The 144,179-nt window shown below is 44.3% G+C and overlaps 3 protein-coding genes and 2 pseudogenes across 6 annotated transcripts; all 5 read right to left on the bottom strand.

Annotated features, from left to right (window-relative positions):
- Nucleotides 1-16,405: 16,405 nt before the first annotated feature.
- Nucleotides 16,406-17,234, bottom strand: LOC139833259 (uncharacterized; annotated as a pseudogene).
- Nucleotides 17,235-53,391: 36,157 nt separating this feature from the next.
- On the bottom strand, nt 53,392-53,984 carry LOC127311268 (uncharacterized; annotated as a pseudogene).
- Nucleotides 53,985-67,241: 13,257 nt separating this feature from the next.
- LOC127315271 (uncharacterized) lies at nt 67,242-67,820 on the bottom strand. The gene has a single exon (XM_051345773.1). The coding sequence runs from the start codon at nt 67,818-67,820 to the stop codon at nt 67,242-67,244; it is 579 nt and encodes a 192-aa protein (XP_051201733.1).
- Nucleotides 67,821-85,547: 17,727 nt separating this feature from the next.
- Nucleotides 85,548-108,061, bottom strand: LOC127312714 (uncharacterized). Of its 4 annotated transcripts, XR_007858510.1 has the most exons (17): nt 107,866-108,061; nt 100,333-100,447; nt 99,104-99,255; nt 98,747-99,011; nt 97,958-98,183; nt 97,682-97,853; nt 97,441-97,614; nt 95,918-96,343; nt 94,692-94,795; nt 94,529-94,583; nt 89,682-89,721; nt 89,260-89,597; nt 89,023-89,154; nt 88,794-88,942; nt 88,539-88,610; nt 88,187-88,352; nt 85,548-88,100 (listed from the first exon to the last, which is right to left on the bottom strand). XR_007858510.1 is itself a non-coding variant. In XM_051343254.1 (16 exons), the coding sequence occupies exons 2-16, from the start codon at nt 100,358-100,360 to the stop codon at nt 88,283-88,285; spliced, it is 2,403 nt and encodes an 800-aa protein (XP_051199214.1). In that variant the 5' UTR covers nt 100,361-100,447; nt 107,866-108,061; the 3' UTR covers nt 85,548-88,282. The 4 variants fall into 4 exon arrangements, 3 of the variants coding, with proteins under 3 accessions (XP_051199214.1, XP_051199215.1, XP_051199216.1); XM_051343254.1 differs by having other exon boundaries at nt 85,548-88,352; XM_051343255.1 differs by having other exon boundaries at nt 85,548-88,352; nt 94,692-94,756.
- Nucleotides 108,062-113,612: 5,551 nt separating this feature from the next.
- On the bottom strand, nt 113,613-114,023 carry LOC127315268 (uncharacterized). The gene has a single exon (XM_051345771.1). It carries the CDS (start codon nt 114,021-114,023, stop codon nt 113,613-113,615), a length of 411 nt encoding a protein of 136 aa, XP_051201731.1.
- Between the last annotated feature and the right edge of the window lie 30,156 nt (nt 114,024-144,179).

Below are 144,179 nucleotides of genomic sequence, written 5' to 3'. Positions count from 1 at the left end.
CTGGTCCATGGAGCAGAGGCAGTACTGCCGATAGAAATAGAGCACGACTCTCCGAGAGTCACGGAATACAATGAAGAAGTTTCCAGGAAAGCACTTGAAGACGACGTCTACGCACTCGACGAAGCTCGAGACGAAGTACTATCAAGGGTAACTAAATACCAGCAAGACCTAAAAAACTATCATAGTCGACGTTTGCGGCCAAGATCCTTTCAGGTTGGAGACTTAGTTCTGCGACTCAATCAAGATCGTACTGAAAAACTCGAGTCACCATGGCTTGGCCCCTATATCGTCACAGAAGTCATCGAAGGAGGAGCATACAGGATCAAGGATAAGAAGACAGGGAATCCCGAGAAAAATCCCTGGAACGTGGCACAGCTAAGGCGTTTTTACGCTTAGTGTCGAAATATAGTCCTCCTTGTAAAAATACAATGTACTGAAACGCCCGCGAGTTTTCAGACGCACTCTTTTCCTTTTTCGGGGCACCGAGTGGGGCCGGGAAAGGTTTTTAATGAGGCGGGCTCGCGGTGCTGCAATATAATAAAGATAGTGGAGATACATATCTTTTTCTTCGACATGCTCGGGGGCTTACGCCTCGAAGTTATAAGTATATATACAATATAGATGAATCTAATCGGCAAAAATATCTCGCCTTGGCATTAAAAACCTCGCCAGATAAAAAGAAGGTACAAAGTAACACTCGGGGGCTGGTACCCGCAAATATAATATACTCAATAAGAATTGGGGTGCCTTGGTTCATAACCTCGCATACACAATAAAGAGATTTACTACCGAAACACTTGGGGGCTTGAGAAGGAAAAATAGAAATATTTACTAACTTTACAATATAGAATATGTGTACAACATACAAGATGCAATTCCTGAAAAAACTCGACAAGCTAGAAGGAAAAATGTCAATGGCGGCTCAGTATATTATCGATGGTCATCCGTCCAGTATTTGAAGCACGAGTACTATGTTCAGCATAGCTACCCCTTACGAAAAACTCAGCATCCATCCGAAGAAGTTCATCCATCATATCTTCGGCAACAGGGGTCACATGATCCTCAAGCTTGCTAACATCCCTTTCCCTTTTCGCCATCTTGGCTAAACACTTGGTAACAATCTGGCTCATGTCAAACTTGGGATAGCAGATTTTGATCATCATCATAGCAAACCTGGCACCGGCAGAAAGTTGAGCTCGCACAAAGTGATGGATACGAGGAGCATCTTGAAATTTCTCCAACAAACTAAGAAGAGTATCGGGTGCCTCGTTCCGAGGAAATAGCGTCTTGTAAACCAGGGTCAATGTTCGGGTGCACACATCAAGGAAATCGCGAACCTGACAGGCGCGGTCTTGAAACCTGAAAATCTGTCGGGTACGCTCTGGAGTGGCCCAGAAAAGAGAACCGTGGTCAAGAGAAAGGTTAACAAGGAGATTGGTCCTTGTGTTTACTCTTTCGTCTTCAGCAGCAGCATCGAGAAAGGAACCTATTTGGCGACAGCATAAGAATCGCAAAAAGAAATAACAATGAAGCAGAATGAGTTTTGATGTGCAAAAGCATACCTGACATATCCGCACTGGCTTCATTCATCAAATCAAGCATAAAATTTTCTCGAGTGGTCGCTTTTTCAGCTTCAGCAACAGCGGATTCCTTGGCAGCTATGGCATCTTGAGCCTGTTGAAGCGCAATCTTTTCCCTTTCGGATGATTTTCGAGATTGTTCCATCATCATAAGTGATTGTTTCTTCACAGACTGAAGTTGCTGGCGAAGTTCTTCCAAGTCTTCTGCTGAATTTTTACTCGAAAATTTTTCAACCCGTTCGACAGCAACAGGAACCTTCTTCAAACAGGATGACGCAGGTAACACCTCAGAAGGACGAGGAGTTGCAGAATAGTTGTCAAAAATCAACTGAAAGAAAAGGCTCGACATCAATCATCAAGCAAAGATAGATTTTCATTGATTCTCAAAGTATGTACATTGCTATTACAAAAGAAGGGTCCCTAATGGAGTATAGAAGCAGCTGTCGCTAAAACTACTAAGGCGACAGCATCAGAAGAAAAAAGAAAGAGAAAAGAAAGGTCGGTCTACTTGACCTCCAGCTTGGATGTGCTTGGAGCAGGAGTTGGTTTAACACCAAGGAAGGAAAGAATTGGTTTGGAGGGAGGCTTGGCAGCTTTAATCAGAGATTGCCATTCCTTCGTTTCCATCTCCCTTATGTCGCCAACTTTGGCCCAGTCGACGTTTTGTTGGCTATCCGCAATCAACGCAATGGTGCCCTCAACGCCAATCTTCAGGCCTTCTTGGCGAAGTTTAAGCCCAAGATCTTCTGGCACATTGAATGCCTTGGCAAGAGAGACGAAGGTGTTGGGCTCCTCTTTCTTCGGGAAGAAATAGGGGAAAAGCTTCGACAGACCTGCTTCAGCATCAGCAAGGCCGTCGCGTGCTTCATCCCCATGAATTTCAAGAAGAGTCAGCGCGTCGAGCAGCTCGTCGCCTACAGGACCATCCACCTCATAGTCTTGATGAGTTCTCCCTGAAGACAAAACAAAGGATAGCTCGTAAATAACATGCCCGGAAAACGTGAAGTAACCCGAGAAAAACAGCAAGGATCAAAGTACTTACTAACAAAACGTCGACACTGCGACTCCAAGCGAGTGAGGATCTCTGTTTCTCGAGCAGATTGCTGGGATATATTCTCACTCAAAGAAGTTTCCGCGTCATGAAGCCTCTTACGAAGATCTTCGACGGCGGCAGCATCTGCTTCGGCCTTTTTGCGAGCCTTTTCGCTCTGCTCTAACTTAGCAGCAAGAGCGTTAGCACGCTTATTGGCTTCCGCAAGTTGTCCTGACAAAATACGCGACAATCAAATATTATGACAAAAATAGTGGAGTGAATACAACAAAGGAGGCGGATGAAGATAGTACCTTCCAGCTTTTTGCTATGATCACGATACCCGACGAATTGGGTACCGAGACGGATAAATTCCTTCATCAAAGGCTGAAGAGAGGACCAAAAGAAAAAGAAGTCAATATAGCTAATCTGGATTCGACAGCATATCGTAAGAAACAAAGCAGAGATAAAAACACTGAAAGGCTCGGAACGTGAACAAAAAAAGAGAAGACTGAAACACTTACATCATCTAATGAAGGTGTCGAAGAGTTACCAGGGAACATGATGGGTTCCTTGGATGGCTCGACCCTTGCCCTCTTTGGCGAAGAGGCACGGGGGCTTGCAGGGGGAGTCGAATGCTCGACGTTTTGTTGAGGAGGCGAAGTTTCCTCCCCATCACGTTGAGTTTCGGACACAACTAAAGTACACGACGTACTCGTTCGAGCAGCCGCGTCAATAGGTTGTTCTTCTTCCTCGTCATCACTACAATAAAAATGGCGACAGTGTAAGAAGCAAAACATTAAAGAGCAAAGAAGTAAGAAGTACGGAGTAACTTACGAGCTGACGAGGGCATCAGTGTATGGATTGAAAGCTGCCTTCCTATCTGAAGGATCAGTTTCTTCGGCATTGGAGGTGCCGGAATCTTTGACTTCACTCCTTTTCCTCTTGTTCTTTGGGGAAGCAGGAGGAGGGGAGTGTGTTGAAGCAGTGGCTTCAGATTCAGCAGAAGCCGCGGATTTGTGAGAACCCGCAACTTCACTGGCAGGGCGCGACGTGCCTTGGTTGTCATCGTCGACGACAGTACGGTCTTCAACTTCTCCATCTTCAGGAAGAGAAGGAAGAGAAGCAAGGACGGGGTGGTTCTGAGATAAAGAAAAGGTGTCGACAAAAAGAAGTTAGCAAGATAGCAGTCGACAAAAAATAAAGTTCGAATAGACGATACAGCACTTAAAAAGGAAAAATTACCTCGGGAAGAGGATTGGCGCTACTGTATGGTGTAATGCGGCAAGAGGATGGAACCGGATCCTTCTTGTTGAGCGATGAGATTTTGCGGATAAGCTTTTCAAAATCCTTCAAAGGAAGATCTTTTGAAAGCCTGTCGACATCTTTTTCACCAGCATACTTCCAGAAGGGATTTTTGCGAGCCTGGAGAGGCTGCACTCTAGTCCTAAGGAAGTAGGCAGTAATCTCAATGCCCGAAAGCTCCTTGCCGCGAGTGTTCTGAAGTTCGTGGATGCGAGTCATCAGCGCTTCTGTCGCCAATTTCTCATCTTCAGTAGCTTCAGCATCCCAGGAACGGCGGCGAAGGATTTTGGCCTCTCCGTCAAAAGGGGCGATGTTTTCCTCCACTGGATTGGAGCTTTCTTCATGGATATACAACCACTTCTTCCGCCAACCTTGGACGGAGTCGGGGAATTTGACGTCGAAATATTCGACGTCAGAACGAACACAGATAACAACGCTGCCAATATTGTAGGCGACGTTGTGGGAGCCATTACGGCGGAGGCAGAAGATACGCTTCCACAGAGCCCAATTAGGTTGGACCCCGAGGAAGCACTCACACAGTGTGATAAAAATCGACACGTGGAGGATAGAATTGGGCGTCAGCTGATGCAGCTGAAGCCCATAGACAAAAAGGAGACCACGGAGAAACTCGTGGATTGGGGGAGAAAGACCTCGGATGAGGTGGTCAACGAAACTAACCCGATAATCGATTGGAGGCCTTGGGTAGCTCTCCTCCTTGGGGAACTGGAGCGAGTTCTCCTTCTTGCTGAATCCCATCTTCTTCAGCATGTTGATGTCTTGGGCAGAGATCTTGGATCTCTCCCACTCGGCGCTTCCCAGATCCGTTGTCGCCATCTTCGACTCTGGCGTGCTGTGCCTAGTCAAACGGATGCGAGGCGGCATCAACAGGCTTGGCGGCGAAGTGTGTGAGTGTGTTTGAGCGCTTGAAGCAGGGAGAGCAATGGAGGATTTTTGCAGCGGAGAAGCAGAGAGGCGGCGTGAGCGAAAGGATTAGAGGAGGAAGACGATGACCTTAAATAGAGGTGCGGTGAACCGTCGCGCCGTTGGATCGAGAGAGTGCGGGACAGATGGTGTACACGTGGACAAGGGGTAAAACGTAATTTCATATAGACAAGAAAGTACAGCGGCTATAGTACGTGCGCCAGGAAAAGCGGAGGACGTGTGTCCCCCACTTGCACAACGTGTCAAATTGACAAGATTTCTGGGTCCACAAGGCAGAGAGACAGCAGTTCTCGTGTTTTCCCGATACATTGGTCGTGGCTGTCATCAGCAGTGATGTCACCTTGGTAAAAGAAAATCTCGGCTAGGAAGCTTTGCAAGAACGGCGACAGCATAAGATTGTTTCGAGAGCTTTTGAACAAATACAAGTTTTTGCCCAAATGCTCGGGGGCTACTTTGGAAAAAATGAAGAAGTTGAGAAAGTCAAAATAGAAATGGCGAGAGTCTATGATCAAATACAAGTATTTGCTCATAGCCTCGGGGGCTACTCCCATCGGGAGCGCTATTCGCGCACCCGATAGATTGGAAAAATTATGCGACAGGGAAAAAATATAGCAACATAGGGCGTGGAGCCTACACTCAAGCACAAGTTCTTGACTGTAGCCTCGGGGGCTACTCCCATCGGGAACGCTGTTCGCGTGCCCGATGAAATTATAAAAAAAAGAAGAAAGAAAGAGATAGAAAAAGAAAAAAGAAAGAGGAAGTGAATATATTTCGAGTTATACAAATAACTCTGCATATACTCCCATCGGGAAAGCAATATAAGTCATCCGTTGACTCAATAAAATGTGCTATTCCAACAGCCGAATAATCACTCGACAATATATTCTCAGAGCGCCAAAGTTGCGAATAGATCTCTGAATGCCGCAAAATTTGCGAAGGTAAGACCCCAGATCCGTTCTGTGCGGCGTGGCGCCGTCTCTGACGTCGGTTTGCTACCTTTTTCCGTATCAACAGATACGAAGAAATATCCTAACGGACGCGTTAGGTACCCGATAAATATGACTGGGACTCGACAGAATGGTAAGACCTTAAGCGGTACCTGTCGAAGTTTAAACCAGTATCCCAAGATCATGTCCAGGGACGTGATCTTGAAGTAGGTTTTTGCGGATTGCCACTAGAGCAGTTAACTAGTACCTGATCCGTAAGATGAACTAGCCCCAACTACCATTATCCCTGTACAATATAGAAATTCGTATGCAAAGATATGTGTGAAAATCCAGAGTTGTCGAATAAATATAAAGGTGGAGATTTTCCCTGACTCTGCGATTCAAGCAAAATCTCGGGGGCTACTAACATAGGCATCCCCAATGGGCCTGCCGAAGATGGTACCCAGGGTTTACTGAAGGCCCACGACCCGAAGAATAAGAAGATTCAGAAGTCCAAGATACTATTAAGGAAGGTTAGAGTTGTAATAGGAGTCATCGTTTGTAATCTTGCGGGACGGGTTAGAAACTCTCCCGGACTCTATAAACTTGTGTATCACGAATCCCTCGGCTCCACCTCCTATATAAGGGGGAGTCGAGGGACAAAGAAGGGATCGAATCATTGTCTCACAAACCCTAGTTTTTACATCGTCGAGTACTTTTCGGCTGAAACCTTCGAGATCTACTTGCCCTCTACATCCAACGAAACCCTAGTCTACTACTTGTACGAATTGACAAGTTAATACCTTGTCAACGGGTTCTAGCTGTAGCTAGTTGGTATTCTCTCCCCCATGTACTTCAATACAATGATCTCATGAGCTGCCTTACATGATTGAGATTCATCTGATGTAATCGGTGTTGTGTTTGTTGGGATCCGATGGATTGTTACATTATGATTAGTCTATCTATATAAGTTTGTGAAGTTATTGTTGCTGCAATCTTGTTGTGTTTAATGCTTGTCACTAGGGCCCGAGTGGCATGATCTTAGATTTAAGCTCTATACTTATTGCTTATATTGTATCTACAAGTTGTTTGCACATGTCTATGTCTGGAACCCGAGGCCCCAGAGTGACAGCAACTGGGATAACTGGAGGGGAAGGCTTAGGTATGAGGATCACATGTTTTCACGGAGTGTTAATGCTTTGCTCCGGTGCTCTATTAAAAGGAGTACCTTAATTTCCAGTAGATTCCCTAGAGGCCCGGCTGCCACCGGCTGGTAGGACAAAAGATGTTATGCAAGTTTCTCATTGCGAGCACGTATGACTATATATGGAAAACATGCCTACATGATTAATAATCTTGATGTTCTGTCTTAATGCTATTTTCAATCCTATCAATTGCCCAACTGTAATTTGTTCACCCAACACTTGTCACTTGTTATTGGAGAGTTACCACTAGTGTAGATAGCTGGGAACCCCGGTCCATCTTTCATCATCATATACTCGTTCCTACATGTCATTGGAAGTAGTATCAACTATTTTCTGGTGCCATTGCTCTCATATTACTGCTACTGCTGCTGTGTTACTGTTACTATTGCTCCCATATTGCTGCTACTTTCACATCACCCCTATTACTAGTGCTTTTCCAGGTGCAGCTGAATTGACAACTAAGTTGTTAAGGCTTATAAGTATTCTTTACCTCCCCTTGTGTCGAATCAATAAATTTGGGTTTTACTTCCCTCGAAGACTGTTGCGATCCCCTATACTTGTGGGTTATCATTGCGCCGCACTACACTCCGTCACCAACAACCTTCACGTGTTCCTTGACTCCTACTGGTTCGATAACCTTGGTTTCTTACTGAGGGAAAACTTGCTACTGTACGCATCACTCCTTTCTCTTGGGGTTCCCAACGGACGTGTGTCTTGCACGCATAAAGCTCTTTTTCTGGCGCCGTTGTCGGGGAACTGAAGAAAAGTTACACCACAAAGATTTCTATCTCCCACGTCAACTGCACGCCAGCACCGTCACAAGCAGCTCTTTTTCTGGCGCCGTTGCCGGGGAGATCAAGACACGCTGCAAGGGGAGTCTCCTACTTCCAATCTCTTTACTTTGTTTTTGTCTTGCTTTACTTTATTTTATTTACTGCTTTGTTTGCTCTTATATCAAAAACACAAAAAAAATTAGTTGCTAGTTTTACTTTATTTACTGTCTTGATCTCTATATTAAAAACACAAAAAAATTAGTTACTTGCATTTACTTTATTTAGTTTGCTTTATTTACTACTGTTAAAATGAATACTCCTGAAAACACTAAGTTGTGTGACTTCACTAGCACAAATAATAATGATTTCCTATGCACACCTATTGCTCCACCTGCTACTACAGCAGAATTCTTTGAAATTAAACCTGCTTTACTAAATATTGTCATGAGAGAGAAATTTTCTGGTGTTAGTTCTGATGATGCTGCTGCCCATCTTAATAATTTTGTTGAACTTTGTGAAATGCAAAAGTATAAGGATGTAGATGGTGACATTATAAAATTAAAATTGTTTTCTTTCTCCTTAAGAGGAAGAGCTAAAGATTGGTTGCTATCTTTGCCTAAGAATAGTATTGATTCATGGACTAAATGTAAGGATGCTTTTATTGGTAGATATTATCCTCCTGCTAAAATTATATCTTTGAGAAGTAGCATAATGAATTTTAAGCAATTGGATAATGAACATGTTGCTCAAGCATGGGAAAGAATGAAATCTTTGGTAAAGAATTTCCCAACCCATGGACTAACTACTTGGATGATCATCCAAACCTTCTATGCAGGATTGAATTTTTCTTTGCGGAACCTATTGGATTCAGCTGCTGGAGGTACCTTTATGTCCATTACTTTGGGGGCGGCAACAAAGCTTCTTTGATGATATGATGATAAATTACTCTGAATGGCACACTGAAAGAGCTCCACAAGGTAAGAAGGTAAATTCTGTTGAAGAAACCTCCTCCTTGAGTGATAAGATTGATGTGATTATGTCTATGCTTGTGAATGGTAGATCTAATGTTGATCCTAATAATGTTTCTTTAGCTTCATTGGTTGCCCAAGAAGAACATGTTGATGTGAACTTCATTAAAAGTAATAATTTCAACAACAATGCTTATAGGAATAATTCTGGTAACAACTATAGGCCATATCCTTCCGCTAATAGTAATGGTTATGGTAATTCTTATGAGAATTCTTACAACAATAATAGGAATGTACCCCCTGGTCTTGAAGCCATGCTTAAAGAATTTATTAGTACACAAACTGCTTTTAACAAATCCGTTGAGGAAAAGCTTGATAAAATTGATATTCTTGCTTCTAAGGTTTATAGTCTTGCCTCTGATGTTGATCTTTTAAAATTAAAAGTTATGCCTAATAAGGATAATGATAATAAAATTGTAACTACAGCAAACGCCATACAAGTTCGAATTAATAAAAATATTAGATTGATGGCTGAATTGCATGCTAGGTGGGAAAGAGAAGAAAACGAAAAACTTGCTAAAGAGAATAATGTAGCTAAAGTTTGGACTATTACCACCACTAGTAATGATGATGATTCACATGTTGCTACACCTCCTACTATCAATGGTAAAATAATTGGTGTTGGCAATGTTTCTACTCCTAGTGCAAAGCGTGCAAAATTGCCTGAAACTGCTAAAGCTGCTGAAACTGTTTGTGATAAAACTGCTGAAATTTTTCAAAATATTGGGGACAATGATCCCATTGCTGTAGATCATAATGGTTTAGATTTTGATGATTGTCACATCTCTGAAGTTATAAATTTCTTACGAAAACTTGCTAAAAGTCCCAATGCTAGTGCTATAAATTTGGCCTTTACAAAACATATTACAAATGCTCTCATAAAAGCTAGAGAAGAGAAACTAAAACTTGAAACTTCTATTCCTAGGAAGTTAGAAGATGGCTGGGAGCCCATCATTAAGATGAGGGTCAATGATTTTGATTGTAATGCTTTATGTGATCTTGGTGCAAGTATTTCTGTTATGTCTTAGAAAATCTATGATATGCTTGACTTGCCACCATTGAAAAATTGTTATTTGGATGGTAATCTTGCTGATAATGCTATAAAGAAACCTTTGGAGAGGATTGATAATGTTCGTATTATGGTTAACAATAACCTTGTGCCCGTTGATTTTGTTGTCTTGGATATTGAATGCAATGCATCTTGTCCCATTATATTTGGAAGACCTTTTCTTCGAACTGTTGGTGCTACTATTGATATGAAGGAAGGTAATATTAAATATCAATTTCCTCTCAAGAAAGGTATGGAACACTTCCCTATAAAGAGAGTGAAGTTACCTTATGATTCTATTATTAGAACAAATTATGATGTCGATGCTTCATCTCTTGATGTTACTTGATTCACACTTTCTGCGCCTAGCTGAAAGGCGTTAAAGAAAAGCGCTTATGGGAGACAACCCATTATTTTACTTATGCACTTTTATTTTATATTTGAGTCTTGAAAGTTGTTACTAATGTAGAAACCTCTCCTTATCTTTATTTTATTGCATTGTTGTGCCAAGTAAAGTCTTTGATAGTAATGTTGATACTAGATTTGGATTACTGCGCAGAAACAGATTTCTTACTGTCACAAATTTGAGTAGAATTCTCTGTAGGTAACTCAGAAAAATCTGCCAATTTACGTGTGTGATCCTCAGATATGTACGCAAATTTTATTCAATTTGAGGTTTTTCATCTGAGCAAGTTAAGTGCCCCAAAAAAATTCGTCTTTACGGACTGTTCTGTTTTGACAGATTCTGCCTTTTATTTCGCATTGCCTGTTTTGCTATGTTTGATGGATTTCTTTGTTTCATTAACTTTCAGTAGCTTTGTGCAATGTCCAGAAGTGTTAAGAATGATTATGTCACCTCTGAATATATGAATTTTCAATTATGCACTAACCCTCTAATGAGTTTGTTTCGAGTTTGGTGTGGAGGAAGTTTTCAAGGGTCAAAAGAGGAGGATGATATAATATGATCAAGAAGAGTGAAAAGTCTAAGCTAGGGGATGCTCCCGTGGTTCATCCCTGCATATTTTAAGAGGACTCAAGCATCTAAGCTTGGGGATGCCCAAGGCATCCCCTTCTTCATCGACAACTTATCAGGTCACCTCTAGTGAAACTATATTTTTATTCAGTCACATCTTATGTGCTTTACTTGGAGCGTCTGTTTGTTTTTATTTTTGTTTTTGTTTGAATAAAATTGGATCCTAGCATTCTTTGTTTGGGAGAGAGGCACGCTCCGCTGTTTCGTATGAACACATATGTTCTTAGCTTTATTCTTAATGTTCATTGCGAAGGTTGAACTACTTCGTTCATTGATATATGGTTGGAAACGGAAAATGCTACATGTGGTAATTGGTATAATGTCTTGAATAATTTTATACTTGGCAATTGTTGTGCTCATATAGATCATGTTTAAGCTCTTGCATCATGTACTTTGCACCTATTAATGAAGAATTACATAGAGCTTGTTAAAATTTGGTTTGCATGATTGGTCTCTCTAAGTCTAGATATTTTCTGGTTAAGGTGTTTGAACAACAAGGAGACGATGTAAAGTCTTATAATGCTTACAATATGTTCATATGTGAGTCTTGCTGCACCGTTTTATACTTGAGTTTGCTTCAAACAACCTTGCTAACCTAGCCTTGTATTGAGAGGGAATTCTTCTCGTGCATCCAAATCCTTGAGCCAAAAACTATGCCATTTGTGTCCACCATACCTACCTACTACATGGTATTTCTCTGCCATTCCAAAGTACATTACTTGAGTGCTACCTTTAAAATTCTATTCTTTGCCTTTACAATACATTGCTCATGGGAAAATAGCCTTAAAAACTATTGTGGTGAAGAATATGTACTTATGTATCTTATTTCTTAATAAGTTGCTTGTTGAGCGGTAACCATGTTTCTGGGGACGCCATCAACTATAACACCTTTGTTGAATATCATGTGAGTTGCTATGCATGTTCGTCTTGTCTGAAGTAAGGGCGATTTTTATGATCAAATGGTTTGAGTATGCACATTGTTAGAGAAGAACATTGGGCCGCTAACTAAAGCCATGAATCATGGTGGAAGTTTCAGTTTGGACACAAATCCTCAATCTCTTATGAGAATATTATCTGTTGTTAAATGCTTAAGCATTAAAAGAGGAGTCCATTATCTGTTGTCTATGTTGTCCCGGTATGGATGTCTAAGTTGAGAATAATCAAAAGCGAGAAATCCAATGCGAACTTTCTCCTTAGACCTCTGTACAGGCGGCATAGAGGTACCCCTTTTTGACACTTGGTTGAAACATATGCTATGCAATGATAATCCATGTTAATCCAAGCTAATTAGGACAAGGTGCGAGCACTATTGGTATACTATGCATGAGCCTTGCAACTTATAGGATATCTTATACATAACACATATGATTTATTACTACCGTTGACAAAATTGTTTCTATGTTTTCAAAATAAAAAGATCTAGCACAAAAATAGTAATCCATGCTTCCCTCTGTGAAGGGCCATTCTTCTACTTTATTGTTGAGTCAGTTTACCTACTTCTTTCTATCTTAGAAGCAAACACTTGTGTAAACTGTGTGCATTGATTCTTACATGTTTACCTATTGCACTTGTTATATTACTTTGTGTTGACAATTATCCATGAGATAAACATGTTGAAGTTGAAAGCAACCGCTGAAACTTATATCTTCCTTTGTGTTGTTTCAAAGCTTTCTACTAAGAATTTATTGCTTTATGAGTAACTCTTATGCAAGTCTTATTGATGCTTGTCTTGAAAGTATTATTCATGAAAAGTCTTTGCTATATGATTCAGTTGTTTACTCATTGTCTTCATCATTGCTTCGAATCGCTGTATTCATCTCATGTGCTTTACAATAGTATTGATCAAGATTATGATAGCATGTCACTTCAGAAATTATCCTTGTTACCGTTTACCTACTCGAGGGAGAGTAGGAACTAAGCTTGGGGATGCTTGATGCGTCTCAAACGTATCTATAATTTCTTATGTTCCATGCTACTTTTATAATGATACTCACATGTTCTATACACATTATATGTCATTATTATGCATTTTCCGGCACTAACCTATTGACGAGATGCCGAAGAGCCAGTTGTTGTTTTCTGCTGTTTTTGATTTCAGAAATCCTACAAAGGAAATATTCTCGGAATTGGACGAAATCAACGCCCAGGGTCTTATTTTTCCACGAAGCTTCCAGAAGACCGAAAGGATCACGAAGTGGGGCGACGAGGCACCGCCACACTAGGGCCGCGCGGCCAGGGCTGGGCCCGCGCCGCCCTGTTGTGTGGGGCCCTCGTGTCGCCCGTAAACCTACCCTTCCGCCTACTTAAAGCCTTCGTCGCGAAACCCCCAGTACCGAGAGCCACGATACGGAAAACCTTCCAGAGACGCAGCCGCCGCCAATCCCATCTCGGGGGATTCAGGAGATCGCCTCCGGCACCCTGCCGGAGAGGGGAATCATCTCCCGGAGGGCTCTTCATCGCCATGATCGCCTCCGGATCGATGTGTGAGTAGTTCACCCCTGGACTATGGGTCCATAGCAGTAGCTAGATGGTTGTCTTCTCCTCATTGCGCTATCATGTTAGATCTTGTGAGCTGCCTATCATGATCAAGATCATCTATTTGTAATGCTACATGTTGTGTTTGTTGGGATCCGATGAATATTGAATACTATGTCAAGTTGATTATCAATCTATCATATATGTTGTTTATGTTCTTGCATGCTCTCCGTTGCTAGCAGAGGCTCTGGCCAAGTTGATACTTATAACTCCAAGAGGGAGTATTTATGCTCGATAGTGGGTTCATGCCTCCATTGAATCTGGGACAGTGAGAGAAAGTTCTAAGGTTGTGGATGTGCTGTTGCCACTAGGGATAAAACATTAATGCTTTATCTAAGGATATTTGTGTTGATTACATTACGCACCATACTTAATGCAATTGTCTGTTGTTTGCAACTTAATACCGGAAGGGGTTCGGATGATAACCTGAAAGTGGACTTTTTAGGCATAGATGCATGCTGGATAGCGGTCTATGTACTTTGTCGTAATGCCCTGATTAAATCTCATAGTACTCATCATGATATATGTATGTGCATTGTTATGCCTTCTTTATTTGTCAATTGCCCAACTGTAATTTGTTCACCCAACATACTATTTATCTTATGGGAGAGACACCACTAGTGAACTGTGGACCCCGGTCCATTCTTTACATCTGAAATACAATCTACTGCAATTGTTCTTTACTGTTCTTTACAAACAAAAATCATCATCCACACTATACATCTAATCCTTTGTTTCCAGCAAGCCGGTGAGATTGACAACCTCACTGTTACGTTGGGGCAAAATACTTTGATTGTGTTGTGCAGGTTCCACGTTGGCGCCAGAATCCCTGGTGTTGCGCCGCACTACACTCCGTCACCAACAACCTTCACGTGTTCCTTGACTCCTACTGGTTCGATAACCTTGGTTTCTTACTGAGGAAAAACTTGCTACTGTACGCATCACACCTTCCTCTTGGGGTTCCCAACGGACGTGTGTCTTGCACGCATCATTGAGTAAAGTCTGTAATAAACCTCGAACTTATAGTGGGTGATAGTATATGTAGTTGAGGTGTATATATACGTATATGTAAATCTATTGTAACCCTGATGTATGCAATATAAAAGGCCTACGCCCACCCACATTAGGGTTGTGTCCGTTTCACCCAAACCCTATTGGTTTACATGGTATCAGCCTAAAACACCCGATCCTGATGTCTTTCCCCGCCGCCACCTCATCCTCCGCCTCTTCGATCTTGTCGGCGCCATCTGCTGCCGATCTGGCCAAGCTTCGACCTGCGCCGCCCGTCACCATGGCTGCGGGTTCCCACTCTTCTGGCCCGGTGCACTTTGGGCATCTGATCTCCATCAAGCTCGCCGCCGATAGTCATCTCCTTTGGCGCGCACAGGTTGTCTCTCTATTGCGGAGCAATCTCCTTCATCCGTATGTTGAAGGCATATTTCCTTGCCCTGCCTCTATTGTCTCCGTTCCTCGTGAAGGTGGAGCCTCGGAGGTTAGCCCTAATCCCGCGTTTGCGGCCTGGGTGCAGCAAGATTAGGCTATTCTTTCATCCTTGCACTCTTCCTTGACGCCATTTGTCGGTGCCATGATTATGTTTGCGGCCACGTCCTAGTTTCTGAACCTAGGGCTTGCAGCAAAGGTCATGTAAACCTAGGTTCTGAAAATGAGTGTTACTTGTAGGCTCACAACAGTGACTAGGAATAGGTCATGTGCGAACAGTCAACTGCACATTATCACATGATCAAAATGAGGCTTCTTTGACCGTTTATTCGAATTCCATTTCCAAGATCGTTCTTGTGAAGTCCGTTATTGCCTCCCAAGCGATCTACTACTTGACCCCGCTCTCTATACCGGCGAGCACCATCGCTTTCATTAACAAGATCGAACGTGCTTTCCTTTGGTCCGCAAAGGAACATACTACGGGTGCGAAGTGCAAAGTGAATTGGGATATAGTTTGTCGACCAAAGAAGTTAGGGGGCCTTGGCATCTTACATATGGATAAATTTGCGATGGCTCTTCGTCTTCGATGGCCTTGGTTAGAGTGGGAGGACCCTAATAAAATTTGGGTGGGATCCGGTAACCCTTGCACGGAGCAAGATATGGAATTGTTCTATACCGCCACTATTATCACGGTTGGAAATGGTATGAAGACCCCCTTTTGGCATGCCCCATGGCTAGAGGGGAAAAGACCTATCGATATTGCACCATTGATCTTTGCCTCCTCCAAGAGGAAAAATGGAAGGTGGCACAAGCTTTGCATGACAATGCATGGGTGCAAAAAGTTGCCTTCGAGCACCTTTCCCGATTTGTTAACCTTTGGAGCCTCATCAACAATTTCCAACTTAATGAGAACAATGAGGATGACCTCTCTTGGAGGCTCACGGAGAATGGGCAATACACAACTAAGTCCGCTTATGAGGTGCAATTCTTAGGGTCTACTCTATCAACCCTATACAAGTCGGTTTGGAAGGTTTGGGTTCCACCTAAGATCAAGTTCTTCGCTTGGCTTGTTAATCAAAATACCGACCGGTTGGCTAAGCGGGGGTGGCCTAATTGTGGTCTTTGCCCTCTTTGCAAGTGTTGCACGGAGTCCGTCGACCATCTATTCGTGCATTGTCGCTTCACCTCGCGGCTTTGGGACAAGCCTAAAGATTGGTTGGGTCTTCTTGCTCTACACACAAATAATTGGGCGGAGCTCTCTTTCCCGGAATGGTGGAATTTGATGACCACGGGCCAAAACCGCAAAGGATTGACATCACTCTCCATGCTCATCATTTGGGAGATTTGGAATGAAAGAAACGATAGGGTGTTCAAGAACAAGCAAACCCCCTTGCAAATTGTCTTCGATAGGGTTCAAAAGGAGGCTCGCCTTTGGGTCTTAGCCGGTGCGAAAAATTTGTGCCATTTGATGCCGGGAGAGTAAAGTTGTAATATGTCTTAAACCTTTTACTTTCTTGTAAAACTCTTTTCTTAATCAATGAATGGACAAAGCTTTTGCCCTTGTTTCAAAAATAAAAATTCCATTTCCATTTATCGTCAAATACATGTACAACGGCACTATAGCAGATTGACCAAACGACACCTTTATCTAGCATATATGTTTTTCATCTCTTCCGAACCTTTAACTCTTCAATACAACTTGCATAGAAAAATTGGTTAATCAAAATTTAGCAGCATGAAAACAAAGAACTATCAACAAATCTATTATTTTCGGACCATTGTATCGCCCAGGCATCGCTTGATGGTGTTCCTTCACCATTTCGTCACTCAGCGATGGTGCCCAGCGGCGTGAGCAACCTCTTCGCCGGCGGAAACGCTGCCACTGCCAGCCTCTTGCCATTTCTCGTCGGACTACCCGAACCTGTCAGAGAGTCCTCCCCCAGTGTCCTCTCGTTCAGCTTCTCGTTGACTCGGCCGTCGACATTACCAGGTTCGCTCTCGGCTTGCACCGGCGTGACGTGCGCCTTCCTGATGTCGCGCGCTCTCGCCGTCACAATTGCCTCGCTCGCGCGCACCGCCATGGCAGCCATGTCGGCGCTCGACAGGGGCCGCCCAAGCATGGCCGCGGGGAGCACGAAGTATATCTGGCCGAGCCGGAGCAGCTCGCCGCCGCTGAGCGCCGGCACCTCCTCGTCGAAGTATAGCGCGTCGGAGCTGCACACGAAGAACCGGCGTCCCGCATTGTCGCCGAGAACGTCGGAGACGCTGACAAGGGAGAAGGAGGCAGGGAGCTCGGTCAGCGAGCCGTCGGCGGCGATGACGCGGGCCGACGACGGCTGCTGCTGAGGCGAGACGCTGCCCGGTGATTGTGAGAAAGGCCTGATCCCATCAACGGTTTGTGTATACGAATGGAATGGATTGGTGTTTGGTGACGAGGAGATTGGAAAAAAGACGCCTTTATAAGCGATGCGGCGAAAGTGGTGGACATTTGACATTTCGCTCCCTTTACTTTGTGTCATTGCGAGCTTGTTACTCTCGAGGACTCGTTCCTTTCTTTTCGACTAAAAAAAAGTCTGCGTTTGTGTCATATAGTGTCCCTACTTCGAAAATTATGTGTATAATATTTCCTCCATCCGTGACCACAATAATATCTATCCAGCCAATCCTTTCTCATTTACAAAAGGGAAACGCTGGCTTTCCCCCGGGGGATCGCGCGCTCGCGTCCTCCGGGTCGGTAGCGCACCACGTGTCCACGCACAGCAGGTCGCCCCCACCAACGACCTTATCTTTTGCGAGGCGTTCTCACCGAACGCACAGCGGGTCTTCGTCTTCCTCTCGTTCCCCTTTTCCTCTCCCTCACATCTGCTTCTCCCCATCACCACCGCAGTCCACCTCAACTCCGGGAGCTCGCTCCGCCTCGCCACATGTGGCAGCCATCCCGCGCCGGTGCTCGCCCACATCCCCGCAGGGAGCTCGCCCGCCGCGACCCTGGGCTCACCGCATCCTACGAGGCGGAGCGCCACGCGGTGGCGCGAGATGGTGAGGTCGGGGGCTCGGCGCGCAGGGCCGGCGACGGGAACCATGTCTCTTCCATGCTCTTCACCTCCACGCCCACGTGCGCCTTCCTGTGGTCACCAGCCCACCGCGCACAGCTCGCGGAGGCCGTCGCCGCCACGGGAACAACTGCAGATGCGGCGGTGGGATGCAGGGCAGGAGTTGCTGCCAGCGACAGATTCAGTTGCTACAATAGGCGGCCAATCTCGCTACCATGGGCGACGGGCGGTGCTACCATGGGCCACGGCCGTTGCTACATAGAGTTGGTCAGTGGTAGCAAGGCCACCGGAGTTTGCTACCATCGGCGATGGGTGTTGCTACCATGGGCCACGACCGTTGCTACATAGAGCTGGCCGGTAGCCGCAAGGCCACCGGAGTTTGCTACCATCGGCGACGGGTGTTGCTACCATGGGCCACGACCGTTGCTACATAGAGCTGGCCGGTGGCAGCAAGGCCACTGGTGTATGCTACCATGGGCGACAGGCGTTGCTCCAGGGGGTGGCATGCGTCGCTACCTGGAGATCGTGGCGTTGGCGGACACCGGAGTTGCTGCCGGCATTGCTGCCGACGCCCACCGGAGTTGCTACCAAGGCACATCGGTGCTGCTACTATCGCCCATCGGCGTTGCTGCAAGTGCCACACCTGCTGCTGCATCAACGACGCCGCCGGCTTCTCCGGCAACTCCGGCAACGACCATCGTCGACGGAGGAGCGACGTCGGCGTGCGCAGATCAGGGGAGGCAAAGCGCTGAGGACGGATGCGCGAGGAGGACTGCTGCATTAGCGACGCCACAACGGATTCTCCGGCGATGCCACGACGGGTCCTCCGGCGATGCCACGACGGGTCCTCCGGCGATGCCACGACGGAGGGCCATCGGTGGTCGTGTTGCCGGTGTGGGCGGCGAGAGTCCGTGGGGGAAGACGCTGTGAGATCCCAATTGTGGCTGTGTTTTTTTTTCTTCCGTGGAAGGTTGACCAGGGTGGACGATGGTGATTAGCAAATCGTGCGGCTGCCGACCCGGGGGATCGGGGATCTGATCCCCCGGGGGACGCTCAGCACCGCCCTTTACAAAATCATCACCACTAGAGCTAGGTATCTAATACCTACCACTTCATGAACATTCAACTAGAAATCACCGCTATTCAAATCGGCTATTGCAGATAATCTAAATGGATGCATGGTTTCTAGTGTGGATTGGTGGTTCTGTCACCCTTGAATTTTTTTTAGCAAATAGTTAATCAGTTTAGCTGAAATTTTGGTAGTCCACTCCGGAGACCATTCATGATATTCCAGAATTATTTCATATTTTCTAGAAACATCGAATTTTCAAGGAAAGCCAAAGCTAAGAGGTTAGTTAGTTGCTCCAACATTTTATTAGTTCGCACAAGAAATCATTCCTCATTTTGTTGATTCTTTTTAGACCTTTCATGGAATCGTGAGTCCATATATATATACTTGAAACATCTATTTAGGTTGTGGGCAACACCCTATTTCAACTGTGGTGCCTTTCAGTAAAACATCAATAAAGTATGGAGTTTGGTGATGCCTTGCCGCCGGGGTGCTTTTCTTTTTTGGGCTCTAAATCTATGATAAACGACAATGCACCCTGAGGTTTTGGCCACATCTTCCACCACCCACGACATCTGGTCTAGACACGCCTACCGCATGTATCTAGAATTTCTCACACGTCCTACCAACTTTGTCAGCGCTTAGCTCCACCATGATGCCGTGATAGTATCCACCTTAACAACTATGTGGGGTCCGCCCTGCAACTAATAACTAGATGAATATGAGACAACCTATTTTAGCATTCCCTCCGTTTACAAAAAGATGTCTCAATTTTTTTAAAATATTTATTTATCTACACACTAAACCACGAAAAAAACATCCATATTTTAACAAAGTTGGGACATCATTTTTGGGACCGACGAAAGGAGTAGTTTATTTTTGTAACATATAGCTGCAATAAGTTAATATTTTGTTGAGGTCAACTTACCTTCCAAACCCTTTTTAGTTGGAAAACGCTTTGGATCCGGCGACCGATCGCGCGCCAGCGATCGGTCGTCCTGGCTCGCTCCCGCTTCGGCTTATATGGGCCTGCTTTTTCGGCCCAACAATGGTTTCGCTGCAAAACACATGAGTGAGATGATGAACTATTATTGTATTATTTTTTGTAGGATTTGATGTTAACAATTGTTGTAAAGAGACAATATTTTTTTGTTGTTGATGCTAATAACCAAGTGATTTTTTATTTGTTGTAACCATTTGTGACTTTGGATAAAATAGTGGATTTTTGTTGTAATTCAATATGTAGCGTATTATTTGTTGCTTGACCACTTTCCACGTTTTGTAAACATACATATAACTATTGTTGTAAACAACCAGTAATTTTTGTAGGATTTGATGTTAACAATTGTTGTAAAGAGACAACATTTTTTTATTTTTTTGTTGATGCTAGTAACCAAGTGATTTTTATTTGTTGTAACCATTTGTGACTTTGGATAAAATAGTAGGTGATTTTTGTTGTAATTCAATCTGTAGCATATTATTTGTTGCTTGACCACTTTGCACTTTTTGTAAACATACATATTTTGTTGTAATAGACTATGACTTTTGATAAAATTGTTGGGGACTTTTGTTGCAAATAAATATGGAGCAAAAAAATATTTTGTTTAACCACTTTATTGTAATTTACATTTTATAAATGTTCAATCATTTTTGTTGTAATGGTATATTTTTTTGTAACGAACCGAGCGCATCGCCGCCCGTTGTTTTGGAAGTGTCTTTAGCACATGACCACCAGTGCTCCTGGTGCTATAAAGTCATATTATTTGTATTTCAAAAAAATTGAAATTAAATATCTACATACATATAAACATTCCAAAGATACGGTAGAAATTTCGGAGAAAAATATATTATATTTTGAGCTATATAAAAAAGACAAATTTCTGACAAATATACGTCTCTATACGTAGCCATAAATTTGTTTTTTTCCTGTAGCTCAACATACAATGCAATTTCTACCAAAACTTCTCACGAGTATTCGGAACATATATATGTATTCATAGAATAAATATGATGATTTTTTAAAACACGGATATATAATTATTTTAATATTTAAAAAACTGAGAGCACTGGTGCACATGTGCACCAAATGCTTACTCTATGCATTGTACGTATACGGTATTACCTAAAGTATACTTTTTCCTGCGAATGTAGGTTTCGTTCGCCGTCGTGAAGGACTCACGGCCGAAACCGCGTATCAGCTTTACACAAGTTTCCCCTACCTCTGTTTCCGCGACTTCCTGTTTTCCTCATTGGTTTCTCCTGTTTCGCGACGGGAATGGTCGAGCTGTAGAGCACATCAAGGATATATGAATGTGATACGGCTCACAAGTCGTGACAGCCTTTTGTGCGTCCCAGCTACCGCATCTCAACATCACTCACCGCATCTCTAGCGGTGGCGCTACCCATTTTAGATACTAAATGTGTTTGTTCTAATTTGTTTAGGTCGGTCGCGGATACTCAACTTGGCCGTCTCGTCAGGTTTCTCTGTTTGAGTCGGGTAGCGTAAATGATCCGATGCATTTTTTTTGATAAATTTATAAATTTCTATCTTCATTTACATAGTAGAAAAAGAAATTAAACAACACATAGTAAATAAGTAAACTTGCTAAAACCCTCGGCCTACCTACTGCTTCTTGTCGTCCTTGGTCAGGTCTACGAGCACCGGCATTTCCCACGGCCAATCGGCTGCTGGCGTTGGTTGAGGGATTGCAGCCGCTGGAGGGGCTAGTGCATGTGAGCACCACTACTTCCATGGTGACCTTGGTATAAGGAGGCGGTGTAGGCGCTCGAGGGGCCGATGGCCGGCTGTGTGGAGTGGCAAGATGCCTCTGAGCGTGCGACGACTTGTGCAGCTGCATGCCAAGTCCCTGCAACTCCACCAGCTCCTGCAACTTGTAGTCCTTGACACCAAGCCTGAATGCCTCCTACTCGTCCAACCCTGGCAGGATGTACCTCCTGACTCGGGATCTCCCCGCCAAAGAAGAGGTCCCACTCGGCAGTAGTCGTACTCGTCATCATAGAGTAGTGCGTCCCACACCGCCCGGTCTCGTGGTCATTCTTGGGATTCCTCCTCTGCTAGGATCCCTTCCCCATTGTCGTCTCTAGGTGGTATTGGTGGTGCTACGGGGATAGGAGGGGCGAGATTGGCAATGGTGGGTGCGGGGGGGGGTGCCATCAATGCCAGCGTTGGATTCCAAGCACTCGCACCATTGATGGAGGCGCAGAAGCCGACAACCTGCCAGTCCTGGCGCGGCCTCTGAAGCCGAAGCGGTCCATTGATGGCGAGGCAGTGAGAATAGCGCTTGCAAGAGGCGAAGCGGCGGCTGCCGATTCAAGGCAAGCCCAAAGCGGCTGAGGGAGGACATTTGCGCAGTTCCAGCCGTGTTTGCGGAGACTCATTTTCCATCCCAACTTTAGGCTTAAAATGGATCGCCCTCAACATGTTGGCTCGCTTGGGTCGAGCTGCTGGGCTGGGTTCTTGCTGTCCTCCTATCCGCAGAGGCCAAAATAGATGGCGTTGATTCGTTTGCATCAGGCCCATACAAATGCCCTCATTCCTTGTGAACTATGTGCGACCAAAGACATGTATAATATAAGTGAAACGCACGAAACATGTTGCCAGCTGGTCGAGTGCATCGATCACCCGTCGACATGACGCGACGGCAACCGGGAGATCGACCACATGATATCCTCGTATCACCACGTGTAGGCTAGCTTGATTTGTCGTGGTGCAATTCGAGGTTAAAACATGGGTGTTGAACTGCTGAATCCCTTGGTCGATCGTAGGCTGCCTCTCATGCATTACATGGAGCCCGATTGGTAGGCCACATGGAGTCCAACCAGGCCCTCAAGGGCTCCAAAATGGCTGATTGGTTTATTGGGGTCACACCTCGTTCTGGATGGCGCGCGCGTCAAAGAAGCTTGGGGCCTGGCCTAATGGGAATACTCTATTATGACGTTTTCCCAGAGCCACCCTCAATGTTGTCTCCCGAGAGCCACCCAAGAAATGGCTGCCCTTCCAGGCCTCCTTCATGCTAGAGAAGGAGTGCGAGCTCACCAAAATCAGTGTTCGTACTGACAAAGGGTTTAAAGAGGTCCACCTACCTGATATTTCCAAGGCTATGTTTGAGCATTGTGGAGATTAGGTGGCTTCTACTCAGGTATAAAATCACCCGAGGACGTGGACGCTGAGGTGGTTCCATATTAGCAAGCTCGTAGATCTGAGCGGTGCTTAGTGGGATGAGGACAAATGCAACATTATGTTAGAGGATGACCACTACCAGGAACACGTCATGGCTATCACAATCTAACTGTGTTACGCTTGTCATTTGATCATCCATGGCCACTTCTAGTAGTCTTCCTTCTTTAGGACTACCATCTAGTTTCAGCAAATATCTAGGCGGGATATCTTAACATAATGTAGTTGATTACAATTTGTAGTGGTGCCCTAGGGCCATGAGGGGTGGTGGGGATGCATGCTTGCTTGCTGGCAATGGCTCATCATAATGATGTTGTTTGATGTCAACAAAGCCTTGTTCAATGACGATTGGATTGCCAAGATTAACATCACGGAAGATTTTTTCCTTCACACGCATGGATCAATTTGTTGACCTTTGGATACAACTCCAAGATTTCCACCTAAATAAGGCTTTGGAGGATTCTATATCTAGGACGACTCACGGGAGATGGAAAATACTCGGTGTCCTTCACATACAAAGCTCAATTCCTGTGAAAAAAGGATGGTGTGAAAATCTTGGGCGCCACCGAAAATGAAGTTCTTCGCCTGACTTGCGCTACAAAATAGGCTTTGGGCGACAGAACAATTGCAAAAGCATGGATGGCCAAATTGTGGCCTTTATCCGCTTTGCGAAAGAACCACGGAATCGATTGACCACATTCTTGTTCATTGCCGGTAAACACAAAGGATTTTGGGCCTCATCAAGGAATGCCTAGGACTATATTTCATCTACCTACATCAACGGCCAACCAAGAAGTTTAAAGAATGGTAGCTTCTCATCCCTGGACACTCCTCTACTACCCATAAAGCAATCGTTTTCGTCGTCCTACTCATTTAGTGGGAAACTTGGAATGAAAGAAATGCTAGAGTATTTCAAAATAAACAAATGCCTACATCGGTGGTCCTTTCAAACATTAAAAATGAGTTATTGCTTTGGGTAGCCACGGATACCAAACGTGTGAGTGTTTTGATGCCGGGAAAGCAATCCGGTTGTATAGCTTGTTTTGTTTTCTTGTAAAACTTATTCTTAATTAATACAATGAGACAAACTGTTGCCTCTGTTTGAAAAACATAAGCACACTTAACTGGTTAACTAAATGTCCTCCTTTTGCATCAGCCTTTCACTAAATCAAGTTTGCAGCAAACAAAATGGATAACATAGTTTTTTTTAGAGCATCTCCAGTCGCGTCCCCCAAACCGTCCCCAAAGCGATTTGGGGCACGCCGGACAAAAAGACGTTCCCAGCCGCCCGCTCCAAAGGCCTTTTTTGTCCGGCGCGACCCAATACGGTGTCCGGCGCCCCGAGCCCGTCCCCGCTACATAGGGGACGCACCGGGCACGCCGGACACAACGAAATGAGAGGCGAGGAGGCGCGGGCCCGACACGTCAGCGGCTCGAACGCTCAACCGCTGCCTACGTAGCGACGGTGCAGTTGCCGGGAAGCGGAACCGTCGCATTGGCAACCGCGTCGTCGATGCGGCAACCGCCGGAATGGAACGGGGACTCCTCGGAAGAGCAACCGCCGCTCTCTTCGACTTCTGCGCTGCCGTTCATCCACGCTCAATAAGACCCGTACGTCGGCGCTTTTGGATCTTCACCGGCCGCATCCGACACCTCCAGCGACGATGAGCTACATCTCCGAGCTCCCGTCCAACACCTCCAGCGAGGGAAAGCCTGCTAGATGGCGCCATTGGTGGGACAAAGCAACGACGCCAGAAAATAGTCTTGATAACCCACAAGTATAGGGGATAGCAACAGTCTTCGAGGGAAGTAAAACCCAAATTTATTGATTCGACACAAGGGGAGGTAAAGAATACTTATAAGCCTTAACAACTGAGTTGTCAATTCAGCTGCACCTGGAAAAGCACTAGTAACAGGGGTGATGTGAAAGCAGCAGTAATATGAGAGTAGTAGTAACAGTAACACAGCAGCAGTAGCAGTAATATGAGAGCAATGGCACTACAAAATAGTTGATACTACTTCCAATGACATATATGACCGAGTATATGATGATGAGAGATGGACCGGGGTTCCCAGCTATCTACACTAGTGGTAACTCTCCAATAACAAGTGTTGGGTGAACAAATTACAGTTGGGCAATTGATAGGATTGAAATAGCATTAAGACAGAACATCAAGATTATTAATCATGTAGGCATGTTTTTCATATATAGCCATACGTGCTCGCAATGAGAAACTTGCATAACATCTTTTGTCCAACCAGCAGGTGGCAGCCGGGCCTCTAGGGAATCTACTGGAAATTAAGGTACTCCTTTTAATAGAGCACCGGAGCAAAGCATTAACACTCCGTGAAAACATGTGATCCTCATATCTAAGCCTTCCCCTCCAGTTATCCCAGTTGCTGTCACTCTGGGGCCTCGGGTTCCGGACATAGACATGTGCAAACAACTTGTAGATACAATCTAAGCAATAAGTATAGAGCTTAAATCTAAGATCATGCCACTCGGGCCCTAGTGACAAGCATTAAACACAACAAGATTGCAGCAACAATAACTTCATAAACTTTATAGATATACTAATCATAATGTAACAATCCATCGGATCCCAACAAACACAATACCGATTACATCAGATGAATCTCAATCATGTAAGGCAGCTCATGAGATCATTGTATTGAGGTACATAAGGGAGAGAGTACCAACTAGCTACAGCTAGAACCCGTAGTCCATGGGGGAACTACTCACGGAGCATGATGGAGGCGGTGGCGTCGATGGAGATGGCTTTCGGGGGCACTTCTCCGTCCCGGCGGCGTGCCGGAACAAAGATTCTGCCCTCCGAATTGGAGTTTCGCGATGGCGGCGGCGCCCCTGGAGTCTTTCTGGAGTTTCATCAATTCGTATCGCGTTTTTAGGTCGAAAGGGCTTATATAGGTGAAGAGGCGGCGCAGGAGGGCGCCTGGGGGCTCCTCACCATAGGTTGGCGCGGCCAGGCCTGGGGCCGCGCGCCTTATGGTGTGGTGGCCCTCTGGCCCGCCTCCGACTCTCCTTCGGTGTTCTGGAGTCTTCCAGGAAAAATAAGATGTTGGGTCTTCGTTTCGTCGAATTCCGAGAATATTGCCCGAACAGCCTTTCTGGAACCAAAAACAACAGAAAACAGGAACTGGCACTGTGGCATCTTGTTAATAGGTTAGTTCCGGAAAACGCATAAAAACATTATAAAGTGTGAGCAAAACATGTAGGTATTGTCATAAAACAAGCATGGAACATCAGAAATTATAGATACGTTGGAGACGTATCAAGCATCCCCAAGCTTAGTTCCTGCTCGCCCTCGAGTAGGTAAACGATAAAAAGAATAATTTCTGTAGTGACATGTGATGTCTACGGGTGCTTCTATTCTTGTAGACAGTGTTGGGCCTCCAAGAGCAGAGGTTTGTAGAACAGCATCAAGTTTCCCTTAAGTGGATCACCCAAGGTTTATCAAACTCAGGGAGGAAGAGGTCGAAGATATCCCTCTCATGCAACCCTGCAACCACAAAGCAAGAAGTCTCTTGTGTCCCCAACACACCTAATAGGTGCACTAGTTCGGCGAAGAGATAGTGAAATACAGGTGGTATGAATAAATGCGAGCAGTAGCAACGGCGCCAGAAAAGTGCTTGCTGGCGTGCAGTTGATGGTAGTAATATTGCAGGAAGTAAAGATGCAAGAAACAAGAAACAAGCAGCGATAGCAGTATTTAGGAACAAGGCCTAGGGATCATACTTTCACTAGTGGACACTCTCAACATTGATCACATAACAGAATAAATAAATAGATGCTAGACTCTACACCCTCTTGTTGGATGATGAACACCACTAACTGTGTAGGATTACACGAACCCTCAATGCCGGAGTTAACAAGCTCCACAATATTCAATGTTCATATTTAAATAACCTTAGAGTGCATAACAGATCAACATAACCAAACCAAGTACTAACATAGCATGCACACTGTCACCTTCACACTACGAAAGGAGGCATAGATCACATCAATACCATCATAGCAATAGTTAACTTCATAATCTACAAGAGATCACAATCATAGCCTACGCCAAGTACTGCACGATGCACACACTGTCACCATTACGCCGTGCAGGAGGAATAAACTACTTTAATAACATCACTAGAGTAGCACACAGATAAATTGTGATACAAAACACATTGCAATCATAAAGAGATATAAATAAGCACTTCACTATGCCATTCATAACAGTGAATAAGTATTCTGTGAAATATAGCCTAAGAGACCCACACGGTGCACACACTGTCACCTTTACACACGTGGGACAAGGAGTCTCCGGAGATCACATAAGTAAAATCCACTTGACTAGCATAATGACATCTAGATTACAAGCATCATCATATGAATCTCAATCATGTAAGGCAGCTCATGAGATTATTGTATTGAAGTACATAGGAGAGAGATTAACCACATAGCTACCGGTACAGCCCCGAGCCTCGATGGAGAACTACTCCCTCCTCATGGGAGACAACAGCGTTGATGAAGATGGCGGTGATGTCGATGGAGAAGCCTTCCGGGGGCACTTCCCCGTCCCGGCGGCGTGCCGGAACAGAGACTCCTGTCCCCCAGATCTTGGCTTCGCGATGGCGGTGGCTCTGGAAGGTTTTCTCTGGTTTCGTCGAACGTGGTAGGGTTTTCGCGACGGAGACCTTAAGTAGGCGGAAGGGCAGGTCAGGGGGCCACATGAGGTGGCCATACAATAGGCCGGCACGGCCCAAGCCCAGGCCGCGCTGCCTTGTTGTGTCGTCGCCTTGTGGCCCCACTTTGTTTCCTCTTTGGTCTTCTGGAAGCTTCGTGGAAAAATAGGACCCTGGGCGTTGATTTCGTCCAATTCCGAGAATATTTCCTTACTAGGATTTCTGGAACCAAAAACAGCAGAAAACAGGAACTGGCCCTTCGGCATCTCTTCAATAGGTTAGTTCCGGAAAACGCATAAATATGACATATAATGTGTATAAAACATGTAGATATCATCAATAATGTGGCATGGAACATAAGAAATTATCGATACGTCGGAGACGTATCAACATCCCCAAGCTTAGTTCTCGTCGTCCGAAAGGTGTAAACGATAACAAAGATAATTTCTGGAGTGACATGCCATCATAACCTTGATCATACTATTGTAAGCATATGTAATGAATGCAGCGATCAAAACAATGGTAATGACATGAGTAAACAGATGAATCATAAAGCAAAGACTTTTCATGAATAGTACTTCAAGACAAGCATCAATAAGTCTTGCATAAGAGTTAACTCATAAAGCAATAAATCAAAGTAAAGGTATTGAAGCAACACAAAGGAACATTAAGTTTCAGCGGTTGCTTTCAACTTATAACATGTATATCATGGATATTGTCAATGTAAAGTAATATAACAAGTGCAATATGCAAGTATGTAGGAATCAATGCACAGTTAACACAAGTGTTTGCTTCTAAGACAGAAGGAAATGGGTGAACTGACTCAACATAAAAGTAGAAGAATGACCCTTCGACGAGGGAAGCATCGATTGCTATATTTGTGCTAGAGCTTTGGTTTTGAAAACAAGAAACAATTTTGTCAACGGTAGTAATAAAGCACATGCATCATGTAAATTATATCCTACAAGTTGCAAGCCTCATGCATAGTATACTAATAGTGCCCGCACCTTGTCCTAATTAGCTTGGATTAACACAGATTATCATTGCATAGCATATGTTTCAACCAAGTGTCACAAAGGGGTACCTCTATGCCGCCTGTACAAGGGTCTAAGGAGAAAGTTCGCATTGGATTTCTCGCTTTTGATCATTCTTCAACTTAGACACCCATACCGGGACAACATAGACAACAGATAATGGACTCCTCTTTTAATGCTTAGGCATTCAACAACAGATAATATTCTCATAAGAGATTGAGGTTTTATGTCCAAACTGAAACTTCCACCATGATTCATGGCTTTAGTTAGCGGCCCAATGTTCTTCTCTAACAGTATGCATACTCAAACCATTTGATTGTGAAAACCGCCCTTACTTCAGACAAGACGAACATGCATAGCAACTCACATGATATTCAACAAAGATAAAAAGTTGATGGCGTCCCCAGGAGCATGGTTATCGCACAACAAGCAACTTAATAAGAGATAAAGTGCATAAGTACATATTCAATACCACAATAGTTTTTAAGGCTATTTTCTCCCATGAGCTATATATTGCAAAGGCGAATGATGGAAATTTAAAGGTAGCACTCAAGCAATTTACTTTGGAATGGCGGAGAAATACCATGTAGTAGGTAGGTATGGTGGACACAAATGGCATAGTGGTTGGCTCAAGGATTTTGGATGCATGAGAAGTATTCCCTCTCGATACAAGGTTTAGGCTAGCAAGGTTATTTGAAACAAACACAAGGATGAACCGGTGCAGCAAAACTCACATAAAAGACATATTGTAAACATTATAAGACTCTACACCGTCTTCCTTGTTGTTCAAAACTCAATACTAGAAATTATCTAGACTTTAGAGAGACCAAATATGCAAACCAAATTTTAGCAAGCTCTATGTATTTCTTCATTAATGGGTGCAAAGTATATGATGCAAGAGCTTAAACATGAGCACAACAATTGCCAAGTATCAAATTATTCAAGACATTTTAGAATTACTACATGTAGCATTTTCTGTTTCCAACCATATAACAATTAACGAAGCAGTTTCAACCTTCGCCATGAACATTAAAAGCTAAGAACACATGTGTTCATACGAACCAGCGGAGCGTGTCTCTCTCCCACACAAGGATGAACTTATTAAAACATAAACAAAAACAAAAGCAAACAGACACTCCAAGTAAAGTACATAAGATGTGACCGAATAAAAATATAGTTTCAAGGGAGGAACCTGATAAATTTGTCGATGAAGAAGGGGATGCCTTGGGCATCCCCAAGCTTAGATGCTTGAGTCTTCTTGAAATATGCAGGGATGAACCACCGGGGCATCCCGAAGCTTAGAGCTTTCACTCTTCTTGATCATAGTATATCATCCTCCTCTCTTGACCCTTGAAAACTTCCTCCACACCAAACTCGAAACAAACTCATTAGAGGGTTAGTGCATAATCAAAAATTTACATGTTCAGAGGTGACACAATCATTCTTAACACTTCTGGACATTGACCAAAGCTACTGGAAGGTAATGGAACAAAGAAATCCACCCAACACAGCAAAAGAGGCAATGCGAAATAAAAGGCAGAATCTGTCAAAACAGAACAGTCCGTAAAGACGAATTTTAAAGTGGCACCAGACTTGCTCAGATGAAAATTCCCAAATTGAATTAAAGTTGCGTACATATCTGAGGATCACTCACGTAAATTGGAATAATTTTCTGAGTTACCTACAGAGAATTAGGCCCAGATTCGTGACAGCAAGAAATCTGTTTCTGCGCAGTAATCCAAATCTAGTATGAACCTTGCTATCAAAGACTTTACTTGGCACAACAATGCAATAAAGTAAAGATAAGGAGAGGTTGCTACAGTAGTAACAACTTCCAAGACTCAAATATAAAACAAAGTACTGTAGTAATAAAACACATGGGTTATCTCCCAAGAAGTTCTTTCTTTATAGCCATTAAGATGGGCTCAGCAGTTTTAATGATGCACTCGCAAGAAATAGTAGTTGAAGCAAAAGAGAGCATCAAGAAGCAAATTCAAAACAAATTTAAGCCTAACATGCTTCCTATGCATAGGAATCTTGTAAATAAACAAGTTCATGAAGAGCAAAGTAACAAGCATAGGAAGATAAAACCAGTGTAACTTCAAAAATTTCAGCATATAGAGAGGTGTTTTAGTAACATGAAAATTTCTACAACCATATTTTCCTCTCTCATAATAATTTTCAGAGGCATCATGAACAAACTCAACAATATAAGTATCACATAAAGCATTCTTATTCACATGCATAAAAGTATCATTACTCTCCACATAAGCATAATCAATTTTATTAGTTGTAGTGGGAGCAAATTCAACAAAGTAGCTATCATTATTATTCTCATTATCAAATATAGGAGGCATATTGTAATCATAATCAAATTCTCCATAACAGGCGGTACTAAAAGACCAATATCATTATAATCATCATAAATAGGAGGCAAAGTATCATCAAAGTAAATTTTCTCCTCAATGCTTGGGGGACTAAAAATATCATGCTCATCAAAGCCAGCTTCCCCAAGCTTAGAATTTTCAATATCATTAGCAACAATGGTGTTCAACGCGTTCATACAAATATGTTCCATAGGTTTTTTAATTTTCGCATCAACCCATCCATGTCTTAAATCAGGAAAGAGAATAAGAAGCTCATTGTTGTCCATTATGCCTAACTAGTGTAAACAAGAAACAAAAAGATGCAATTGCAGGATCTAAAGGAAATAGCTTCGAGCACACACACACAACGGCAACAGAAAAGTACTTAGTTACCTGGGACTGGTGTATGAGTGCCTTTTACCTTTCCTCCCCGGCAACGGCGCCAGAAAAGTGCTTGATGTCTACGGGTGCTTCTATTCTTGTAGACAGTGTTGGGCCTCCAAGAGCAGAAGTTTGTAGAACAGCAGCAAGTTTCCCTTAAGTGGATCACCCAAGGTTTATCAAACTCAAGGAGGAAGAGGTCGAAGATATCCCTCTCATGCAACCCTGCAACCACAAAGCAAGAAGTCTCTTGTGTCCCCAACACACCTAATAGGTGCACTAGTTTGGCGAAGAGATAGTGAAATACATGTGGTATGAATAAATGCGAGCAGTAGCAACGGCGCCAGAAAAGTGCTTGCTGGCGTGCAGTTGATGGTAGTAATATTGCAGGAAGTAAAGATGCAGTAAAACAGTAAACAAGCAGCGATAGCAGTATTTAGGAACAAGGCCTAGGGATCATACTTTCACTAGTGGACACTCTCAACATTGATCACATAACAGAATAAATAAATAGATGCTAGACTCTACACCCTCTTGTTGGATGATGAACACCACTAACTGTGTAGGATTACACGAACCCTCAATGCCGGAGTTAACAAGCTCCACAATATTCAATGTTCATATTTAAATAACCTTAGAGTGCATAACAGATCAACATAACCAAACCAAGTACTAACATAGCATGCACACTGTCACCTTCACACTACGAAAGGAGGCATAGATCACATCAATACCATCATAGCAATAGTTAACTTCATAATCTACAAGAGATCACAATCATAGCCTACGCCAAGTACTACACGATGCACACACTGTCACCATTACGCCGTGCAGGAGGAATAAACTACTTTAATAACATCACTAGAGTAGCACACAGATAAATTGTGATACAAAACACATTGCAATCATAAAGAGATATAAATAAGCACTTCACTATGCCATTCATAACAGTGAATAAGTATTCTGTGAAATATAGCCTAAGAGACCCACACGGTGCACACACTGTCACCTTTACACACGTGGGACAAGGAGTCTCCGGAGATCACATAAGTAAAATCCACTTGACTAGCATAATGACATCTAGATTACAAGCATCATCATATGAATCTCAATCATGTAAGGCAGCTCATGAGATTATTGTATTGAAGTACATAGGAGAGAGATTAACCACATAGCTACCGGTACAGCCCCGAGCCTCGATGGAGAACTACTCCCTCCTCATGGGAGACAGCAGCGTTGATGAAGATGGCGGTGATGTCGATGGAGAAGCCTTCCGGGGGCACTTCCCCGTCCCGGCGGCGTGCCGGAATAGAGACTCCTGTCCCCCAGATCTTGGCTTCGCGATGGCGGTGGCTCTGGAAGGTTTTCTCTGGTTTCGTCGAACGTGGTAGGGTTTTCGCGACGGAGACCTTAAGTAGGCGGAAGGGCAGGTCAGGGGGCCACACGAGGTGGCCACACAATAGGCCGGCGCGGCCCAAGCCCAGGCCGCGCCGCCTTGTTGTGTCGTCGCCTCGTGGCCCCACTTTGTTTCCTCTTCGGTCTTCTGGAAGCTTCGTGGAAAAATAGGACCCTGGGCGTTGATTTCGTCCAATTCCGAGAATATTTCCTTACTAGGATTTCTGGAACCAAAAACAGCAGAAAACAGGAACTGGCCCTTCGGCATCTCGTCAATAGGTTAGTTCCGGAAAACGCATAAATATGACATATAATATGTATAAAACATGTAGATATCATCAATAATGTGGCATGGAACATAAGAAATTATCGATACGTCGGAGACGTATCAACATGCTACTTACATAACCTTGATCATACTATTGTAAAGCATATGAGATAAATTAAGTGACTCAAGGCAATGATCTATAGTTTGCTAACAAATAGATAACATATAGTAAAACTTTTCATGAATAGTACTTTCAAGACAAGCATCAAAAAGTCTTGCATAAGAGTTAACTCATAAAGCAATAAATTTAAAGTAAAGGCATTGAAGCAACACAGAGGAAGATTTAAGTTTCAGCAATTGCTTTCAAGTTTCAACATACATATCTCATGGATAATTGTCAACACAAAGTAATATGATGAATGCAAATAAGCAAGTATGTAAGAATCAATGCACAGTTGACACAAGTGTTTGCTTCTAAGATGGAAGGGAGTAGGTAAACTGACAGTAAAAGAAAGGCCCATCGCAGAGGGAAGCAGGGATTAAATCATGTGCTAGAGCTTTTTAAGTTTTGAAATCATATAGAGAGCATAAAAAGTAAAGCTTTGAGAGGTGTTTGTTGTTGTCAACGAATGGTAATGGGTACTCTAACTACCTTATCAACCAGACTTTCAAGAGCGGCTCCCATGAAGGACGTTATCTCTACCAGCAAGGTAGATCATCCCTCTTCTCTTTTGTTTACACATGTACTTTAGTTTCATTATTTATGGATGACACTCCTCCCAACCTTTTGCTTACACAAGCCATGGCTAACCGAATCCTCGGGTGCCTTCCAACATTCACATACCATGGAGGAGTGTCTATTTGCAAAATTAAGTTGCTTACTGATAGATCAGGGCAAAACACGTGAAGAGAATTATTAATGAAAGTTAATTAATTTGGGGCTGGGAACCCCATTGCCAGCTCTTTTTGCAAAATTATTGGATAAGCGGATGAACCACTAGTCCATTGGTGAAAGTCTGTCCGGAGTAAATGACAAGATCGAAAGATAAAACACCACATACTTCCTCATGAGCTATAAAATATTGACACAAATAAGAGATAATAGCTTTTGAATTGTTTAAAGGTAGCACATGAAGTATTTGCTTGGAATGGCAGGAAATACCACATAGTAGGTAGATATGGTGGACACAAATGTCATAGGTTTTGGCTCAATGTTTTGGATGCACGAGAAGCATTCCCTCTCAGTACAAGGCTCTGGCTAGCAAGGTTGTTTGAAGCAAACACACGTATGAACCGGTACAGTAAAACTTACATAAGAACATATTGCAAGCATTATAAAACTCTACATTGTCTTCCTTGTTGCTCAAACACTTTTACCAGAAAATATCTAGACCTTAGAGAGACCAATCACGCAAACCAAATTTCAACAAGCTCTACGGTAGTTCTCCACTAATAGGTTTAAACTACATGATGCAAGAGCTTAAACATGATCTACTTGAGAGCTCAAAACAATTGCCAAGTATCAAATTATTCAAGACAATATGAAGCATTTTCTGTTTCCAACCAAATATCAATAAGTGCAGCGGTTTTCTACTCCGCCATGAACATTAAAATAAAGCTAAGAACACCAGTGTTCATATGAAAAAGCGGAGCGTGTCTCTCTCCCACACAAGGATTGTTAGGATCCGAATTTATTCAAACACAAACAAAAATAAAAGAACACACACAGACGCTCCAAGCAAAGCACATAAGATGTGGAAGAATAAAAATATAGTTTCACTAGAGGTGACCTGATAAGTTGTTGATGAAGAAGGGGATGCCTTGAGCATCCCCAAGCTTAGACGCTTGAGTCTACTTGAAATATACAGGGATGAACCACGGGGGCATCCCCAAGCTTAGACTTTTCACTCTTCTTGATCATATATCATCCTCCTCTCTTGACCCTTGAAAACTTCTGCCACACCAAACTTCTCATAAACTTCATTAGAGGGGTTAGTACTCAAAAATATTTAATCCTCTTTGGTCCTGTAGTGACACATTGCAAGAACTCAATAAAACATTAGCTACAGCTCTTCATGTCTAGAAAGCCTTGCTTAAAGTCCACAAGAGATAATGCAAAAAACAGAGACAGAATCTGTCAAAACAGAACAGCCAGTAAAGACGAATTTTTAAGCGGTACTTCCGTTGCTCAAATCAGAAAACTCAAAACTAAGGAAAGTTGCGTACATATCTGTGGAACACGCATGTAAATTGGCAGATTTTTCTAAGTTACCTACAGAGAGCCCTGCCCAAATTCGTGACAGATAGAAATCTGTTTCTGCGCAGAAGTCCAAATCTAGTATCAACCTTCTATTAGAGACTTCACTTGGCACAACAATGCAATAAAATAAATATAAGGAGAGGTTGCTACAGTAGTAACAACTTCCAAGATACAACAAAACAGTAGCGAAATAAAGACATGGGTTATCTCCCAAGAAGTGCTTTCTTTATAGCCATTAAGATGGGCTCAGCAATTTTAATGATGCACTCGCAAGAAATAAGAGTTGAAGCAAAAGAGAGCATCAAGAAGCAAATTCAAAACACATTTAAGTCTAACCCACTTCCTATGCATAGGAATCTTGTACACAAATAATTAATGAAGAACAAAGTGACAAGCATACAAAGATAAAACAAGAGTAACTTCAAAAGTTTCAGCATATAGAGAGGTGTTTTAGTACCATGCAAATTTCTACAACCATATTTTCCTCTCTCATAATAATTTTCAGTAGCTTCATGGATAAACTCAACAATATAACTATCACATGCAGCATACTTTTCATGATCCATAAACACATAATTTTTATCAAGCTTAAAAATAATAGGATCAGAACTTTCAAAACCACTTTTATCAATACTATAACAAGATGATTGATCAATCTCAAAAGATATGGGACTCCTAGATAAAGTCAAGACCTCTCCAATCCCATTTTCATTAGTAGTACAATTAATATTATCAAGTAACATAGGACCATCATCTAGAGATTAATCATAAACATTTGCCAAGCAGAACTCTTTAGTACCATGCATTTCGACATCAGGCACAAACAAAGCATTATCATAAAATTTATCAAAGTAGCATGGATTATCATAGATAACAGTAGCATAATTATTCTCACAAGTTTTACTCATAGGGAATATTTCAAGAGAATCCACAGGAACATAACATTCATCCTCCTTTGGTAAGCATGGAGGACAATCAAATAATGTAAGAGATAAAGAGTTACTCTCATTAGAAGGTTGGCATGGGTAGCTAATCCATTCTTCCTCCTTTTGTTCATCACTCTCCTCTTCTTTTTCATCCAATGAGCTTTCAGGTTCATCAATTTCCTCCTCTTTTTCGTCCAATGAGCTTTCAGGTTCATCAATTTCTTCTTCCACTGGTTCCTGCAAATTGTGAGTGCATTCTTGTGCATTAGTGAGTCTCTCTTTATAATCAATGATATAAGGATTATTGCTGTAACTTTCTATGCAAAAATTAAGGATAGAAGAGACATAATCTTTAAGGTCCTTACAAACAACACAAGTTTCATAATTTTTAGCCATGAAGGATTCTATTTCAGAAGCTCCCATAAATATGACAAATTGTTCTACCTCTTCGAACCCAAGATGAATATAGTTATTCCAATTGTAGTTCATAATTAAAACTTCTTCACTAAAGCCACATTGGAATTTCAGATGTTTAGTATCCTGTTGAGAGCAACAGTTTATATCATGGCGTTTAAGCAAGATTTTAGCAATTGTATTCAATTTTTCTAGATAAAAAGAAACGCTGAGCCTTTGCAAGAACTCTCTTGTCTTAAGCCTGCCTCCCGGGTCGCACGGAAGGGCGACTCCGGAGGCGATCCAATCCAGTCGCCAAAGAACTCCTTCCTCGCGGCGCCGTTCACCCCGTCGCAGCTGGAGGAGGCCGCCCGACGGCGGACAGCGGCGGCGGGGTGTCTCACCGCTTTTCCTTTCTTCATCCCTGGCTTTTTTTTTTCCATCTCCTTCCTTGCGCTGTTGTCTTCCGATCCGGTTGTGGGACATCTCCTTTTGCCTGCTCATGACTCAGGCTGGGCTACATCGTCAGGATCTGTGCCTCCATGCCCTGGCGTGAGCTTGATGGAGATCTGCCCGTGGCGGTTGCTGGCATCCAGCGCTAGTTGTTTTTCCCATGGATGCAAGATCTGGGAAGGCAATAGCAGCCCATGCGATGTGGTCCGGCCAGGTGCTCGATAGTCACTGCGAGGGCTCATAGATCTTCGCTGTCCTCGCGCTAAATATGTCCAGCGACGACACACACGCTAAGGATGGCAAGTTCTTCGGCTGAAGCAAGAGCACTTCATGCTGGATTGACCGGAGGCATCATTGGCTGAAGATGTGCACCTCTCCCCCTAGCAGAACTACCATATAGGCGAATCTGCATGTGTGGCTTCGAGGAAACACGTTTTAAGGACTCACTTTTGTCAGCGCCACCGGACGACTGCGCCCAATGAAGGTTACGGTCCTAGGGTTTCTCGCAAGCGAAGATGAAGATCTACCGGAGATCAGTTTGCTTTGATCTGGCTGGAGAGATGAGTTCCGGAAAGCTCCGCTGGCGAATGGAACAGTGCATATTTTGCCTGTAGTTTGCTGGATCGGGTGGTATTCGGTCGCGCGCACCCATGTTTTTATTCCGACCGTTTGGTTCCGGAGGGAGCGCCGCGAAGCTATATTCTGTGTTGACATCTGGTGACTTTTTGATCCATGGTGAAGTCAGAAGAAGGAATATCATGAAGGCCGGATTGGTGGACTGACTAAAGGAGGTTCGAGTTAACGTGATGCTGAGGGATCTGCTTGGCGTTCCGGACTTGCAGCAGTGGTATGCATGTGGGGGCGGCAGCACAGGGGAAGTTCGGAGTCTTACCTCTCAGGGTGAAAACTCAAGGTCTGGCCTTAACTGGTTGTGCCTGGCAATGTTCTTGTTGGAGGCATTGTTTTGAGAGTGGGGACTATCTTCAGGGAGAAATCCTAAGACCTTTGGTCGGGCGGCAGCAGTCTTTGGTGCACTGTTTCCTTCTTGGAGGCGTCGCTTTTGGAGAGTCTGTACTTCAGGTGTTGTCACGGTGGTGGTTGTATTGCTGTTGCTAGGTCTAGAAGGCTGTAGCGGGACTTTTATTTCTTAGTTTTCTTTTCTCTTTTTTGGCTGTGTGCATCCGTACTGCCATTAGGGTGGGGCGTTGTTGCAGAGGCTGGGTGTAATTGGTATCTTTTGATATTAATATATTCCCTTTATCGAAAAAAATTCAATTTTTCTATCACAGCACTCATAACTTTTCCTGTTCTTGATTCTCTATAATTATTATATAATTCTATAAGCTCCAAATAGGTTGTGGGTTCTTCCATAACAATAGTTTTTAATTTTTAGGTTTTTCAAATTTTTATGGATTTTTGGGTATATGAGAAAAGTAAAACAAAACAAAAACAAACTAAACAAAAGTAAACTAGGCAAAATAATACTAGACAGAAATAAACTAAGCAAAACAAAATAAAATAAAAACAGAGAGAGAGGTAGAGTGTACTCCCCAGGTGAACTTATGAGTAGAGCTATGCCTCCCCGGCAACGGCGCCTGAAAATAGTCTTGATAACCCACAAGTATAGGGGATCGCAACAGTCTTCGAGGAAAGTAAAACCCAAATTTATTGATTCGACACAAGGGGAGGTAAAGAATACTTATAAGCCTTAACAACTGAGTTGTCAATTCAGCTGCACCTGGAAAAGCACTAGTAACAGGGGTGATGTGAAAGCAGCGGTAATATGAGAGTAGTAGTAACAGTAACACAGCAGCAGTAGCAGTAATATGAGAGCAATGTCACCAGAAAATAGTTGATACTACTTCCAATGACATATAGGACCGAGTATATGATGATGAGAGATGGACCGGGGTTCCAAGCTATCTACACTAGTGGTAACTCTCCAATAACAAGTGTTGGGTGAACAAATTACAGTTGGGCAATTGATAGGATTGAAATAGCATTAAGACAGAACATCAAGATTATTAATCATGTAGGCATGTTTTCCATATATAGTCATACGTGCTCGCAATGAGAAACTTGCATAACATCTTTTGTCCAACCAGCAGGTGGCAGCCGGGCCTCTAGGGAATCTACTGGAAATTAAGGTACTCCTTTTAATAGAGCACCGGAGCAAAGCATTAACACTCCGTGAAAACATGTGATCCTCATATCTAAGCCTTCCCCTCCAGTTATCCCAGTTGCTGTCACTCTGGGCCTCGGGTTCCGGACATAGACATGTGCAAACAACTTGTAGATACAATCTAAGCAATAAGTATAGAGCTTAAATCTAAGATCATGCCACTCGGGCCCTAGTGACAAGCATTAAACACAACAAGATTGCAGCAACAATAACTTCATAAACTTTATAGATAGACTAATTATAATGTAACAATCCATCGGATCCCAACAAACACAACACCAATTACATCAGATGAATCTCAATCATGTAAGGCAGCTCATGAGATCATTGTATTTAAGTACATGGGGGAGAGAGTACCAACTAGCTACAGCTAGAACCCGTATTCCATGGGGGAACTACTCACGGAGCATGATGGAGGCGGTGGCGTCGATGGAGATGGCTTCCGGGGGCACTTCCCCGTCCCGGCGGTGAGCCGGAACAGAGATTCTGTCCCCCGAATTGGAGTTTCGCGATGGCGGCGGCGCCCCTGGAGTCTTTCTGGAGTTTCGTCAATTCGTATCGCGTTTTTAGGTCGAAAGGGCTTATATAGGCGAAGAGGCGGCGCAGGAGGGCGCCTGGGGGCTCCTCACCATAGGCTGGCGCGGCCAGGCCTGGGGCCGCGCCGCCTTATGGTGTGGTGGCCCTCTGGCCCGCCTCCGACTCTCCTTCGGTGTTCTGGGGTCTTCCGGGAAAAATAAGATGTTGGGTCTTCGTTTCGTCGAATTCCGAGAATATTACCCGAACAGCCTTTCTGGAACCAAAAACAACAGAAAACAGGAACTGGCACCGTGGCATCTTGTTAATAGGTTAGTTCCAGAAAACGCATAAAAACATTATAAAGTGTGAGCAAAACATGTATGTATTGTCATAAAACAAGCATGGAACATCAGAAATTATAGATACGTTGGAGACGTATCACTGGGCGTGGAGGAGGACGCGGAGGAAGAAGGGTCAGAGGCGGAGGCAGCGGCCCGTGCGAAGGCGGAGGCGGACGCGGACGCGAAGGCCAAGGCCGCCAAGGACAAGGCGTAGCCGACGAGCACCGGCGACGACGAGGAGGACTCTGACGCGTCGGCCGACACCGCCTCTTCGTAAGAGGTGACGAGCAGGAAGCGCCAACGCGATGATGACGACGAGGCGGGGCCATCATCGAAGAAGAAGTAGAAGAAGTAGTTTAAAATAATTTATATGTAATTTAATTATATTTTTTCGAATTTTTATATGTAATTTGTTTATGTTGAACCGATTTGAATATTAGTAAAGTGTTTTATTCTATATATTTAAAAAAAAAATTTGGGGGCGGCGTTTGGGGAACGCGACTGGGGAGCGACGTCCCCCAAACGCGACACGAACGAAAGACGTCCCCCAAACGCTCAATCCGACGCGCTTTAGAAGATGGTTTGGGGGACGCAACTAGAGATGCTCTTAGCCCTTTCTCCCCAGCCGTAAGGGCATCTCCAGCGGCGCAACGCAAACGGACGCTGAGCGACCGTTTGCATCCGCCTTGACCGAAAATGCGTCTGGCACCCTCTCCAGCGGCGCGGTGCAAAGTGACCGGGCCGTCCGCGGAGACGCAAACCTGGCCCAAATATGCGCCAGGTTTGCGTCTCCACGGACGCTCGGCGGTCGCGCCGAGCGTCCGTTCGCTTCCCCACGGGCCCACCTGGCAGCGACCTAGGTTCGATCGGCCTCGAATTCACAACGCGCGCCGGTGTGGCAACCGGGGCGATCAATGGAGCGCCGAACCGCCGCGGAAGAGCAACCGCCGGCCTCTTCGTTATACGCACCTCCGTTAATCCTTGCACATTATAACCCCCGCGTCTACGGTAATTCAAGTTCAACCGCCTCCTTCTTCTTCCTCTTCTTCTTCTTCTTCTCCAACACCGGCACGCCATGAGCGACTACACGCTGCCGTCCGACTTGGAGAGCGAGGGCAAGTCGCCCGGATTTTTGCATTGGTGGGAATCCCCTGCGACGCCAAGCGATCCGGGCTCCACGCTGATACGTCTCAAACGTATCTATAATTTCTTATGTTCCATGCTTGTTTTATGACAATACCTACATGTTTTGTTCACACTTTATATCGTTTTTATGCATTTTCCGGAACTAACCTATTGACGAGATGCCGAAGGGCCAGTTGTTGTTTTCTGCTGTTTTTGGTTTCAGAAATCCTAGTAAGGAAATATTCTCGGAATCGGATGAAATCAATGCCCAGCATCCTATTTTTCCACGAAGTTTCCAGAAGACCGGAGGAGATACGAAGTGGGGCCACGAGGTGGTGCCACACTAAGGCGGCGCGGCCAGGCTAGGGCCCGCGCCGCCCTGTTGTGTGGGTCCCTCGTGACTCCACCGGCCTTGCCCTTCCGCCTACTTAAAGCCTCCGTCGCGAAAACCCTAGATGGAAAAAGCCACGGTACGAGAAACCTTCCAGAGCCGCCGCCATCGCGAAGCCAAGATCTGGGGGACAGGAGTCTCTGTTCTGGCACGCCGCCGGGACGGGGAAGTGCCCCCGGAAGGCTCCTCCATCGACACCACCGCCATCTTCATCAACGCTGGTGTCTCCCATGAGGAGGGAGTAGTTCTCCATCGAGGTTCGGGGCTGTACCGGTAGCTATGTGGTTAATCTCTCTCCTATGTACTTCAATACAATAATCTCATGAGCTGCCTTACATGATTGAGATTCATATGATGATGCTTGTAATCTAGATGTCATTATGCTAGTCAAGTGGATTTTACTTATGTGATCTCCGGAGACTCCTTGTCCCACGTGTGTAAAGGTGACAGTGTGTGCACCGTGTGGGTCTCTTAGGCTATATTTCACAGAATACTTATTCACTGTTATGAATGGCATAGTGAAGTGCTTATTTATATCCCTTTATGATTGCAATGTGTTATGTTGATCTGTTATGCACTCTAAGGTTATTTAAATATGAACATTGAATATTGTGGAGCTTGTTAACTCCGGCATTGAGGGTTCGTGTAATCCTACACAGTTAGTGGTGTTCATTATCCAACAAGAGGGTGTAGAGTCTAGCATCTATCTATTTATTCTGTTATGTGATCATTGTTGAGAGTGTCCACTAGTGAAAGTATGATCCCTAGGCCTTGTTCCTAAATACTGCTATCGCTGCTTGTTTACTGTTTTACTGCATCTTTACTTCCTGCAATATTACTACCATCAACTGCACGCCAGCAAGCACTTTTCTGGTGCCGTACTATTGCTCATATTCATTCATACCACTTGTATTTCACTATCTCTTCGCCGAACTAGTGCACCTATTAGGTGTGTTGGGGACACAAGAGACTTCTTGCTTTGTGGTTGCAGGGTTGCATGAGAGGGATATCTTGACCTCTTCCTCCCTGAGTTCGATAAACCTTGGGTGATCCACTTAAGGGAAACTTGCTGCTGTTCTACAAACCTCTGCTCTTGGAGGCCCAACACTGTCTACAAGAATAGAAGCACCCGTAGACATCAAGCACTTTTCTGGCGCCGTTGCCGGGGAGGAAAGGTAAACGGCACTCACACACCGGATCCCGGCAACGAAGCACTTTTCTGGCGCCGTTGCCGGGGAGGAAAGGTAAAAGGCACTCATACTCCGGTCCCAGGTAAAGTACTTTTCTGTTGCCGTTGTGTGTGTGCTCGAAGATATTTCCTTTAGATCCTGCAATTGCATCTTTTTGTTTCTTGTTTACACTAGTTAGGCCTAATGGAGAACAACACAATGAGAGATCTTTATGAACTTTATCTTGAATTAGGACATGATGTGTTTGAAGAGAGAATTAAAAACCCATGGAACTTTATATGCATGCTAATGGGAATGTTATTAGTATGAATGCTTTGAACACCATTGTTGCTAATGCTATGGAAAATTCTAAGCTTGGGGAGGTCGGTTTTGATGAAAATGATCTCTTTAGTCCTCCGGGTATTGAGGAGAAAGTTTATGTTGATTATGATATGCCTCCCATATATGATGATTATAATGATTGTGGTCTTTTGGTGCCGCCTACTATGGAGGATAAGTTTAATTATGATTACAATATTCCTCCTATATTTGATGATGAGAATAATAATGATAGCTACTTTGTTGAATTTGCTCCCACTACAACTAATAAAATTGATTATGCTTATGTGGAGAGTAATAATGTTATGCATATAGCTCAGGATAAGAATGTTTCATGTGATAGTTATATTGTTGATTTTGCTCATGATGCTACTGAAAGTTATTATGAGAGAGGAAAATATGGTTGTAGAAATTTTCATGTTACTAAAACACCTCTCTACTATATGCTGAAATTTTTGAAGTTACACTGGTTTTATCTTCCTATGCTTGTTACTTTGCTCTTCATGAACTTGTTTATTTACAAGATTCCTATGCATAGGAAGCATGTTAGATTTAAATGTGTTTTGAATTTGCTTCTTGATGCTCTCTTTTGCTTCAACTCTTATTTCTTGGGAGTGCATCATTAAAACTGCTGAGCCCATCTTAATGGCTATAAAGAAAGAACTTCTTGGGAGATAACCCATGTGTTTTATTACTACAGTACTTTGTTTTATATTTGAGTCTTGGAAGTTGTTTACTACTGTAGCAACCTCTCCTTATCTTTATTTTATTGCATTGTTGTGCCAAGTAAAGTCTTTGATAGCAAGGTTGATACTAGATTTGGATTACTGCGCAGAAACAGATTTCTGTCTGTCACGAATTTGGGCAGGGTTCTCTGTAGGTAACTCAGAAAAATCTGCCAATTTACGTGCGTGATCCTCAGATATGTACGCAACTTTCATTAAATTTGAGCTTTTTCATCTGAGCACGTCTGGTTCCACTTTAAAATTCATCTTTACGGACTGTTCTGTTTTGACAGATTCTGCCTTTTATTTCGCATTGCCTCTTGTGCTGTGTTAGATGGATTTCTTTGTTCCATTGACTTCCAGTAGCTTTGGGCAATGTCCAGAAGTGTTAAGAATGATTGTGTTATCTCTGAACATGTGAATTTTTGATTATGCACTAACCCTCTAATGAGTTTGTTTTGAGTTTGGTGTGGAGGAAGTTTTCAAGGGTCAAGAGAGGAGGATGATATAATATGATCAAGAAGAGTGAAGAGTCTAAGCTTGGGGATGCCCCCGTGGTTCATCCCTGCATATTTTAAGAAGACTCAAGCATCTAAGCTTGGGGATGCCCAAGGCATCCCCTTCTTCATCAACAAATTATCAGGTTCCTTCTCTTGAAACTATATTTTTATTCGGTCACATCTTATGTACTTTACTTGGAGCGTCTGTTTGTTTTTGTTTATGTTTATGTTTGAATAAGTTCATCCTTGTGTGGGAGAGAGACACGCTCCGCTGGTTCGTATGAACACATGTGTTCTTAGCTTTTAATGTTCATGGCGAAGGTTGAAACTGCTTCGTTCATTGTTATATGGTTGGAAACAGAAAATGCTGCATGTGGTAATTGGTATAATGTCTTGAATAATTTGATACTTGGCAATTGTTGTGCTCATATGGATCATGTTTAAGCTCTTGCATCATATGCTTTGCACCTATTAATGAAGAACTACATAGAGCTTGTTAAAATTTGGTTTGCATGATTGTTCTCTAGAGTCTAGATATTTTCTGGTTAAGGTGTTTGAACAACAAGGAAGACGATGTAAAGTCTTATAATGTTTAAAATATGTTCATATGTGAGTCTTGCTGCACCATTTTATACTTGAGTTTGCTTCAAACAACCTTGCTAGCCTAGCCTTGTATTGAGAGGAATTCTTCTCGTGCATCCAAATCCTTGAGCCAAAAACTATGCCATTTGTGTCCACCAGACCTACCTACTACATGGTATTTCTCTGCCATTCCAAGCAAATACTTCATGTGCTACCTTTAAACAATTCAAAAGCTATTATCTCTTATTTGTGTCAATGTTTTATAGCTCATGAGGAAGTATGTGGTGTTTATCTTTCGATCTTGTCATTTACTTCGGACAGACTTTCACCAATGGACTAGTGGCATATCCGCTTATCCAATAATTTTGCAAAAAGAGTTGGCGCGGGGTTCCCAGCCCCCAATTAATCAACCTTCATTAATAATTCTCTTCACATGTTTTGCTCTGATCTATCAGTAAGCAACTTAATTTTGCAAATAGACACTCCTCCATGGTATGTGAATGTTGGAAGGCACCCGAGGATTCGGTTAGCCATGGCTTGTGTAAGCAAAAGGTTGGGAGGAGTGTCATCAATAATGAAACTAAAATACATGTGTAAACAAAAGAGAAGAGGGATGATCTACCTTGCTGGTAGAGATAACGTCCTTCATGGGAGCCGCTCTTGAAAGTCTGGTTGATGAGGTAGTTAGAGTACCCGCTACCATTCGTTGACAACAACAAACACCTCTCAAAACTTTACTTTTATGCTCTCTATATGATTTCAAAACTTAAAAAGCTCTAGCACATGATTTAATCCCTGCTTCCCTCTGCGAAGGGCCTTTCTTTTACTTTATGTTGAGTCAGTTTACCCACTTCTTTCTATCTTAGAAGCAAACACTTGTGTCAACTGTGTGCATTGATTCTTACATGTTTACCTATTGCACTTGTTATATTGCTTTATGTTGACAACTATCCATGAGATATACATGTTACAAGTTGAAAGCAATTGCTGAAACTTAATCATCCTTTGTGTTGCTTCAATGCCTTCTACTAAGAATTTATTGCTTATGAGTTAACTATTATGCAAGTCTTATTGATGCTTGCCTTGAAAGTATTATTCATGAAAAGTCTTTGCTATATGATTCAGTTGTTTACTCATTATCTTCATCATTTCTTTGAATCGCTGCATTCATCTCATATGCTTTACAATAATGTTGATTAAGATTATGTTGGTAGCATGTCACCTAAGAAATTATTCTTGTTATCGTTTACCTACTCGAGGGCGAGTAGGAACTAAGCTTGGGGATGCTTGATACGTCTCAAACGTATCTATAATTTCTTATGTTCCATGCTTGTTTTATGACAATACCTACATGTTTTGTTCACACTTTATATCGTTTTTATGCATTTTCCGGAACTAACCTATCGACGAGATGCCGAAGGGCCAGTTGCTGTTTTCTGCTGTTTTTGGTTTCAGAAATCCTAGTAAGGAAATATTCTCGGAATCGGACGAAATCAATGCCCAACACCCTATTTTTCCACGAAGTTTCCAGAAGACCGGAGGAGATACGAAGTGGGGCCACGAGGTGGTGCCACACTAAGGCGGCACGACCAGGCTAGGGCCCGCGCCGCCCTGTTGTGTGGGTCCCTCGTGACTCCACCGACCTTGCCCTTCCGCCTACTTAAAGCCTCCGTCGCGAAAACCCTAGACGGAAAAAGCCACGGTACGAGAAACCTTCCACAGCCGCCGCCATCGCGAAGCCAAGATCTGGGGGACAGGAGTCTCTGTTCCGGCACGCCGCCGGGACGGGGAAGTGCCCCCGGAAGGCTCCTCCATCGACACCACCGCCATCTTCATCAACGCTGGTGTCTCCCATGAGGAGGGAGTAGTTCTCCATCGAGGTTCGGGGCTGTACCGGTAGCTATGTGGTTAATCTCTCTCCTATGTACTTCAATACAATAATCTCATGAGCTGCCTTACATGATTGAGATTCATATGATGATGCTTGTAATCTAGATGTCATTATGCTAGTCAAGTGGATTTTACTTATGTGATCTCCGGAGACTCCTTGTCCCACGTGTGTAAAGGTGACAGTGTGTGCACCATGTGGGTCTCTTAGGCTATATTTCACAGAATACTTATTCACTGTTATGAATGGCATAGTGAAGTGCTTATTTATATCCCTTTATGATTGCAATGTGTTTTGTATCACAATTTATCTGTGTGCTACTCTAGTGATGTTATTAAAGTAGTTTATTCCTCCTGCACGGTGTAATGGTGACAGTGTGTGCATCGTGTAGTACTTGGCATAGGCTATGATTGTGATCTCTTGTAGATTATGAAGTTAACTATTGCTATGATAGTATTGATGTGATCTATTCCTCCTTTCGTAGTGTGAAGGTGACAGTGTGCATGCTATGTTAGTACTTGGTTTGGTTATGTTGATCTGTTATGCACTCTAAGGTTATTTAAATATGAACAATGAATATTGTGGAGCTTGTTAATTCCGGCATTGAGGGTTCGTGTAATCCTACACAGTTAGTGGTGTTCATCATCCAACAAGAGGGTGTAGAGTCTAGCATCTATCTATTTATTCTGTTATGTGATCAATGTTGAGAGTGTCCACTAGTGAAAGTATGATCCCTAGGCCTTATTCCTAAATACTGCTATCGCTGCTTGTTTACTGTTTTACTGCATCTTTACTTCCTGCAATATTACTACCATCAACTGCACGCCAGCAAGCACTTTTCTGGCGTCGTACTACTGCTCATATTTATTCATACCACTTGTATTTCACTATCTCTTCGCCGAACTAGTGCACCTATTAGGTGTGTTGGGGACACAAGAGACTTCTTGCTTTGTGGTTGCAGGGTTGCATGCGAGGGATATCTTTGACCTCTTCCTCCCTGAGTTCGATAAACCTTGGGTGATCCACTTAAGGGAAACTTGCTGCTGTTCTACAAACCTCTGCTCTTGGAGGCCCAACACTGTCTACAAGAATAGAAGCACCCGTAGACATCACACGCCCAGCGACCCTGCCTCCACGCCGAGTGAGGACGAGGAGGACGGAGGCGGCAATGGCAGCGAAGGCCAGGAGGAGGACGGAGGCGGCGCTGCCAGCGATGCCGAGGACGAGGAGGAGGGCCAGGAGGAGGAGGAGGACTCCGACACCAAGTTCGCCCGGTTGGAGGCGCAGGAGGCGGCGGACGACAAGGCGGCGGCAAGGAAGAAGTCCAGGGCGCTGGCGCGGGCGGCGCGTCGTCGTCCGTTCACCGACGACGACGACGAAGACGCCATTTCTTCCAGTTTCAACTCCTCGACATGCGCGTTGTCCTCCAGTTTCGACGAGGAGGTGACAAGCAAGAGGCGCAGGAGTTTCGACGACGAGGCAGGGCCTTCTAACAAGAAGGCCAAAAAATAGTTTTAGTTTATATGTTTATAATTTTCTTCTTCTTTGTATGTTAAATATGTTTGAATCTAGTTGACTGAAGTATCCGGTTAATTGTTTAGGCTATAATCTATTCGATTCGACCAACATGACATCATTGAGTATAACTTTTTCGCGTTTAAAACTTGATCATTGAACAAAATTGAAGAGAAGTAGCACAATAAAAAAACATTTGCATGTCCAAAATACGTCGGACCGCTGAAGGTAGCCCCGACGCAAACGGACATTTCGCCCCTCGCGATCATTTTAGCGTCCGCCAGGCGACGCAAACGGACGCGAGCGGATAATTTGAACGTCCGAAATGCGTCGTGCCGCTGAAGATGCCCTAAGAAACATCCGCACGGGAGGCTAAAAGTAAACCCGGACAACCAATTACGCCCTTGGCTTGTCTAGCTAGCGCGCCGGCCGGCGCCACCATACGGCGAAGCAGAGATCGACGTTCTTCGCGTGCTTCTCGTGTGGGCGATCGATCGTTCCATGTTTTTTATTCCGTACGCACCCTGTACGCGCACGTATCACGCCGTTGACAGTTGCTTCAGTCGTAGCTGTCCTCCATGTACCGATGTACGGACGTTATCGGAGGTGGTACACTTGGAATGGTATTTGTCGACCTGACGCGTAACAAGGACCGCTGGCCGTCGTTGTATAATGATACACTTGAGCCCTGTCGCTTGCCCATGCGTGAACACATACTCTGAACCCGAACTAGACCGCGCCAAAGTTCCTCTCTGCCTCCGGCCCCGAAACTGGTCAATTCCCGTGATTCCATCTCTCGCGTCGTTCCTACGCGCATTTGTAAACGCGATTCAAATCCCCACAAAAGCCCAAGCCAAACGTGGTTCTGCAACGTGCTGATACATACAATAGCAGTAGACCAGTGCCTCGATCCTATCTGACGAAATTAATAATTAGTTAAGCTGACAGTTTCAAAGGATGTAGTTTAGCTCGTCAATCTCTATCTAAAATGTTATCGTCCACGCAGCGGGCGGCACAGCCCAGACAGCGACCTCAACGGCTGTGGAGAACCACAACCTTTCAGGAGGCAGACCAGCATCTTCCCATGGTCGCTGCGTCCCCTACTCCCCCCTTCAAAGTTTCTTGGACAGGAAGCGTGTGACTTGACAATAAGGGAAGTGACTTTTCTGGAGTTTGAAAGCGTTACTCTTTGGGTTCGTTACAACATCTTCACGGCCCAATATAGAATAGAAATGGACAATTAACCAAGACCCCAAATATGGGATTTAGCTAGGTCGAAAAAATTAGCCGCTTCCACATGGGCAGCCGGACAGAAGGCATTGCCACCGCCACGTATTTTGCTAACTGGCGGTTCCCCACGCCGCGGCAGATAATACATCTCGTCGTCGTTGCATCCCCCCACGCAGCGGCAGGCGCCGCGTTGCATCTCCCCCGCGGAGCGGCAGACGGCACATTGTAAATATTTATTTCATTTAAACACAACAAGAAACTAGAATTTTTACATGTATATAACAAGAATATGAGCAAAGAATCTCATTACCAACCCGGCATGTTCCTTGGGAGTATATTGCAGATGATATGTGGCCCATTCTCCTAATTAATCATCATCTACATTGATGACCTTCCTTTCTTCTTGGAAGAAGTTGAATCCACTTTGACGGGAGCAGACCGAGGTGTATCCAACTTTAGGTGTGGTAGTGGTGTTGAAAAGAAATCATGTGCAGAAGCACAAACAATGTACAAATCCTTCATATTTATTGTCTTCGTTCATGATGGTGCATTGGCAGAAGTCTGAAATTATGAGGATGCATTGGCTGCAATCTTCTTTCTGCGATGATAAACACTACAAACTGGCTCATCGACCGCTGACTTTGTAAACTGAAAGTCCACGAGATGGTCTTGACATCGACATAGCTCTTCTCCTAATCCTAGGTCCTAATAAATCTAGCCATGAGGTCGGTGCCTAAAATGGTTCAATTTTCCCTTTTATAAAGTCTCACATCTTACCTAAAAAAAAGTCTCACATCCACAGAACAACCTTAGCCGTCACAGCAGTGACTAACTTTCATGTGCGATAGTCAACTGCATGTTAGAGCAATTCCAATAGTGTAGCCAGCTGCTGGCTATAAGCCAAGTGTCATGTCATTTATAGCCAATTTAGAGCCAACATATACAATAGTGAGCTATAAAAATGTAGTACTTTATCAATGTATGACCCACCTTTTACTATCACAAAATGCCTAGTAGCACGTGCAGCCCGGGCTACAGCCCGGGTCTTGGCCCACCTAGTACCTGCAGTTTCCTTCTAAATTTCTAGAGAAAATTGCATAGCCCGTGTCGTTTGGCTGGAAAGGCCCGGGCTTGACCTACAAAAGCCCAGCAAGCAAACCAGAAACGAACCAGGGACACACAATACTGTGCACGATTCGTTCTGGGCGGGCGCTAGTCTGTTCGCATTGCTTCGAAAAAAACAAAACTGCCTGTTCGTGTTCTGTTCGTTTCGCCGCCTGACCGCCTCCATTGATCCCTCCGGAATCCCCGCCTTGATTGATCGCCCAGGAGGCCAGGACTGGCGCCGCCACCGCCCACGACAGGCGCCGCCGCAGACGCAACGACTCACCGATATGCCGCCTCCGCGCCGCGCCGTTTCAAGCTTGACCTGCAGTCTGGACTCTCGAAGCAAAATCACGCCGAAACGCTTCCGCTGCCAGCGAATCACCACACCGGCGCTCGGCAGTTGCGGATCATCGTCGAGTCATCTCCTTCAAGTTTCAACCAGCCTGTTTCCTGCCCTATCTAATTGGTAATTTCTCTGTTTGATTGTTTCGAATTTCCAATGCAAATTCTGAACGAACTCAAGATTGTAGAACCAAATTGTAAATTTCATTGGTAGTACTGCTATAATTAAATTTTGCTGATTGTGAATTGTAACTCATTTTATTCAGTCTGATTACATAGAGAATAAAGGAGACAAAGAGATCAAAGACCTGCTCATCAATTGGGCCGGTTTCATCTAATTTTCCGTCACTTTTTCATTGATGTATCGTCTTGCTGATTTAACCTTGATTTTGCCAGTTGCAACATCGACAATGCGAACAACATTCTCGGAAATGAAGATTATCAAGACAGATTTGAAAAATAAAATAAATTATAATTGGATAAATCATAATATGTTATGTTATATTGAGCGAGACATATTTACAAGCATCGAAGATGATAAGATTTTGAAGTGTTTCCAAAGCATAGTAGCCAGGATCGGGGTCGATGCGGCGTTCCGCGAACCAGGTCGCTCGATCCAGTTTGGGGGTCGGGAACGAACGTGGGTCGACGTGGGTCGGTGACCGGGTCGTGGTCGCGTTCCAGATCGATTGGTGCTGAACCAAATCAAAATTGCATGAAAAATGTACAGGAATCCCGTCGCCACCGAAGGATACGCCGGCGGCCGGCCGGAAGGTCGCACGCCGCAACTGGCCTCCGCCCCTGCCCTGTTCAGCTGCAGTCGCCGTCGCCTCTTCAGAATTTCCCGGCCATAGCTTTGCCCGCCATGGTAGTAGGGATTAGGGATTAGATGAGGCACGATTGCACACGCCATAGCATAGGAAACGGCGGCCGCGGGGAAAATGGTATAGTGCTGTACCGATGGAGCTGGATCACCGAAGAGAACAATGGGGATTTGTTTCGCACGCACAGCCCATCGTAGAGAGTATGGCAGACGATGAGATGATTAACAAGTGGGCTGACCCCTGGACTCCTGGCGTATATCGTACGGGCCATCGACCCCAATTTATTTGGATCACGATCCACGTTCCGAATCAGCGTTCCGGAGATCTATACCCCTTACCGAACCTCGTTCGCCGGGGTGGCGATCCACGACCCTCGATCCCGTTTCTCGACCCAGGCGATCCAAATTTCTGGCAACTATGTTCCAAAGTATGAGGTCACGCAAAAGCTAACTACCAAATTTAGCTAGTGCTAAGTTACTTTCTTAGCAATACAACTTTTGTATCATGTATTCGTTCATACCATTTCTGATTATGTTTCTCTATCTTTGTAGGTTCTACTTCCGCTTCTATTATTGATGAGGAAATGTTATGCTAGGAACATGGAAAAGCTCGCTATTTAGGTACCAAAGATGTGATCTAGTTATGCTATTATGCTACCATTTTTTTGAGTTTTTTTCTTATTTTCATGATTTATGTGGTTAAACATTGAACGTCTTTCATATAAAATACCATTTATGCCTTAAGTGTCCAAAAGCTAATACTATATGTAATTAGGAGGGATTATGGGGTAATATTTTTCATAGTTTCTCGTTATTGGAAAATTAGCCCCGGTCTTTCCCAAATCCTGGGTCCGCCACTGCACGTGCTAGAGCTGACTCTTGCATAAGAGTCCACTCTCCTTCTCCTCCTCCTCTCTCTCTCCTCCAACTAAGCAATAATATACTATTTTAATCCTTATAGCCGGCTGACTAGAACTTATTGTACTTGCTCTTATCACATGATCTAAAGCAGGCTCTATGGCAGATTAATCAAATCTCATTTCCCATTATTACGAAATACATGCACAATGGCGCTATGGCTGATTAACCAAACAAAGAGATATTTATCTACTCCTCTGTTTTTCAGTTTTCTTTCCGAATCTCTAGCTCTCCAGCATCGCTCCATCAAAAAATGGTTGATGCAAATTAAACAAAACAAAAAAAGAAACCTATCCACAAATCTTATATCCGTTCCACTTCATCTCTGACATTTCTTGACGATGTTTTTATGCCATTAATTTCCGTCACTCGCCGTCCTCTACTCCTCTTGGATGGTGCCCAGCGGCGTGGTCGCCTTCTTCGCCGGCGGAAATGCCGCCACAGCCGACTTCTTGCCATTTGTCGTCGGATACCTGAACTGTCAAAGAGTCCTCCCCAAGAGTCCTCTCGTTCAGCTTCTCGTTTACTGCGCCGTCGGGGACATCCCCAAACCGCGTCTCGGAGTGCACCGGCGCGACACGGACCTTCCTGATGCTGCGTGTTGGCCGCGCTCTCGCCGTCGCAATTGCCTCGCTCGCGCGCACTGCCAAGGCTGCCATGTCGGTGCTCGACAGGGGCCTCCTGAGCATGGCCTCGGGGAGCACGAAGTATATCTGGCCGGGACGGAGCAGCTCGCCGCCGCCGAGCGCCGGCACCTCCTCGTCGAAGTAGAGTGCGTCGGAGCTGCAAATGAAGAACCGGCGTCCCGCATTGTCGCCGAGAACGTCGGAGACGCTGACAGGGGAGGAGGCAGGGAACTGACCGTCAGCGAGCCATCGGCGGCGATGATGCGGGCCGACGACGGCTGCTGCTGAGGTGACACGCTGCTCTGGTGATTGTGAGAAAGGCCTGATCCCATTAACAATTTGTGTACAAGATTGAATGGGTTTGGTGTTTGGTGACGAGGAGACTGGAAAGAATACGGCTTTATAAAGGATGCACGAACGTGGAGGACAGTAGGAGGGACAAGGTTGAATTTCGAAACGAATTGATTAATGTTTGACATTTTGCTCCCTTGGTTTTATGTTATTGTGATCTTGCCGCTCGGGAGGACTCGTTCCTTCTTTTCACCCAAAACAGTCCGCGTTTCCTGTCAAACTACAATGTCCGTGCTCCAAAAATTATGCGTACTGTCATTATTTCCTTCATCTGTGATCACATTATATCTTTTCACCCAACTCTTTTTTATTTACAAAAATCATCACCATTGTAGCTAGGTTTCTCATAACTGGCATTTCATTAACATTCAACTAAAAGTCGCTGCTATTCGCATGGCATATTGCAGATAATCTAAATGGACGGTTTCAAATGTGGATTGGTGGTACTTTCATTTTTGAAACGATTTTTTGACCAAATAGTTAATAGTTTAGCTGAAACTTTAATAGTCGACTAGGGAGACCATTCATGATATTCTGAAATCATTTCATTTTTCTAGAAAGATTGAATTTTCGATAAATGTTTGAAGCTAAACGGTTAGTCGATTGCTCCAACATTCAGCGGTGTTGCTTGCACACAGGGGCTGAAACTCCGGTGGGCGGTGAGGCTGGCGATTGCAACCAAGGCAGGCTGGGGTGGTGGTGCTAGCCATCAATGGCGCCATGGCCATGGAGATGGGAGGCGACATCCAGATCTAGCCCTTGGGAGGCTTGTGGACAACGCGGAGTCGCTACACACATTGTACTCCGGTACCACGCCATTTCCTTCATTGGTCGCAATTGGGCTAGATCTAGACCATGCGGGCTCAGATCTAGGTGTTCTTATCCCTATCATTTTAAAGGGGTTGGTGGCTCGGCAGCTTGGGCTTGGACATCGCGGATGGAAGCTGGATTGCCTGGTCAGCTCTCTAGGTAGAAGCATTGCGGTTGTGATGGTTCTATCCTTGGTTGTGTTTATGGTGAGGATGGGCGGTGGGGGATCCTGGTGTTGGTGGCACCTCGACATAGGGGGCACCTAGCAGTGGCATCACGCTCTAGCGGCCAGTTCGTCGAGGATGCCGAGGCATCAGGCTCCGAAGAGGGTGTAGTCGTCGATGATGCAAAGGCATCAGACACCAGCAATGGCTTCGACATCATCAATGTCTTCTCTGGTGACAAGAAGGACGTTAATATAATTATTTATAGTTTTATCAAATCATATATAAGTATGTAATGTCAAGTTAAAGCCCTTATTTTAGTAACAGGAATGGTAACCACGTTCGATTGGTGCAATACTATCGATGGTCTTTTCTAAAAGGAAGGGAAACCATGCTTGATTAATTGGTTCCATTTGGGTCTAAACCCAAATATATTATGAACTTATTTTCAAGATAAATTGTCTGCGAGGTGTAACCAAGTATGATTGGATCTATGTGTTAATGTGTCTAACCGGATTTTGCTAATGTATTTGCATGGAATTTTGAGTTATGTGCTACTGGGTGCAGTGGGTAACGCTTGTTGCATAGATAGAACGTATGCGATGCATTAGAAAGCATAGGGGTGGTTGAAACGATCGAGTGCCATCTGATATAGGCACATACAACTGTTTAAAAACACATCATATATGTTCTTACAAGTTGCTTACGGTCGGGTGGTATAAAACGTTTGCGATGGCCTTCAAATCTCAAATGATTCAGAGAACAAGAACATGTGTGAACGGAGGTCCCATCACAAACGGTTTATTTAACCGTGTGCATTGTACATCGTCCACACTTACGTAGTGATGGTATTACCGTGTGCGATGGATCATTTCAACCGTGTGTAATAGATTGTTCTGTGGTAGTGTCCGCTGGTAGGATCAGCACTTCATGGATCAAAATGATAGGGCATGCATCCTTCTTCGGTGACAGCTTCATCGATATGAGGAAGTTACTTTTTCGATGGTTTCACAAGAAGGCTTGGTGGCATCTTAAATTAGTGTTTTTTCTGGATGACTAAGACATAGAATATTGTCAGCCAAACAGTTATTTTAATTGTAAGTCAACCCACGGTGAAAAGGGTACATACATTTTTTTTATTTATAAAACACAATATATTAACCAAGCAAGCAAGCCGTCTCATTACAAACTTTCCAATCCCCTTAGGTACCCCGGTAAGGAAAAGAGTGCGTAAAAAACTTGCTGCTACGAATCCAGGAGAGTTACATCATTTAGTACAGAGGGGATAATAAAATTTGGAGGAACATCAGTCCACCTAGGAACTGAATTTGTACTAAAAGAACTTCTAGATAATTCATGAGCTTCCTTGTTAGCCTCTCGACTGCAATGAACATAGTGAATCAAATCAAAGGCTTGGGCTTTCATAAAACACTCTGCAAAAATCGCTGCGGATGGATTCCAAACTTCCACTTCTGCATTACAAGCTTGTATCAGTTCCAGGCAATCTGATTCAATTATGCCGGATTGAATGCCCAATTGTTCTAGGAATTCCAGATATTTTAACAAAGCCAATGCTTCTGCCATTGCAGCGTCAAGAAGATGATTCAAAGGTCTAGAATACCCAGCCAGAGCTTCTCCTCTATCATTTCGAAGGACAACGCCCACCGAGCCTCTCCCATTAGAATGAAAGGAGGCATCAATATTTAGCTTATACTCACCGCGGGCTGGTTTCCTCCATATCACTTCTTTCATCATCGAGTGTCCCTTAGCCGCATGTACAAAGTTGTTTGTTATCGCATGTATGGCAAAGGTTGTCCAAGCTGGTCCTGCCACAGTGTCTGCTTTGACAATTTCCATTCGTTGCCACCACACATACCAGCAGGCCACAACACTTGTTTCCACCAACTTCAGCGTGCCTAGCATTGGTGCATCCGTTGTCGGCCGACGTAACAGATCCTCTAAAATGGTAGACCCCGAACGCTCCCCAAAAACCGCCTGATCAATGTATGTGGAAAGACCCAAACTACTCCAAATTTCCCAAGCACGCAGACAAGTGAAGAGGAGCTGTCGAATATCTTCGGGGCCTACAGGACATACTGGGCATTGGGGTGGCACTTTAATATGTCTGTCAGCAAGAATTGATCTTCACGGCACCACTCCGTGTAAATCTCTCCAAATATTTGTTTTGACTTTGCTCGGGACTTCCAGCTTCCAAAGTATCTTCCAAACTGGATTGATTGCTGCTGCTCCTTGTCCATCTTCTCGTCGCATACGACCCCCAAACTGATGTTGCCATTCAGTATAGTACGCCGAATGAACTGAGAAAAGTATGTTTTTGTTTTATGCCACACAACAAAATCCTCTTGCATATGTTCGCTCAGAGGAATTTTTAGGATTCGCTCTACATCAATTGGAAGGAAATTGTCTCTAATCAACAGTTCATCCCATGTATTTGTTGCTGGATCGATCAACACATTAACCTTTTGGAGTAAGCATTGTCCCCTGGCTGTTAGAACTTTCCGTGTAAAGCTGCTCGGGACCCAATGGTCCTCCCAGATATTAATCTCAGAGCCATCCCCACTCTCCAAATATGGCCTCTTTTGAAAGTATGGAGACCTGCAATAATACTCTGCCATGTGAACGATGAACCTTTTTTAGGGCATGCCTTCATAATATTCCCATCTGGGTAGTACTTTGCTTTCAGAATTTGGGCACATAAAGAGTCTGGTCTATTTATCAACCGCCATACCTGTTTTCATAATATAGCCAGGTTAAAAGCATGAAGATCCCGGAAGCCCATGCCCCCATATCCTTAGGTATGCACATTTTCTACCAAGAAAACCAGTGCATTCTCTTCTGATCTTCTGTGTCTCCCCACCAGAAACCTGGCATGGCATCATTTATGTCCTTGTGTTAGCCTTTTGGTATTTTGAAAACACCCATAGCAAAAACTGGGATTGATTGTATAATTGCTTTCAAGAGGATCTCCTTTCCTCCCATGGACAAAAATTTCTCTTTCCAACCTTTGAGTCTTTCGATAATTCTTTCAAGAAGATAGGGAAAAATTTCACTCTTGTCAAGACCAACCATTGCTGGTAGTCCCAAATACTTATCCGAGAAAGAAAGAGTACATACATCATCTATAGCCTCTCCTCCAAGAAAGAAAAGAAGCCCCGGTACCCACCTGACCGTGATTGCAAAACACGATTTCTGCAGGGACCTCGTAGGAAAGTCAACGCACTAAGCTAATGGTAAAGTGCAAGCTAGTAACAGGACGGCAGTAGGTGACGGTTCCATCCCGAAAGGCACAAGGCCAGAAACCGTGGGCTGGCCGGGGTCAGCGCGTGGGCGCGCTGACACGGCAGCGGACCGGATGCATCGCAGCACGCCGGCCGTTTTGGATAAGTACCGATACATATGATAACTTTTAGGACCGTGCTGAGCGTCCCCCGGGGGATCGGAGCTTCTGATCCCCCGTCTCCAACGATTGACACGTGTCCTCGGGACCACTCAAGCACATGGAAAAAATTGCCCCCACACTCACGAAAAGAAAAAGCCTCACACGCAGATGCGCTCCTGGACCTCGCTCCTGGACTTGTCGCCATGGGCGTGGTCAGCTTGGCCCTGACCGGCGTCCAGCTCCGGCGAGGTTGCCATCCAGCTCCGGCGAGGTTGGCGTCCACGCCCCCTCGCAGCAGATGACTCGCGTGGTCGCAGCAGTCGTTGTCCACCATAGCAGCAGTCGCTATCTGCCTTTGCAGCGACCGCCGATCTCCATGGGAGCATTGCCCCACCGTCACCGGAGAAGACCGTGGGAACCTTTGCAGCATCCCGGTCTCCTGCTGGTAGCACCGCGGGCCGCCGGTAGTAGCATTGCTGACGAAGGATTGCAGCATCATGCAATCTCCCTGGCATTGCCCCGCAGGTGGCGTGGTAGCACCGCCGTCGATGGAATGTAGCACCGCCGGGCGTCACTTGTAGCAACACCAGGCGCCCATAGTAGCAACGCCGGCCGACGGGCGCCGCTGGCAGCAAAGCATGGCGCCGCTGGTAGCAACGCTGGCCGCCCATAGTAGCAACGTCGTGCGCCGCTGGCAGCAAAGTATGCCGCCCATAGTAGCAACGCCGGGGGCCGCTAGTCGCAACGCCCAGAGGAGGCAGCTTGGGGAGGCGTCGGAGACGGGGCGGATCAAGGTGGAGCCATGGCGCGGTTGCGCCGGTAGGAGGAGAGGCAGGGTTTGGGGCGGCGCACTCGCGGTGCTGGAGCCTGAAGCCGGCGGCGGGTCGGCTCGCCGAGATGTAGCCTGATGGCGTGCTGGCGACGGGAGGAGGAGGAGGCGGGAGAGGGAGGGATTTGGGCGGCGTGGCGCAAGGCGACGAGCTTGGGCGCGGCGGCGCGACGCAGGCGACGAGCTTGGGCGCGGCGGCGCTGCGCCATGGCCTGTGCGGTCGTGGAGTACTAGTTTGGAAAGGGATAAGGTAAAGGAGGGAGAAAGCCAGGGATATGGACGACCCACGAGTGGGTCCTACACGGACACGCGTCGCCTTGCGAAGGAGGAGGACGGAACGCTCCGTTCCCCCGGATGATTATCAGCGTTTTCCTAACTTTTATGGTACCTTTTACCACAAATAGGAGAGGGAGAGGTATGAAACCAACCAACGGATTAGATTAAGTGGCGGAGATTAGGCCCAAACGGCCCAGGACCCTAACCAACTGGGAAAAAACTGTCACACAGCCATGAACTAGCAATTCCTGAACGCCTAGGAGAGCATCACCGCCGCCTCCACCTCGCTCGAGCACGTCGCGCTGCCAACTTTCGCGTACGGTGCCGGAGCCGGTCGGGTTCCCCACATGTCCGACGGCTGTGGCGGTGCTGTTGGGGCTTGCTCTGGCACCAGCGCTGCTGTTGGCTCGTGCATGTCCACGTCTGACATGCGCCACACCTTGACCGTCTACATGTGTTTGGTCGCGCCGCCCTTCGTGGACATCTGCCGCCACCGCACCTTGATGGTCCCGTTGGCCGATCTGGTGAACACGAGGTTGCAGACGAGCTGGTCGTCGGAGAAATGCAGGCCCAGGTTGAGCGATAGTAGCTTGTAGTTGTTGTCGAGCACCATGGGCGTGCTGAGGTCGATCTAAGCTGGCCTGTGTTGGCCGGGCACAAAGCCTCCAGCAGCGTCTGGTACGCCGGGCTGATGATGTCGCTCGCCAGCGTCTCCCGGTTCCGAAAGGGGCGTCGGATAGGACCACCATCTCCTCTGCGTTCAGGTTCCTGTCCGCCGTCCGCGAACTCCTTGATGAGGCCGTTCGCCGCCAGGTTCGTGTCTGGCGGCGTAAGCACGTGGGTCCCATTACAGACGCTCGTCATGGCGGTCGGCCGGGACCTGGTAGATGACATTGCTACCGGTGAGGTTTATGCTGTCACGTGCGGCCAAGGCGAGCATGTCGGTGCAGGACACAGTGCCCAGGCAGCTCTTCTCTAGTCGCGGAGGCTCCGGCCGTCTATCAGCTAGCAGGTGGGCATTAGCCATTAGTCAGACTGTCATGGACCAGGGAGGCCTTTTGCGTCAAGGCCCGCTACAGCCTGTCTACAAGATTTTTTTTCTTTCGGTGCCGATTTACACGAGTGGTATGAATCATACCTGAAACGTTTCTAGCACCAGTATGAATTGTTTCGGTCCTTTGGATTCACCAAAATTGATGGCTGCTATTCATTTGAGGGTACCACAAAACACCTCATACATATACTCCGTATACGTTTACTTTTTCTGCGAATAGCCTCGGCGTATTACGGTTTCTTTTGGCGCCTGGGTGACTCACCGCGGCTTCTCTGTCGTCGTTTCTGCCCCATCTATCGACCGTTTCCCACAGAGCTGGGCCGCTGGTACGCGTTCACGTTCTGGTTCAGTCGCAGCACTCCTTATTAGTAGAAAACCTGAAAGTTGAAAAGCAGGCGATCAGCACTACCAACTGGCTGATCCACCGCTGCCGGCTGGCCTCTTTGTAAGTTGCAAATCCACCAGATGGTATTGACATAGCTCTTCTATACTCCTAGGTCCTACTGAGACGGAGGGAGTAATAAACTTAGCCCTGAAATCAATGCTTCATCTTTGATGAAGTCTCGCATACACAAAAGAAAAAAAAAAACAGAACTGTGACTAAGAAGAAGTCACGTGCGTTAGTTTCTCTCAATACGGGCTTTCCCTCCGCCATAGTAATATAACAACACACCATACAACTAACATACCATACAACCAACGATAGAGCTGAACCGAAGAAAATGTTGGGCAGCAACGAAGACAAACCCAAAAGCAAAGAAAAGAATAAAAAAAATGAAGACTAAGGTGGATCGACTTGACGGTGGCCCTCAACCGTTGCGTCCTTTGAAAAAGTACCACCACGCTCCAAGCATCGAAGCGTCAAGTGCCAAGCAACACCTTCAAGAAGGGATGCGATGTCGATGATGCGATCTGACTGGTCCTAGGGTTTCCTTGGGCACACCGAAGGAAATGGACCAAGGGTAGCCACAACACAATTGAGGAAGGAAAGATGTCATCCGTAGGCAAGACCGCGTTGGTGTTAGGGGAGCCGACAAGGATTTCTCCAGAAAGACCCCACTCATTACCCTCGGTCAGTTGCACAAGAGTCGTGCGGGGACGAATCCTCACCACCACCAAACTCACCGCCCACTAGCACACGCCACCAGGGTCAAGAACACCATCGTCGTCCCCCCTGAAGGAGCCATCTTGAGGCCTGCAAGACGGGGGCGGGGGGAGGAAGGTGTTGTTTGAAGTATGGCTAGTAGCGCCGCGGTCGCGCAGGAGGGAACAACCTGGCGGTAGCCGACCAAGCACGTCAGCAGGCATACCAGTCATTGATGAGTCTAGTCGGGACCAACGGGCTTGTAAAGCCCCGCAGAGGCACAACAGACCTAAGAGGGTGCAGCGGGGCCGAGCGGGCCCGTAAAGCCCACCACTGCGTTGGAATAGGCCGACCATCGGCACCGCCAACCTCACCTGCGCCATGGCCACCATCTCTAGGGAGCTCCATGGTTGAGCAGGGAAGCTAGCCCACCGCCAACAGATGAGACCCACATGGCCCATATCTAGGGCGGGCGGGCTTCGCCCTGCCATACCCGTCTTGCCCCGCCTCCACCAGAGCAGCGGTACTCGACGCCAACGTCGCACCTCGCCCACTGAATAGCCCACGCCTCCCAAAGAGCGCCGTTACCAGCCGAATCCCGCCCCATCAAATCAGGCCCGATGCGCGGGTGAAGAAGAGCCACCACCGCGGACACCATGCGGGCTTTGCCCACTAACCTCCGCACCGGTGGGAGAGGATGGAGACACGAGTGGGGATGCGACAAAGAGGGTTGGGGCCGCCTCAGTCACCCTCAGGGAGGTGACGGGAGCAAGGATTTCGTTTTCCGGTCCAGCTTGATGTGTGATAGACTGATAGTCAAGCACATATTATCACATGCATAAGCTAATAGCAAGCTCCTTTAACAATTTAGTCAAATTCCGTTCTTGCTAGCTAGGAATCCATCAACAAGCAGCTTGGTGGCTAGCTTGTACGTCTCTAGTTCAATGTAGAGCGAGACAATATTTTCTACTCCGGGAGCCCCTGATTGCATCACACAGTTAGGGTTAAGAGAGCTAGGGAAGAACGACCACAGAAGACGCTAACGAGCATTACTACAAAAGAACATGAAGGAATTGGTTTAACATTACATTACATAACACTTCCCACAAGCAAGAGTACAAACTTAGTACTACTAGAAGAAGCAAACGACTGATTTCCACTCCACAAGTAATGATATCTCAGCAAAGCACATAACGAATGTTCACCGGCTCTCAACACTTCAATCAGAGATTTCATCAATCAGAGAATTCAGGTCAAGATTACTAACACACTCGGCCACAATTTCAGGAGAGATGGAATAGTACCAATCAGGAAACTGCGGTTCTTCCATTGGAAGCTGAGATACCCGGACGTTGAAGGTGTAGCTCGATAAGTGCTGATCCAATGTGAAAGGACAGTTGGCAGAAGACGAGGTTACCGGATTGAAAGAATCAACGGCTTCAGAGACCATCTCTTCTACCTCGTCCTCGAGGTCATACTTGTAAATCTTCATAGAGGAATTCGTGCACTTCACGTAGTAGATGCAGTTGGCGACGACGGATGGCAACTTATCAGTATTGACACTCACGCACCTGCGATTACGTACCGACGAAGATGGCATGGTCGCCGATGTTCTTCAGGGGCTCGGGCTCATCGCCGTAAGTGGTTATATTGAAAACCTTAAACTGATGATGCTGTAGCATAATTACAAACAACAGTTGTGCAGCAGATTTCACCAGGAAGCATCTGTTCGCAGATCCCTGCCCAAGCCAAACATAATCTGAAAGTCCAGTAACAGGCTCAATGTCGAACAACTTCATGACAGCTGACATCTTGGTAAGCAAAGCACCCGGAGTCGGCATCAGATATTTCTCCTGACCGTTGGCACAAACACCACTGGCGACGAAGAGCCGCTTCATAATGTAAACATACTTGTTATCATCCCCGATGAAAGCTTCACTCTGAACAGCGGCCGTGTACAGCTCGTAGTATGTGTCAGACAGCAAGAGGAGGTTAGGGAAAGGATCTCCGAAGATAGCGGCAGCAGAAATGTCTATTTGCGAAGGCACGGACGCGACGAAGGGGATCATGTGGCCAGTGAAAGGGTTGAGGATGCGCGCAGCGTGAGGGGGCTCCTTGTCGGCGAGGACGAAGAAGCCACCATGTGTAGTAGCAACAACGTAGAACCGGCGGAGCAGAGGCAGGTCCTTGCGCACGACGCGGCCGGTGGCAGTGTTCACCAGGAGGCGGTCGTCGCTCTCGAAGAGCTCGTCGATGATGATCCAGCGGAGGGGACGGAAGAGGAGGTCGGAGGAGTTGGTGGGGTCGTCGGTGGCGGAGCGCCAGCTGGGGCAGACGGCGCGGAAGTGCATGTAGCAGTCTAGGTCGTTGGTCGACAAGAGGAAGTCCGCGATGTGGCGGACGAGCTCAGACGGGAGCGTCGACCAGTCCGCCATGGCCGGATGGGAAGTTCTACAGTGGAAGAAGCTGGGTTTGTGTTGTTTTCTACCTACTGGCACGGTATGGAATGTGGGCAGGTCAAGAGGTTAAGTAGAGTTTCGAGTGTGACCTGTGAAGGCGGAGCGTCTGCCTTTAATTCGATGCAATAAATATGCTGATTCTGATTGGTGCGTGGAAACCCAACAGCTTTGGAAATCGAACAGATTGGGAAATGGCAGCAGCGGCGCCGCTTCTTCTTTGGGACTCCGAGGTCGTAGTACCGTCCTACTAGTAGTACTCCTAGTATGCATAGCATCTGCGATCAATTTAATTTAGCCACCAGTTTGTTTGTTTTCTTGGCAAAAGTTGTGCCACCTCGCCCCTCTTGGCCGCCGCTGCCGCGGGCTGTCGCCGCGGTGGCAGCGGGCGCCCTCGCCACCAAAGGTGCTGGGGTGAGCTCACCCTGGAGGCAGTTATCGCTCTTCACGCTGGGAAATTAGTCCGACAACCGGGGTGTGCAGTCTTGAGATGATGGTCGTCTTGTGCGGAGTTGTCGACTCAAGGCGGGTGTTGCCATTCCTCACCGGAGGGGACCATAGCACCACATGTCTCCACCACCTCCTGATTGCGAGGGAAATCCTAGGTCCAACTCACTGGTCTTGGCAACAACAGTGCGACGGTGTCACACTACTTCTTGTAGGTGTCGCCTTAGTGTTCGGCGATCCGAGGCTATAGATTTGAGTTGGAGGGACAATGCCAGACTCTACCTAGGACATGATTTTTGGAGGGCCCAATGTTCCATTTTCGTGGCACTGCGGAGACCAATCTTCACGGATTGCCTACTAGGGGACACTCGGCAAAGACTTGCCACAGTATCAGTGTCGTCAAATATGGCCGCCATGGCGACGTGCCCCATGTGTTTGCCCTCACCACCTCACGTAAACTTTTTCCCAAACTTTTCCATGTGTTGGACATTTGCCATGTGTTTTCTTTATTCTTTGTTGCTTGTCGTGTGTCTTTGCCAATCGTTGCCAAGTGTACCGGCTTTTCCGTGTGTTTGTTAGCTGAAGCCGGCAAAGCGCATGTTTGGAGAGTTCTGGGCTTGTTTACACATAAAGATTGGCCTAGACATGAGCTATGATTTTTCTCGGTATGTACAATGACAACCTTTCCTAGTCACTACTATGGAAGGGGTTCTCATTTCTTAACCTTCCTCTCTCTCTTCAGCTGCAGTAGTTGAGAGTCGCCTCTGCAGCTCCGGGCCGAGCTGAGGCTATTCCCGCGGTGCTACCATCTTGCGATGGGTGAGGCAAGATGCCGGCATGTACAATATGTTTAGGTGTTGTTCCCAAGTGGAGTATGGGAGTAGGATTCAAATCTTTTCGGTCGGATCTGGAGCGACCCGAGCTTCGTTCTTCTCGTTGTGCTTCTCCGGTAGCAGGAGTACGCGTGCGGCGTACCAGAGCTGGGAGATCTCCGCCAATAAGACTGAGCCTTCAAGCTACTCTCTAGCATATTCGAGCAGTGTAGGGAGGTTGCTCTGCTCATTCTTCTTGATCGAGCGGTTCCCACGGTGCTGCCGTCTTGCGATGGGTGAGGCAAGGTGCCAGCATGTACAATATGTTTAGGTGTTGTACCCAAGTGGAGTATGGAAGTAGGGTTCAGACCTTTTCGGTTGGATCTGGAGCGACCCGAACTTCGTTCTCCTCGTTGTGCTTATCTGGTAACAGGAGTACGCGTGTGGGGGAACCGAGCTGGGGGATCTCCGCCAATAAGACTGAGCCTTCAACATACTCTTTAGGGCGGTGTAGGGAGGTAGCTCTGCTCATTCTTCCTGATGGAGCTCCGATGGTTGGAGCCAGCGTTGGGGAGAGGTGGGTCGAGCAGCTTGATAATTAAGCTCCAGTGCCCTTCCGCCACATCATTTTGCTGCAGATCTCAATTCTCATCTTTGCTGCCCATGGAGGCAAAGGAGAAGTTGAGGGAGATTGGGTGGACGATGGAGTTGGTGGTGGGCAGGGAAGCCTGGTGCGCCCAGGTGATAGTTATCCAGGTTCTTCAACAATTCCTAAGAGGTGCTCAATGTTGGTCTTTGGTCGTAAGGTTGACCTCGCCGTGCTCATGAGTAGCGGCTGCCCGAGGTTCTTCTTCCTCCGCATCGAGAGGATCTTCTACTTCCTTGGAGTGGCGATTCACGTCTCTACTGTTCCCGGTGTCGACGGAGATGGCCGCAGCTAGAGCCTGGAGGAGAGTCACCGGCGGTGATGTGGGCATTACCCTTCGGGTAACCAATATTAGTCTACCTCCTTCGGCCCAACTAGGGGCTCATGAAGATTGCCCAATAGCCAAGGTGTGCCTATACATCAGTTCCAGCGAAGGAGACCTGCTCAAAGAAGGATTCCTGACGAATAAGACATGAAGACGTCGTAGAAGGAAACACTGGAATAGATCTTGTTGTAACCTAGTCGAGTCCGAACAGAACTCTCGGGACCTGGCCTACTATATAAAGGCCAGGAGAGAGCCTGTCGAGACACAACTTTAATACGTAGATCCACCACAAGTTCGATCTAGAACCCTAGAATCCTTGCCTCTCGGCGAGACAACCACAACAGCCTATCGGCTACCCCATTGTAACCCGATATATTCGATAATCAAGATCGGGCAAGCGGGAAGTAAGGGTTTTACCTCATTGAGGGCTCCGAACCTGGGTAAATCACTCTCCCCGTTTTTTTGGTATTCGATGTCTCGTGTTAGCCTGCAGGATTCCATCAATCCTAAGCCCGTGGTGGGCATTGCCGGGGAGCACCCTCGTCAGGCGGTGAAGCTCAAGGTCTTGATTGCGTTCTCGCGAAAGTTTGAAGGGTGTTGTATGTAAATTTTCAGATCTTGTTGCAATTTCTGTTTTCTTTCAGATCCTTTTCGAAAAAATGTACCCACCGCCTTTTTAATGCAGAATTGTGATCCTTCGTGACCTTTCTAGGTTCAAAAAAATAATATAGTCACTATGGCAGATTATCCAAACCAGAGACATTTATCTATGTTTTATCAACTTTTTCCGGAATCTCTTACTCGTGAAACACCACGGGATCAAAAAATAGTCAACAAAAAATAAACAACAAGAAGAAAAGAACCTATCGATAAATCTTATACTTTCGTTCCACTGAATGCTCCACACCTCCTGATGATGTTGCATCGCCATGTCGTCACTCGGCATCCTCTTCGATGGTGCCCAACGGCGTGGGCACCCTCTTGACCGGCTCTGCCACGGCCAACCTCTTACAATTTCTCGTCGGACTACCCAAACCTGTCAAAGAGTCCTCCCCGAGATTCCTCTCGTTCAGCTTCTCATTCACTTCGCCGTTGAGGACATCGCAGAGCCCCGTCTCGGCGTGCACCGGCGCGACTCGTGACATCCTGACGCCGCGAGCTAGCCTCGCCCTCGCCGTCGCCAGCGCCTGGCTAGCGCGCACTGCCATGGCTGCCATGTCAACGCTCGACAGTGGCCGCCCGAGCAAGGCCACGGGGAGAACAAAGTATATCTGGCCGGGCAGGAGCAGCTCGCCGCCGCCGAGCGCCGCCGCGTCCTCATCGAAGTAGAGCGCATCAGAGCTGCACACGAAGAACCGGGGCCCCGCATTATCGCCGAGAACATCAGAGACGCTGACAGGTGAGGAGGCAGAAAATTCCGTCAGCGAGCCATCGGTAGCGATGACGCGGGCCGACGACGGCTGCTGCTGAGGAGAGACGCTGCTCCGGTGATTGTGAGAAAAACCTGATCCCATCAACAGAGCTGTGTATAGGAATGAATGGGTTTGGTGTTTGCTGACGAGGAGAATGGAAAATGGATGGCTTTATAGGCAATGCGCCGAACATGGAGGACAGTATGATGGACAATACTACAAGGTTAAATTTCGAAACGAACTGATATTTTGACATTTCGCTCCCTTGGCTTTGTGTTATTGTGAGCTTGTTACTTGGGAGGAGTCGTTCCTCTCTTTTCAACCCAAACATTTTGTATTTCCTGTCATTCATTGTTGAAATAAGTACGTACTTTGAAAATTGTGAGTGTAATATTGCAATCATCTGTGATCACAATACCTTTTCACCCAACCCTCTTTTATTTAGCAAATTACTACAGGGGCTAGAGTTTCCCATTGTTTCCAAATTCCTCCCCACAAGGCCTAAGTTAACACGAAAACTGCAAATGGAGGTCGAGCTACATGTAGCCTTTTATTTTCAAAAATTCGAAAATCATGCTTTTAAGTTCAAAAAAATCTGAATTTTTTTTCTAGATGTAGACAATGATGAAATCTACAAACGTGCAAAATCTCAATGTGAAATTCTTTGTATTGTAGAGTATACAAAAATGACAAAATTTGACAGATTTTATAGTTTTAAAATGTGCACTATTCACTATTCTTAGATCCACATATTTGTTAATTTTGTGTGTTGATGGTATAATTTGGCTAGTTAGTTCGTGTGATGGGCCAAATTAGTTTAGTCAATAATCAAGCTATTCTAATGAGAATTGTTTAAGAGTTGCAACAGATTTCTGCATGGACCCGGGACAAGTCCTAGCTACGATCAGGGGTGCACATCGAGCTGCAATGATGCTGCTAAGGGAAGAGTCCTAGCAAGGGTCAGAAACCAAGCTGTCTATCGCGTCAGGAAATCATGCACGGGAGGTTCACATCCAGCTGAATCGTGGTGCAAAAAATGTACAACATGTGCAATAGCTGAGGTAATTAGCGTTGTGGCCGGATAGTTTATTATTTCCTCGTGTGCCAAATGGTATCTGTACGTGAACATGGCTGGACTTTGGACTTTATCACGTACGTATAGATTAGTAGCTAAATTTGGCAGGCAACCGAATCAAGGAAAGTGTACTAGTCGGTTTTAGTTTTGAGTTCTACTCGTGTACGGCAAGTCCGGCCGGCCTTGTAACGCCAAAGACCAAGCGCCCTATATAAATACGGGTATGGCCGATTGAAAGAAACCCCCCAATCGATATTCAACAAAAAATACATCTACCTTTTATCGTTTATTTTTCTTTATCATTCTTCTCTGCCATGTCCTAGCAACCCTAGGACTTTGGTTCATCTTTGCCGTTTTGCGCTGAAAAACGGTCGATCTCCTCCACGAAAGTGAGGAACCTTTGTTGCTTTGCTCGGAAAGCAATCGGGCGTCGTCACGAAAGCACGACAACTATCACGGTGTTGCGCGGCAGTTTTGCGTGCCAACACAATTGGCGACTCCGCTGGGGACGAAGCATCGAGCGGTCTCCAGCCCGTTCTTGCTACGTAGAGAGCGTCATCAAGAGGCTGCAATCTACACGGTAATATGAATTCTCAATATTTTTATGTAGATGCAAATAACTCTTCTGCTGATGTTGCTAGATCTTATGATATGCCTACACAATCGGCTAGTCCTAGTTCTTATTATGTGCAAACACCGATGCAAAATAATTTACATGCTTCAAATTCTTATAATTTTAGCGACATGCAACATGTATACTCGAATTCTCATGCATCGGCAACCCCAGAATCTCATATGCCGATGAATAACGTTAATCAATTCAAAACACCCAATGTAATAAATTTCAATAACATGCAAAATAGTGTTTCACCCTTTTATTCATCGGCAAATAATTTCCAGTATGTTGGTTCACCTTCACACATGCCAATGGAGGCAACAATTTGCCATGCTACAACTAGCTATTGGCTTAATTACTCTCAGCCATCATACGCTACTTCTTATGTTACTAACTTTTCAGCACCGTATGATACTGGAGATATTGATAGTTCGTCTATGCACCTTCATAATGATTAAAGCCGAATAAGTGAAAATTCAATAGGAGGTTATTTGACTTCGTCTAATGTTGTAGCATGTGATACACCCTCTACACAATTGCAGAATTTCGGTAACACGCAAGTGTCATCGCCGAAATATAATGGGAGATACGAGGGGAGATCATCAGAAGAGTGGAATGAGATATATCTGAAATCTTGTGAAGATCTTGCAAAGAAGCTTATTGAAGTTAGAGCTATGCGAGCCAACCAGCAGAAAAAGGTTGAGTCGGTCAGCAAGACAAATTTGGCTAAGTCCGAGTTAGATAATACATGTGTCGAGTCAAATCGACAAAAGATGATTGACACGTTTGTCACGACCGACTTAGTTGAAACTGAATTTGGTAAAGCTAAGTTGGACACACAAGCCGAGTTTGCCAAGCTAGCAGATACAAGCTTCGTTGAGAAAGAATATGGTAAATGTGAAATAGCGGTGCTTGATTTTTCTGGATGTAAGGGACCTTTCATGTTGCCCTATGAATTCCGTGCCAAAGAAATCGATGAGCACTCACAAGAAGAAAATATAGCCGAATTATCTTCGGTTGAAGAAGAACATCAAAGTGAATCAAGAACGGGCTGGACAATACATTTGCCGAGTCAAATCAACGCAGCATGATCGACACATCTGTCAGGACCGACTTAGTTCAAGTTGATTTGGGTAAAGCTAAGTCGGATACATACGCCAAGTTTCTCAAACCGGTAGATACAAGCTTCGTTGAGCAAGAACATGGTAAAAGTGAAATCAACCAAGCCAACATCGTCACCTTCACGCTTGACGATCTATGTGAAGAAGATCGGCAAGCACTTGAACAGGAGCTTGAACAATTGAAGGCTGAGAAATTGAAGCGGTATGTCAAGACAAGGAACGGGGTCGTCAAGAAGGTAGCTGCTCTGACTCCTTCCGATGCGTTCGTCACCGAGATGCCTAGTTATCAACCAATAACCTGCAATACATCACCGTTGCAACATGTTGATAGCGGGGTTCAGTGCAAGCCGGTACTAGATTCATATTTAGATCTGTCCCCGCAGCAAACGTAGGATGCTCAAAATTCTTTGTCGGAGGTGCAATCGTCCATTTATGAGGGACGATCGATATTTACAGAAAATTCTAAGATGAAGCTCGATACTGATCCGTTTCCTATAAATGCGTTTGACTTCGAGAACAAGAAAATTCTCATTCGGTCGGATCAGGCCGAATCTACCAAAGGAAAAAATGTTATCATTGATGATAATGCTGCGCCGAGGATGATCAAAGCAAAGAATCCAAAAGTAGGAGTGCATAAAGTTGATGAAAGAAAGAGAAAACCAGCTCCAAAACCAAAATTGGTGGTTAAACAATTGTTGGACAAGTATACTGCACACAAGGCCAACAACGTGTTTAGTCAGCTTGGAAGTAGTAAGCGCTCTAGGTCTGCTTCTCAACATGGAGGTCATGTGCATTGGCAAGGAAACTTATATGACCAGCCGCCGTATTTTCCAATGGAGCCGACATATTGGGGATACCAGCCTCCTATGTATCTACAATATCCTCCATGGAGCTTTAGTCACTGGGCGCCATATCCTACAAGGCGAAATGGTAATTTTCAGTTGGAATGTATTTCACGGAGGAAGCCTATATTCAGACCACACTTGCATGAGAAAAGGGCAAGGTTCAGTCAGGAAGCTAAATTACATGGTGCCGTTGTGATTCGAGGAAGCCGATCACGGGTACACAATGCAGATGGCAAATATAATAAAGACGACCGCAAACTCGTCTGGGTCCCCGTGAAGTGTACTGAACCTAAGCATGTAACAAGTTCAGATCAGTTAGATGTTGTGACTCTTGAGAAACACGACTCAGGTGATTGTATTGTCAAAAGTACAGAAACGCAACCCTGTGATTCAAGCAACATATCGTCCAATGTTTTGCCCAGTGGTACCCTCGTGAATAGGAATATAAATGGATCTAATTCTTATCACGGCTTGAAACCTCGGGAGCTAAAAATAGGTGGTGGTGGCAAAGATATGCAGCAGCAACAATGGTCTGGTCTGGTTCAGCAAGAGGAAACGTTGGAGGTTAGTTTGCAAAAAGACAGAGATAACAGTTGCTATGCAGAAGACGATTTCATATGTGGTGGATCTAATCGTAGATGTACCAAGAGAATGGCTGAAAAAGACAACAGGAAATCTGAGACTGGTGGTCTATCTGATCAGCGGAGAGTTTTCTCGGCCGGAGACGGAATATTTGCCCGAAATACTACAGTGTATCAGTACAGGCCGAGAAACTCCTACGTCCATGAAGTTGGTTGTGGTTTAGTTCAAGGAAAACCCGCTAGTACAAAAGGAAAGCGAGCAAATAATATACTCGGTGCACTCTCTAATACAAGTTCAACTAAGAAGTTTGAATCGGCTAGCATACATGCCGTCTCAGCTAGTTTATATCAAAGAGTTGTCAAGTCTTATACTAGCAAATCTACACAATGTTCCGATTCAGCCAACAGGAACGGCCAGAAAATTATAGCTAGTAATGTATTTGATCAGCGTAGAGTATTTTCGGCCAAGCAAAGAATATTACCCCCAACAGACGTATACCAGTACATGCCAAAGAACTTGGGGGGCAGCATGACTAAGGCAGTTGCACCTGGAACTAAACCAGGACCTCGATGGTGCCCGATGGGACTCACGCGAACTCAAAAACGGCATGTACAACGACTGCGAGCATTAGAAATTGGCGAAGAGCTAGCTGAGAAGTGGCGTGATGAGTGGTTCAGTGAAAATACACCGATGATCCCTACGAAGAGGATATCTCAAAAAGGTACATCTTCACATATCTAAGTCATCGCTTACTCAAAGCCGAGAATGGTACATTATGCATTTTATTATTATTATATATGTACCAATTTTCGGCATTATCTAATTTCTAATATATGTGTGGAAACTTGTCAAGCCAACGTGATTAAATATATGATACACAAACCGATTCTTAGGGGTATGATTGAAAAGTAGGCTTATGAACTAATAAAATATGATTTAGCGTATGAATCGCTGCGTGCTATGAAAGATCAAGTTATCGCCGATTTTATTTTTGGTCATATGACTAATGATGAGGAAAATATTATTTTTTGTTGGTGTTTGCCCATGAAAGTTTATTTTGATGGATCGGTTTGTAGAGATGGATATGGCGTAATTAATGTTTTAATTTCCCCTAATAATATAGCTTATGGAACATCGGTCCGTTTGAAATGTCCTTGTATTAATAACCAAACTGAATATAAGGTTTTGGTTTGCTCTAGAAAGTTTAGTAGACACGGGTGTTAAGATTACAGATGCTTCTGGGGATTCGCTTCTAGTAGTGCGCCAAAATAAAAGCGAATTCCATTGTTTTGATGGATTACTAAATAATTATTTGGACCGGTGTTTAGATACAATTAATTGAGGCTCTAGATGAGGTCATTATTTATCATATACCAGAGAAAAAAATTTAAGAGCTAAGTATTTAGCACAACAGGCATCAGGTTATCGTATTAGCACAAGGAAATTTTTTATATTAGAAAGACCGATGCTTGTTGCTGTCAAAAGTGAGACCGATGGTGATTCAGTGCATGGTGCTGCATGTCTAGGTTCGGTCCAGCAGCAAGTAGTACAGGGTAATGTTAATTCGGTACGTGAGCTACAAATAGCCGAATTAGAAAATATAATTTAGGATTTGGAAATATGAGAGTTCCTTTTGTTAATTATTTCAAGGATCCAAGTTGGACAAGAGATAGGATCTTTCGGCGACAATTATTAAAACATAGTATGATGAATGACTGAGTTGTGTATCGCCAAATAATACATGCCTTATTTAAAATTTCTTTGATTCTAGTTAATCTAGATTAGCAATATGCGGGACACATCAATCGGCTCATGGGATGCGATGGTTATTATAATTAGCGGGTTCTGTTGGCCGATAATGTTAATTAGGGAATTCTTACCAGCACTAAAAGGATCTTGAGAGCTACTGGAACTAAAGATATAAGATTCGGCAAACGATTGCCGAGTTGGAAAGGACCATATGGAGTTGTAGAGATTGTTCCCGAAAATTCATATTTTGTACAATCTTTGCACAGAGAGAAGCTAGCTGTCAAAAGCACTCAATGAAAAGTATTGAAAAATATTATCGTAGCATGTGGCAGGATGCTTAATGGTACTACGGCCGATATTATTATCTGAAATATCGCCCTTAGCAAAATTTGGCTGACAGGTTACTTGACATATCGCCCTATGAAACTTTTGGCCGATGTGTTCATCAAACATCGCCCTAAGCAATATGCCCGGTGAAGTGCCCAACATCGTCCCAAGGTATTGATATAGTGTTTTTGATAAATACAATTGTACCAAAAACATATGGCATATCATCTTAGATCCTTCTGTAAATGCCAATCGTCCCTCATCAATGGACGATTGCACCTCCGACAAAGATATTTGAGCATCCGACATTAGTTGTGAGGACCGATTTAAATATGAACCTAGTACTGGCATGTTGGGGACCTCGGTCTCAACATATTGCTGCAAATTAGAATTAAAGCCTAAACTTCGTTCATTGCTATTGTTATTTTTTGAAATCGAAGTTGAACCAATATAAGTAGAAACACTAGATATAGAACTATCGGTCAAACTTCTATCATAATTTCGGCCATCTTGGTTGTTATTTAATGGGATTTGGGGCTGAACATTGGCCGATGCACCATGCGCACACGTATTGCTAGGCAAATTAATTAATTCGCTACTTTCTGAAAGCATCGGCTTTTTCTTCGAACTTTCGTTGTTCACTACTGAGCGAACATGACCAGGTAAGCTATTTTCTATAACGTTACTAAAACGCTCCTTAAATTCGTCAATTGTACTGGCTACTGATTGAGTAATTATAGGGGTCATATTTTCCACATCAGAACCATACTTACAAGCTACGGGCAATTCTATTAGAGGAGCAATTGTTTCAGTTGGCTTACATACCTGAGCACCAAACATAGGAGAAAGGCTTGGTGTCGTTACCTTCTTCACGACGCCGTTCTTTGTCTTGTAAAACCGCTTTAATTTCTCAGCCCTTGATTTTTCAAGCTCCTGCTCAAGTTCTCGTCGCTCATCTTCGGACAGATCGTCGAGAGTGAAGGCGATGACGTTTTCCGAGTCGACGTCTTTGGCATCCTTGGGATGGTTGTTCATCGTGCGCTTCTTCGTCCCCAGCGGAGTCGCCAATTGTGTTGGCACGAAAAACTGCTGCGCAACACTAGGATAATCGTCGTACTTTCGTGACGACGAACGGATGATTTCCGAGCAAATCAACAAAGATACCTCAATTTCGGAGAGGAAAGACGACCGCTTTTCAGCGCAAAGCGGTAAAGATTGAACCAAACCCTAGGGCTGCTAGGGCATGGTGGAGAAGACGATATAGAAAACAGTACGTAAAAAAAAAGGTAACTTGTATTGATAGATCGATTGGCTGGCTGTCTACAATCGGCCGAGACCCTTTTATAAGGCGCGGGACTTTGCGTGTAGTTACAGAACTCCAAAGCTGAAACGGCGTATCTCCTCGCTCGATTCGATTGCCCTGTACATACCAGACTTGCCTAATCTTGCAAGCACGTAACAACTCAAAACCAGGTCACGTACGTACACATACGTTTTGGCCCACATGGAATACAATATCCGGCCAATTCTAATGACAAGTAATTTTTCTTTTCCTTACGTGAATGACAACCTTTCCAAATTTCCTTCAGCTTGACATCCGAGGCAGACACGAAGATTTATCTCAGGCAATAACAGGTTAGCTCCTGGTATCACAGAATCTCTTTAGGACTTGCCTTCGGTATTGCAAAACCTTCATATATTAATCCAGACTAAATAGCTCGTTGTGTCTCATTTGATGCTGAGGCATGTGTATCGAACACTGATCACTCCTGTATTCAAAACTAAACAACAAATTTGATTATAGATGGCAATCAATAGCGTAACCTGGACACTCTAAAATCAATTTGGCTTATAATATACCTAACAGCCAAATTATGCCGTCAACACCATAGTGATACTTTCCCTACTAATGTGATCGATTTTGAGAACAAGAAAATGCTTATTCGGTCGGATCAGACCGAATCCGCAAGAGGGAAAAATGTTGTGGTTGATAATAATGCTCCTCCGAGAATGATCAAGCCAAAAATTCCAGTAGTAGGAGTGTCGAAATTCAATGCAAGGAAGAGATCAGTTTCAAGGCCGAAGCCGACAGTTAGCATGTTGTTGGAAAAATACACTTCACGCAAAGCCGACAATGTGTTTAATCGGCTCGAAGGTCACAAGCGTCTCAGGTCTCCTACTAGGCTCGGGGGGCATGAGCGCTGGAGAAAAAATTCATATAATCAACAGCCTTATTTTCGTATGGCATCGACATATTGGAGAGGTCGGCCTGCTATGCATCATCAGTATCCTTTGTGGGGTTTCAATGCATCAGCGCCATATTCTACAGGGCCTGGAAGTTATTTTCAACCGGGATGGATCCCGTCGAGGCATGCGTTCAGTCCTGATATGCATGCGAAAAAATCTCACTTCCATAATGAGACTAGGTCGCATGATGCTATTGTGAATCAAGGAAGCCGATCACCGATATTCAAAGCGGATGGAAGAAGTTACAAGAGTGGCCGTAAGTTTATTTGCGTGCCAACATTGTGTAGCCTAAACTACTACTAATTTGACATTAAGATTTTGCATGTTTTGACATGTTTGTAGATACCATCATTGGCTATGTGAAATTCTTTGTATTGTAGACTATACAAAAATGACAAAATCTAATAGGTTTTATAGTTTTGAAATGTGCACTATTCACTATTCTCAGATCCACATATTTGCTAATTTTGTGTAGCCTAAACTACTAATAATTTCACACTAAAATTTTACATGTTTGTAGCTACCATCATTGGCTACATCCAGCATTTTTGTTCAGAATTTTATAAAATTTAAAACTATAAATTCAGAATTTTTAAAAATAAAGAGCTACATGTAGCTCGGTCTCCATATATATACTTTCCAAGTTAACACCACTACATACATCTCTTTATAAACAGCCGCACACGGTAAGTTAAATCTGTGAAATACTTGCTATTGTGTCAACTTTTTCCTAGTAGTGAAGTTTTGCTTGCTGATGTTCGTGGCTTTTTACCCTTCTCCTTGGAGAGGTTTTTGCATGCATGTTAAAATCCTTATGTTGGTGCGTTTTTGTTTGATCTATCTTCCTTATACCACGTAATTAACATTCAAATAAAAATTACCGCTATTCAGATATGGTAACGTACATCTAAATGGACGCTAAAATTTAGTTTCGCTAAAATTTTACTCCCCTAGGGAGACCATTCCTGATATTATGGAATTTTCTTATGATTTCCTAGAAAGATTGAATTTTCGACAAAAGTTGAAAAGTTCATTCTCACTAAACGATAGTCAAATTGCTCTATCATTTTAGTAGTTCACATAAATAACTTCAGATTCTTTACAAAATTCTATCCGAAGTTAATCTAAGGTTCCTTAAATCGTCAATGCATACTTGAAATGTATATTTGGATTACGTGCAATGATATGTTAGAATGGTGTCTTTCAGGAAATGTTAAATAAGTGGTGGTTATGATCTTCACTTTTGGTGGGCTTATTTTTTTTGTTTTGTAATTTAATTTCTAGGAAATGATGGGGAACCTTATTATGTTAGGATTTTCCAGACCGGATATTTGCGGAAAATAGAGGTTTGTGATGTTTTGATGACGGAGTTTGGTAGCACCTACATTCGCAGTGGCTGGGCATTCCTTTGGAGTTCCTACCAATCGACATACGAACGAACCCAATATGTAGGAGTGATTAGCAGAAAATTGTCGTAAGCATTGGGTCAGCCAAACCCAATACCACTGGTAGAAAAACGTCCTTTGGTCGCGGTTCGCAACTGCCATTAGTCGCGGTTGCGCAACCACGACCAATTAAGCGCGACTAAAGGCCCCCCCCCCCCTTTAGTCGCGGTTCGTATTTAGTCGCGATTCTCCTGGCCAACCGCGACTAAAGGCCGCCGCAGGTTTAGGGTTTTAGCCCCTCCCCCTAAACCTGTTTTCTTTTTAATTTGTATTGTTTTATTTCTTTTGTGTTTTATTTTAATTTTGAAGGAGTTTCACATATTCTACGGTACTACATACATGCATATGAATGTACATTTTCAAACAAATTTGAAATTAGAACCAAAAAGAATTCAAGAGGAATATACAATATATATTCAATATCATCGGATGACCATATACAATTTTGAACAAGTTTCCATACATAATTTAATGCATATGAAGTTCTACGTCCTCTACATAGTGTTCTCCTTTAGGATCGACGACTTCCCTCCTGAACCATCCAGCTAGTTCCTCTTGAAGTGGTCGGAAGCGAGCTTCTGGACTAAGCATCTTCAGGAGGTTATTCCTCTTGACATTGTTCTCACACGGAACCCGCTCAGAGGTGTATCTCCGGATCATCTCACAAACATAGTATCCACATAGATTGGTCCCCTTTGGCTGAATATCCCCATTCCCAGCCACTGACCTTTTAAATTGTAGCTCTTTTTTGAATTCACCGACCTTTTCATTTACGAACCGTCTCCAAACCCTACGAGGCAAAGAAAATTAAATGAACAAGAGAGTTATTAGTTACTTGATATTAGAAATGAACGAAATAGGCCGATCGATATAGAGCGCAAATGAATGAAAATAATTACTTCTGCATCATTTTTCTAATGTTGGCCCAAAGCTTTGAATCCATATTCAGAGAGTCGTGGACGAGAACAGTGGAGTCGTGAAATTGAATTACTAGCAGAATCCAGTGGAACCTGCGGACACGATACATGCACAGTCATGCATAACTCATCGATTAGGCACATACCATGCATGGAGTAAACAAAAGAGAATGTGCTCAAGACAGAAACACTCACTCAAAATGGTAAGGAAATAGAATATCACTTTTGAGTTCTTGTTTTCTAAAAAACCGCCACAGGTCTTCCTCCACGTCGGCGGGGTGATGTTCTAACACATATCCATTAACGATGTGTGGGTCAATGAACCCAACATCATGGATGTTCTTTACTCTGCATTCCTTAATCTTCATTCTGCATAATAGCGTACACAACAATATAGTTAGGACATATATATAGTGCAGGCAATGAACGAGATGGGGTAGAAATAAATCACTTACAGAACGTAGCAACTGATGATAGATTTGTCGAGCTCGCGCAGATTGAAAAGCTGGAACAATTCACTCATATGAATTGTTACATAGTAATGTTTGAAGTGATGCTCATGTCTAACTTCCGCATAAATATATTCTTTGGCGTTTTTATTTTTTATGTAACCCTTGTACCAATTTAGCAGATTTTTCATTTGTTGAGGTAGATCCTCTTCCTGCGCAGGCTCGACGAGGGGCCCATTCCGCACATATATAATTACTGGTTCACTCATTGGCGCCTCCTCAAGGCCTAACACTGCACGAAGAGTCATACCTAAGTTGGCCGCTTGTTCTCTGGCACTCGTTACAGTCAATCCCTGTGCTGCCGCAGCTGCTATGATATCGGGGGCATCCGGACCGGCGGCTTTCACTATGAGCGGGGCAATCGATTGTTTACTTTGTTCCCCAAGCTGGGCAACTCGTTTCCCGCTTTTTTTACTTGCTAATTCTTTCTCCTGCTTCTCTGCCTTCTTCTCCTTCAACATGAGTGACTGCGTACGAAGTTCACGTGCATAGTCGTCGGGCAGATTCTTCGCGGCTTGGGACGGTGTGCTCAAAAATGACTTAGCCCACTTCTTTTGCTCATCAGAAAATACTGGCTTGGGCTCGGGCTCTCTTTTCTTCTTGTAGTCCGCCTTCCATTTCTCATAATCAGCAGCCGCGGCCGCGTCAGTTTCCTCGGCACTACGTTCCCAAGGCCTTGTGGGGAGACGCTTCAGTGATGGCTCCGGTACCTTTGTGGTCTTAGGTACATAAGGGTCCGGGTTAATAGTCTAGGACTGCTTCTGCTTCTTTGCCGGAGGTGGATTGGGGGGCGGCGTCTGATCACCCGCCGGACGAGGACTGGGGGGCGGCGGCTGATCACCCGCCTGACGTTGTGGACTGGGGGGCGGCGTCGGCTGACGTGACGGAGGTGTAGGTGAACCACCACCACCACCACCACCACCGCCACCACCACCGGAGGGGGGTGGACTTGTTGGCCTTGGCGACTCGCCTGGAAACTTGATTAACTTCTTTTTCCATAGAATGAACTGGCGCTTGACACCTCCAAGTCTTCTCTCCCCTTCGGGTGTAGCAATGTCAATCTCCAGGTCCTCAAACCCTGGGACTATGTCCTCCACCGTGACACGAGCATAGCCATCTTGAATGGGGTTGTTGTGGTGGAGTGCTCCAGGTTCACATGGTAAAGCACTGCCGATGGCTATCTTCGTGGACATGTTCCCAATTGGATAATGCAGATGACATTCTTTCATCTCCTTTACATCGTCCACGGGGTAGCGAGGAGGCTCCGGTGCAGTAATATCGATCGCCGGTGCATTAGCAGTAGCCGACGGGGCCTCCGTGGAAGCCACGCTGCTTCTCCGCTGCTGGCTTCCGAGATCCGCTGGATGATCTTCATGCGTCCCAGCTGCCGATCTTTCTTGTACTAGTATATTCACGGTTTTCTTCATCTCATCGAATTCCGATACCAACCGCGCCACAACATCTGCATCCCGATCCATCTTTCTCTTACGGCTTCTGTAACCGTACGGGTCATCGTTCTGGGAGAACCCTATTTTCCACGGAATGTTCCCCTTGCCTCGTACACGTCCTCCGTGTTCAGGATTCCCGAGGGCTTTTGTCAGCGCGTCGTTCTCTCTGTTGAACTTGATCTTCCCCTCTTGAGCATCCCTCATTGCGTCAATAAGGGCTTGGGTGGGTTTAAACGTTTTGTTCCGGTGAACACACTCCCCTGTCTCCGGGTGTAGCGTTCCCCCATGCCCGTACCACCAGCTTTTGGCCCTTGGGTCCCATCCCTCCGTACCTGGACGGATTCCTCGCGCCCTCAGCTCGTTCTCCATCTTCTCCCACCTAGGCTCCCAAAGGCTATACCCTCCTGGCCCCATAATATGATTGTACTCCTTCTTAGCCGCATTTTCCTTATTTTTTCGATATTTCAATGAAATGCTCCGATTTCTTTTGCCTCACAAATTCTGGCCAATTGATACGTCTCCGACGTATCGATAATTTCTTATGTTCCATGCTTGTTTTATGACAATACCTACATGTTTTGTTCACACTTTATTTCATTATTATGCATTTTCCGGAACTAACCTATTGACAAGATGCCACAGTGCCAGTTCCTGTTTTCTGCTATTTTTGGTTTCAGAAATCCTAGTAAGGAAATATTCTCGGAATTGGACGAAATCAACGCCCAGCATCTTAGAATTCCACGAAGCTTCCAGAACACCCTAGAGTCACCAGAGGGGGGCCACAGGGCCACCAGATGACAGGCTGGCGCGGCCAGAGGGGGGGCCGCGCGGCCCTATTGTGTCATCGCCTCATCAGCCCTCTGACTCCGCCTCTTCGCCTATTTAAAGGTCCCTGACCTAAATCTTCGATACGAAAAAGCCACGGTACGAGAAACCTTCCAGAGCCGCCGCCATCGCGAAGCTAAGATCTGGGGGACAGGAGTCTCTGTTCCGGCACACCGCCGGGACGGGGAAGTGCCCCCGGAAGGCATCTCCATCGACACCACTGCCATCTTCATCACTGTTGCTGTCTCCCATGAGGAGGGAGTAGTTCTCCATCGAGGCTAAGGGCTGTACCGGTAGCTATGTGGTTAATCTCTCTCCTATGTACTTCAATACAATGATCTCATGAGCTGCCTTACATGATTGAGATTCATATGAGTTTTGTATCACTATTCATCTATGTGCTACTCTAGTGATGTTATTAAAGTACTATATTCCTCCTCCATGATGTAATGGTGACAGTGTGTGCATCATGTAGTACTTGGCGTAGTTTATAATTATGATCTCTTGTAGATTATGAAGTTAACTATTACTATGATGGTATTAATGTGATCTATTCCTCCTTTCATAGTATGAAGGTGACAGTGTGCATGCTATGTTCACTGTTGGTGGATGTGCCGTGAGTTGGAAGGCAACGTTACAATCTGTTGTTGCCCAATCTACGACCGAAGCAGAATATATAGCAATTAATGAAGCTTGCAAAGAGTCTGTTTGGTTGAAAGGTTTGTATGCTGAGCTTTGTGGAGATGATTCTTGCATTAACTTGTTTTCTGATAGTCAAAGTGCAATATACCTTACTAAAGATCAAATGTTCCATGAGAGGACAAAGCACATTGATATCAAGTACCATTATGTTCGCGACATTGTTGCTCAAGGTAAACTGAAGGTATGCAAGATAAGTACTCATGATAATCCTGCTGATATGATGACAAAGCCAGTTCCTGTTTCCAAGTTTGAGCTTTGCTCGAGCTTGGTTGGTATAACTGTTTAGCCCAAGTGGTTGTTGGCGCCAGCAAGTGTTTTTCCTTTGTTGTTCAGGAGATTGTTGAAGTTCATGCTACAAGATGGAATTTGTCTCAGGGTGGAGTTTGTTGTATTTCTGATCCAAATTCATATACTAAAGGGAGGCTAACTTCTGACGAGCGGAGCGAGGCCCATCGCCGGAGGCTTGGACCGAAGCGTAGCGTAGTCAGAAGTTAGCCCATACGTCGTGCCCTGCAGGGACGCCTACGAAGGGGGGTGCGGGGGGGCGGCAGGCCCCCGCGGTACGGTACGGATCACTAGCACCGCCTATATATACATCTTGTAAGCCGCCGGCTAGGGTTTATCAGATTATAAGATAACCCACGGCTTTTGTAAACACCTCCCGATATAGTGAAGTTTTGCTGGCTGGCGCCCGTGGTTTTTTCCCCTTCTGTGTTGGAAGGGGTTTTCCACGTTAAATCTTGTGTCCCCTGCGTGTGTTCTTGTTTCGTTCTTCGTTATTTGCATGTCGCTTTTATAACAGCTGAGGCTGAGTACCGCGCCGTGGCTAACGCTGTGGCTGAGTGCACATGGCTTCGTCAGCTTCTGTCCGAGTTCTCTTGTCCTGTTGACAAGGCTACGGTGGTCTTCTGCGACAACGTGTCGGCTGTCTACCTCTCCGCCAACCCCGTTCATCATCGGCGCACCAAGCACATCGAGTTGGACATCCACTTTGTTCGTGAGCAAGTTGCCCTCGGTCGCGTTCGAGTTCTTCACGTACCGACGTCTCAGCAGTTTGCCGATATCATGACGAAGGGATTGCCATCCACGACTTTTCCTGAATTTCGCTCCAGTCTATGTGTCGGTGCCGACCCTTCGACTGCGGGAGGGGGGGGGGTGGTGTTGAGTAACATATTGTATAGGTATAGGTCCCCGTTTTTTCTCAGGGTTGTACCTGTAATTGTACATGTGTCCGCCTATATATACATGAGCAGCCGGCCCTATTGGAGCTGTGCAATCTCCCATAACCTTTCTACACTCGTAATATAAATTATTTTGGCAAACTGCTTTACCTTACCAAAAGGTTTTATATTGCATGATGGAGGGGGAGCAGTAGCAAAAACCAATCAATTACATACTTCATCCATTCAAAATGAGCGAAGCTACACACGAAACACATCTAGATACTGTTAGATGTATATATTGTATATTGTAGTTTCCCCATATGTTAGGGGGCTTCCTGCATAATTGCATCTGTACATGTACAATATATTGTGGTCTTTGGCCCCAGATAATACAAGTTGCCTATTCATAACATGGTATCAGAGCCCCAGGTCTCGAGTTCAAATCCTGGCTTTCACAATTTATTCTAAATTCCCCCGCAGCCTCTTGCCGTGTGGCGTGTGGTCCCGGCGCTGCCTCTTTGCCTCTCTACACGTGTTGACTTGTCTTCCCGTCACACGTGAGAGGGGTGTTAACGTGTATAAGTAGATTGCCTATCCCTTTCCATTAGTTCGGACTTTTGGTTCAAGTGGCTAGTGCATGAACCTTAACATGGTATCAGAGCTAGATTTTTTTTTCCCATCTTGGACGCGCAACTCGTCCGATCCCGATCCCAATTTCTGCCGTCCAATTCCGGCCGCCTCCACTAGATTTGCCCGTCGCCATCCTTTTCCCGTCGTCTGCTGCCCGTTCCCGGCCGCCGTCGCCCGTGCGCTGCTGCTGTCCCGCCCGCCGCCGGCTGCCTCCCGTCTGCTTCCTCTCAGGCCGTCGTCACTGTCCGCCGCTGCCAGGTCGCGGCCGTTCGTGCTGCTCTTCTCCTACCCAGGTCGCGGCCGTTCTGCTCTTCTCATCTGGCTGGAGACGCCCCGACCTGCTCCCTGACCGCTCCTGGTTTCCCCAATCGAGAACTTCTGATCTGGCTTCACGTTGGTCTCTCCACGTGAGTTGACCTGATCTGTAAAAAAAAAAAAAAAAAAAGCAAAAAAAAAAAAATGTCCGCTGCTCCCGTCTTGCACTCGGGCCTTTCTTCGGTCTTTGGTGCTTGTCCATCGACACCGTCTCCGTCGGTTTGCCGCTCTACACCGACTTTCGCGGCCTCTTCACGCGGCTATGGTCGCCCTTCGCCGACTTCGTCTCCGTCAGCCTGCCGCTCTACACCGCCTTTCGCGGCCTCTTCCCGTGGTCATGGCCGCGCTTCGCCGACCCTGTCTATGTCGGCTCGCCGCTCGACATCGAATCTTGTGGCTTCTTCACGCGGTTGTGACCGTCTTTCGCCGACTCTGTCTTCATCGGCGTGTTGCTCTCCGTCGTCACCCTTGGCGGTCTCTGCGTGTGTGGGTGACAGCTCTTCGTCGGCACCTGATTGTACTTCGACCTCTCCAGTCGTGCCCCTTTCTGCGCATGAGATAGCGCAGCTTCGATGCCTGCTTGATGCTTGGGATTCTTCACCGACGGGTTCTGCTGGTTCTGCGACCGAGTTTTCTGGCATTGAGCGACCACCTCCTCCTTCTCCAGGTACATCCCCATGGCTTCTTGATACTGGAGCTTCTTTTCATATGACTCCTGATTCTTCCTTGTTACATTCTGTTCGACCTGTCGACCCTCCTGTTCGTGTTCTTACTGCCGATGGTACCCCCCACCCAGTCATTAGTCGAGGCATTCTTAGTACTCCCTCGTTTCATGTTCCTTCTGTTGCGCATGTTCCTCAACTTAACATGCAACTCTTTTCTGGTAGTCAGATCGTCGACTCTCGTTGTAGCATCACTCTCGACTTTGATTCCTGTTCTGTTCAGGATCGTCGCACCGGCACTATGCTTGGTGCTGGCCCCCGCCGCCATGATGGCCTCTGGGAGCTTCACTGGCTTCGTCTTCCTTCTGATGCCACCATCGCTAGTTCCCCGGCATCTGTAGCCGTCGCTACTAGCTCTTTTCAGCAGTGACATCACCGTCTTGGACATTTATGTGGTTCTCGACTCTCGTCTTTAGTTCATCGTGGTGTTCTGGGGTCTGTCTCCGGAAACGCTTCTTTGGAGTGTCAGGGCTGTCGGCTTGGTAAGCAGATTCAGCTACCGTATCCTCACAGTGAGTCTGTGTCCGAGCGTCCTTTTGATCTTGTTCACTCTGATGTTTGGGGACCAGCTCCCTTCCCATCGAAAGGGGGTCATCGCTACTATGTTCTCTTTATAGATGATTTTTCTCGTCACACTTGGATATATCTTATGTCTTCTCGTAGTGAGGTCTTGTCTATCTATAAGAAATTTGCTGCCATGGTTCGTACCCAGTTCTCCACTCCTATTCGTGTGTTTCGTGCAGATTCTGCTGGTGAGTATATCTCTCATTCACTGCGCGCTTTTCTTGCTGAGGAGGGTACTCTTGCTCAGTTTTCTTGTCCTGGTGCTCATGCTCAGAATGGTGTGGCTGAGCGCAAGCATCGTCACCTTCTTGAGACGACTCGTGCGTTGATGATTGCCGCTTCTCTTCCGCCTCACTTTTGGGCTGAGGCTGTTTCCACTGCCACCCATCTCATCAATATTCAACCCACTGCTGCTCTGCAGGGTGGTATTCCTCTCGAGCGCCTCTCTGGCCATCCTCCTGATTACTCGGCGCTTCGTTCGTTTGGTTGCGTTTGTTATGTTCTTCTTGCCCCTCGTGAACGCACCAAACTGACCGCTCAGTCTGTTGAGTGTGTCTTTCTTGGATACAGTGATGAGCATAAGGGTTATCGCTGTTGGGACCCCGTTGGTCGTCGGATGCGCATTTCTCGTGATGTCACGTTTGATGAGACGCGTCCTTTCTATCCTCGCCCCACCTCCTTGACCTATCCGATAGAGGATATCTCCTTTCTACTTTTTCCTGACACACCTCCCTCTGTTCCTATTGATCCTCCTTCGGGACCTATTATTGTTGATGTCTCACCTTCGACCCCGTTGCCCTCCTCCCCACCTAGTTCTCCTACTTCTTCTCCTGATTCTCCACCCACCTCACCGTTGTCTCCTTTTCCCTTCCATTATTCTCGTCGCTCTCATGTTCTGGATTCCCCTCCTGAAGTTTATTCTTCTGATATGTCTTCTTCTTCTTCTTCTTCCGCCGAGCTTCCCTCTCCTCTTCCGGCGACTCGTCTTCGTCGTCCACCTGATCGTTACTCTCCTAGTCAGTACGGTCTCTCTGTTGCCCTCGAGCCGACTTCTTATCGGGATGCTGAGCGTCATCCCGAATGGCAGCTTGCCATGGCTGAGGAGATTGCTGCGCTTGAGCGCACTGGCACCTGGGATCTTGTTTCTCCCCCTCCCGGTGTTCATCCCATCACGTGCAAGTGGGTCTATAAAATTAAGACCCGCTCTGATGGATCTCTTGAGCGCTATAAAGCGCGTCTTGTGGCTCGTGGTTTTCAGCAGGAGCACGGCCGTGACTATGATGAGACATTTGCCCCTGTGGCTCATATGACCACTGTGCGCACTCTTCTTGCTGTTGCTTCTGTTCGACACTGGTCTGTGTCTCAGCTTGATGTTCAGAACGCTTTCCTCAATGGAAAATTGAGTGAGGAGGTTTACATGCAGCCTCCTCCTGGGTATTCTGTTCCCGATGGGATGGTTTGTCGTCTTCGGCGTTCTCTTTATGGCCTGAAACAGGCCCCTCGTGCCTGGTTTGAGCGCTTTGCCTCTGTGGTGATTGCTGCTGGTTTCTCTCCTAGCTTTCATGATCCAGCGCTATTTGTTCACACTTCTCCTCGTGGACGCACTCTTCTCCTTCTCTATGTTGATGATATGATCATTACTGGTGATGATCCTGAGTATATTGCCTTTGTTAAGGCTCGTCTTCGTGATCAGTTTCTTATGACTGATCTTGGTCCTCTCCGCTACTTTCTTGGGATTGAGATCTCCTCCACTTCTGATGGCTTTTCTATCTCCCAGGAAAAGTATATTCAGGATCTTCTTGCTCGTGCTGCTCTTGGGGATGAGCGCACTGTTGAGACTCCTATGGAGCTTAATGTTAAGCTTCGTCCTACTGATGGTGATCCCCTTCCTGACCCGACGCGTTATCGCCATCTTGTTGGGAGTCTTGTTTATCTTGCTGTCACTCGTCCTGACATATCTTATCCTGTTCATATTCTGAGTCAGTTTGTCTCAGCTCCTACCACTGTTCACTATAGTCATCTCCTCCGTGTTCTTCGCTATCTTCGTGGCACGATCACTCGTCGCCTTTTCTTTCCTCGTTCCAGCTCCCTCCAGCTTCAGTGCTACTCGGATGCTACGTGGGCGAGTGATCCTACAGATCGTCGTTCCCTTTCTGCTTACTGTGTGTTTCTTGGTGGTTCGCTCATTGCTTGGAAGACGAAGAAACAGACAGCGGTTTCCCGTTCGAGTGTTGAGGCTGAGTTGCGAGCTATGGCCTTGTTGACTGCTGAGGTGACTTGGTTACGGTGGTTGCTTGCAGATTTTGGGGTCTCTGTCACGACACCCACTCCACTTTTGTCTGACAGTACAGGTGCTATCAGTATTGCACGTGATCCGGTCAAGCATGAGCTGACCAAGCATATTGGTGTTGATGCTTTTTATACACGTGCTCAGGTGCAGGATGAGGTTGTTGCGGTTCATTATGTGCCTTCAGATTTGCAGTTGGCGGATTTCTTTACGAAGGCACAGACTCGAGCGCAGCATGACTTCTTACTCTCCAAACTCAGTGTTGGTCTTTGGCCCCAGATAATACAAGTTGCCTATTCATAACAGATACATAGATCAAAACCATGCATGACAACTAATTTGGAAAAGAGGGAGTACCATACATGTCTGTCCACCGTACCAAGTTGAAACAAAGTTCCTGCAGTGGTTTCTTTGCCATGAAGCTAGAATGTTTTGGATTTTCTAATCTACGCTCCTATGGAGTTTCCCTTGCTGCCTAGCTAGTAACTGGTTCTTCGTCATGGACCTCCATTATCGATAGTGCCGATTCATTTGCAATCACAACCCTAGAAGACAAGGTTTGCATCACAGAAAATTAGAATGACGTAAAACTGAATGGCACTGACGCAACAAAAAATGGATGGAGCTAATACTTAGAACAAACCCAGTACACGACAAAATTGATAAATGCAGAGCATGCTGCGATGCTCTTAGGCTGTCAAAACCAACATGAACGAGAAGATATAGGTTACCTTCTTGACCCCAACAAACATGCAAGACCATGAGCATATCCATAACCGCTAATGTTGATGATCCTCTTAAGCCTGAGAAACATGAACCAGCTAGCCACTTACTAATTTCACCATAATTATATCATAATAAAAGAGTATCCATAAATAAACTTCGTAAGCTGATGCGAACATAATGTCTACTGTATAATTATCAACATGAAGATGTTCGTGAAGAGGGTGTGCGTTTTCTATTGAAATAATTTGCCAATTAATTACCTGAAATTAGTGGAGCTCCACAAATAAATAGCACCATGTAATGTACCAGTAACTAAAACTGGAAGACTGGGATGGGAAACGACTGAAATGACCGGAGACACGAAACCTTCAAGTGTATAGATACATGATTTTGTCTGCATGTCCCATATCTGATTTGAAACAAAACATGCAGTATTAGCATTTATATATATGCATATTTTAATTGCGTATTTCGAGTGAAACAGCAGACCTTGGCAGTTTTATCATCAGAACCTGTAATCAAGTATTGTAGATCATCACGTGTGAAGAAATCCAGGCAGTTCACTCTGTTGGAATGCCCGAGAAGAGTATACTTAGGTTTCAGTGAATCAAGACTCCAAATCTGAACACAATTTATAGGAGTTTGAATCACGATCTAGTAGAAAAGAAAGTATCTTCGTTGATTCAAACTTTTGTCTAGAAAGAAAAAGAGAGCAGAAATTCAAACCTTTACTGTGTGATCGCTCGAAGCACTAGCAAAACTGTTGGCGTCCTTTGGGTTAAATGTGAGTTGATCCGTAGAACGGGATTGTTCCGTGAATCTTTGTATGCACTCCCAGTTTTTTTCCCAGTTCCAAAGCTTTATATACGGATGACATGATGACAAGACATACGGCTTGGTTGGATGCACAGCTAGTGAGCTGACACGGTATAGGCGCGCATCTGTCTCCGAACGGAAACTCGTAATTTTCTGAACTTCTGTTTTGTAGTTATACACACATATGAAACCATCCATTGACCCAGCAACAAACCATTGCTTTCGTTCGATAAATTTAATGGTATAAACTGCAATGAGAATGATCATCATATTAGCAATTCTAGTGTTTATATGATGGAGAAACGTATGTTGGCAGAAAGGTAACAGCATGCCTGGACAGCCATCTCCGGTTTTAACTGAAGCCACCAATTTCTGACGATAAATACGAATGAGTCTTTTGTTAGTATAAATTCAAAAAATATGTATTCCTATCCATTACAGAAAACTTAGAAATTCTGATTGGTATCCAGTGGAAACTCGGTTTGAAAGCAAATTGGGATGCTGGAAAGGAAAATTACTATCCTATGGGGATAGACTTGTCCTTATCGATTCAGTTTTAACAAGCTTACCTATGTTTATATATGCTATCTTTTCTAGAGATACCTGTTGGGGTAAGGAAAAGGTTGAATTTTTATAGGTTTAGATTCTTTTGGCAATCTGATGAAAATAAACGAAAATATAGACTTACAAAATGGAATATTGTATGTCGACCAAAGGATCAAGGGGGATTGGGTATTGAGGTTCTAGAACCCAAGAATAGATGTTTATTGAGCAAGTGGCTTTATAAACTTCTTAATGAGGATAGGATGTGGCAAGAATTGCTACAAAATAAATATTTAAGACAAAAAAAGTATCCGGGGTACAAGCTAAGCCCACAGATTCTCCATTTTGGAAGGGATTGATGAGAGTGAAGGATGATTTTTTCAGTAGAGGGTTTCTCAAGGTTGGTAATGGTGAAGCCACTCGTTTTTTGGAAGATATATGGTTAGGAAAAAGACCATTAGCTGAACAATACCCATCCTTATATAATATTGTGCATCACAAGAATGTAACGGTAGCTCATGTGTTAGTCCAAACACCTCTGAATATCAGTTTCAGAAGGTTGTTGGTGGGAAACAAATGGACTTTGTGGTTACAGTTATGCCAAAAACTTATGAGGGTTACTTTGAATGATGAGAATGATCGTTTTGTTTGGAATTTAACAGCCAATGGTTTATTTACAGTTAAGTCTATGTATAAGGATCTTATGAATGACCATACCCCCTTTCTGCGAAAATACCTATGGAAAGTTAAAGTCCCTCAAGATAAAAATATTTATGTGATTTCGGGGTAATAAGGTTTTACTCAGGAAAGGTAATTTAGCTAAAAGACCGTGGAATGGGTGTACAAGGAGACTATTGAACACCTCTTCATCACTTGCCCTTTAGCTAAACTACTCTGGCGCACAGTTACTTTCACCTTTGATCTTCCACCTCCAACCAATATTGCAAATATGTTTGGTAACTGGTTAAATGGAGTTGATAGGCAAAAAAAGGCTTTCATCCGGGTTGGAGTCTCGGCCTTATGTTGGTCTATATGGTGGACGAGGAATGACATTATTTTTAACAAAAAACAATCGTTTCACTTTTTGCAGGTTATCCATATGATGGCACATTGGGTTCAGTTGTGGGCTCTACTATCACCGGAGGAACAGCGGGATGCTATGGTTACTGGGTGCACACGGCTCCTGACGGTCGCTCAGGATATCTTGTGCCAGGCTGGCTGGTGGCACAATAGGCGGCTACATTGATGGATACAGTGTTGTGTAGTCTATTTGTGCTTTTTTTTTTCTTTCGATGGTTGATTCTTGTATCAATCCTCGGCGACGCTTGAGATGTAATAATTTTGTAATACTCGTGATCTTAATAAAAGGCCGTGTGCATCATCATGATGCAGAAGCCGGAGTTTTACTCCCCATTTCGAAAAAAATCACAGTAAATTGGTCAATGCAAATGGAGGTTTGTGCAGTGGCTCTTTAATTACAAGGTTTCAGTTTTCACCGGTTCGTCACATCATTTCTAGTCTTCTATGATCCTTGGCCATCATAGATCGGTTAGAAACTGTTTGTAACGAGTCCTTGTCTCAATGCACTTTATTCAATAAACCCAATCCCTAATAATCTTGACGAGGAAGACCAAGTTAATAGAGTCGAAGGCATTTTACATGCCTCAATGTATGAAAAGTGCCTGAGTTTTTCTTTTGTAGATCACTACAGGAATGGAGCGATATGCAGAGGGCCGGAAACTCTCGGCGTAGCCTGTTTTGGCCATTGGCGTAGGCGGTATCCTACCACAGTGCGGAGGCAATACTAAAATGCGCCTCATGTAGTTACTGCAAAAAAAAAAACCCGTTTTAGCACCCCGAAAATGAAAAATCCATCGCCCATGGGTCGGATTGGAAATCCGCTCCCGGGGCCTTGCTTCCCATCCCAGGGACCACACACGTGCCAAATATGGCCTCGTTCCGACAAACTATGCGGTGTCACGGACCGTTTCCTATTCATTTTCCCTAAAAGCCATAGAACTCCGGACTTGATAGCCCTGTTCGTGAAGGGTTTTCCAAAATAATTACCGTATCCCAATTCCATCTTTTGGAGTGATTACTAGGACACATAAAATGATGTCATGCGGCTCCGCGGGATTTTCTGACTTCGTTTAAATTGGCCAAAACGGGAACCCGAGTACATATAAGAAAGTGTTTGAATTGTTTCTATGTTAACATGGTACTGTACATGATTCAAATATGCATGATTTTGACATAAACGGATAGATGATGTTTTTCTGAACATTTTGATACCTTATACGCATTTTTCTGACATCATATGAATTAGTTATTATTTTTACAAAATTAGACAAATTTGAAAAATGGCCTACGCCGAGGGTGGCCGTCGGCGTAGCCCTATCTACGCCTAGGGCCAAACATATGCCGAGGGCTGCCCTCGGCGGTAGACCTCGCTACGCCGACGGCAACGCTACGCCGAGGGTCGGAAGGGCAGGCTGGCCTAGACGGGCCATACGCCGACGGTCCTGACTTTTGGCCTCCGGTGTATAAAAGGCCCTCGGCGTATCGCACCATTCCTGTAGTGAATGATCTTCTTGAGCTCCCAACATACATGAAATTGGCCTAATTGGCCTCTCATTGAGGAAACCATCGGGCATTAGGGCTATAGGAATATAGGATACTACAGAACTCAAGAGCAATGAAAGCTTGTTGAAGAGCAGCTTGGAAAAATCCTAGCAACATTATGCATGAGGCTCATGGGGCCGTGGTCTTCAATATCTGATGTATTATTTTTGTTAAGGACTAAAGAAGGACAATAATTGTTGAGATGACCAATTCAAATGGTCCGAAGCCCACATAGAGTGTAATATTTTTAATATACAACGTGAAAATGTGTATCATGTTTCATAGAAGATGAGCCAAGCAGTTGATACAATGCTATTCAACAAAACAACACTGAACCTCTGGATTAGCACCCACTACCGCTACGACCCCGAAGGCAAGAGATGAGATAGAGAGAATCAAAGCTGCGTCATGACCAAAGTCGAGCACCATTGTAGCACAACCATGAAATAATAGCGGACTAGGTCAAAGAACCCTCCATTTATGCCTCGGAGCAGGCTAAGAAAGCAAAGATGAACACCAGCTCTAGCTGCAACTCCAGAGACTCTACAAGTAACTCGTGGTAGCGTCTCCAAGGAGGGAACAACACTATGATGCTGATGACAACTGACATGGTGAGACGAACCAAGGGTTCACCCCGGTGCTCGAGGATGGGAAGTACAACTGGGGGCATCGTAGTTGTCTGAAACGACATAAGAAAGCAGGGGTTTTTGCCCCGGCCCTGATTGTGAACCCCTGAAGGTTCGCTGGAACAAGGGCAAATAGGGAGTACCACATGCTTGTTAGGCCCATATCGCGGGAGAGGATATGCATCTCATCACCGGTGAAGAGTGGGAGATATCGGTGTCCACAACTAGCCATATCTGGGCTGGAGGTCTAGATCCTCAGCAGCTTTTCAGTATGATCATCCGCTGCTGCACCTATAAGTCATGACAATGTAGCAGCCACCGAGATCCCAGGGCCATTGCCTGACATCCAAGCTCCACTTCCTACCACCACAGGTGCGACCTGACCGGGAACGCCCGTATCTATTATTGGTGGCAATCATGGGCTAGATATCGTGTTTCCCACGCAGCCGCAACAGCTAGGCCACCGACGAGGGTTCCTGTGGGAGCCACACCAACATGTGAGCTCCGTCGAACGTGTCACTGTCGGGGACGCCAACGTGCTCTAGCAAAAGGTTTTGAAAATTATAATGAGAAAACGTTCAGATTTTAGTCTCCCGAAGCAGATGACTTGCCAGCCGTCCGATTTTTTAGCGAACAGGTGGATGACAACTGTCATCAAAACAAGTTAAAATAAGTTGCCACCTGGCAATTTTTTGTTGGTCCAAAACTGCTCCCTATGGAAAACATCCACTCAATATTGGCATCCGGTTTGGAAAATTATAATGAGAGAATGTTCAGATTTTAGTCTCCCAAAGCGGACGACTTGCCAGCCATCGATTTTTTAGGGGACGGTGGAGGATAACTGTCATGAAAACAAGTTAAAATAAGTTGCCAGGTGGAAATTTTTTGATGACCCAAAACTGTTCGCTATGGAAACCATCCACTGATATCCACCATTTCAAAATGTTACTTCAACCATTGATGGACATATGCTTTTTGTGGCTACCAAACATTGGGAAATACATTATTGGGTGCTCACGAATTGGGGCTAGCCCCCATCTGTCCTCTGGGGGTTCAGGAATACGGGACGGTGCTGGAGATGACATAATTGATGGAGACTGAAAAAGGCTTTTGTATGGGACCGTACTTTTTTATTCATGATCCTTGAAGAGAGATTTTGCAACCAATGAAAGGTCTGCCCTATCACTGACCTATTGCATCTGGTGGTCCAGGAAAACATTAGTGACGCTGTTTCTTGTCCTTCGTTGGCAGACTATTTAATACTAGTGTGGCTAAGGCTAACCCAAAATGGAACAAAAAATTAATTAGTAGTTTAAATATGTTTTCCCCTGCCAATAAAAATCCCATATTCACCCCTGGTTAATAATAAGATAAACACAATAACTTACACACGTGTCATAATTCCATATATCAATATATCCATCTTGATGGCCCGTTATAATCCTGGGTGGTGAGAAAAAATGCAATGCATGATCATCGCAACATATTAAAGCACTTACTTGAACAAAGAGATTCCCTAGCAAATAAAAATAGGCTGTAGTAGAAACTTACCATGGTTCTGTCCGATTTATATCTAGTGAGTACATGATCCTTGGAGTCTTCTCCACTAATATGAACTGATCCAATAAAACCCCGGTCAACATTATATAGATCACCTAAGCAGCTAAAAGGTCTAAGAAATAGAGAATAAAAGTCCACAAATACATGTTCTGTAGATGGGATTGTGTGCTGCTTCGATTGTAAATGATTGAATGAAAAAAAAGGAAGCAGTCAATGAATACCAACTTGGGTTATTTTTTGCTCATCGACCTCTTAAACAAATTTAATTTGGATGTATCGACCCATGCAGAAGATGTGTGTTAGGCTTTAGCTGCAATCTATGCAACCCTGAGATTTGGATGCCTATAAGTTGTAATAAAATATGATTTGGGAGACCTGGTAAGTAGTAAAACAAAACTACCATATTAAGTTTGAAATGGATCAAATTTTGAAGTTGATGCATGTGTAGTTGATTGCACATATGAACAAAACCCCCCAAACTGGATCTTAGTTTGCACTTCCCCATCGCAAATTATATAATAATTGGTCACCCTCATTTTGGGTCATTTTTGCCATTTACGTAGCAATTCCTCCAATGACATGCATAGTAGACAATCGACACCATCCTTGCAAACTAGGGTGAGCGATCAAGTACCCGGTTCAGCTCTTCTAGTACATATGTATTGTTTTGGGAAAATTGTATTGGGGAGATCTAATCAACGTATGCCTGCACAATTGTCTTCGAGAAGGGTTTTTTTCAATGGGGTTTTTTCTATATATAGAGAGAGGATCAGTTACCAGCAAGTATGCTTACCCTATAATATCTTATATAGTTTCTTGCATTGGTATCTTTGGTTGCATTCATGCATGTTAGGGAAAGGAGGGGCGATGAGGTACAGGAAGGCTGCAATTAACTTATAGTTGTCCAAATATATTTTTGTAGTGTTGTCCAGATGTATTTGAATTCTTGTAAAGAAAATATACTAAGTTTTATAAATTTTATTTCCTTAAAATTTGGTTACCAAATATTGTAAATTACCTAGCCAAAAAAATTAGTCCAGAAAATGTGAACTCTATCAATATTACTACAATCTGTAGTTTATTATGTTATATATGGAGTGAGGTGCAGCCAAGAATTATTTTTTAGTGGTTAGAAGACTTAGAAATGTGACAAGTGACAACCACATATGATATATATTTTTTTGAATAAAATGGTATATCTATGTAAACAAACTCACCTCAGAAGACGTTTTCAGTTGTGGATCATAAATAGCTTTCAATGCCAACTTATGCACTTCGTTATCCTTTTTGGCTTTCTCAAAATATTGGCCATAATCATATCCAGAAGGCGTGATATACTTCTCACTTGCAACAGCTTGTAGGACTAAATCAACATCTCTTTGTTTTAGCATAGTTTCCATTTTACCTGGTGTTACTGTTATGACCAGAGTGTAAGTGCACCTTGGGGGCACAATGTTGTATAGTGGCAGATTTAGTAAGCACTCATGGTTATATTTCTGGTTCATCTCCACAAGCCTAAACACCACTTGTTTATCTTTGTTGTTTGTGAGGTGCAACGAGCCTGCGATTAACTTGTTGGGTTCTACGGGGAAGTAGAGTTCAAGTGGGTGGACATCAAGAAGCTTGCAATAGCTTGTGGTGACCTGCAAGATAAGTTGTATGTGGTTAAGATTTTGCATGCAAGTTTTGTATTTATACATGCTTTTTTTCCTTCCTCATATAACTTACTTATTTTCTTGAATTAGAAGTGGATTTCTTTTCAGGGATTACAAGAAAAATGCACCACCCCACACACACTGCAAGATACACACAAACTCCACGAGTATGCTGCCCTGATACATAAATAATAAAGAGATGCTTAGTGAGTGGCATAGACACGCCTTCCTAGTGAAATTGTCTCACTATTCTAGTCATTTGCATTACAAACACAAGAAGAACTTCCGATTTATTAGATCAAGTAGTTCGGCATCTGGTTTGACGGGAAATAGAGTTATTCTTCCTGAAGAAAGTTACAATTTACCTAAATTCGACTCATCTTAGTTTTCGCCAGTGGAAGATATGTATGCCTTCGGTCATGGAGTTGTGTTACTCATAGATTTCTATATGCACTATTAGACAGCGCCACTCTAGGCCCCTCATCTTAGTTAATTTACCATGGTACTTTAGTAAAACAATCGCCTCATATAAACAAATACCACATACCATTCCACCATAGGGTAATAAATAAACTCTAATGGTTGATTAGAGTAATCGCAACCTACGGTTATTGACCAAACCATATTTTTGTTGTTTTGTATTGAATGGTTTTAGTTAATGTGCAGTATATTAGTCTATTTGGAAGAAAAACAAGTTCAAAATTCTTTGAGTACAAATGTATTACATTTTACCATCTAGAATTTTTCATAGATTCACTTTAACATGCACCAATGACACTAAATTTAGTAATATCAAGACCCGAAAGTTATAAAGATCATTAATTCCAAAGTCAAAATGTTTAACCCGCAGTCTAGCGTGATACAACTGAAGTTCTTATTAGTTATTTGACATTTAACGAATCTTGGACTTCCCCTACATAGAAGGAAAATAAAAAATAGTTTGATTTCTGTACTAGCAATGATGTTGTATAAATTATAGAGTACTTAAATCTTTACACAAAAAGAACTCGTATAAAATTGAACATATTCAGGAAACACGTTTCATAAGTTAGACATGATATATAACGCTCCATGAGTGATCATACCTGGTCTACGGTGTTAAACATTCTGATTATTTCCTCTATAGTGGGTCTTTTCTCCATGCTCGGGTCCACACATTCTAGGGCTATTGTGATGCATTGTCTTACTTGTTGGGTATATCTTTCAATTGGTTTATAATTTGGTGTGGATACAAATTTGTTCATCCAGCTTCTAGTTACCTGCACATTTGCAACAGTGAGCAAGAAGTTATGGTATGTCTGCAAAAGTAATATTTATTCATCTTACTTTCTCTGTGAACTGGTGCAAAGATTTGGCAGTGTTGCGGTGACATTCTTGTTGGAAATATGGGTAGTCTCTATGGCCTGTGATTATCTCTATAAATATGACACCAAGACTGAAGATATCTGTCTTGTTCGACACTATACCTTGGTTTATGTATTCGGGTGCCATATATCCACTTCATCATACATAATAATAAAAAGTCAGAAACACTACAAACATACATAAATGGAAAATATTTGAGAAAGTAAAAATAATAGAGGTGAAAGAGCCACAGCTCACCATGTTCCCTCATGACTATCAGTAATAATCCGCGTTTGCTTTTCACCAAAGATCCTCGACAAACCAAAATCCGCGATTTTCGGTGTCATAGTAGGGTCCATCAATATATTTTCAGGCTTAAGGTCCAAATGAACGATACGACACTGGTCATGAAGGAAATGTAAACCATTACAAATCCCCTTAATTATCTCATATCTCATACTCCACTCAAGTCCCAAAGATTCGTCTGTAGAAATGGATAAAACAAAAGAGAAGAGTTATAAACCAATTAAATAATTATCTTTGAACCCATGACAGTGCAAGCAACTTAGCTTGCTTGGTTGTTGTCTTAATTGGTGGGATGTGTGGGTGCACACCTTCACCAACTACGTTCAGGTACTCGTGAGATTAAAATTTGTGTGAGCGTTGTTATTTTCTACAAAATGAAAAGGCTTATCCAGTGCTGAAAGCTCCCACACATTGTGGGGTCTGGGAAAGAGTATTTCTAGCAGCCTTTCCCTTGCTTTCTATTTTTTACAAAATATAGTTGACAATTTCCTGTGAAAAGATGTCAAATCTTCTAGTAACAACACCGCATTCTGTGTGAGTCGTATGGGGTTGTGAAATAAAATGATGCAGTATTAATGTAGACTTTCATTGTGATAGTTTTACGCGATATAAATTGATCCCCTTATGCTAGTTTGCTAGTAGCTAACAGACGATAGTTTGGGGATATGTTCTAATGAAGTAAAGTGAAGGAAAGACAAATAAAGAGTAATAAAGTATGTGAAGTGTGTTCGGTAAAAATACCAGAAATATGCTTGTCGAGGCTTTTGTTAGATATATACTCGAAGCACAGAAACCTTTTTGGCATTTCAGCTAAAACATACTTCCCACTCCATGTTGGTTCCTCTATTGCTTTCCAGCTTGATTCTGCACAGTAACCTATAAGTCGTACTATGTTTTGGTGCTTAATTGTCATAAGATAACCTACTTCCTTCTGATATGTGGCCTCTCTTAGGCGCATTTCGAAAAGTTTTTTGACAGCAATAATTTTACCACTTCGAAGAATTCCCTGCGTTGTAAGTTAAACCTCTATTCATAACATATCCATTTGTCTTTGAATATTTATGGTTGGTATATATAAGCAAAATGATTTGGCCATACCTTGTAAACGACTCCGTACCCACCTTCGCCTAGTACCATCTCAGTGGAAAAATCACATGTGATGGATCTCAAAAATTCTAGTGGAAGAGACATTGGCGTTGCGTTTGGATCACTTAGTTTCTTCTCCAATTCATCCCATGTGCTAACCATTTCTATTACAGAAACGCATTTTTCAAGAAAGCACAAACACAAGATCTTCTAAATAGATACCATGTGACACAAGTTTGAGCTAGTACTTTCTAGTATAATTAAAAATGTTATCGCCGCATCAACCTGATGCATATGCACAAGGGTTGTCATATTCAATTGTGTTATGACATTACAAGAGATCTGTTAATTTTTTACCCTCCATATTGGTCACTAGATGCAATTGTGTAACGAGAACATAGAATGAATTACTTCTTGTATCTATTCCCTAATCTATTCGTATAAGTTACTCCAACCAGTGGTTTATTTCTTTGAACTAAATTTCAAAGGAGACATAGCGAATTAATTACTTAATCTTTTAGAAGATCTAAAACAAGAAAATGATGCATCATTAATAATACACATCAATTTAACAGGGTGGAGCTATCATGTAAGCCATTGTGTCAACTGATACCAACGATTTTTTGGCTAATCCTCCTTAGAATTAGCCAATTACACTTACAAAATAGGCCATTACACCGTTTGTACTTAGAAGAGTGACACCAACAGCGTATCATACTAGCTTTGCCCCTGACATTTGAAGGATTTCTTTCCAACAAACTAGCTCTAAGGGATTAGCTACGATCACATACTTATTGTAACAATACAAATCGTAGTTATTTATCAAAAACTAAATAACATTAATGATTATCTACATCATAAAATCATTACTACATTCGTTCATAAATAGATCAACGTTTGGGACACTTATAATTACATGGCTCCTATATGAACTTTAGACTATTACTTTCTATGGGCACACATTAGTAACGAAATATAAAGTTCCATATTAAAATATTCTTTTTTAGAAAAAAATATAATAGTACTATGTTTACTTTACCAATAATTGTTTTTGTGTATACTAGTAATCAAAGTTAGGAAATTCCAATTTATGTATTCTAAGAGGTTATCCATTTATGAAAATAGGGAGTATTAGAGTAAAGTGTAAGGACAATCTTTGAAGAACAATTATGTTTTTTCTCCCCCTCTATTTATCTTAACCCTTCTTCTTTAATATAACATAAACAGATATCTGCAAATACCTATGGCCGTACTTTGTGCAGCCCCCATTCTTTAAGTCCAGCCCCAAAAACACCAACAAATATGTTGTAAGAGAATGTCTCAATCGTAATGCAAGTTCCAGATCTGGCGAAAAACCTATATCAATGAAGATTTAAAGAAAATCAATAACCAAAATGCATAGGAAGGTGAAAACAATATTTGAGATCTAGAACAAAGTACAGAGGAAAAAAAAAGCATCCGGTCTTCTCGCAAAATTAATTTTTCTTTTTGAAGCCCAAACCTGCCAATTATAACTGAACTTTTATAACTAGTATTATGTTAACAAAAGTTGATCCAACTACTAGATTTTTCACTCCAGTTAAATCCCATATAGTAGTCCACAAATGAAAATATGTATTACAAACTTCAAGCGTCGTGAAAAACATGTGCAGCATCTATAATACAACTCTATTTTCCAAACATATTGGCCAGCCTTTTTGGGATGAGGACCATACCAAGTGGTCATGAGAAAAATATTACGGAAAACTTTACCAAAATCCGAGCATTTTTTGGTCCCTAAGTACAAATGTCTGGAAGACTGGAACTGATGTGTGTCTGGGATTATTCCTCAAACTGTTCTATGTTGCAGCTATACCTGAAGCGGGCTTCTTTCCAAAGGACTGCCTATACAAACATGTCTCGAATTTCTCTGGGTCATAACATGGTATAGCTAGATCTGCTAGTTACAAATCATGATACAGAGTTGGAAACCCTAAAATTGTCTACCTCCCTCCTGAAAGCGTACGCCGTACGCTCCTCATGTGCCATAACCGTTTCTATTCTTCACCCATAGCCTGCAAGCGCATTTGTCCTAGTAGATTTGTGCATGCGTTGATATCTTTCTTATATATTCTATGATATCATGATTGCAGACATATGGCTTTCAGCCTTGAGGGAGCCCATAATTTTCAAAAGATCGAAATCCATATTTTTAATTTTCAAAAAGATCTTACTTGTTTACAGAGATATAGATAGATACTTATTTGATACTAGCATCTTTTAGTTTAGAAGTGACTGAACTAATCTGTGACTGTTGTCAAATGAAGCCGCGGAACTATGAAAAAATTATGTAGTTCCCCTTAATTGTTAAAAAGTCTGAACTGATATTCTGTTATATTATGTAGTTGTTACATAGTGTATTTTCCCTTATTTGTTAAAAAGTCTAAGCTGATATTCTGTTATGTTGTATAGTTGTTACATAGCGTGTTCAATGGTTAAACAATGTACTTAATTCTATAACTTTGTAGTCTTATCAGCCCGTGTGATCACTACCTTCTCACGATATGTTTTACACACTTGTGGAAAAATAGGCCTAATGCCGACCCTTTTGTCGCAGGCGGCCAGCCGCGACAACGGGGGCGCGACAAAAGGCCCAACCTTTTGTCGCGGGTCGCTTACCACCCGCGACATAAGGTCCAACACGTGGCAGCCGCGGGGCGCGCAGGGGACACCCCCTTTTGTCGCGGATGGTAATACAGCCCGCGACAAAAGGCCCTCTACGTGGCGCGCGCAGAACGCTGCTGCTTTAGGATTTGATGGGTGCAGCACCCCCCCTCCCGCCACCGCCCCCTTTTATTTCATTATTTCATTTTTAAATAAAATTTACATATATTTGTACGCTGTACACATTCATTTATTATATATATAGATCGAGCAAACAAATATTGGCAGAGTGGTATTGGAGAATATTTGTCCTCCATCATTGTGATCTTGGAGTATGTTGGTCACATAGCTGAGTTATTGCACGAAAATGGCCAAGACCAAAAGCAAGGTTTACGGCTAATTCAGGCTTCCTCCTCATGGCATGATACTGCATACCAAAGAACTGTGGAAGGCTACTTTAGGCTTTGTGTAACATTTCATAGCCCATTCTAGTTTTCTTTCCACACATGTAACTTGTGATCACTACTTCTTGTGCAATATGATGACAATGTGAGTTGTGATTATGATCTTCATTCGACTACGTTACACTTTATATGCCTAATGTATGCATGAAATCCGAAATTTATGAAGTTCAGCTGACCTTATGTTAAAGCCTCTGAGCTGAATTTATAAATTTGTTGATATTTGTTGTCTACTAGCCTAATCATAGCACATCTATCTCTCTATAGGCCGTAGTCTTTGCGACGCGCACGTTTGGAACCTGGCAACGGGCGAGGTCGATATCTCACGCGTTGAATGCTGCCGCGAGATTAGGACGTAATATAGCCATTACTGAATACGAATCTTTTTTGTTGTTTCGCTTAGCAGATACGCGTGTTTATACGCTGCAGCCTCGTACGCAAGTGGCATGAGATTAAATGCCAGGAAGATCCGTACTCCGCATGCATGTATGCCGGCCAGTAATTTTAATGAGCATGCATCCATGCTGACCAGCTTTCCCCCTCTTTCATTAATACCGGTTATTTCTAAATAAATATATAATTAGCAAACACAGTTGCATATGTAAACTGCAAGGGATTATCTTAACTAACATCATTTTAGATCGAACCATTCAACAAAAATAAAGAAAATGCCTATTAAACTATTTGGGAATCTAAATTATCAAAATGGTAACAACTGAAAAAAGAGTAAAAAAAATGGATTTTATAGTATGGAGAAAATGGACGTTGCAACTATAACAGTTAACAAATGGTGGACATAGTCAAAATGATTAATTTTAAACACAAATTCTTAAATAATTTTTGGTACAACGAGATAGAAAAATATCCCAGGTCAAATTTTTTGTACTAGTGGTGCAAAAGGTCAAAAAGGTTAGTTTGGACTACTTCAAAATGAACATTTTTGTACTAATGGTGCCGCGGGTGAAAATTGTGATTTTGCACTAGTTCAAATCAAGTATTGTGTGTTATAACAATAATTAACCATTGCTGGAGACAATTATTTATGTGCATGCACACAGGAGTAGTCAAACAGAGATCATTTAATGCTATCTTAATTAACATCAAATTTTCAGAAAGAACCGTTCAACAAAAGTAAAAACAAAATAGAATTCAACTAATTGGGAATCTAAATTATTAATCTGGGAACAACCAAAAAATGGACTTGTGCATATTCCATAGTTCTTTTTTCAAATCTGGTCAATCAGATGAATGAACTAAAATACATGATTTGCTCAGTCGTCGATGAGATATGGATAAGTATATGAACAACATAAAAATACATATACAATTCACCGCCGAACCATTTTGATGGGAAAAGAAATGACACCATTCAACAGTTGTCTGTACCAGATCGGAATGAAATCAAAATAATAGGATCCCTTTACCAGAAGCATTTGGATTGGAAGAAAATAATAGTATAACTTTACCAGATCGGATTGAGATCAAAGAAAATGTATACAAATCGAACATGCAAGCCAGGTTGAATCTTTGAAACGAAAAGAAACTTCGCCATGTCAACTGCATCGGTCCAAATCATGCACAGAAAAAAAAAAATACAAAGTACTACTGAGACAAAGTGGGAAGAAATCGAACAGGGGATTGCGGGTTGTACAGATTGAAAGCCGGCTTCGGCACGGGCCGGCTGCCGCCGTGGCGGGGATCTCGGCTGATGAAGACGGAGCCGGCACCGCCCCCACCGCGGACAAGCGCTGCCTCAACTCGGCCACTGCGCCCCGCCGGAGTCCTCCGCCACCCGAGTTAGCTCGGCCAGGATATCCTCCTCCTCCGCCCGAGCTAGCCAATCGCACCGACGGACAGCCGCCGTGGTGGTCATCAACGCCGGCCAGGAGGCACACTGCAGCTCGAGGGCGTGCGTGCCGGTGAGTATCTGCACGCGGCGACTCACCGTGGACGGCCACTGCTCCCCGCCGAACACCACCTTGACGGCCGCTGCTCCCCGCCGCCGGCCTCCGCCACCAGAGCCAGCTCGACCAACAATCCCTCCTCCGATGCCCGACCTAGCCTGCAGCGCCGCACTGCCGCTGCGGCATCACCGCACGGTGGAGCTCGAGGGCTCGGAGGCGGGAGCGGGTGATGGTGGGAGGTGGGAGGCAGCGAGCATCTGTTGCAGGAGGAGCGAGGCCGCGTGGGGGGCGACCTGCTTGAGGATAAGAGGAGGAAGAGGCCAAGAGGGGATGCGGCGTGCGGCGGTCTGTCAATCGAGGAGGAATCGTGGGGAAGGAAGGAGGAAAGAAGACAGAGGATTTAATGCGAATACACGTTGGTGGCCGAGATATACAGAGGATTTAGTCTACATTCTAGAAAAAACGAGACAAGTTAGTAGTGCATTTATTAGTACTACTTAGAGGGTGTTTGTTGTGGCTTTTTTTGGCTTTTTGGCTTTAACAAAAGCCAAAAAAAGCACCTACATAGGTGCTTTTTTGGCTTTTGGGTTTTGGAAGCCAAAAGAATAGGATCTTTGTTTTTGGCTTCCAAAATCCAAAAGCCAAAAAAGCACCTATTTAGGTGCTTTTTTTGGCTTTTGCCAAAGCCAAAAAGCCAAAAAAAGCCACAACAAACACTGTCTTAGATATTTGAACAACCAATCCAAGCTACATTGAAAATAACAACATCCAATAAAGAGAGTAAAACCACCTCGTTTTCAGTGTTGTTGTTGACTAAAAGCTAGAATGTAGAGTATTTCAGAACAAATTTTGGGGCTAGAATGCAGACTATTTCAGAACGAAGGGAGTATCATATACTGCTGAAAATACACACGTTGTCAGACGCCTCCTGCTCTCTGATTGGCTCTGTTTTCATCCTCACGTGTTGCCAGGTTCCGATGGGCATTTTCCGTAGTCTTTGTATGTTCCAAACGGCTCTATATCTGGAGCCGTTTGGGAAATTGAACCCCAAACTTGCAAACTCGTAGGTATTAGCTAAATTGAACCCCAAACTTGCAATCCCAAAATCAGCACACCCGAACTTTTAAATCCCAGTCTATTTCCAACCCTAATCTGTTGGACACACGGGAAAAACAACAATCTTGACCAGGATAACTTTTTAGTTTCACTGACAATGCGGGCCTACCTGTCATATTCATCCTCGGTGTCTCTAAAATTCCTCAATCTCCAGCCCCGGAGACGGCGGCACCGCGAACGGCAAACCAGCCGCTGCGCAAGGCGTTGGAAGCGGTTGCCACGACGGCGATCCATGGGCCGGCGATCCGAGCCATCGTGCTGAGCCTGCTGCCACCGCTCCATGGCTTCACAAAGCTAGGGACGACCCTCAGGTTCCTATCCATGGAGATAGAGATGCGAATCGCCCAACGGACCCGGAATTCAGGAGATGCGGAGGCGCAGCCTGACGGGCGAGTCGTCCAGCATCGACCTCCATGGCGCTGATGCAGCGCTCCTTTCTCTCCGGCATCCGTCGAGCTCAAGTCCATGCCGACGCGGCTCTCAATACGACGGAGCTATGATGGAGCCGCGCCGGCGACCCCAAGAACCAACCAGCCAACCGGGAGCGTCCTTGTCTTCCTCGTGGCTGGCCGCCGAGCGTGCATTCGTCGCGGGAGCGTCGTTGTCTTCCTCGTGGCCGGCCGCCGAGCGCGCCTTCGCGGCGGTGCGCGCACATTTGGCAGCACTCCGCCGCTCTAGCTTTCCGATAAGGCGTTAAACTCCTAGACAGGTGGATTAGAGACTTGTTCCTCAAAAAAAAAAAGGTGAACTAGAGACTTTTGGGCAAATAGTAGAGCCAACTCTTGGCTATAAGAGGTTGTATCTGATATTTCATAAAGGACGATCCAATTCTCAAAAAAAAAAAAAACTGTTGGCTATAAGATAAGTGTCATGTCATCTATAGTCATTGTAGAGCCAACATGTTATAATAGTGAGCTATAAAACCGTACTACTTTATCTATGTATGGGCCACCATTCACTCTCACATAGTGTCTAGAACCACGTGCTAGAGCTGGCTCTTGCATAAAAACCTACTCCTCTTTTCTCTCCTCCAACTAAGCAATAATATATTATTTTAATCATTATAGCTAGCTGACTAAGACATTGTATTTGCTCTTAGAGTGGATTGAGTAGATTGAGGTTATTTTGACTTGCTAGAAATTTAAACCACCTTAGTACACCCTAATCCCCCTTAAAATAGCTAAAATAACTATTCAAAAATCAGCCAGTTTAGTGATTAATCGTTATACTTGGTGGATCATTGATTAGCCAATTAAATCATTTATGGATCGATATTGACCGATTTGCTTATTAATCACTAATCAGCAACCAACCGAGTTGAAACTGCTAAGGCCTCGTTTGACAGGCCACAAAGATTTTGACGTGTATTTTTTCAGGCTAACGCTATATAACACCCTGAAAACACTCCATGCAACATTCGGTAGGCCAGTTTTGAATGGCCCAAGCCCGGTCGATACCCTAGGGTACCCTGAAATATGCCTCAAATCAACGGGGATCCATGACACCCCATGCATGTCACATTTATTTTTCGCTCGAATACACGTTAAACTCGCGGATCAGCAGCTGATTGAACCTTATTTTTCGTGTGACTTGGACAGATCGGCAGCTGATTGAGGCTCTTAGGATAAAACACTCCAATCCACGCCGGCCGAACGAGGCCTAAGACTAGTCATAGTGGGAAGTAACATAGAGTAGTAACATGGTGCATGTTACTACTCTATGTTACTACCTTCATAGTGGTTAGTAACATTAAAGTAGTATCATGTATGTCTTCATTAATTAGCAATAGACTCATTGTATCTTGAGAAGTGTGATGTTACAGTAACTAGCTATGTTACTCCATCCTCCTCTCTCCTCATTAACTCACTGCCACATAAGCAAATTTACTGAGTTGGACACTTAGTTACTAGTGAAGTTACTCCCACTATGAGTAGTCTAAGCCATTTACACAACACTGGCTAAACCAAAGAAGCCCTACATAATAGAAATTAGTTGAGGATGCAGAGTTTAGAGGTAGGTGATACAACCTCTGTTCGAAGGAATTAATATCTCAACTGCCCTAACTAGTAACTATTGCACCGCCACCACTAGCGTTGATTAAATTGGAACAGAGGGAATACATATAACAAGTGGGACAACTTAGTCACTGAGTTTAATGAATTTGTTTTGTATGGGATTGTTTTCTACCGTGGAAAACAGGTTGAGGGTTTCAAATAGACCAGGTTCGAAAGCTTGGTGTGTTGATCTTGAGGATTGCAAGTTTCGGATTTGATTTAGCAAAAGCCTACAAACTCAGGGTAACTTGTTATTTAAGCTTCTCCAACCAATGAATTACGTACAGGCGCTTGTTTGTGACAAGCTGGCTCTGATAGCCTAGGAAAAAGGGGCAGCAATCGAGTTTATAATAAAATGCTTCTTTTGCGGAAAATAAAATGCTTAGACAGGTACAAAATGAAAGTACTCCCTCTAAACGCATAATAAGTGTCGCTGATTTAGTGTATATTAAGTCGGCGATAATCCGAGGAGTAGCAGTAGCACTTCATCTGTAGTTTACGAATCTAGAGGGTCGGCATAGTACAAACAAACGTATACGTATCTCAGAAAAAAAAAACGTATACAAACTGTGAAGTAAAACTGAAGGCATGCTAACCGTTACAAAAGGATTCGACGCAGAGCTGAAGTGGAGCACTACTCAGAAAATTGACATCCACGTGGACGAGAGAGGCGAGAAGACATTGGATCGACCTAGCTGCGAGCTGCTTTGTATAAAAAAGAAGGCCGGGGTAAGATAAGAAGGGTGGACTGGTGGTCAAGTATTGCACGTGTGGACTCTGTCGAGTCTACTCGAATTTAAGACTTTGACACAGGCACACAGTAGACTTCATATCGTTGCAAGTTCGCGATTTTCAACAGTGAAGGTGCACCCGTTGCAACAGCGTGAGGTGTGAGGTTCACTAACGTCGGTGTCGAGTGGTCCACAGATCTCACCCCGCCACTCATTTCTCTCTTCTATCTTCTCGATTGACTCTTCTCCGGTTCCTTCGTTCTCGTTTCTTTTGCAGTATCCGCTTGCGGTCGTTGCAGCTATAAGAGCATTAGCCCGAACTCGCGGTCGAAACTGAATAATTCCGGCGAGAATAGGAGTTTGGGCCGAAATTGGGCCAGAACGGAGCCCGAACTCGCGGTCTGGCCCGTATAACGAGTTCGGGCCCCCGATAAATCGAGCGGTCCTTCGTATTAAAAGGGGCCACGGAGGGGAGTTCGGTTTCCAAACCCTACTCCGCTCCGTCGCTTCCACTCCCTCCGCCGCCGCCTACCCCGTCTCCGGCGAGCAATCGCGCAGCCCCCAGCCACCGATCCAACCTCCTCGTCGGCGCGATGGCCTCCCATGGCGTCTCCCAAGGCCGCGGCGCCGGATTGGGCGGCGGGAACTCGCCGCCGCGTCCCCCCGTGTTCCGCACCGACGCGGAGCGGCGCAAATGGAACAGGTCGTAGGGCGCGCGCAAGCGTAGCGCCCGCCGGTGGACGAACTGGGGGCTCACGCCCCAGGGAAGCTCGCCAGGTACGCCAACGCCGGCGAGGGCTCCTCGTCCGGTGGCTCCTCGTCGCGGACAACAGCGACGACGACGACCTCGTCCACGCGCGGTCGCCCACCATCTCCGCCGGTGACTACGTCCACGGCAGCGACGAGGAGGAGGTCGTCCTCGCGCAGACCAAGGCCGTCAGCGAGGAAGAGGCCCGCGCTCGCTTCCGCCGGGAGGAGGCAGACGCCGTCCGCCAGGTGCGAGAGTACGAGGCGGCCCGGCGGGAGGAGCGCGTCCGCCGCGTGAAGGTCGAAATAGTCGAGCTTGACGCCGACGAGGAGTGAAGCTCCTCCACGACAGCGTCGAAGCCGTCTGCCGCCGACACGCTGCGCCACCACCGGCACCGCCGCGTGCATAGGCCACTATTTTAGGATGCATTTTGCTTAACTAAGTAGCGCTCGCCTGTGTACAAGTATTTTAGGTTTAATTTCTCGAACGGAGCATCAAATTCATCTATATACATGATCATCGTCTAATTTACCCGCGACATTCAAAATTCCGTTTTTCAGTTCCACTTTTACAGATTAATCTGTGACAATGGTTTTTCGACCCGTAAACACGAGTTCGGTGAACTGAACTCACATTTTTCAGTTCCCGTGTTTACGGGCTCTGCTAGAGATGCTCTAAGAGCATCCGCATGCGAAATTCGCATAATAGCATATTCCAGACTTCTTCACCGGCGCAGCCCCGTCGATCAACATGGCGACCGCATCCTCTTGATGTACCTCCTTGCAGCCTTCTTCGTAGCCATCGTCCTGACACTCCTTGTCGGATCCGTCGCCCGCCTCGATCTCGTAGTCCACCGTGGTCTCATCATAATCCTCTCCGAGAGGTGCCGTGTCAATGTCGACCGCAGCCGAGTTCATCATGTTCATGAACGACTCATTCTCGATGGGCCTGCGGTGTGCGGAGGATTGACCGGCATGCGAGTTCACCGCCGTCGGCATGGGGGAAAGGGTGAAACCATACCTTGACGAATCGCGGTCGTAGGAGCCATCGGCAGCTGGAGCGGCCACCACGGCTGCAGTCAGCGCTGCCAAAGAAGCCTTCTTGGCGCACGACTTCTTCACCCCCGCCTTCTTCGGCTGCGACTTCGTCGCCGGTGCCTTCGCCTCGGTTGCCACCTTGGAAGCTAGTGGGAGAGCGGCCTTGGCGACAACGATGTGTTTGCCCTGCCGCCCGTGCTTGACCGAGCCGTTGCCTGAATCGGCCATGGTGCCGGGCGTGAGCTGGGCGGCGGCGGAGGATGGAGCTACGGGGTTGGCCGAGGTTGTTGATTTGACCTGCGTGAGGGTGTTTGGCAGGTCCGGTGGGTTTGGAGCGGCCATGGCGGTGCAAGCAAGCCGCGACGAGGGGGGAATCCGGCCGGGGAAGATGGATCTGCGGCGGCGGCATGTGCGCGGGAAGGAAGGGGAGGGCATTTTCCCTTCACACCATTGCCTCGCAAGGATGGGGATTGACCTGCAAAGGCCCCTCGAGTCGCCTTTTGTGCGGGCAAGGAGGCCGCAAATGCCGACGCCTGGAAAAAAATTGCGGATTTTCGAATTTGCAATGTCTACCTTGACCATTTTTTCACGCAAAACCATATACACACGAAAAATATACAAATTTGGTCAATATGCGGGATCTGCTAGAGATTCTCTAAGGACTCCAATTTTCTGAACCAGAAAAATACTGAACCCGAAGGCTTGAATTCACTAACCGGACGATCGAGATGGTAGCCGGAGCATTCGTTGCAGTTGCTGCTTTTTTGTCTTTTTGTTCCGGCAAATAGCCTTTAGTTTTTACCACAGTCTGTAACAAAGGTTTTCTTTATCAAAGGGTTTTCGCCCGATTGCCATTAATAGAAACCATTTGGCTACAGAGTTTTGCCATCCAAGCAGAACCCACCAGATAGCAGACCATCAGTATCAGTGCAGAAAAGAGGAACTGACAAGAGAAAAGAAAGAGCTGAACACCTCAGGGGGTGGTCGTTGCTGGTTGATCAGGTATGCCGCGAGGTTAGCCGTGGCTCCCTCAACGGTTTTTGGTCTTATCATGCCCGCGGTGTCCATAGTCATAAAATATTTGGACAAGTTCGAAGTTATTTTCCTTGCATCTTCTTCCGAAAGCCGAGGCATCCTTGCTCGATATCTCCCTGAACCTTGGTTTCTCCGAGACGCGCCTGCCTGTGAGGCTCTTCGGCGCTCGCTAGATTGATCGGCCACAACCCAACGTCGATCGAGAGTTGCTTTCTCATTTGACAGCCGCACTCAATTTCTCTCTAATATGGAACGATATGCATTAAGGGTCCCTACTGAGGTCCCAGAGGGGAGCCCAGTATTGTTGAGTATAGCGGCTCGAGCTACCGCCCATTCTTCTTCGGCGATAGTGTAATCGCTGTCGTCATTGCAGGCGCTATTTTCGGGGTTACGGCGCCTGCTAGCGTGTGGCGTACGTTCTCCTTCTTCTCCTCCATTTGCTGCACTGAGGATGGCATAGATCTGATGCTGCGCCATCCTCCATGTGATCGTCCTGACAACGCTGTCGATACTTTCCTCGCCCGACAAATAATTGGCACTGCAGACGAACGGTGTGTCGTCCGAGCCCAACCCGTGCCTGGTATCGCAGTTAAAACAGTATATGAAGTCATGTCGGATGACATAGAATCATCAGATCCAACTGACATGGAAGACATTACTCGAGGGGTCGTTGGCGGTGAAGAATTTGTCGATGCATATAACTCAGTCGACAAATCGACCAAGTCCGGATTGGTCGCGGCTGACCCTGTCGCCGCCGAGGATGTGTCCTTGCTGAGTTGGAGACGATCGGTTCGGGTAGTCAAAGGATGCCCTTAGCATTGATGTTGTAGTGGACGCTCCCGAACGTTATGCCCAATCCTCCTCGTAGATCCGAAAAGGTCGGGCGGGATGAGTTGTCATGTGGTGTGAATTCGAAGGACCCGAATCAAATCGAGTTCCCCGAATTTGGTGACGAAGGGGCCGACGATACCGCCGGCGATGATGATGAAGTTGCTGATAGCATGGTAGAGGGAGCCGATGCCGAGTCTTGTGCCGACAGGTTTCCCACAGACGGCGCCAATTGTCGAGGATACTCCTCCGCAATTCCCACCTTGAGGGGCTTAGGGTTGATGGAATCTTGCAGGCTAACACGAGACATCGGATACCAAACAAACGGGGAGAGAGATTTATCTAGGTTCGGGGCCCTCGTGGAGGTAAAACCCTTACGTCCTGTTTGTCTGATCTTGATTATTGAGAATATCGGGTTACAATGGGGTAGCCGAAGGCTTAGACTAAGGACTCGACAAAAAGCTAGGATTGTGTATGACCTAACTCTCGACTTACGGTGGTTATGACTAGATTGATTGTCTGTCCCTTGGCAGCCCCTCTCCTGGCCCTTATATCGTGAGCCAGGTCTCGAGAGGTCTGTCCGGGTACGACTAGGTTACAAAGAGTGTTATAACTAAACTTTCCTTGTTTCTTCGTCTTCTTGTCCTTCAAGAATCCTTCGTTGAGACCGACATAGCGGCCCACCTTGGTCGGTAGATGAACTTCATGGCCCCCTGATTGAGCCGTAGGAGGTAGCACAATACTAGTTACCCGAAGGTAATGCCCACATCACCGGTAGCGACGGAGATTGCCAAGACTGGAGGAGAATCACTGGTGGTGAAGCTCAAGGTCTAAGTTTGTAGAGTGATGTGTGTAAATTTTTCGGACCTTGTTACAAATTTTGTTTTCTTTCAGATCCTTTTCGTAAAAATGCACACCCACCGCCTACATTTTTTATAGGGTAAAACAGAATATATTAAGCACGCAAGCCGCCTCATTAAAAATCTTCCAGTCCCCTTCGTTACCTGGTAAGGAAAAGAGTGCGTCAAAAATTTGCTGCCAGAGTTCAAAACATAGTTACATCAGAGATTACATCTTGAAGCACATGGTCTGGTGGATCACCATCCCAAACTATAACTTGGTTTGAATCAAAACTAAATCTAGCTAAATTGTGAGCTACCCTATTTGATTCTCTAGGACAATGTTTGAAGGAAATACCACCAATCCTTTGAGCAATCTGAAAACAGTCCATGAGAATAGCCGTGTTCGGAGTCCACAACTGAATATCACCATTGCAAGCATTCATCACTTCTAGATTATCAGATTCTACAATCCTTGGAGAGCACTGAATATTCTCTAATAGCTCTAGTCCTCTTTTTAATGATATTGTCTTAGCTGTAGAAGCATCCAAAATGTTAGCTATCGGCCAAGCACCACCTGCAATTGCTTCCCGTTTTGAATTTCTAATTACAGCCGCTATTGCCCCAATTCCCGATGGACAAAAACTTGCATCCACATTCAGTTTATAGGTTTTTGGAGGTGGTTTAGTACACCCACCGCCTGCTTAATGCAGAATCAGGTCCTTCGTGACCTTTCTCATGATGCCATATTAAAAAAGTATAGTCACGATGCCATATAATCCAAACCAGTTAACCAGAGACATTTATCTATATTTATCAACTTTTTTCCGATTCTCTTACTCGTCAAACACCACGGGATCAAACATGGTCAAGAAAAAATAAACAACAAGAAAAAACCTATCAATAAATCTTGTACTTTGGTTCCACTGAATGCTCCGCACCTCCTGATGATGTTGCATCGCCATGTTGTCACTCGGCATCCTCTTCGATGGTGCCCAACGGTGTGGGCGCCCTCTTGGCCGGCTCTGCCACGGCCAACCTCTTACAATTTCTCATCGGACTACCCAAACCTGTCAAAGAGTCCTCCCCGAGAGCCGAGAGTCCCCTCGTTCGTCAACTTCTCATTTACTGGGCCGTCTCGGCGTGCACCGGCGCGACTCGTGACATCCTGACGCCGCGAGCTGGCCTCACCATCGCCCTCGCCAGCGCCTGGCTAGCGCGCACTGCCATGGCTGCCATGTCAACGCTCGACAGTGGCCGCCCGAGCAAGGCCACGGGGAGAACAAAGTATATCTGGCCGGGCAGGAGCAGCTCGCCGCCGCCGAGCGCCGCCGCGTCCTCATCGAAGTAGAGCGCATCAGAGCTGCACACGAAGAACCGGGGCCCCGCATTATCGCCGAGAACATCAGAGACGCTGACAGGTGAGGAGGCAGAAAATTCCGTCAGCGAGCCATCGGTAGCGATGACGCGGGCCGACGACGGCTGCTGCTGAGGAGAGACGCTGCTCCGGTGATTGTGAGAAAAACCTGATCCCATCAACAGAGCTGTGTATAGGAATGAATGGGTTTGGTGTTTGCTGACGAGGAGAATGGAAAATGGATGGCTTTATAGGCAATGCGCCGAACGTGGAGGACAGTATGATGGACAATACTACAAGGTTAAATTTCGAAACGAACTGATATTTTGACATTTCGCTCCCTTGGCTTTGTGTTATTGTGAGCTTGTTACTTGGGAGGAGTCGTTCCTCTCTTTTCAACCCAAACAGTTTGTATTTCCTGTCATTCATTGTTGAAATAAGTACGTACTTTGAAAATTGTGAGTGTAATATTGCAGTCATCTGTGATCACAATACCTTTTCACCCAACCCTCTTTTATTTAGCAAATTACTACAGGGGCTAGAGTTTCCCATTGTTTCCAAATTCCTCCCCACAAGGCCTAAGTTAACACGAAAACTGCAAATGGAGGTCGAGCTACATGTAGCCTTTTATTTTCAAAAATTCGAAAATCATACTTTTAAGTTCAAAAAAATCTGAATTTTTTTTCTAGATGTAGACAATGATGAAATCTACAAACGTGCAAAATCTCAATGTGAAATTCTTTGTATTGTAGAGTATACAAAAATGACAAAATTTGACAGATTTTATAGTTTTAAAATGTGCACTATTCACTATTCTTAGATCTACATATTTGTTAATTTTGTGTAGCCTAAACTACTACTAATTTCACATTAAGATTTTGCATGTTTTGACATGTTTGTAGATACCATCATTGGCTATGTGAAATTCTTTGTATTGTAGACTATACAAAAATGACAAAATCTAATAGGTTTTATAGTTTTGAAATGTGCACTATTCACTATTCTCAGATCCACATATTTGCTAATTTTGTGTAGCCTAAACTACTAATAATTTCACACTAAAATTTTACATGTTTGTAGCTACCATCATTGGCTACATCCAGCATTTTTGTTCAGAATTTTATAAAATTTAAAACTATAAATTCAGAATTTTTAAAAATAAAGAGCTACATGTAGCTCGGTCTCCATATATATACTTTCCAAGTTAACACCACTACATACATCTCTTTATAAACAGCCGCACACGGTAAGTTAAATCTGTGAAATACTTGCTATTGTGTCAACTTTTTCCTAGTAGTGAAGTTTTGCTTGCTGATGTTCGTGGCTTTTTACCCTTCTCCTTGGAGAGGTTTTTGCATGCATGTTAAAATCCTTATGTTGGTGCGTTTTTGTTTGATCTATCTTCCTTATACCACGTAATTAACATTCAAATAAAAATTACCGCTCTTCAGATATGGTAACGTACATCTAAATGGGCGCTAAAATTTAGTTTCGCTAAAATTTTACTCCCCTAGGGAGACCATTCCTGATATTATGGAATTTTCTTATGATTTCCTAGAAAGATTGAATTTTCGACAAAAGTTGAAAAGTTCATTCTCACTAAACGATAGTCAAATTGCTCTAAGGTTCCTTAAATCGTCAATGCATACTTGAAATGTATATTTGGATTACGTGCAATGATATGTTAGAATGGTGTCTTTCAGGAAATGTTAAATAAGTGGTGGTTATGATCTTCACTTTTGGTGGGCTTATTTTTTTTGTTTTGTAATTTAATTTCTAGGAAATGATGGGGAACCTTATTATGTTAGGATTTTCCAGACCGGATATTTGCGGAAAATAGAGGTTTGTGATGTTTTGATGACGGAGTTTGGTAGCACCTACATTCGCAGTGGCCGGGCATTCCTTTGGAGTTCCTACCAATCGACATACGAACGAACCCAATATGTAGGAGTGATTAGCAGAAAATTGTCGTAAGCATTGGGTCAGCCAAACCCAATACCACTGGTAGAAAAACGGCCTTTGGTCGCGGTTCGCAACTGCCATTAGTCGCGGTTGCGCAACCACGACCAATTAAGCGCGACTAAAGCCCCGCCCCCCTTTAGTCGCGGTTTCATACGAACCGCGACTAAAGGCACATCCACGTGGCCGCCAGCAGTCCGTCGGGGCGGAGAACCTTTAGTCGCGGTTCTCCTGGCCAACCGCGACTAAAGGCCGCCGCAGGTTTAGGGTTTTAGCCCCTCCCCCCTAAACCTGTTTTCTTTTTAATTTGTATTGTTTTATTTCTTTTGTGTTTTATTTTAATTTTGAAGGAGTTTCACATATTCTACGGTACTACATACATGCATATGAATGTACATTTTCAAACAAATTTGAAATTAGAACCAAAAAGAATTCAAGAGGAATATAAATATATATTCAATATCATCGGATGACTATATACAATTTTGAACAAGTTTCCATACATAATTTAATGCATATGAAGTTCTACGTCCTCTACATAGTGTTCTCCTTTAGGATCGACGACTTCCCTCCTGAACCATCCAGCTAGTTCCTCTTGAAGTGGTCGGAAGCGAGCTTCTGGACTAAGCATCTTCAGGAGGTTATTCCTCTTGACATTGTTCTCACACGGAACCCGCTCAGAGGTGTATCTCCGGATCATCTCACAAACATAGTATCCACATAGATTGGTCCCCTTTGGCTGAATATCCCCAGTCCCAGCCACTGACCTTTTAAATTGTAGCTCTTTTTTGAATTCACCGACCTTTTCATTTACGAACCGTCTCCAAACCCTACGAGGCAAACAAAATTAAATGAACAAGAGAGTTATTAGTTACTTGATATTAGGAAATGAACGAAATAGGCCGATCGATATAGAGCGCAAATGAATGAAAATAATTACTTCTGCATCATTTTTCTAATGTTGGCCCAAAGCTTTGAATCCATATTCAGAGAGTCGTGGACGAGAACTGTGGAGTCGTGAAATTGAATTACTAGCAGAATCCAGTGAAACCTGCGGACACGATACATGCACAGTCATGCATAACTCATCGATTAGCCACATACCATGCATGGAGTAAACAAAAGAGAATGTGCTCAAGACAGAAACACTCACCCAAAATGGTAAGTAAATAGAATATCACTTTTGAGTTCCTGTTTTCTAAAAACCGCCACAGGTCTTCCTCCACGTCGGCGGGGTGATGTTCTAACACATATCCATTAACGATGTGTGGGTCAATGAACCCAACATCATGGATGTTCTTTACTCTGCATTCCTTAATCTTCATTCTGCATAATAGCGTACACAACAATATAGTTAGGACATATATATAGGGCAGGCAATGAACGAGATGGGGTAGAAATAAATCACTTACAGAACGTAGCAACTGTTGATAGATTTGTCGAGCTCGCGCAGATTGAAAAGCTGGAACAATTCACTCATATGAATTGCTACATAGTAATGTTTGAAGTGATGCTCATGTCTAACTTCCGCATAAATATATTCTTTGGCGTTTTTATTTTTTATGTAACCCTTGTACCAATTTAGCAGATTTTTCATTTATTGAGGTAGATCCTCTTCCTGCGCAGGCTCGACGAGGGGCCCATTCCGCACATATGTAATTACTGGTTCACTCATTGGCGCCTCCTCAAGGCCTAACACTGCACGAAGAGTCATACCTAAGTTGGCCGCTTGTTCTCTGGCACTCGTTACAGTCAATCCCTGTGCTGCCGCAGCTGCTATGATATCGGGGGCATCCGGACCGGCGGCTTTCACTATGAGCGGGGCAATCGATTGTTTACTTTGTTCCCCAAGCTGGGCAACTCGTTTCCCACTTTTTTTACTTGCTAATTCTTTCTCCTGCTTCTCTGCCTTCTTCTCCTTCAACATGAGTGACTGCGTACGAAGTTCACGTGCATAGTCGTCGGGCAGATTCTTCGCGGCTTGGGACGGTGTGCTCAAAAATGACTTAGGCCACTTCTTTTGCTCATCAGAAAATACTGGCTTGGGCTCGGGCTCTCTTTTCTTCTTGCAGTCCGCCTTCCATTTCTCATAATCAGCAGCCGCGGCCGCGTCAGTTTCCTCGGCACTACGTTCCCAAGGCCTTGTGGGGAGAGGCTTCAGTGATGGCTCCGGTACCTTTGTGGTCTTAGGTACATAAGGGTCCGGGTTAATAGTCTAGGACTGCTTCTGCTTCTTTGCCGGAGGTGGATTGGGGGGCGGCGTCTGATCACCCGCCGGACGAGGACTGGGGGGCGGCGGCTGATCACCCGCCGGACGTTGTGGACTGGGGGGCGGCGTCGGCTGACGTGACGGAGGTGTAGGTGAACCACCACCACCACCACCACCGCCGCCACCACCACCGGAGGGGGGTGGACTTGTTGGCCTTGGCGACTCGCCTGGAAACTTGATTAACTTCTTTTTCCATAGAATGAACTGGCGCTTGACACCTCCAAGTCTTCTCTCCCCTTCGGGTGTAGCAATGTCAATCTCCAGGTCCTCAAACCCTGGGACTATGTCCTCCACCGTGACACGAGCATAGCCATCTTGAATGGGGTTGTTGTGGTGGAGTGCTCCAGGTTCACATGGTAAAGCACTGCCGATGGCTACCTTCGTGTACATGTTCCCAATTGGATAATGCAGATGACATTCTTTCATCTCCTTTACATCGTCCACGGGGTAGCGAGGAGGCTCCGGTGCAGTAATATCGATCGCCGGTGCATTAGCAGTAGCCGAAGGGGCCTCCGTGGAAGCCACGCTGCTTCTCCGCTGCTGGCTTCCGAGATCCGCTGGATGATCTTCATGCGTCCCAGCTGCCGATCTTTCTTGTACTAGTATATTCACGGTTTTCTTCATCTCATCGAATTCCGATACCAACCGCGCCACAACATCTGCATCCCGATCCATCTTTCTCTTACGGCTTCTGTAACCGTACGGGTCATCGTTCTGGGAGAACCCTATTTTCCACGGAATGTTCCCCTTGCCTCATACACGTCCTCCGTGTTCAGGATTCCCGAGGGCTTTTGTCAGCGCGTCGTTCTCTCTGTTGAACTTGATCTTCCCCTCTTGAGCATCCCTCATTGCGTCAATAAGGGCTTGGGTGGGTTTAAACGTTTTGTTCCGGTGAACACACTCCCCTGTCTCCGGGTGTAGCGTTCCCCCATGCCCGTACCACCAGCTTTTGGCCCTTGGGTCCCATCCCTCCGTACCTGGACGGATTCCTCGCGCCCTCAGCTCGTTCTCCATCTTCTCCCACCTAGGCTCCCAAAGGCTATACCCTCCTGGCCCCATAATATGATTGTACTCCTTCTTAGCCGCATTTTCCTTATTTTTTTTCGATATTTCAATGAAATGCTCCGATTTCTTTTGCCTCACAAATTCTGGCCAATTGATATGTCTCCGACTTATCGATAATTTCTTATGTTCCATGCTTGTTTTATGACAATACCTACATGTTTTGTTCACACTTTATGTCATTATTATGCATTTTCCGGAACTAACCTATTGACAAGATGCCACAGTGCCAGTTCCTGTTTTCTGCTATTTTTGGTTTCAGAAATCCTAGTAAGGAAATATTCTCGGAATTGGACGAAATCAACGCCCAGCATCTTAGAATTCCACGAAGCTTCCAGAACACCCGAGAGTCACCAGAGGGGGGCCACTGGGCCACCAGATGACAGGCTAGCGCGGCCAGAGGGGGGGCCGCGCCGCCCTATTGTGTCATCGCCTCGTCAGCCCTCTGACTCCGCCTCTTCGCCTATTTAATGGTCCCTGACCTAAATCTTCGATACGAAAAAGCCACGGTACGAGAAACCTTCCAGAGCCGCCGCCATCGCGAAGCTAAAATCTGGGGGACAGGAGTCTCTGTTCCGGCACGCCGCCGGGACGGGGAAGTGCCCCCGGAAGGCATCTCCATCGACACCACCGCCATCTTCATCACTGTTGCTGTCTCCCATGAGGAGGGAGTAGTTCTCCATCGAGGCTAAGGGCTGTACCGGTAGCTATGTGGTTAATCTCTCTCCTATGTACTTCAATTCAATGATCTCATGAGCTGCCTTACATGATTGAGATTCATATGAGTTTTGTATCACTATTCATCTATGTGCTACTCTAGTGATGTTATTAAAGTACTCTATTCCTCCTCCATGATGTAATGGTGACAGTGTGTGCATCATGTAGTACTTGGCGTAGTTTATGATTATGATCTCTTGTAGATTATGAAGTTAACTATTACTATGATGGTATTAATGTGATCTATTCCTCCTTTCATAGTATGAAGGTGACAGTGTGCATGCTATGTTAGTACTTGGTATAATTGTGTTGATCTATCATGCACTCTAAGGTTAATTAAATATGAATATCGAATGTTGTGGAGCTTGTTAACTCCGGCATTGAGGTGCTCTTGTAGCCCTACACAGCTAGTGGTGTTCATCATCCAACAAGAGAGTGTAGTGGTTTTATTATGTGATCAATGTTGAGAGTGTCCACTAGTGAAAGTATGATCCCTAGGCCTTGTTTCCAAACACTGCAATCATCGCGTGTTTACTGTTTTGCTGCATCTCTATTTCCTGCAATATCTCCCACATCAACTGCACGCCAGCAAGCACTTTTCTGGTGCCGTTACTATTGCTCATATACATTCATACCACCTGTATTTCACTATCTCTTCGCCGAACTAGTGCACCTATACATCTGACAAGTGTATTAGGTGTGTTGGGGACACAAGAGACTTCTTGTATCGTGATTGCAGGGTTGCTTGAGAGGGATATCTTTGACCTCTTCATCCTTGAGTTCGATAAACCTTGGGTGATCCACTTAAGGGAAACTTGCTGCTGTTCTACAAACCTCTACTCTTGGAGGCCCAACACTGTCTACAGGAATAGAAGCGCGCGTAGACATCAAGCACTTTTCTGGCGCCGTTGCCGGGAAACGAAGGGAAGCTACACCATTTCCTCCCTCGTCAACCACGCGCCAGTCCTGGACAGCAAGCACTTTTCTGGCACCGTTGCCGGGGAGGAAAGGTAAAAGGTACTCACACTCCGGTCCCAGGTAACCAAACACTTTTCTGGTATCGTTGTGAGTACTCGAAGCTATTTCCTTTAGATCCTGCAATTGCATCTTTTTGTTTCTTGTTTACACTAGTTAGGCTTAATGGAAAACAACAAAAAAATTAGAGATCTTTATGAACTTTATCTTGAGTTAGGACATGAGGTGTTTGAAGAGAAAATTAAAAAACCCATGGAACTTTGTTTGCAAAATAGCAATGTTATTAGCATGAACTCTTTGAATACTATTATTGCTAATGCTATGGAAAATTCTAAGCTTGGGGAAGCTTGTTTTGATGAGCATGATATTTTTAGTCCCCCAAGCATTGAGGAGAAAATTTTCTTTGATGATACTTTGCCTCCTATTTATGATGATTATAATGAAAGTGGTCTTTTGGTGCCGCCTGTTATGGAGGATAAATTTGATTATGATTACAATATGCCTCCTATATTTGAAGATGAGAATAATAATGATAGCTACTTTGTTGAATTTGCTCCCACTATTACTAATAAAATTGATTATGCTTATGTGGAGAGTAATGATACTTTTATGCATGTAGCTCATGATAAGAATGTTTCATGTGACAGTTATATTGTTGAGTTTGCTCATGATGCTACTGGATATTATTATGAGAGAGGAAAATATGGTTGTAGAAATTTTCATGTTACTAAAACACCTCTCTATATGCTGAAATTTTTGAAGCTACACTTGTTTTATCTTCCTATGCTTGTCACTTTGCTCTTCTTGAACTTGTTTATTTACAAGATTCCTTTTCATAGGAAGCATGTTAGGCTTAAATTTGTTTTGAATTTGCCTCTTGATGCTCTCTTTTGCTTCAAATACTATTTCTTGCGAGTGCATCATTAAAACTGCTGAGCCCATCTTAATGGGTATAAAGAAAGAACTTCTTGGGAGATAACCCATGTGTTTATTTTACTACAGTACTTTGTTTTATATTTGTGTCTTGGAAGTTGTTACTACTGTAGCAACCTCTCCTTATCTTTATTTTATTGCATTGTTGTGCCAAGTGAAGTCTCTAATAGAAGGTTGATACTAGATTTGGATTACTGCGCAGAAACAGATTTCTTGCTGTCACGAATTTGAGTAGTGTTCTCTGTAGGTAACTTCGAAAAATCTGACAATTTACGTGCGTGATCCTCAGATATGTACGCAACTTTCATTAGTTTTGAGTTTTCTCATCTGAGTAAGTTTAGTGCCCCAGAAAAATTCGTATTTACGGACTGTTCTGTTTTGACAGATTCTGCCTTTTATTTCGCATTGCCTCTTTTGCTATGTTGGATGGATTTCTTTATTCTATTAATTTTCAGAAGCTTTGTGCAATGTCCAGAAGTGTTAAGAATGATTGTGTCACCTCTGAATATGTGAATTTTTGATTATGCACTAACCCTCTAATGAGTTTGTTTTGAGTTTGGTGTGGAGGAAGTTTTCAAGGGTCAAGAGAGGAGGATGATACAATATGATCAAGAAGAGTGAAAAGTCTAAGCTTGGGGATGCCCCGGTGGTTCATCCCTGCATATTTCAAGAAGACTCAAGCGTCTAAGCTTGGAGATGCCCAAGGCATCCCCTTCTTCATCAACAAATTATCAGGTTTCTTCTCTTGAAACTATATTTTTATTCGGTCACATCTTATGTACTTTACTTGGAGCTTCTATTTGTTTTTATTTTTGTTTTGTTTGAATAAATGCTTGTGTGGGAGAGAGACACGCTCCGCTGGTTCATATGAACACATGTGTTCTTAGCTTTTAATTTTCATGGCGAAGGTTGAAACTGCTTCGTTCATTGTTATTTGGTTGGAAACAGAAAATGCTACATGTGGTAATTGGTATAATGTTTTGAATAATTTGATACTTGGCAATTGTTTTGTGCTCATATAGATCATGTTTAAGCTCTTGCATCATGTACTTTGCACCTATTAATGAAGAACTACATAGACCTTGTTAAAATTTGGTTTACATGATTGGTCTCTCTAGAGTCTAGATATTTTCTAGTAAGGTGTTTGAACAACAAGGAAGACAGTGTAGAGTCTTATAATGCTTGCAATATGTTCTTATGTAAGTTTTGCTGTACTGGTTCATACTTGTGTTTGCTTCAAACAACCTTGCTAGCCTAAGCCTTGTACTGAGAGGGAATACTTCTCGTGCATCCAAATCCTTGAGCCAAAAACTATACCATTTGTGTCCACCATACCTACCTACTACATGGTATTTTCTGCCATTCCAAGTAAATACTTCATGTGCTACCTTTAAACAATTCAAAATTTATCATCTCTTATTTGTGTCAATGTTTTATAACTCATGAGGAAGTATGTGGTGTTTTATCTTTCAATCTTGTTGGGCAACTTTCACCAATGGACTAGTGGCTTCATCCGCTTATCCAATAATTTTGCAAAAAGAGCTGGTGCGGGGTTCCCAGCCCCCAATTAATTAACTTTCATTAATAATTCTCTTCACATGTTTTGCTCTGATTCATCAGTAAGCAACTTAATTTTGCAAATAGACACTCCTTCATGGTATGAGATTGTTGGAAGGCACCCGAGGATTCGGTTAGCCATGGCTTGTGTAAGCAAAGGTTGGGAGGAGTGTCACCCATAAATAAAAACTAAAGTACATGTGTAAACAAAAGAGAAGAGGGATGATCTACCTTGCTGGTAGAGATAACGTCCTTCATGGGAGCCACTCTTTGAAAGTCTACCTGGCAAGGGGGTTAGAGTATGAAGGAGATATGCCCTAGAGGCAATAATAAAGTGGTTATTATTTATATCTTTATGTTTATGATAAATGTTTATATATCATGCTAGAATTGTATTAACTGAAACATTAGTACATGTGTGATATGTAGACAAACAAGAAGTCCCTAGTATGCCTCTTAAACTAGCTTGTTGATTAATGGATGATTAGTTTCATAATCATGAACATTGGATGTTATTAATAACAAGGTTATGTCATTGTGTGAATGATGTAATGGACACACCCAATTAAGCGTAGCATAAGATCTCGTCATTAAGTTATTTGCTATAAGCTTTCGATACATAGTTACCTAGTCCTTATGACCATGAGATCATGTAAATCACTTATACCGGAAAGGTACTTTGATTACACCAAACACCACTGCGTAAATGGGTGGCTATAAAGGTGGGATTAAGTATCCGGAAAGTATGAGTTGAGGCATATGGATCAACAGTGGGATTTGTCCATCCCGATGACGGATAGATATACTCTGGGCCCTCTCGGTGGAATGTCGTCTAATGTCTTGCAAGCATATGAATGAGTTCATAAGAGACCACATACCACGGTACGAGTAAAGAGTACTTGTCAGGAGACGAGGTTGAACAAGGTATAGAGTGATACCGAAGATCAAACCTCGGACAAGTAAAATATCGCGAGACAAAGGGAATTGGTAATATATGTGTATGGTTCATTCGATCACTAAAGTCATCGTTGAATATGTGGGAGCCATTATGGATCTCCAGATCCCGCTATTGGTTATTGGTCGGAGTGAGTACTCAACCATGTCCGCATAGTTCTCGAACCGTAGGGTGACACACTTAAAGTTGGATGTTGAAATGGTAGTTCTTGAATTATGGAATGAAGTTCGAATATTTGTTCGGAGTCCCGGATGAGATCCCGGACATCACGAGGAGTTCCGGAATGGTCCGGAGAATAAGATTCATATATAGGATGTCATTTTATGTGAAATAAAATGTCGCGGAAGGTTCTATGGAAGGTTCTAGAAGGTTCTAGAAAAGTCCGGAAGAAACCACCAAGGAAGGTGGAGTCCACAAGGGACTCCACCTCCATGGCCGGCCAGCCCTAGTGGGGGTGGAGTCCCAAGTGGACTCCACCATAGGGGGCCGGCCACCCGCCCCTGTGGAGGTGGGAATCCCACCTTTGGGTGGGAGTCCTAGTTGGGCTAGGTTTGCCCCCTCCTATGGAAGGTTTTGGTTTCGGGTCTTATTCGAAGACTTGGACACCAACACTTGGGATCCACCTATATAATGAGGGGCCAAGGGAGGGGCCGGCCACCCCAAGACCATAGCTTGGCCGCCCCCTTGAGTGGCCGGCCACCCTCCCAAACCCTAGCTTTGCTCCTCCACCTCATAGTGTCCGGTTTGCGTAGCGAAGCTCCGCCGGACTTCTCCACCGCCACCGACACCACGCCGTCGTGCTGTCGGATTCAAGAGGAGCTACTACTTCCGCTGCCCGCTGGAACGGGAGGTGGACGTCGTCTTCATCAACAACCGAACGTGTGACCGAGTACGGAGGTGCTGCCCGTTCGTGGCGCCGGAACCGATCGTGATCAAGATCTTCTACGCGCTTTTGCAAGCGGCAAGTGATCGTCTACCGCAGCAACAAGAGCCTCATCTTGTAGGCTTTGGAATCTCTTCAAGGGTGAGACTCGATACCCCCTCGTTGCTACCGTCTTCTAGATTGCATCTTGGCTTGGATTGCGTGTTCGCGGTAGGAAAATTTTTGTTTTCTATGCAACGTTATCCTACAAAGTGGTATCGCAGCCGTGTCTATGCATAGATGGTTGCACGAGTAGAACACAATGGTTTGTGGGCGTTGATGCTCTTGTTATCTTTAGTTTGAGTACTTTGCATCTTTATGGCATAGTGGGATGAAGCGGCTCGGACTAACTTTACATGACCGCGTTCATGAGACTTGTTCCTCGTTCGACATGCAACTTGTATTGCATAAGAGGCTTTGCGGGTGTCTGTCTCTCCTACTATAGTAAAGATTCAATTTACTCTTCTATTGAAAACATTAGTATCAACGTTGTGGTTCATGTTCGTAGGTAGATTAGATCTCTCTCGAAAACCCTAAACCACGTAAAATATGCAAACCAAATTAGAGACGTCTAACTTGTTTTTGCAGGGTTTGGTGATGTGATATGGCCATGATATGATGATGAATATGTATGAGATGATCATTATTGTATTGTGGCAACCGGCAGGAGCCTTATGGTTGTCTTTAAATTTCATGTTGAGTAGTATTTCAAAGTAGTTGTAATAGTTGCTACATGGAGGACAAACATGAAGACGGTGCCATTGACCTTGGTGCTACGCCGACGATGATGGAGATCATGCCCGAAGATGATGGAGATCATATCCGTGCTTTGGAGATGAAGATCAAAGGCACAAGAACAAAAGGGCCATATCATATCACATATGAACCGCATGTGATGTTAATCCTTTTTATGCATCTTATTTTGCTTAGATCGCGACGGTAGCATTATAAGATGATCCCTCACTAAAATCTCAAGATAATAAAGTGTTCATCCTTAGTAGCACCGTTATTAAGTATTATCGTTTCGAAGCATCTCGTGATGAACGGGTGTGATAGATTCGATAAGTACATACAACGGGTGCAAGACAGTTTTGCACATGCGGATACTAAGGTGGCCTTGACGAGCCTAGCATGTACGGACATGGTCTCGGAACACGTGATACCGAAAGGTAGAGCATGAATCATATGGTTGATATGATGAACACTATGAGTGTTCGCCATTGAAATCACACCTTTTCTCGTGATGATCGGTTTTAGGTGCGGTGGATTTGGTTCGTGTGATCACTAAGACAATGCGAGGGATATTGTTTTGAGTGGGAGTTCACCTAGGGTTTTAATTATGTTGAATTAAAATTTGAACTCAATTTGTCATAAACTTAGTCTAAACTATTGCAAATATATGTTGTAGAGATGGCGTCCTCAATCAATTTTAATCAGTTCCTAGAGAAAGAGAAACTTAAGAGCAACGGTAGCAACTTCACCGATTGGTTCCGTCATGTGAGGATCTTCCTCTCTCGGCGGAAATCTGCAATTTGTGCTTGATGCACCGCTAGGTGACCCTCTGCAGAAGATGAATCCGATGAAGTAAAAGCTGTTTACGCAACTCGGAAAACTCGGTACTCTCAAGTTCAGTGTGCCATCCCGTGCGATCCGGAATCCGATCTTCAAAAACGTTTTGAGCACCATGATCCTCATGAGTTGATGAATGAGCTGAAAGCTATATTCGAGACTCATGCGGCAGTGGAATGCTATGAAGCATCGAAACATTTCTTCGTGTATGATGGAAGAAGGCAGCTCCGTTAGTGAGCACATGCTCGCCATGACCGGGCATGCGAAGAAACTCGGTGACTTGGGAATAGTGATTCCTAATGATCGGGGATTAATCGTGTCCTTCAATCACTGCCACCAAGTTACAAGAACTTTGTGATGAACTACAATATGCAGAACATGAACAAGGAGTTACCTGAACTCTTTGGCATGCTAAAAGCTGCTGAGATTGAGATCAAGAAAGAGCACCAAGTGTTGATGGTCAACAAGACCACCAGTTTCAAGAAACAGGGCAAGTCTAAGGGAAAATTCAAGAAGGGTGGCAAGAAAGCTGCCACGCCTCCTATGAAACCTAAGAACGGCCCTAAGCCCGATGCCGAGTGCTATTATCGCAAGGAGAAGGGACAACTGGAAGCGTAATTGCTCCAAGTATCTGGCTGATCTAAAGAGCGGCCTTGTCAAGAAGAAGAAAGAAGGTATATCCGATATACATGTTATAGATGTTTATCTCACTAGTTCTCGTTCTAGTACCTGGGTATTTGATCTTGGTTCGGTTGCTCATATTTGTAACTCGAAACAGGAACTAAAGAATAAACGACAACCGCTGAAAGATGAAGTGACGATGCGCGTTGGAAACGGATCCCAGGTCAATGTGATCGCAGTCGGGACACTTCCTCTACATCTACCTTCGGGATTAGTTTTAAGCCTAAATAATTGTTATTATGTACTGCGTTGAGCATGAACATTATATCTGGATCTTGTTTAATGCAAGACGGTTATTCATTCAAGTCTGAGAATAATGGTTGTTCTATTTTTATGAATAATATCTTTTATGGTCCAGCACCAAAAAAGAATGGCTTATTTAATTTAGAAATAGATAGTAGTGATAAACATATAAATAACAATGATTCTAAGCGAATTAAAATAAATGATAATTCTACTTATATGTGGCACTGTCGTCTTGGTCATATTGGAGTGAAACGCATGAAGAAACTCCATCTTGATGGATTACTTGAATCACTTGACTTTGAGTCACTTGATAGATGCGAAGCATGTCTAATGGGAAAAATGACAAAGACTCCATTCTCTGGTATGATGGAGCGAGCTACGACTTATTGGAAATCATACATACCGATGTATGTGGACCAATGAGCGTAGCATCGCGCGGTGGTTATCGTTATGTTCTAACCTTCACAGATGATCTGAGTAGATATGGGTATATCTATTTCATGAAACATAAATCCGAAACTTTCGAGAAGTTTAAGGAATTTCAAAGTGAAGTAGAAAATCAACGTAACAAGAAGATCAAATTTCTACGATCTGATCGTGGAGGTGAATATCTGAGTTATGAGTTTGGCATGCATTTAAAGAAATGCGGAATACTTTCACAATTGACACCGCCGGGAACACCTCAACGAAACGGTGTGTCCGAACGTCGTAATCGAACTCTCTTAGATATGGTTCGTAGTATGATGTCTCTTACTGATTTGCCGTTATCATTTTGGAGTTATGCATTAGAGACAGCCGCATTCACTTTAAATAGAGCACCATCAAAATCCGTAGAAACGACACCGTATGAATTATGGTTTAATAAGAAACCTAAGCTGTCGTTCTGAAAGTTTGGGGTTGCGAAGCCTATGTAAAGAAGTTACAACCGGACAAGCTAGAACCCAAAGCGGAGAAATGCGTCTTCATAGGTTATCCTAAGGAAACTATAGGATACACTTTCTATCACAGATCCGAAGGCAAAATCTTTGTTGCTAAGAACGGAACCTTTCTTGAGAAAGAATTTCTCACTAAAGAAGTGACTGGAAGAAAAGTAGAACTCGATGAGATTGATGAATCTATACTCGTTGATCAGAGTAGCGCGATGCGGAAGTTGTACACTGCACCGCCTACACCGGCAACGAGAGGAAGCTAATGATAATGATCATGAAACTTCGAACGAGGAAACCATCGAACCTCGCAGATCGACAAGGGAACGTGCCACTCTGATTGGTATGATCCTTGTCTAAATGTCATGATTGTGGATAACAATGATGAGGACCTGCGACGTATGAAGAAGCGATGATGAGCCCAGATTCCAACAAATGGCAAGAAGCCATGAAATCCGAAATGGGATCCATGTATGATAACAAAGTATGGACTTTGGTAGACTTACCCGATAGCCGAAAGGCTGTCGAAAATAAATGGATCTTCAAGAGAAAAACAGATGCTTGATGGTAATATTACTGTCTATAAGCTCGACTTGTCGCAAAGGGTTTCCGACAAATTCAAGGAGTTGACTACGATGAGACTTTCTCACCTGTAGCGAAGCTGAAATCTGTGAGGATTTTGTTAGCAATAGCTGCATTTTTCGATTATGAGATTTGGCAGATGGATGTCAAAACGGCGTTCCTTAATGGAGACATTGAGGAAGAGTTGTATATGGTACAACCCAAAGGTTTTGTCGATCCTAAAAATGCTGACAAAGTATGCAAACTTCAGCGTTCAATCTATGGACCGAAGCAAGCATCGAGAAGTTGGAACCGACGCTTTGATAAGGTGATCAAAGACTTCGGGTTTATACAGTGTCACGGAGAGGCCTGTATTTACAAGAAAGTGAGTGGGAGCTCTGTAGCATTCCTGATATTATATGTAGATGACATATTATTGATCGGGAATGATATAGAACTATTAAGCAATGTTAAGGGTTATTTGAATAATAGTTTTTCAATGAAAGACCTTGGTGAAGCATCGTATATATTAGGCATCAAGATTTATAGAGATAGATCAAGACGTCTAATAGGGCTATCACAGAGTACATATCTGGACAAGATTCTAAAGAAGTTTAGAATGGACGAAAGTAAGAAAGGGTTCTTACCTATGTTACTGAGCAAGGTATTGAGTAAAACTCAAGGACCGTCTACGGCAGAAGAAAGAGAAAGGATGTGTAACATCCCCTATGCCCTCGCGAGAGGATCTATCATGTATGCCATGCTATGTACTAGACCGGATATAGCACATGCTGTTAGTTTGACTAGCAGATATCAAAGTGATCCAGGAATGGAACACCTGGACAGCGGTCAAGAATATCCTGAAATACTTGAAAAGAACTAAGGATATGTTTCTGTGTTATGGAGGTGACCAAGAGCTCGTTGTAAGTGGGTACACCGATGCAAGTTGGAACACTGATCCTGATGACTCTAAGTCACAATGCGGGTACGTGTTTATATTGAATGGTGCTGCGATGGTGGGCAAGCTCGAAGCGGTGCACGGTGGCGAAGTCTTCAACAGAATCAGAGTACATAAGCGGCTTCGTGAGGCTTCATCGAAGCGGTATGGATGAAGAGGTTCATTGTAGAGCTCGGTGTGGTTCCGAGTGCATTGGACCCATTAATCATTCTTGTGATAACATGGGTGCCATCGCCAATGCACAAGAGCCAAGGTCACACAAGAGGCTGAAGCATATCAAGCTGCGTTACCACTCGATTCGCGAGTACATCGAAGATGGAGAAGTAAAGATTTGCAAAGTACACACTGATCTGAATGTAGCAGATCCGTTGACTAAAGCTCTCCCTAGGGCAAAGCATGACCAACACCAGAATGCCATGGGTGTTAGGTATATTACAATGTAATCTAGATTATTGACTCTAGTGCAAGTGGGAGATCAAGGAGATATGCCTAGAGGCAATAATAAAGTGGTTATTATTTATATCTTTATGTTTATGATAAATGTTTATATATCATGCTAGAATTGTATTAACCGAAACATTAGTACATGTGTGATATGTAGACAAACAAGAAGTCCCTAGTATGCCTCTTAAACTAGCTTGTTGATTAATGGATGATTAGTTTCATAATCATGAACATTGGATGTTATTAATAACAAGGTTATGTCATTGTGTGAATGATGTAATGGACACACCCAATTAAGCGTAGCATAAGATCTCGTCATTAAGTTATTTGCTATAAGCTTTCGATACATAGTTACCTAGTCCTTATGACCATGAGATCATGTAAATCACTTATACCGGAAAGGTACTTTGATTACACCAAACACCACTGCGTAAATGGGTGGCTATAAAGGTGGGATTAAGTATCCGGAAAGTATGAGTTGAGGCATATGGATCAACAGTGGGATTTGTCCATCCCGATGACGGATAGATATACTCTGGGCCCTCTCGGTGGAATGTCGTCTATTGTCTTGCAAGCATATGATTGAGTTCTTGAGAGACCACATACCACGGTACGAGTAAAGAGTACGTGTCCAGAGACGAGGTTGAACAAGGTATCGAGTGATACCGAAGATCAAACCTCGGACAAGTAAAATATCGCGAGACAATGGGCCTTGGGAATAGATGTGACTGGTTCTTGCGATCACTCAAGTCATCGTTGACTAGGTGGGAGCCAGTATGGATCTCCGGATCCCGGGAGTGGTTATTGGGCGGCGTGCGTACTCAACCATGTCCGCATAGTTCTCGAACCGTAGGGTGACACACTTATAGTTGGATGTTGAAATGGTAGTTCTTGAATTATGGAATGAAGTTCGAATATTTGTTCGGAGTACCGGATGAGATCCCGGACATCACGAGGAGTTCCGGAATGGTCCGGAGAATAAGATTCATATATAGGATGTCATTTTATGTGAAATAAAATGTCGCGGAAGGTTCTATGGAAGGTTCTAGAAGGTTCTAGAAAAGTCCGGAAGAAACCACCAAGGAAGGTGGAGTCCACAAGGGACTCCACCTCCATGGCCGGCCAGCCCTAGTGGGGGTGGAGTCCCAAGTGGACTCCACCATAGGGGGCCGGCCACCCCCCACATGGGAGGTGGGAATCCCACCTTTGGGTGGGAGTCCTAGTTGGGCTAGGTTTGCCCCCTCCTATGGAAGGTTTTGGTTTCGGGTCTTATTCGAAGACTTGGACACCAACACTTGGGATCCACCTATATAATGAGGGGCCAAGGGAGGGGGCCGGCCACCCCAAGACCATAGCTTGGCCGCCCCCCTTGAGTGGCCGGCCACCCCCTCCCAAACCCTAGCTTTGCTCCTCCACTTCATATTGTCCGGTTTGCTTAGCGAAGCTCCGCCGGACTTCTACACCGCCACCGACACCACGCCGTCGTGCTGTCGGATTCAAGAGGAGCTACTACTTCCGCTGCCCGCTGGAACGGGGAGGTGGACGTCGTCTTCATCAACAACCGAACGTGTGACCGAGTACGGAGGTGCTGCCCGTTCGTGGCGCCGGAACCGATCGTGATCAAGATCTTCTACGCGCTTTTGCAAGCGGCAATTGATCGTCTACCGCAGCAACAAGAGCCTCATCTTGTAGGCTTTGGAATCTCTTCAAGGGTGAGACTCGATACCCCCTCGTTGCTACCGTCTTCTAGATTGCATCTTGGCTTGGATTGCGTGTTCGCGGTAGGAAAATTTTTGTTTTCTATGCAACGTTATCCTACAGAGTACCCACTACCATTCGTTGACAACAACAAACACCTCTCAAAATTTTACTTTTATGCTCTCTATATGATTTTAAAACTTGAAAAGCTCTAGCACATGATTTATCCCTGCTTCCCTCTGCGAAGGGCCATTCTTTTACTTATTGTTGAGTCAGTTTACCTACTTCTTTCCATCTTAGAAGAAAACACCTGTGTTAACTGTGCATTGATTCTTACATGTTTACCTATTGCACTTGTTATATTGCTTTATGTTGACAATTATCCATGAGATATACATGTTAAAAGTTGAAAGCAACCGCTGAAACTTAATCTTCCTTTGTGTTGCTTCAATGCCTTTACTATGAATCTATTGCTTCATGAGTTAACTCTTATGCAAGACTCATTGATGCTTGTCTTGAAAGTACTATTCATGAAAAGTCTTTGCTATATGATTCAGTTGTTTAGTCATTGTCTTTACCATTGCTTTGAATCGCTGCATTCATCTCATATGCTTTACAATAGTATGATCAAGATTATATTGGTAGCATGTCACTTCAGAAATTATCCTTGTTATCGTTTACCTACTCGGGACGAGTAGGAACTAAGCTTGGGGATGCTGATACGTCTCCGACGTATCGATAATTTCTTATGTTCCATGCTTGTTTTATGACAATACCTACATGTTTTGTTCACACTTTATGTCATTATTATGCATTTTCCGAAACTAACCTATTGACAAGATGTCACAGTGCCAGTTCCTGTTTTCTGCTGTTTTTGGTTTCAGAAATCCTAGTAAGGAAATATTCTCGGAATTGGACGAAATCAACGCCCAGCATCTTAGAATTCCACGAAGCTTCCAGAACACCCGAGAGTCACCAGAGGGGGGCCACAGGGCCACCAGATGACAGGCTGGCGCGGCCAGAGGGGGGGCCGCGCCGCCCTATTGTGTCATCGCCTCGTCAGCCCTCCGACTCCGCCTCTTCGCCTATTTAAAGGTCCCTGACCTAAATCTTCGATACGAAAAAGCCACGGTACGAGAAACCTTCCAGAGCCGCCGCCATCGCGAAGCCAAGATCTGGGGGACAGGAGTCACTGTTCCGGCACGCCGCCGGGACGGGGAAGTGCCCCCGGAAGGCATCTCCATCGACACCACCGCCATCTTCATCACTGTTGCTGTCTCCCATGAGGAGGGAGTAGTTCTCCATCGAGGCTAAGGGCTGTACCGGTAGCTATGTGGTTAATCTCTCTCCTATGTACTTCAATACAATGATCTCATGAGCTGCCTTACATGATTGAGATTCATATGAGTTTTGTATCACTATTCATCTATGTGCTACTCTAGTGATGTTATTAAAGTACTATATTCCTCCTCCATGATGTAATGGTGACAGTGTGTGCATCATGTAGTACTTGGCGTAGTTTATGATTATGATCTCTTGTAGATTATGAAGTTAACTATTACTATGATGGTATTAATGTGATCTATTCCTCCTTTCATAGTATGAAGGTGACAGTGTGCATGCTATGTTAGTATTTGGTATAATTGTGTTGATCTATCATGCACTCTAAGGTTAATTAAATATGAATATCGAATGTTGTGGAACTTGTTAACTCCGGCATTGAGGTGCTCTTGTATTCCTACACAGCTAGTGGTGTTCATCATCCAACAAGAGAGTGTAGAGTGGTTTTATTATGTGATCAATGTTGAGAGTGTCCACTAGTGAAAGTATGATCCCTATGCCTTGTTTCCAAACACTGCAATCATCGCTTGTTTACTGTTTTACTGCATCTCTACTTCCTGCAATATCTCCCACATCAACTGCACGCCAGCAAGTACTTTTCTGGTGCCGTTACTATTGCTCATATACATTCATAACACCTGTATTTCACTATCTCTTCGCCGAACTAGTGCACATATACATCTGACAAGTGTATTAGGTGTGTTGGGGACACAAGAGACTTCTTGTATCGTGATTGCAGGGTTGCTTGAGAGGGATATCTTTGACCTCTTCCTCCCTGAGTTCGATAAACCTTGGGTGATCCACTTAAGGGAAACTTGCTGCTGTTCTAAAAACCTCTGCTCTTGGAGGCCCAACATTGTCTACAGTAATAGAAACGCGCGTAGACATCAAGCACTTTTCTGGCGCCGTTGCCGGGGAACGAAGGAAAGCTACACCATTTCCTCCCTCGTCAACCACGCGCCAGTCCTGGACAGCACCAATCATCTTTCACTTTCTCATATTGTCCTTTGAAATCCGGAGTCTTGTTCTTGTTGACATAGTCACGGGCTAGATTTTGCTTGAATTTCCGGAATGCGTCGGCCATCTTACCGAGAGCGAAGTGTTTGACTAGCCTCCTCCTCTCCTTGTTTTCCTCAATCTTGTTACCCTCCTCATCGAATCTATCTATCTATCTATCTATTATATTATTAAAACAACAAACAACCAATGGTGAAGATTTAGCATCCCTTTACTAAGTTGTATGAACGGTGTAGATTTACTAGCCAAAAGAATAAGGAACTATTAGACGAACAGAATTCCAGCGCCAACACGCGCATGCAGTCGAAAAAAGCATACCGACCCAAAACATAGGGTTTCTCAAGCATGCATGTGGCCGCCGCCGCCGCCGGCGCCGGCACCGTATTCGCACCAGCGCGTTCAGCCTGTGCACACCAACGTCGTGATTTCAAACTTTGCCTAATGCATACACTGTGCAGCCATGCGAAGATATGGAGCAATGGAATTTGACTTGCGTGATGCAGGCGGACAGTCATCATACTACACCTTCCATTGTCGAGGCATCCCTGCCGGAACAAGAAGTTAGCAGGCACGCAGGCCGGGAGTTGCAGACAGGCAGATTGATGCATGGTGCTGGAACTTATGGATATAAGTGGGCTTTGAGTGCTTCACGAGCACCTTCTCCACGTTGAAGGTTAGATCTTTAGCCTATGCATGTCACACGGATCTTAATTACTATTACTGTATATATGGAACTACACCATAGAGCTCTTAGACAACTACTTCTCTTGATTTTATTGTTCATCAAACTGCAAATTGATGTGCACAGCCAAAAATTGCAGCCTGGTACGTCAGCTGATGAACGAAGTGGGGGCGGCAACACAGGTGAAGCTCAGAGTCTTGCCTTTCAGGATGAAAATCCAAGGTCTGGCCTTAATTGGTTGTGCCTGGCAATGACCTTGTTGGAGGCATTGTTTTGAGAGCGGAGACTATCTTCAGGGTGAAAACCTAAGATTTTTGATCGGGCGACGACGGTGCTTGTGCACTGTTCCCTTCTTGGAGGCGTCGCTTTTTGGAGAGCCTGGGATTCAGGTGTTGTCTTGGTCGTGGCTGTCCTGTTGATGCTAAGGCTGGAATACCGTAGCGGGATTTTTATTTTCTTAGTTTCCTTTTTATTTTTTTGGCTGTGTGCATCCGTACTGCCATTAGGGTATTGCGTTGTTGCAGAGGCTGGGTGTAATTGGTATCTCTCGATATTAATATATTCCCTTTATCGAAAAAAATGGAGAGAGCCGTCGTGCGCGAACTCCACCAGCCTGAGCTTAGAAAGAAAACGAGGTTGATGCTGTTCTGACCAACGTTGATGGAGCACAAGGCTCCACGGATTTTCTTCTCCCGGAGCATAGAGCTCCCGATTCCTCTTCTTAATTCCAAGAATTTTATCACTTGCGTGGCCATGGCGAACGTGATCGCACTCAGCCTGCTTGCAGCCGCTCAGTAACGTGGAAATTTGTGTTGTTGGTGAAGATGGAGCCAGATGACTCCAAGTAATTAAGACCTCAGCCAGTCTGCACCTTCATCAAACAGGTGATGATACGATATAGAGGCGATCAGGCGAACTTCAGTGTTCAGTCAAGTGGCCGGTGTGAGTTTTTATTTCGCTGACGAGGACACACCTGCTATCTGCTTTAGGTGCGAATTCATAGTAATGGAGAATGATCCACCTAGCAGTCTTGACATCCCGTTGGATTAATTTGCTTTCGTATTAATTGATGATGTTACACATACATAAACAACGGAAATCTGAAGGTGAAACAGATTAGTTTTTATCATCGCTGCAAGTGGTACAATGTATCAGTTTTAACTGAAATTGGTATGTGGTCACATTGTGCCCTCTCCGTCTGAACCTTTGGAAAGAAAACACACATTATTTTGTTTGGTTTTATTTCCTCAGATGAATATGTATTCTTATGAAGCAAAATTGGTAAATAGAGGCAATTACATATTATTTACTTCTGTGCTTTTCACAATTGTTATGTTCCCGAGGTGAAAAAATTGTCTGCACACTCTCTTACATGAATAAGGTAAGTGTAAATGAAACATGTCTTATTATACATACCACATATTCTGTTATTTTAAAATCATACCACTAATGAATTCACTTGCTTGAAGATTGATGCTACTTCTTCTTGGCCTCTATGCTAGAAACAACAACTGCAACTCACTCTTTGCTTACATATTTCATCATTTTTTAGTTTTGCAGGTGTTAAACCTTGTAGGATTATTATTCGTGGAGTACTTGACAATAGAATTTGAGTAAAGTCTTTTGGGAGGATCCCAGGTAACTTTTACTTATTGCTTTTATTTGGTTGGTCAATTGTTCATATATTTTTCATTAAACAATAATGCAATCAATTTTCCTTTAGAATAAGAAAATAATAATTACATAGTATGTACAAGGGTAAGAGCCCTAAAGAAAAAGTGTAAGAGGATCATTGAACCTATGAGTAAGAAACAACTCCTTATTTAAATAGACTTTTGATTCAATTCAAGGGGGCAAGTGCAAAAAACATGTATTTGTAAAACATCGATGGAGTAAACACATGTGGTCCCTATGCATGTATAATCTTTGATCCACACTATTTCCTCCGGAATTGTCAGTTCATCTATTTTAGGACTTTCCAGTTGCGCAAACTCATGAAAGGCTTGCAACGAAAGTAGGAATCTAATATTTTGCATATGTAATAACCATGTTAGTTGAGAAACTACATATTAATCATGATAAACGAGCAATATAATTTATAGGTAAAGTATAAGCATAAGCCCCCTTATTATTCCATGACCCCGGCCTGGTGCTTACTATTCCAAACTTATTATACCTTTTTAAGTGTGAGATGTTAGGCTAAGATTTATTGTATGCTTTTCTATGGAAGAACTATATTATAAAAGGATAAGTAAAAGATCAATATATCATAACAAATACACGTCAAATAAGAAGTATGTGCACATGATTGGCCGGCAAGAAAATTTGATAATCAAAGGGGTTTCAAGGAAGAATCAAGAATTTAAAAGTCTTAATAAATGATTTTATTTATTCATGCATACGTAATGTCCACTTCAAAATTTTAGCTAGCTTACCATTTGAACGGAAATCATCTTATATATCTTGGTTTGTGTTATCATAATTAAATATAAGGTGATTCTACTAGAGATACGATTTAATTCACTTGAATAATATGGACAGGCATAATCAATATGATCATCAAGATGCTACGTCGCGGATCTTTGTTTGTGTTACCAAACATGGAAATATCACTACATAGGCAATTTGATACAGTTAATTGATGGAGCCGTGGAAAGAAGATAAGTTCAGTACTTCTATGGAATGCAACTTGCAAGCCTAATCTATGAAGTTACTAAGGGTTTGCATTTCTACATGTCGAGAAGTTTAATCAGTTGTCTTCAAATGTAGCCGATATGGAAGCTATACAAACTAATATACACTAATGTACTTCATTTGTTGAAAAATGGTATCAACTACAAAATAATGATTTAGATATGAAAGTTTGAAAAATATCAGTGCTAGCCGCGCTATTGCGCGGGTCACCCAGCTAGTTTGTTGTATTCCGGAGGTAGAACGAAATGTTCCATAAGCTTTTTCAAGCAATCTTTTTTTGTTCTCTTCTCGACAAAACTGAAACCAACACGTGCCTTCTTTGGCTGATTCCACTCCTGGATAGTGATCGGGACGTTGTCTCTAACAACGGCTCCGCATTGGTTGATAAACTTGGTTGAGTTCTTCTGGGGCTCCAGCGGCTTGCCGGTTGCAGCACAGACAACCTCGATGGTAAATGTTTCTCCTTGTTTCAGCATCTTGGTTGCGCCACGCTTTGACGACGTACTCGATTGTTTCGACGATCCGGCCGAGGGCTAAAATAAGAAAGAGAGTCGCGCGCGTTAGTACACACATATTTATTCAAATCAGTAAGTTTGTATCACCAGAGGCTCAATGTATATATATACCTCGGCGCCGGAGGTAGTTGCTACTTCCAATTGAAGATCGTCGTTTATCGACGTTTGTTCGGCATCATCTTGCTGACGGCCTTCATCTTGACCGTCAAGGTTCAGATAAGAAGAGATATCATCTTCTTCTTCTTGTTCGGTCGGCACATAAGTAATATCGCCGTTTATGAGGCCAAATAGATGTTCTTCAGCTTCCAGATCATAGTTGGCCATAATCGGGTCAGCTCTATCGTCCGCCATATGTCAGTCCTGAAAACATGTAGTAAAAACAAATTAATTGTGTATATGCATTATCACATCTCTTCTACATAAAAAGAGAGAGGGCGACGAGGGAGGCGAGAGGGGCGACGCAGTGACCGCGTGACCGAGAGACCGGTGGCGGTGGCGAAAGGGCGGTAGCGAAAGGGCGGTGGCGGTGCCGAGGACACATAACCCTCGCCGCCCCCTCTCGATCCCAAAAAAAACACCGTGCGTATATGGAGGGGGCGACGAGCGCTGCCCCCTCCGTATACGCGCGGTGGTTAAGTAAAATTTTAGTTAAGTCAAAAAAATTAAGACAAAATTTTTAAGTCAAATTTTGAGTTCTTTTAAAAGTGAAAATTTAGTTCATTTTGAAGTTAGTTATAAATTTTAGTACCAAATTTGAAGTTAATTAATTAGTTACAAATTTTAATTTCAAATTTGACTAACTGTAAAAAAAAGGTCGGCCGGCCTCCTCGATCTCTCTCCTCTCCCTCTCTCTGTTTCCCTCCCCGGCGGTACGTACTTTTTTTGTTTTTGTTAAGTACTTTTTTTTGTTAAGTACTTTTTTATTAAGTACTTTTTTTTGTTAAGTACTTTTTTTTATTTAAGTTTAATTAGTTTAGAACACTATATTTTTAAGTTACATGCATAGAACAATTTTTAAGTTAAAAAAAAAGAGAGAGGAAGCGCCGGCCGTGGGGCGCTCCTCTCGCTCTGTAACCGCGTGCGGCAGAGGCGGCCACGGCGCCGGCGCGGGCTGGCGGCGCCCACGGCCGGGAACGGCGGCGAGCGGCGCGCTGCGGGCCTACGGCGGAGGCGGACGGCGTCTCGTGCGCGCGCGGCGGCGTCCGGCGTCTCGTTTGTGCGCGCACGGCGGCGGCCGGGCCGTACGTGGGTGGAGACTTACGGCGGCGGCGGAGGAGAGCTTCGGCGCGCGGTTCGTCGGCGGCGTCGTCGGCGGAGGAGAGAGCTTCGGAGCGCGGGCGCGGCAGCTGATACGTCTCCGACGTATCGATAATTTCTTATGTTCCATGCCACATTATTGATGATATCTACATGTTTTATGCATACTTTATGTCATATTTATGCGTTTTCCGGAACTAACCTATTGACGAGATGCCGAAGTGCCAGTTCCTGTTTTCTGCTGTTTTTGGTTTCAGAAATCCTAGTAAGGAAATATTCTCGGAATTGGACGAAATCAACGCTCAACATCTTAGAATCACATGAAGCTTCCAGAACACCCGAGAGAGGCCAGAGGGGGGCCACTGGGCCACCAGACGCCAGGGTGGCGCGGCCCAGGCCTTGGCCGCGCCCCCCTAGTGTGTCACCGCCTCGTCGACCTTCTGACGCCGCCTCTTCGCCTATATAAAGGTCCCTGACCTAAATCTTCGATACGAAAAAGCCACGGTACGAGAAACCTTCCAGAGCCGCCGCCATCGCGAAGCCAAGATCTGGGGGACAGGAGTCTCTGTTCCGGCACGCCGCCGGGACGGGGAAGTGCCCCCGGAAGGCTCCTCCATCGACACCACCACCATCTTCATCACCGCTGCTGTCTCCCATGAGGAGGGAGTAGTTCTCCATCGAGGCTCGGGGCTGTACCGGTAGCTATGTGGTTAATCTCTCTCCTATGTACTTCAATACAATGATCTCATGAGCTGCCTTACATGATTGAGATTCATATGAGTTTTGTATCACAATTCATCTATGTGCTACTCTATTGATGTTATTAAAGTAGTTTATTCCTCCTGCACGGTGTAATGGTGACAGTGTGTGCATCGTGTAGTACTTGGCGTAGGCTATGATTGTGATCTCTTGTAGATTATGAAGTTAACTATTGCTATGATAGTATTGATGTGATCTATGCCTCCTTTCGTAGCGTGAAGGTGACAGTGTGCATGCTATGTTAGTACTTGGTTTGGTTATGTTGATCTGTTGTGCACTCTAAGGTTATTTAAATATGAACATCGAATATTGTGGAGCTTGTTAACTCCGGCATTGAGGGTTCGTGTAATCCTACACAGTTAGTGGTGTTCATCATCCAACAAGAGAGTGTAGAGTCTAGCATCTATCTATTTATTCTGTTATGTGATCAATGTTGAGAGTGTCCACTAGTGAAAGTATGATCCCTAGGCCTTGTTCCTAAATACTGCTATCGCTGCTTGTTTACTGTTCTACTGCATCTGTACTGTCCGCAATATTACCACCATCAACCACACGCTAGTCCTGGGCAAAGCACTTTTCTGGCATTGTTACTACCACTCATACTCATCCATATTACTTGCATCTCACTATCTCTTCGCCGAACTAGTGCACCTATACACCTGACAAGTGTATTTGGTGTGTTGGGGACACAAGAGACTTCTTGTATCGTGATTGCAGGGTTGGTTGAGAGGGATATCTTTGACCTCTTCCTCCCTGAGTTCGATAAACCTTGGGTGATCCACTTAAGGGAAACTTGCTGCTGTTCTACAAACCTCTGCTCTTGGAGGCCCAACACTGTCTACAAGAATAGAAGCTCCCGTAGACATCAAGCACTTTTCTGGCGCCGTTGCCGGGGAACGAAGGAAAGCTACACCATTTCCTCCCTCGTCAACTACACGCCAGCAAGCACTTTTCTGGCGCCGTTGCCGGGGAGGAAAGGTAAAAGGCACTCATACTTCGGTTCCAGGTAACAGTACTTTTCTGGCGCCATTGTGTTTGTGCTCGAAGCTATTTCCTTTAGATCCTGCAATTGCATCTTTTTGTTTCTTGTTTACACTACTAAGGCATAATGGACAACAATGAGCTTCTTATTCTATTTCCTGATTTAAGACATGGATGGTTTGATCCGAAAATTAAAAAACCCATGGAACATATTAGTATGAATACTTTTAACACCGTTGTTGCTAATGATATGGAAAATTCTAAGCTTGGGGAAGCTGGTTTTGATGAGCATGATCTTTTTAGTCCCCCGGGCATTGAGGAGAAAATTTACTTTGATGATACTTTACCTCCTATTTATGATGATTATAATGATAGTGGTCTTTTGGTGCCACCTACTATGGAGAGTACATTTGATTATGATTACAATATGCCTCCTACACTTGATGAGAATAATAATGATAGCTACTTTGTTGAATTTGCTCCCACTACATCTAATAAAATTGATTATGCTTATGCGGAGAGTAATAATTTTATGCATGAGACTCATGATAAGAATGCTTTATGTGATAGTTATATTGTTGAGTTTGCTCATGATGCTACTGGATATTATTATGGGAGAGGAAAATATGGTTGTGGAAGTTTTCATGCTAAAACACCTCTCTATATGCTAAAATTTTTGAAGTTACACTTGTTTTATCTTTCTATGCTTGTTGCATTATGCCTACATAACTTGTTTATTTACAAGATTCCCTTTCATAGGAAGCATGTTAGGCTTAAATTTGTTTTGAATTTGCCTCTTGATGCTCTCTTTTGCTTCAAATACTATTTCTTGCGAGTGCATCATTAAAACTGCTGAGCCCATCTTAATGGCTATAAAGAAAGCACTTCTTGGGAGATAACCCATGTGTTTATTTTGTTACAGTACTTTTATTTTGTATTTGTGTCTTGGAAGTTGTTACTACTGTAGCAACCTCTCCTTATCTTTATTTTATTGCATTGTTGTGCCAAGTAAAGTCTTTGATAGTAAAGTCAATACTAGATTTGGATTACTGCGCAGAAACAGATTTCTTGCTGTCACGAATCTGGGCCTAATTCTCTGTAGGTAACTCAGAAAATTATGCCAATTTACGTGAGTGATCCTCAGATATGTACGCAACTTTCATTCAATTTGAGAATTTTCATTTGAGCAAGTCTGGTGCCTCGTAGAAATTCGTCTTTACGGACTGTTCTGTTTTGACAGATTCTGCCTTTTATTTCGCATTGCCTCTTTTGCTATGTTGAATGGATTTCTTTGTTCCACTAACTTTCAGAAGCTTTGTGCAATGTCCAGAAGTGTTAAGAATGATTGTGTCACCTCTGAACATGTGAGTTTTTGATTATGCACTAACCCTCTAATGAGTTTGATTTGAGTTTGGTGTGGAGGAAGTTTTCAAGGGTCAAGAGAGGAGGATGATACAATATGATCAAGAAGAGTGAAAGCTCTAAACTTGGGGATGCCCCGGTGGTTCATCCCTGCATATTTCAAGAAGACTCAAGCATCTAAGCTTGGGGATGCCCAAGGCATCCCCTTCTTCATCGATAAATTATCAGGTTCCTTCTCTTGAAACTATATTTTTATTCGGCCACATCTTATGTACTTTGCTTGTAGCGTCTGTGTGCTTTTGTTTTTGTTTTTGTTTGAATAAATTCATGCTTTTGTGGGAGAGAGACACGCTCCGCTGGTTCGTATGAACACATGTGTTATTAGCTTTTAATTTTCATGGCGAAAGTTTCTTCTTCGTTAAATTGTTATATGGTTGGAAACGGGAAATGATACATGTAGTAATTGCTAAAATGTCTTGGATAATGTGATACTTGGCAATTGTTGTGCTCATGTTTAAGCTCTTGCATCATATACTTTGCACCTATTAATGAAGAAATACATAGAGCATGCTAAAATTTGGTTTGCATAATTGGTCTCTCTAAGGTCTAGATAATTTCTAGTATTGAGTTTGAAAAACAAGGAAGACGGTGTAGAGTCTTATAATATTTACAATATGTCTTTTATGTGCGTTTTGCTGCACCGCTTCATCCTTGTGTTTGATTCAAATAACCTTGCTAGCCTAAACCTTGTATCGAGAGGGAATACTTCTCATGCATTCAAAATCCTTGAGCCAACCACTATGCCATTTGTGTCCACCATACCTACCTACTACATGGTATTTCTCCGCCATTCCAAAGTAAATTGCTTGAGTGCTATCTTTAAACACTTCAAAATTTATCACCTCTGATTTGTGTCAATGTTTTATAGCTCATGAGGAAGTATGTGGTGTTTATCTTTCAATCTTGTTGGGCAACTTTCACCAATGGACTAGTGGCTTCATCCGCTTATCCAATAATTTTGCAAAAAGAGCCGGCAATGGGATTCCCAGTCCCAAATTAATTAACAAAAATAGACACTCCTCCATGGTATGTGATTGTTGGACGGCACCCGAAGGATTCGGTTAGCCATGGCTTGAGAAAGCAAAGGTGGGGAGGAGTGTCATCTAAATTAAACTAAAATAAAAAGGCACTCCTTCATGGTATGAGATTGTTGGCAAGCACCCGAGGATTCGGTTAGCCATGGTTTGTGAAAGAAAGGTTGGAAAGAGTGCCACACAAAAATAAAATAAAATGAG

This window comes from Lolium perenne, chromosome 7 (assembly GCF_019359855.2).
Source record: "Lolium perenne isolate Kyuss_39 chromosome 7, Kyuss_2.0, whole genome shotgun sequence".
In the NCBI taxonomy this organism is placed as follows: Eukaryota; Viridiplantae; Streptophyta; class Magnoliopsida; order Poales; family Poaceae; genus Lolium; species Lolium perenne.
This window is presented reverse-complemented; position numbering and strand designations above follow the sequence as displayed.

Excerpts from the sequence above, each read along its gene's own strand:
- LOC127315271 (XM_051345773.1), bottom strand. The coding sequence starts at position 67,820 with ATGGGATCAGGTTTTTCTCACAATCACCGGAGCAGCGTCTCTCCTCAG.
- LOC127312714 (XM_051343254.1), bottom strand. The coding sequence starts at position 100,360 with ATGGGGGCTGCACAAAGTACGGCCATAG. Across the intron at positions 96,344-97,440 it reads TGTTTAACACCGTAGACCAG|GTCACCACAAGCTATTGCAA; the intron begins GTATGATCACTC and ends CTTATCTTGCAG. Across the intron at positions 89,598-89,681 it reads AACCGGAGATGGCTGTCCAG|TTTATACCATTAAATTTATC; the intron begins GCATGCTGTTAC and ends TTCTCATTGCAG.
- LOC127315268 (XM_051345771.1), bottom strand. The coding sequence starts at position 114,023 with ATGGGATCAGGTTTTTCTCACAATCACCGGAGCAGCGTCTCTCCTCAG.